The sequence below is a fragment of the Equus asinus genome, chromosome 12 (genome assembly GCF_041296235.1).
Source record: "Equus asinus isolate D_3611 breed Donkey chromosome 12, EquAss-T2T_v2, whole genome shotgun sequence".
In the NCBI taxonomy this organism is placed as follows: Eukaryota; Metazoa; Chordata; class Mammalia; order Perissodactyla; family Equidae; genus Equus; species Equus asinus.
In genome coordinates, this window is record NC_091801.1 from 26,581,492 (window position 1) to 26,725,670 (window position 144,179).

Sequence of the window (144,179 nt, forward strand, 5' to 3'; positions counted from 1 at the left end):
AACTTCCGTGACTCCAAACAGAACAGGGCAAACACTCAACCAGGTGAAGGTGTTGAATTGTTTCTGTCCTTGTCTTATCTAGATTCTTTACATCTTTCCTATGAATTTCTCCACTGTCCTTGAACTAGTATTTTCCAAATGCCAGGCTGTAGACCAGCACTGATCTGTGATGTTTTCACTGATCTGTAGTCAAATAAAAAAATAGAAAAATTAAGATTACTGCAGTAAGGTTTTCATAAAACCAAATTTATTCAATTTAAATGGCTCTCTTTTATTCTAAAATTATAGCATTTTTGCACATTATGATGCTTAAAACATCCTTTCTTTTATGAAATAATGGTGAAAATGCATTTTATGAAAAATGTAGTTTTTAAAAATATCTTTACTTGGCACCTTAAATGCTGGCAACTCTATATTGGGTAGGTTCCCTCTTTTCCTATTTTCTTTCCCTATTTTTTAATAATGTTGGTCTGTGAAACACAAAATCTGACAAGTATGGTTCTAAATGCTTCTAGTTCTCTCACCATTCACCTCCCACGTGCTTCTGCATGGGGAAAGGCTGCTTTCTACAGTACTCATCAGCCGTGAGGAGCATGGGCAAACCGAAGTTCAAATCCTGCTTTGCCATTTCACTAGTCCTCTCGCCTGGGGCAAGCAGTTCAGTTTTACCTGTAAAATAGCAATAATTTTATGTGCTTCATAATGTTTTTTGTGGAGTGCTCAGTAAATGTTAGTTCTAACCATAATCTATTTCTGTTACTAATTTCAAGAAAATTTTTTGGCTCTCAATTTATAATTAAACTTCAGATTTTGGGTCTTTTCAACCAAATTTCTCTATCTCAAAATACTGTCCACATTATGAACGGCTAGAATTTCAATGGCTGTGCTCCCTCAGTATAATATGAAATATACTAGCCAGCTGTTCCTCAAGAAGGGTGTCTCTGTATTTGACAAGGGTCTGGCTTTCCTTATGCTGTTCTGGGTCATACCCTTGCCTGGTCTTTGCCAGGAGCTATCTATTAGCAGGGAGTGTGACGTGAACGAAGTTCCCCTCCTCACAGGACATCAGTTAAAGTTCTTTAATTTTTTTGGTGTGTCGGATCAAATATCCTCCATGGTTATAGTAGCTCTCTCTGGTCAGGAGTCAGCTAATAGGGCATTACTATTTAACCATTATGTGCCCCATGGCTCAAGAACAGCCTGTTGGAAGAAGTCAAGCAGGATTTGAAAATAGGATGTAAGGCTGATGGGGCGTTTAGTTGTTTGACACAAGGCTCCTCCTTTAAGTGCTTCCAGCATGCCTGGGGGTGTGGCAGGAAGAATCTATCATCAATTTGGAGTTAATTTTGCATAATATATGAAGTTTAGATTGAGGTTAATGTTTTTTTTTAGCCTATGGATATACAATTTCTCCCACACCATTTGTTTAAAAGACTAATCTTCCTCCATTGAATTGTCTTTGTACCTTTGTAAAAAGTCCGTTGACTACATTTGTGTGAGGCTATTTCTGGGTTCTCTATCCTGTTTCCCGGATGTGCGTGTGTCTTCCTCTTCCAGTACCACATAGTTCTGAGTACTGTAAATCTTGAAACCAGATAGAATGATTCCTCTCACTTTCTTCTTTTTTTAAAGTTCTTTCAGCGATTCTAGCTCCTTTGTCTTTCTGTATATATTTTGGAATAATCTCATCTATATCAACCAAAAGAGAGGACTTTACCCCCCACAGAAAAATTCCCTTGGTGATATTTTTATGGAAATTGCAATAAACCTGTATACCAGTTTGGAGAGAATTGATATCTTTGCTATGTTGAGCCTTCTAATCCATGAACATGGAATATCTTTCCATTTATTTAGATCTTTGATTTCTTTCATCAGCATTTTGTAGCTTTTAGCATACAAGTCTTGTACAGATTTTTTTAGATTTACACCCAAGCTTTTCTTTCTTTGACTAATTATAAATGGTATGGTATTTTTAATTTCAATTCCACTTGTTTATTGCTAGTATTTAAAAGTACAGTGAATTTTTGTATGTTGACCTTATATCCTGTGGCCTTGCTGAATTCACTTATTAGTTGTAGGAGTTTTTTGTAGATTCCTTGAGATTTTCTACATAGACCATCATTTCATCTGCAAATAAGTACAGTTTTATTTCTTCCTTTCTGATCTATATGCCTTCAATTATTTTTTCTTGTCTTATGACACTTGCTCAAACTTCCATTACTATGAGGACTAGCAGTAGTGAGAGCAGACATCCTTTTCTTGTTTCCTGTCTTTGGGGGAAAGTATTCAGTCTTGCACCAATAAGTATAATGTTAGCTGTAATTTTTTTGCAAATGTTCTTTATCAAGTTGAGAAAGTTCCCCTTTATTCCTATTTTTCTGAGAGTTTTAATCAATAATTGGTGTTGAATTTTGTCAAATGCTTTTTCTGCCTCAATTGATGTGGTCATATGATTTTTCTTCTTTAGCCTGATAATAGGTGAGTGATATTGATTGATTTTCAACTAGTGAACCAGTCTTGCATCTGTATAATAAACTCCTCTTGGTCATGGTGTATGATTCCTTTTATACAGTGCTGAATTCTGTTTGCTAATAATTTAAGAATTTTTGCATCTACATTCATGAAGATACAGATTTGTAGTTTATTTTTTTCTTGTCTCATACTGTTTCTGTCTGGTTTTGGTATCAGAGAATGAGGGGAAGTGTTTCCTCCTCTTCTGTTTTCTGAAAGAGATTATGTAAGATTGGTGTTAGTTGTTTAAACATTTGGAAGAATTCTCCAGTAAAACCATTTGGGCCTGGAGAATTTTTTTTTGGAAGGTTTTTAATTACCAATTCAATTTCCTTAATAATTATAGTGATAATCAAATAATGTTTCATATTGGGTGAGTTGCAGATGGTACTTTTTGAGGAATTAGTCTATTTCATCAAGGGTGTCAAATTTATTGGTGAAGAGTTGCTTGTACTTTTATTTCCTTATATACCTTCATTTCTGTGGAGTCTACAGTAATGCCTCCTGTTCCATTCATAATCCCTCTGAAAGTAGTGATATGTTTCTCTCTTTTTTGGTTAGTTTTTTTTAGAAGTTTGTCGATTTTATTAATCTTTTCATAGAACCAACTTTTGCTTCATTGTTCTTCTGTTTTCAATTTCATTGATTTTTTGCTCTTATATTTATTATTTCCTTCCTTCAGCTTTGGATATGTTTCACTCCTCTTTTTCTAGTTTCTTGAGTTGGGAGCTTAGATTATCAACAGAAGACTTTTCCTCTTTTCCAGTGTAAGAATTTAGCAGTATAAATTTCCCTTAGTAATGCCTTAGCTGCATCCCACAAATTTTGATGTGTTCTATTTTTGTTTTATTCAGATCAATGTGTTTATTTTATTTTATTGAGACATTCTCTTTGTTCTTGTTTCATACTGTTTCTGTCTGGTTTTGGTATCAGGGAATGAGGGAAATTGTTTCCTCCTCTTCTGTTTCCTGGAAGAGATTATGTAAAATTGGTGTATTATTACACCAATTATGTAAGATTATGCAAGATTCTTGATACATTCTCTTTGACTCATGGATTATTTAGAAGCATGCTTTTTTGGTTTCCAAGTGTTTGGAGATTTTCCTGTTATATTGCTTTATTGATCTCTAGTTTGATTTCATTGTTGACAGAGAATGCACTTTGTATGACTTCAGTGCTTTCAAATTTGTTGAGGTTTGTTTTATGGTCCAGGATATGGTCTATTTTGGTATATGGTCCCTGGACTCTTGAAAAGAATGTGTGTTCTGTTGATGTTAGGTGGAGTGTTGTGTAAATGTTGATTAGATCCCGTTGGTTGATAGTATTGTTGTGTTCTTCCACATCCTTAATGATTTTCTGCCAGTTGTTCTATCAATTGTGGAGAGAGGGATATTGAGATCTCCAACTATAATTGTGGATTGTCTATTTTTCCTTTCAGTTCTATGAGTTTTTGCTTCACATATTTTACAGCTCTGTTTTTGGTATGTACAAATTATGATCACTATATCCTACTGGAAGATTGATTCCTTTACCTGCCATGTCCTTCTCTGTCCCTGGTATTGCTCGGAAGTCTATTTTATCTGATATTAATATGGCCACTCTTGCTTCTTTTTGATTAATTTTGCATGGTATATCTTTTTTCCATCCATTTAATTCCAACATACCTATATCATTTTATTTGAAGTGAATTGTGGCTTTTTTTTTTCTCCTCTGCCGATCTCTTTTTTTTTTAATTGGTGCATTCAGATCATTTACTGTTATTAACTCTTGTTATGTTAAAGTTTAAGTCTGCCATGTTTTTTTGTTTTGTTTTGCTTGTTCTTTCTGACTTTTATTTATTTCCTTTGTCCTACTTCCTAAGGGTTATTGAAAACTTTTTAGAATTCCATTTTGATTCATGTATAGAGTTTTTGAGTGTATCTCTTTGTATAGCTATTTTAGGGGTTACCCTAGGTATTAAATTAAATACACGTAACTTATTAAAGTCTATTGGTGTAGGCATTTTATGAGTTTAAGAGCCCTGTCCCATTCAGTTTAAGATCATCCTGATTCTTGGATAATAAGTGACTGTTGACTGGAACCTGATTATTTTGGATATTATAAGACTCTGTATCTTATTTGGATTTTGTATTTGGAAGTGCAGAAAACTTACCTCCTTTCATGTCTCTTTACCCTCTCCCATTTTAATTGTCTTAAATATTTCTTCTACACATTGAGAACCATAGTAGACAGTGTTGTAATTTTTGCTTAAACTGTCAAACATAATCAAGAAAACTCAAGAGTAGAAAAGTCTATTTGTATTTACTCATATTTTGTTTTTTTTTTATGTTTTCTCTTCCTTCCTAATATTCCCAGATTCCTTCTTTTAGCATTTCTGTTTAGAGAACTTTCTTTAGCCATCTTTCTTTCTGCATCATCTCTGTGTTGGCATTTATTGATTGTCTTGTCGCATTCAGTTTAAAATCATCCTGGTTCTTGGATAATAAGTGACTTTTGACTGGAACTTGATTATTTTGGATATTATAAGACTCTGTATCTTATTTGGATTTTTTATTTTAGCAGCTCTCCTCTGACACCACTCCACCTCATTAATGCCAGACACAGGTGGAAGTCAAGGTTCCCCACTGAGCCTCCATTGATGGTGTGATGGTGGGTGTCTCTGTTAACGCTGATGGGCTTGGAGGGAGTTCAGTCTCCCCACCTAGGCATTCACTGATGCCTCCTTGATGAAGAGAGGAGGGGCAGCTCCATTGACACTGTGTGTGGAAGTGCACAGGTGGAGGGTGGTCCTGTTGGCCTTGTTACTGTCCAGGGGGTGGGGATCACAGTGGGAGGGCTCCTTCTCTCACATCACACTGATGGAGGAGGGGGCTGTGTGCCCTAAAACAGCCAGGGTGGAGGTTTACACTCCACACCCAATCTTTGCTGGCAGTGTGGGGAGGGGGCCACAGGTTTTGTATGTGTGTGTTTGGCTTGAGCAGTTCTGTTATTTTCTAAAAGTTTTCTGTCTGTCTAGGCTGCTCCTTTCCTCCTTCTTTGGCTGGAGAAAGCAGGTTTCTTGGGGGTTTTTGTCTGCCTGTTGGCGTTACCAGGTTCCATCTTCTCCTATTCTCAGTCAGGGATAATTGAGGCACAAAGAAGATGCAGGGACTTGCCTGCGTGTAGTCTCTCAGTCTTGCGGTCCCCTGCTGATCAGCTGCTCTCTACCCTTCAGAGTCTTCTCGTGTTTGTTTTATATATAATGACTGGGGGTTTTAGTTGTATTAGAGAGAGAATAGGGAAAAATACATCTATTCCATTTTCATGAAAGTGGAAGTTGGACTGCTTTTTTTCTTCTTCACATTTCGTTCCTTTGGCCATTCAACATTACCTAATAAAAACTTGTATTTTGTTTTACCTGTTATGCCTAATCAACACCTAATCTACGACATATAGACTTCTGCTTCTTATTGCTTTCATGTACTCATTTCTCTGTATTCACTGAAAAGATTAAGGTAATCATTTAAATACATTCTGTCCACAAAAAATAATAAGTATTGAATCATGAGATGAAAATCATCTTTAAAAATATAAATTACAAAGTGAATGGTGATTTTCCAGGATTTTTCCATTTCATACCAGAAGGAGTCAGAATGCCAGATAGAATCCTTTGGTGGAAAGGTAGAAAAATAGCAAAAAATGGCTGGGCTCTTTTCCTCACTTTTTTTAAGTAGATACTTATTTGCCAAGATACCATAAATCTAATCCTGTCTGAATATAAAAATAAGAACTTAAGACTCAGTGACTTCTCAGAATTCTCCTTGTCACAGCAATTTTATGATTTAAGGTTCATAAGCACATAACTCTGTACAACTTTTAATTACCTAATTATAAAGTATATTAAACTATTACCACTTTAGATTTTAAAAGCCCAGCTCTATCAAACAAGCTGAAATCCATGGCACTTCATAAACTGCTTCTTTTACAATAATTCCACACCGTCATTTGTTATGTTCCTTGTTTCGTTGTAACAGCTTCTACTTTTATACTCTCAAGGCAGACCACTAGCAGAATGTTTCTACAATAAGAATAACTACATTGAGGTTTTCCCTTGTTATCACTAGATCTGAACTGTTTCATCAAACACAAGTCAGTCATGAGGCCTGGCAAGTCCTGGAAGGAGCTGTGAAGAGGTGTAGAAAATACATATCTGGCACATTTCCTATACTTTCTTTCTTGTGTAATGAGAAAGAGGGTAGCCCTTATTGTTACCATTATTTTATTTTTATAATTTTATTTATATTTCCTATCATGATAATTCTCTAAGGTTGTCTGAAGTATATAGATAATACCATAATTGCCCAACCCATCATAGTTCTTAATATTCACAGGTGCACCCTGAGAGGGAAGCCTCAGGTTTCTGCAAGCTTCCCACAGAAAATTCCATGTAAGAAACCTGGCCTTGGAAAACTCAAGATTCTTGATTTCAAGGCAATGACCCTAGAAGTCTGGTAAGCACAGTAGCTTGAAGGGTGGGGCTGGTATTCAGATCTGGATATTGCCATCTAAATATCCTTTAGGTAGTTTTAACAATAAAATTTGACAACCTATGTAGGCTAAGTCTTTCTATAGGCCTAGAGCAACAAGTTCACTTTCGAACAGTACGAGGAAATTTGATAGAATATAAGTGATAAAGTCATTTTCATGTGCAGTATTTCTACTGCTCTGATGTTAGGTTTTCTGTCTTAGGGCCCAAATTAAATTTCAATGAAGACTCTCGCAGACTTTTCTAGTGGGAGAGGACTATGTCAAGATGGGAAAGATGGGCACTTGGAGGGAGAAGCTGGACTGAATACTTGAATGAAAGCTAAGGACTCAGGATGACTAATAACCATGAGCACGTGGACAAGGACAAGGCCATACCAGAATGTCACTAGGTATGTAAAGTGGGGCCTCTTCTGGTTCTAAAGGTGACTACTAGCCAGGGGTCCAGAGACCAGTCATGAGCCAGGCCTTTAAGGATGAGAATTAGCAGCAAGGGGCCTATAACCTAGAGAAACAGAACAGGCAGCAAGGACCAGAATGACACAAGAGGCCAACAATCCAGACAGATTGCTCAGAAAACATCTCCAGGCACCAAGAAGAGGGAGACCTTGATAACAAATCATCTCTAGCTCAGAAGTCTGCACACGCTTCTTATAACGACAATAACCAAATCCAAACACAAGGAGCCTGAGGCTGGCAGGTAGAGATAGTGTTAACACTTGGTTGGGATGAAAAAGCAAGTTATGGTGGGCACAGCACTTATTCATTCGTTTTTTCATTCAACAGGTAAAATGTAGAGCTTATTATGTTCTAGAAGATATTCTAGGTGCCTAGGGCACAGCAGTGAACAAAACGGCTGTTCCCCTGCCCATGAGGAACTTATATTTTATTGAGAGAGACAGATAATAAGCCATGACCAATGATGCAGAGTCTAATTTCAAATAGTGATAAGTACTAAAAAGAAAACAATGGAATAAGAACCCAGGGGTGGAGATTATAGAAAGGAAGCTACTTTAAATATACTTATCATATTTGAGGACAGCCTTTCTGGGAAGAAGAAACTTGAGGAATGGCCTGATTAAAGGCAGGGAAGTTGCTATGTGAAGGTCCCAAGGAAGACTGTTCCCAGGAGATCAGAAAGGACAAAGGTCCACGGGAGAACTGAGTTTGGCATGCTCCGGAAATTGTAAGAAAGTCAGTGTGCCAGAAACAGATCGAGCAAGGGAAGCCTGGCAGGCAATGAGTTGGGAGTGAGAAGAAGCTGGCAGATTTTGTAGGGCCTTACAGGCCCTAGTTAAGAATTTGGATTTTATTGTTGAGTTGTTTTCCTCATCCACTCTCCCTTAAAACTGAAGCCCACCATTTCTTGGTTCCCACAGATTTCCACTTCAGCCCTATAACTTTTCATTGTTGTCATAGACAGTATAGCTGCACCATGCAAATGATCAAAATTGGCCTCACTCACCCTGTGAAGGTCTCAGCCACAGGTCCCTCTAGCTCTCTCCATGGCCCACAGGGGTCTGCAAATGGCAGTGCTGGAGCCCAGAGTGAAGTGGCTAATGCTATGTTCAGGGTGTGATTACCAAGCCCCAATCCAGTCTAGATAATCGAGTGGGCCAGAGGGGAACATTCCTCAGATGTCCACAAGCACACAATTCTCATAGCCCATTTTGTACTCCCAAGTGCATTCCTCTGAATTTAAAAAGGAAAAAAAAAGTGAAACTGTTTGGAAGTCCCAGAATCTTTCTGTTTAAATTTATGGAAAAAAAATTGATTTATATGCTCTCCTGGATATAAAACATAAACAGAAAAGTAAAGCCAAAGCAAATTATTTTCATGCCAGCATAGGAAATTCAGAATTTACACATCAGATGCGGAAAGTCGAGCCATAGTTAATTAACAAACATTGCTGGATATGAGTAAGCAATTGTGTTTTGGTTTCATTTGAGGATGTTTAGCTGTGGAGATGTTCTGGATCTGACAATCAAAGCAAGGAACATTTACCAAGTGATATTAAAGTGACGGCATTGTTCTTAAGAAAATAAAGTGTACATATGTACATAGGTGTGAAGAACAGGATTTGTGGATACAGATAAACTAATGTGAATCTGAGTTTCCTCACTTTCTGGTTGTGTGGTCTTCATTCAGTTATTTCACCTTTCAAATCCTTAGTTTCCTCATCTGTAAAATAAGGATTAAAATACTCACCTCATAATGTTATTTCGAGGACTAAGTGAGATAATACAGAAAAAAGATGTGGAGCCTAACATAGAGTAAGGACTTCATCAATGGTAGCTGCTTTGTAATACTTGCAGATTCACAGGAAGTTGCAAAAAGAGCATGGCGAGGTCCTTGTGCCCTTCACCCAGTTTCTCTCGATGGCTTCATCTTGCATAGTTTGATAGGGAATTGACATTGTTACAATACATGTATATAGTTCTGTGTGATTTTATCACGTGCAGATTCATCTAATCACCACCACAATCAAGATACAGAACTACCCCCCCATCACTCCAAAAGTCCTCTTCCTGCCACCTAGGAAGTCACTCCCTGCCCCCGACCTGCTCCCACCATCTCTAACCCATGACAACCACTACTAATCTGTTTTCTGTGTCTGTAATTCTGTTGTTATAGGAATGTTTTATATAAATGGAATAATGCACTATGGGACCTTCTGAGATTGCTTTTTCCCCCCAGCATAATGCCCTTGAGATCTATCCAAGTTGTTGCATGCATCAGTAGTTAGTTTCTTTTTATTCCTGAGCAGCATTCTATGGCTTGGATGTAACAGTTTGTTTAGCTATTTATCTATTGAGGAACATTTTGGTTCTTTCTAGTTTTTGGCTATTACCAATAAAGCTACTTACGAACAGTCCTATACAGGTTTTTGTCTGGATATAAATTTTCATTTTTATGAGATGAATGCCCAGAAGTGTGATTGCTGGGTTTTGTGAAGTTCTATAACAATTTCCTCTTATTGTTATAATTCTGAGCCACAAATTTGCAATTGTTGTAATGCGAGAAATTGTCAATAAACTCCATCAAAGACAAGGAGAGGAAGTTGAATAAAATCCTTGAGTAAGACTGAAAAATTATATTAGTCAAGATAATTAATACTAACTGCTCTAACAACACCACAATCTCAGCAGCTCAAAACATTAACAGCTTGTTTCTTGCTCAATCAATACCCAGTGTGGGTCAGGCAGCTCTTCTGGGTGGCTCTCTCTCTGTTCTGTGACACCTGCTATTGTAAAGCTCAGCATCTCTGCCATCTTTGCTTTTAGTTGGGTGGATGGGAGAGGGAAGAAAAGGATATGAAAGGTAACTCTGGATGTTTTAGGAGTCAGCCCTGCACATGGCATACATTTCTTTTGTCTACATTCCATTGACCAAAACCAGTTCCATAGTCCCTACCTAAGTGCAAAGGAGGTTAGGAAATGCGGTCTTCCAAGAAGATGTAATGTAGCATCTGTCTGGCCGGGATTTGTATCAATAATGAGCAGCATCTGTGAACAGATGGAAAGGTAGAACATTTTGTTTTTGCTATCAAAGCATTGCAAGTGGAACCAAGTGTGGCTTGAGGAAAACTCAGTAGTAATCCCTGAATCACTTCCTATGAAGACGATTGACAAAGGTAAAGAAAAGGTAAATACACTTGGAGCAGCACATCTCATTTGCTGCTTATAATCATTAAAGCAGTTGATGCATGCTGCATGTATCAAACTCTCCCGGTTGGAAGCAAGTACTCTGTGGGAAATACAGGGGTGGGAAGGGGATGCAGAAAGAAGAGGGGGAAACGTGCCAAGACCAGTCTCACCAACCCCACCTGCTGGCTCACAGGGCCATGCTCCTTCTATATGCTACAGCCAGGGCAAAGTCAGGTAAAACCAGGATCAGCAAACTGTGGCCCGCGGGTCACACCCAACTCTTTGCCTGTTTTTGTATGGCCCATGAGCTAAGGATGAGTTTCATAAGTTTAAATTGTTGAAAAAAATCAAAGGAAAAAATAACATTTTATGACACTGGAAATATGGGAAATTCAATTTTATCGTCCACAAATAAAGTTTTGCCAGAACACAACCACACTCATTTGTTTATGTACTGTCTACGGCTGCTTTCATACTACAGTGACAGAGCTAAGGAAGACAATTATGTGGTCTAAAAAGCCTAAAATATTTACTCTCTGGCCCCGGTTTACCAACCCAAGTATAAACCATCTGGGCCTAATAGTTTTTCAATGGTTTTGAAATATTATTGAGTTCATGGAAGGCTGTGCCCCTTTTAAAGCCAACTTTACTTAATGACTTTTTCACATTGGAAAAGCAGCATTGTTATTTTTTAAAACTTCACTTTTAACAGATCTTCATCATCTGCTTGCACAAAAGCGATCATCCAAGAATCCGCAATTCTATTGCTAAGCCTGAGAGGATAATGGTATTATCCCTGAAATCCATCAGTGTCTTCAGTCCAGACCCTCGAGTCTTCAGTCCAGAGAAAACACTGCAACACAGCCAGCTTTGAAGAGTTCTAAAATACTACAGAACTGTAGCATAGTTATATAATATGAGTGAACACTTACCATGAAAAAGATTTTCCCCAGGCAGAAAGTGTACAATTTTTTAACTGTATTTAGAAATCTTCAGCTTTTTAAATTTGCTTGTTCCCCTTTGAGCAGCCAAATTCGAAAGAGAGTGTCAGCAAAAAACAAAGCTTCCTTTAAAAAAAAAGTGTTACCACACTGTCCGTGTTGTGAAATACTTCATCTTTTAAAATAACCTGCAAAGATTCAGCATTAACATCACAATATACAGAAATGGACGAATAGCACTTGAGTTATTTTGCTATCCAAGGAAAAGCACGTGAATCTTTTCCTCTGATGCCTTAGGCAGATTACCACATTTCATGCCTTCTTAACAACTTATTCCACATCTGAGTCTGCTTTTTAAATGTGTCGTTGATAAGAGTCCTGGCTTAGAAGTCAGACTGCCCAGGATCCAAATTCCTGTCTGGTTCTTAAGCTGTGAGACTTTGAGTGAACTACATGGTGCTCTGTCTGTTTCCATACCTGTAAAGTGGGGTCATATGGTACCAACTTCACAGGATTATTGTAAGAATTAAATGAGGCACAACATAGAAAGTGCTTAGCATGGTGCCCGGCATGCAGAGAATGGTTAAGAATATCATCTATGATTAAGGATTGTTATTGTCTCACTGGAGAATGGATGGACCAATGAGATTCTTTTGTTTCAATGCTGTAGCAAACACCAAGCCTGCATGGTTATAAAACGTAGATATAGTGTCAGAGACAAACAGTCATTGTCAACAAAACCATCTGTCAGTGGATTAAGCAAATCCAAACATAAGAGCCTTTTCTGTTTTCAAGGCACCAGGTAACGTACATTAATTATGTGGACAGAAACATCACAGGTACTAAGTCAACATAAATCATCATTTTGCATTAAGCTCTCTTAAACTCCTAGGAAATCTTAGAATTTATCCAGTTCAACCACCTGTCGGATTAAGTCATTCTGCCCCTATTTAAACCCTTCCCATGGTGAGGAAAACACCGTCTCTTGAGGCAACCTGTTTTAACTTAACACAGTCTTTCTTAGAATGAGCTGAAAGTGATTTCTTTATTGCTTCTACCCTTTGGACCAAGTTCTATGCTTTGGACCCTTGACAGGTCTTAGAATATTTGATGAGAATGTTTACACTTCTCCTGTGTTAACTTCTCCAGTTCCTTTAACAATTCACCACACTACAGGATTTGTGGGGCCTTCACATCCTGGCACATATGCCTTTGTGCTTTAAGTACAATACAGCTTCTTTCTTTTTAAAACAACTTGCCTTCCCTGGACTCTGCCCTCTGGCAAATGTACAAACACATAAATTCACCAAGATATGTGCCTAGATAAAAGGCCCACTCCTTATGTTTAAGAGCAAAATCTCCTCACTGGGTTCTGATCTGCAGGTCAGAATCACATAACAATAATATTGAAAGGCAGCGTGAAAAACTAGAACTCTAGGATGCAGTGTCTAGAATTTAAAATTGGATATCTTGTTTATTTAGTTCTATATACCTCTAAATGGAGTTGGAACAATATAGAACTGAACAATTAAATGAGCAATTAAATGAACGTGCTTTTCTTTCCAACATTATGTCAAGAATGATGAAGGATAGAAGGTTTTACTCTATTTGCAAGCAAACAAGTAAGCCTGCCACTGTATCATGGATGCTGCCAGAAGACATGAGACTCCTGGCTCAGAGACAAGGGAGCTTATTACCCAGGCATAGCAAGTAGCCGGAGCTTCACGTTCCTGTTGTTTTCACTTGCCCCTCATGTCCCACCAGGGCAAGGTAGAATGGCACATGTGGATGCTAAAAAATCAGCATTACAGTTGAGAAACTCTGAGCTTGAAAATCCTTCCATCTTTTATAATGGGCCTCAAGCAAGCTTAGCCAACTTTTACCCTGGAGGGAGAAATTATCTTTATTATACTGGACAGCAAGCAAATCTGCCCTCTGTTCCAGTAGGGTCACTATTTCTGTTTTCCAAGGCTGTTGACTATACAAACATTCTTGAAAAGGAAATCTAGAAAAAGAGCTATCAGCATCTCTGCTTGTAAGACATTCCAAGCATAAGAGAGACCCAGCGAGAATTATCTCCCAGTATACCTTAGGATTTTATTAGGGGGAATACTTAATGTCTCTAGAACATTAAACCAATCAATAAGTGTTTATTGAATGAACACTCTGTGCTCAGCACTTCTCTAGGTACTGTGGAGGATGAAAAGTCCATAGTCTCTAGGTTTAAGGAACTTAGAATTTATTAGGCACTGCTTGACCCAAAACAATAGGGAATAATACAAGAGAAGAAGCTGAGAGGAGAGAGAGATTAGTGTGGGATTTGAAGAGTTTGCTCCATTATATATATCATTAATCTCCCTCATGTATCACCCATATAAAATATACATTTGTCTCTAATGTTGAGGTCTTTCAAGGTACGATAGGGTGAGAACTGTGGTAGATGGGAGAGCCAACGTCTGGTCATGCTATGAGGATCTCACCTGGGGGCTTTAGATTACATCCTAGTTGTGACATCATCCTGGTCACGAGCCAGGCATCCTCATGATGTCAACGTGTTGGACAGCACTACAGGGAAGTGGACTTACACTGGAGGAGCTGTGATCCTCCTTACACTGTCAGCTCAAAGGCAGAGGGAGGCTGCAATAACAGAGAGCCCCTGTCCAGTTTGGGAAGAGTGCACAGTGCAGGAGCAGACATTTCAGACGGGGTCAGCTGTGGTCAGCCTCACCGGAGCTTCTAAAATTCATATATCTAAGAAACTCCGTTGGGTAATGGTAGGCTCAAGATTATTGTTTAATCAAACCTCAAGAGATGTTGAATCTCTTAAAGGTTGAGAGTCTTTTTCTGGTGTGGGGGAGGGGTGGTGGTGAGTGCAGCAGATCCTGGCAGGCATGCTTGAGCTTCAACCTTGGAAGTCTTGGAAATGGTCTGCTATCAGCAAGCACTTGGGAGTCCTCGTCAAGGCAACATCATGGTCCAGAAACTAGAGACAGAGTCAGGGAGTCAGTGCTGCATACTAGTAAGGGAGAACTTCAAATAAGTTTGAATAACATGACACTAAAATATAATATTATATTATATTACATATTTTATATATATTATATTTTATTATTAATAACAAAATAAAATAAAATAAACTATATAATATATAAAGTTAAAGAAAATATCAGCCTCTTGAGAGGCAATAGAAATTGACAGAAAATTTTAGGGTCTGATGTGAACTGGCACATGTCCTGGAGCCGTCCACCCCTGTCTTCAGCAGAAGGCCGAGAGGGGTCCAGTGAACAGTTAACCATGAAGAAGTCACAGTTATCCAGGCGATGTCCAAGATCCATCGGTTTTTTTCACATGCTGCACTTTCTGTCGTGAAGACCCTCCCCAGCCCCCTGCTTCTTCCTTTTACTCTTCCTGAAAAACACCTACCTATGTTTCCATGTTCTACTCAGGAATCCCCTCACCACACCCCTTTCCTCGGGGAAAACTGAGCATTCTCTCCTTTGTTTGCCCAAGGACCCCCTAGAGGTGTCTCTCATTGAGACTGGTGCACTTTACAGCACACTTTTTATTTATAAGTTATATTGCTTCTAGTAAATTCCAACCCTAAAAAGAGAAGGACCTACTTTGCTGTCTGATTCCTCGGCCCCTGACTCCATGCTTGGTGTAAAATCGGTACTTGAGAAATGTTGGGCGGCTGACCTGCTGTTTAAGAGATTCGCATTGATCCCTGTTTCCATCCCCATTCCAGAAGAACAAAGTACAAGGTAAGCACGTGGACTGGGGCTGTAAGAACTGTGATCTAGGAGCATTTCCGAATATCCATTTGGGAGAAGAAAAGTGAAGGAGGAAATGAAAATTCCATGTCTGTAACCAGAGGAGGCGGGGAGCCACTCCCACGCAGCCAGCCCCCAAGTCACTGAAGAAAGGACCCCTCAGAGCGAGAGCAGCTTGAAGAAGAAACTGTTTTAGAGTCTTAAGGAAAATGAGTGAAAAGAAGGAGGTGGAACCAAGCCTATAACCTCCTTGGTGGAAAAGCGTGCTAAGGGCATCTATTTCTTCTTTTCCTCTTCCCATCACAGATAAGCCCTTGAGGTCCAAAAGGTGAGTGACACATCACAAGCACCTCCCTTACCCGCCTGAAATCCCACCAATCAGAAAGTTGGGAGAATCTAAAACTTGTAAAATGCAAATACCTTGGCATTCTCAGATGAATGCAATGGACACACAGGTTCTTCTTAAGAAGTGGCTAAGAACTCTGCCTGAGGCAGGGCTGAGAGAACAGGTGATGGGAGAGCAAGAGGCCAGCATTTGCAAGGGAAGTAGGGTGTGGGGGAGGGTTTATATTCAGGCAGTTTTGCTGTCCAAGGACACCACCAGGAGATGGAGCACCTGGCTGTGCCAGCCCCAGTTTGCACCCCTCCCTGGATTCCCTCAGACCCAGTTTTCTGCTCCGTGTTGGAGATGCCCCTCCAAATGCTAGAAAGATGGTCTGGTGCCAACCCCATCCCCAGAGTCACTCTTGTAAGCTCCAGAAGTAACTTCTAGATTATCACAGTGGTCGCTGAACCCCATCATGAGCAGACCATTGTACCCCACTCCTGCCAGCCTACTGTGGCTGAGGTCTCCATCCCTCCTGGGGCTGGTAGGCACATGGCACCAGCGCCTTTCCTGCACGTCCTTACCTCTTACTCTGCCATTCTCCCATTTTTGCTCAGGCCCTCACTCAGGGTTGCTGTTGGTGCAGGGTGTGCCCCTGGCCTGCCCCTGCTATGGCTGCAGCCTTGGGTATCACTGCTTCTGCATTAGGATCCAGCTTTCCTGGTGAGTTCCAGGGATCAGACGGAGGCAAATGTGGCCAGTAGCAGATGGAAGCCTCTAGATGAACTCTTCCTTTTTCCATTCCCCATCCCCCAGTGTGGACTGTTTAAAAATGCAGCAGTCTCAGCCTCCTGGAAGAGAGCCTGTGAGACCTGGTCACCAGCTGAGGAGCACACTAGCTTGGCATTGCACTCCCTTATATTTGCTCTCTCCCCTCTGGGCCTCGCCCTGTATTTGCCCTCACCCCAACTTCCCCGAGATTTCACTCCCAGGGAAGTGTTAGCTACCAGCTTGCACCTCACATCTCTTTCTACGGCCTGCAGTCTCAGCTGCCGGGAGCCCAGGGGAGGAGGAGGGTTTGGTACCCCCAGAAAGCATAATGGAAGGGGTGGAAGGACAGATTCTAATGCTGCAAAAATATAACGGCTTGGGCTTACCTGCATGCTTATCATTCTCCAGGAGCCAGATGAGACAAGTCACCTGCCTTCAGGAAATCTCAGAGATCTCTGAGCACAGGCCCCTGGATGCAGGAACAGGGATCGCCCCTCCCACTTGCTCCATAAGCCTGTGCTGGAGAGGCCCAGGGGTGAATGGGAGAGGGACCTGAGTCCTCTACTCCAGGGGCATGTGGACGTGGGGAGCATGGCTCCTTATAAGGTGAGCACAGCACTCGGCCCCTCTGCCAAGAGTCTCCTGGAGAATCCCTTCTTTTTCTTTGTCCATGCCCCCTACCAGAGCTGGATAATGAAGCCAACATGGAGAATGAAGCAGGCTTCATGTGGCCCAGGGACAGAGAGCCACCACTGGCCGACCTGGAGTTTCATCCAGCCCCGCTACGTAAAGACCTTGGGCACATTAGTTCACATTTTAATCTTCAGTTTACTTGTCTATCAAATGGGAATGATGATGCTCAGGGAAATTGTGAAAGCCTTTGAAATGGGCCTAAGAGGTTCCTGGGTGTCTTTTCAATGGAACGCTGGGCGTTGTCCCAGGGACCCTCTGGGGTTATCAGATTCCATAGACGTGGATGCCTTTGATCGTCTCTGCTGAGGCTGTTTTACAATTCGGTGGAGAGAGAAGCTAATTTATAGAAAACTGATAAGGTGTCCATAGGCACGTGGACTATTCTTGTTTAGGGCAATACAAATCAGTTCTGTCTGGTTGAGAATGTGAATCTCTATAAGTTAAATCTGAATTTGAACTAGTTTTACATTTTAGCGGTTCCATTCTTAATTAATGATTTACAGAAAATCTTTGAGGCATATTTATTTTATGAGAGTCATGATTTTACCTTTTTGAAAATCATCCTTCACAGTTATACCAAATGGCAAGAGATTTGGGCAGGATTAAATGAGACTGTGCATATGAAGTGTCTGACGCTGAGGATGTAGAATACAAGACAGGTAAAGTTTAATCTAGAGGAAAAAATAACGGCAGGGGAAAAAGGAAAGGAGTGAATTACAACTGAGTTGTGTCAGAGGTTTAACTGCATAATCTCATCTAATATTGCCAACAATCCCATGGTAGTTGGTAGTCATTGTTAACCCTATGTTATAGATGGGAACCCCAGCTTCTGGGCACTTGGGAAATTGACCCAAGCCAAGATGGTAGGAAGTAATGCTAAGACGAGACCCAGGTCTGTCTGACTCCAAAAGTCCGTGTTTTCCCCATCAAACCATCTGGCATAGGCCAGAAATCAGGGCCACAGTGTGGTGGGAGGGCGTGTCTGTAAATCACAGAGGGTGCCTGCAAGTGGAGAAGGAGAAGGAGAAGGCAGTTCAGAGCCCTGGGCACCAAGCAGGGGCACCAGGAGGAAGAAAAGGGAGAAGGAAGGTGGCAAGCTGGCAATACTGCAAACTCTAGCCTTGGGCTGACACAGGCTCTGTCCCTCCAGCCTCCGGAAGGGCTCTTCTGCCCTCTGGAGAACGGAGTTAAAGGACACTCAGGCTCATATTAACTTTCTACCTTTATCAAGCAGGGACATTGACATTTTCAAAGACCTAAAAATGACTCTTCCAGGTCATGGGCAATGTCAGTGACAAGATAGAACTGAGGACCCCTACCTCCCAGGATCCTACACCTACCCCCAACCATATTTCTTCTGAAGATTCTAAAGGGTCATCATTCATCAGAACGGTGAACTCACTGAGAATCATTTCTAGTATCATTCATCAAACCAGTGACCAACTGTGGTAATAACTTTTTAAAGGCTGAATAAATCCTTGTTTCCTTTTCAAAGCAAAGATAAGAGTGCAAAGCTGGTAGTTAGGGAAAAAATAAGACTGAGGCAATATTAATAAATGTTAATTGCTTTGCTATTTATATTGACAAAGCAAGTGAGGGCCATTAAAAAGAAAAATCACCATCCTTCAGAGCACTGGTGTGCTGTTGTGAGCCAATCTGCTTGAAAATACTTGCTGTGGGCTTTCTGATTGCTTTCAATGTCAGCTCCACACTTCTGTGATGCCTCAACAAAGCCCATGGCGGCCTCAGACTCAGTGGGCCTTTTAGGTGCTTTTTCAGGTTATTCCAAGGTGTCTTTCAATGAGAGTGTGTGGTTCCTAATTTGGGGTGCTCGTTCCATTTACCATTGCAATATTTTAAATTACTATTCCTCTCTCCCTGTCACTCCCACCCCACACACCTGATCAGATTTAGAAATATATAGGATTTTCCCTGGGGGAGAAACGATGTTCTTACTAAGTAAATGAGAACTAAATATCAAGCTTTAAAGATGAAACCAAGGCTTCTAAAATTGTAAAACAAGGGACATTTCCAATAGACCATTTTTCTTCTCCTGACCTTTAGTTCCGTGACCTACTGGAAGTCCTTTCATTTAAAGCCTTCTGAGAAAAAAGTGGCTACATTTTTACCCAATTGCATGCCCAGGAGCTAGGGAGAGGAATAGGCAACTAATCTAATCTCTTTACCAAAAACTGCTCCAAATGGCTTTTGAATGATTGTGAAGACAATTTAACAGTAGATTATGCTTCCGTGAGATAAAGTACTATAATAATTGCTTAGCTTCTTAGAATTCCAGCCCTCATATTTTTCCTGAATTCAGAGACTGATTATAGCTAGGAAGAAAATAAACCTCAGAATAAGGGACTAGAGAATGCGGGAGCTGGGTGGAGGGGGGGCAGTTGAGGTCAGGGAAGGCCTCTGTGACAAGGTGATGTCAGAGCAGAGGTCTAGGTGACATGAAGGAAAGAAACAGGCTAAGGTCAGCAGGAATAGCATTCCAGGGGAGGGAACAGCACGAACAGATAAAGGCCTTGCAGCATGCTTGAGCTTCGCATGAAAATTAATTTTCTGTCTGAATTTTCTCAAGGCCCTTGTGCCAGCTGTGTTCACACTGCCTCAGTCTCCCTTTTCTGTCTCTCTCACTGCCTCCTCTTGCTAATTTCCTACATTGCTATCATGGAGCATGAGCATAAGGAGAGAGGATCAGGGAAAGGAAATGAAGGGAAAGCAGAGAAGATGTGGGAGGAAGCCTTAGGATATGACATGCTACTGTGGATGCTGCCCACTGTCATATAACAGGTTTGAGTTTGTGAAGCTAGAATTCATCAGGAACTCCATACTCATCCCCTCCCTTCCTCTTTTGGCTAATGAAAAGCTCAAAGACAAGTTCTGGGCTCAGTTGTGATAGCTTCCAGTCCCACAGCTTCGTTACTGGAGTCTTACACTGGATCTGTACTTTTGTTACATGTTACAAGTCAGTGTTTTGGGGTGTAGATGTAAATAGCAAATACATTTAAAAGAATGGACAAGGGCACTGTTGTTATTGTTTACAAAGAGGCCACCATGATTTCCATGTGTGGACAAGTCCATGAACAAGGTCTCCCACACTGATTCTAGGGGGCTTTCCATTTCCTTTAAGTCTGGGAAAGCTTCTACCCCATGTGAACAAGCATGAGCTACCCTCCTGGTGGAGGATGAGGTTTCAACTTTTCCCACCATCCCAGGTGAGGTCCCATGTCCATAGGTAAGGCCATCCTAGACTTTCCAGCTGCAGCTGGGCTGGACAAGACCAAAAGCACTGTCCAGTCAGGATATAGAACATTGTGAAATACTAAATGTTTCTTTTATACCACTAAGTTTTGGCTTGGTTTATTATGCAGCAAAAGCTAATTGATGAAAGCAATAGCGTTTTCTCTAAGTAAAATGCTTGAAAGTAAATATACTGCCATATTCTAAGTTATATTCTTAATCAACTGGCTAACTTTTCACCAGTGTAGCTGGTTCACAATTTTTAGTAATGAATTTCCTGAGAATATAAAAGGGATGCTTATTAAATACGAAGAGGGCAGGAAATTAGAAATAATATAATTAAAGTAAGATAAAGTTTGAAAAGCCAATATGATAAGATACATCCAAGTTGAAATTTATTAGTATAAAATAGAGAGTCGTATATCTCGGTCTATAATATCTACAGCATGTATATACAGCATAGCTTTCTGTGTCTTGACTGAAGCACTTGAGGATAAATAGTTAAGGCAAATTCTCTCCCATGGTGCAGAGGAGATGAGAAAAAAACACAAGGAAATATCAAGGTCACCTGGAGGACATCATTGGATATTATATTAGTTGAAGTTGGATAGCTGTTCTAATGAATAGATCCCAAATCATGTAATTGCTGACACACAAGAAGAGACTGTGTATTGCTAAGGTAACAATGCTGGGAAGGTGAGCAGATTTGACAGAGTGGCCGTCCTCCATACAGTCCTTCAGGAATCCAGGCTGACAGAGCTCTGCCATCTTCTGCATGTGGCTTCCAATATCCTTTGCCTCCAGTAGCCAATTCAATCCAGTATCCCTCTCTATTTCAGCTGGCCAGAGAGGGAAGGAGCATGAAGGATCCTGTATGGGAGACATTCGTGTAGCTTTGAAATAGCAAGCAACATGCCCTCTTTCATTCCATGGGCTGACTCAGTTCCATGACTGTCCAACTTTAAGGGAGGCTGGGAACTCTAGTCTAGCTATGCGTTAGGAAGAAGAAAACGAGGACTTTGGTGAGCAGTCAGCCTGTTCCACCCTAGCATCTCATAAGTACGCACACCTGCCCACCATTCCTTCTCATCCTAATCTTCTGATGGACCCACCCCTTTCCCTGCACCAACCCCTCTCCTTGAGTGAGCCACTGCCACTGCCGTTAATGTGCATGAGGTTACATTACTCAGGTGAGTTGCAGAGGAAAAGAACTGTTGAGATCCATTAACTTAGAGAGATTTATTGAGTACAAATCAATACTAGATACAACTGCAAACAAGCAAAAATGTTCACTTATATCGATATAGTGTCCAGAATGAGAGATGCAAGACTTGCTCTTCTCTGATTATCTCAAACACGAAGTATTTCATGAGGTTGTTTGTATCACGCTTGTAAAGGGATACGTTGGACCCCAAAACCAAGCCAGTAGAGGAGGAGCTAAAAGAACTGGAGTTACTCAGATAGCAGAGCAAAGAAGGATCAATGGAGAGGCTATAACTGTCTTTAAATTCATATTTTAAAAAAAATAAGCTTTTTCTGTCTACAAAATTTCAAGAGAAAAACAAACGTCATCTATATCCCCACTACCCAAAGACAAGCACTGTTAACATAACTTTTTACATAGTTCTTTCCAGACTATTTTCCACGCATAATCTTCTGATATTCCTGCATTTTATCTATTTTTCTAAATTTTGCGTGCTTTTGTCAGTATTTATATGAGCATAAGCATTTGATCGTTTTTAAAAAGTCTTTGTAAACACCATTTCCTAGGAACACATACTGTTTTGTTTTGTTTTTGAGGAAGATTAGCCCTGAGCTAACATCCTCTGCCAATCCTCTTTTTTTTTTTTTTTGGCTGAGGAAGATTGGCCCTGAGCTAACATCTGTGCCCATCATCCTCTATTTACATGTGGGACTCCTGCCACAGCATGGCTTGATAAGCTGTATGTAGGTCCGCACCTGGGATCCGAACCAGAGAACCCTGGGCCACTGAAGTGGAGAGCACGAACTTAACTGCTATGCCAACAGTCCAGCTCTGAACACATACTGTTGTGAAGATGTGTCAGAGCCATTCACCTACTGCTGAAGATTTAGGTTGCTTCCAAGTTTTCACTATTATAAATATCATTGGGATGCATAGTTGTGTACAGAAGTGTTTTCCCAATTCATTTAATCAAAATACTGCCTACCTGCATAAAGATTCTTCATACGAATGCTAAATTGTTTTTCAATATTTTTCTCCCATTGGTAAATGGTTAAGAATCCATGTTTTAGCTCTCAAACCTTCTCTAGCATTTGGTATTACTTAAAAAATGTTTTCTAATAAAGAGAGAAAATTCATATCTTGTTTTGTTTAATCTCCACTTCTTTGATCATTAGTGAGATTGAACAGTTTCCCAAGTTGATTAACCACTTTTATTTCCACATTTGTGAATTCTTTTTCTCATGTAATTTGACCAATTAGTTAGTGTTTTCCTTATTGTCTTGTATGATATAATTATGACAATCTTTTAGCATATCTGTCAAGTTTATTTTTTTCAGTTTCTTTGACTCCGCTATTATTCATCATTTTTTCTATAGAAGTCTTAAATTTTAATGCATTCAAAGTTTTTAAACTGTTCTATTTTTCTCCAATGTGCTTTAATCTAAGAAAGTTCTTTCCAATTTAGAGGGTAAATAAATATACATTGATATTCCCTCTATCTTTTTAGTATTAGTTTTTGGGTTTTTTACATTTAATCATTTAATGAAACTATAACAGTATTTTGGAAGTCCTAGGTTGTCTAAAGCCTTATTTCAAGGGTTAAATTGATTTCCTCAAATAGCCATCTTCAAATATTTGAATGGATGCTATATGTTCAGAATGTGCGGTGGGGGGCGGGGGGTGGTGGTGGCCAGCCCCATGTCCAAGTGGTTAAGTTCAAGTGCTCTGCTTCAGCAGTCCAGGGTTACGCCAGTTTGAATCCTGGGCGCGACATGGCACTGCTCATCAGGCCATGCTGAGGCGGCATCCCACATGCCACAACTAGAAGGACCCACGACTAAAAATACACAACTATGTACCCAGGGCTTTGGAGAAAAAGGAAAAATAAAATCTTTAAAAAAAAAAAAAGAGCGTGTGTTGGACAATTAAATTGGGTTTGCGTGGCTCAAAGAGAGAAAATTAGAACTGATGAGTTAATTTATAGATTTTGGTTTTACAAAAGAATGAACATTCCAAATGGTGATGATATTTAAAATATTTAACAACTGATATGGCATATTCTCCAAACATCCAGCCAGCTGTAAAGAACTGCTAGGCCCTTTAGGTGTGACAAGATGAACGTCATCTCTGGTTAAAACCACCTGAGTATAAAATGGACCACCTGAAATGGGGTTAAAGGTACAATGACCATATGACTCAGCCTAGAACAGTCTTGATTTATACGTATAGTCCAGGTACGATTCTTTTTTGGTAAGGAAGATTGGCCCTGAGCTAACATCTGTTGCCAATCTCTTCCTCTTTTTGCTTGAGGAAGATTGTCACTGAGCTAACATCTGTGCCAATCTGCCTCTATTTTGCACATGGGACACCGCCACAGCATGGCTTGATGACTGGTGTGTAGGTCTGCACCGGGGATCCAAGCTTGAGAATCCCAGGCCACCAAAGCAGAGCACGTGAACTTGACCAGCATGCCACCAGGTCGGCCCCTGGGCATGATTATTTTTAATCCTTTTTTGTTTTCATTTTTAACACTCTCCCATTTTAGATGGTGTTGGTTAAATAGTATTCCCTCAATGGAGATATTCAACTAAAGGGTTGTGAGCAACCTGGTGGGTGCGGAATAAGGAATTTTAGATTTTTATTATGAGACTGCACTAGTGGTTTCCCAGGTCCTGTTGCCGGGTTCTTGTAGCCCATGGTGCATCCAGCTGTGCCTAAGTCCCTGTATCCTCTCCAGAGTTTGATGAGCACTAGTGGGACTGCACATATGCTTATAAATTTCTCCAATAGAGCTCCTTTGCAATGTAACATTGTGGTGTTTTCTTTCACTAATACTCCCTAACTGGAGCCAAACATGAGACAAACACAACTTGTCATGGTTGTGGATGGCCCCAACATGGAAGAAATGGGAGACAGCCCCAATGAGGATGGTGGAAAGTCATCTGGATGGGGTTGGATTGTCTACGACCAGGAGATTTACAAGGCTTATGCCCATAGACCATGGAAGCTCTGGTAAGAGATACAGTTCCTTGTAATCCTCTCCCTTGACTCCATTTCAGAGTCTGTAAATCCTTTTGAGCCCTAAAGACAAAAAAAGAAAATAAAAAAGAATTCCTATGTCATCCCCAGGCAACCTTTGGAGTGGCTGGAGCAGTCTAACCACTTAGACCTGAAGGATTTCACTATGCAGCATGACACCCAAGGAGGTTTTAGGGGAAAACAAGTATGGGTAAAACTGTGAAAATATATAGAAGGAGAATAACTCTCCTCTGAGCATATTATATCCAATGACTGGAGGAATTAAAGGTAGTTCATTTTAATGATGAAGTGTTTATATCAATACAGTTGACTGAGACCCCATATTAGGCAATTGGAGATGGTTAATGCAGGACCCTCAATTGCAAAAAGAATTTTCTAAACTGATCAATAAAATACACCCAACTCATGTTTTAGTTAGGGGCTTTGGGGAATCAGGTGCACATTCTCAATCAGAGAAGACTTCTCCAAAATCTATAACAAACTTACAGAAATCTCAAGGGTTTACATATAAAGTTTTAGTCATTCAGAGTCCATTGGGAGTCCAGTAGCTCTTTAGGGCAGCTGCTTTTCAAGCAGTGACACAGGAATCCAGGCTGATTTTACCCAAGTCTGTATCTTCTCAATGGTGGCCAACCCAATTAACATGGAAGGGAAAGTGGAAACTGGAGGTTGCAAAGGGGCTTTATGGCGCTTTTATGGCCAGGATGTGACATAGCTCACTTCCTTCCATATGCCATTGGAAGGAACCAGTTGCATGGCACCAACTCAACTGCAGAGGAGATTAGGAAATGGAGAGCCACTCCTAGGTATGTGATAAGCATTAAATGTCTCTGCTGTAACACTTTTATAGGTTAAGGCAAGCTAGAAGACTCTCCTATAAGAGAGTCCAATTTAGTAATGTTGCATTCGGGTACATAATACCCACTTTCTGTGCAATACCAGATTAATCAGGGATACAGAAGAAAAGATGAAGCTTTTTACATATCGATAGCAAGAATTACGGCCTTTTGACACCTGCTTTCTAAACTCAATTACATATTTATATCTCTTATTCTAAATGATACATTTTATTGGTTTTTCTAATCTCCTTTATTCTGTGTAGACAGATTTAACAGTCATCAAACTTGATTATAAGTGTACTTGTTAATGTTTTCAATCCAATTTAAGCATGAAGTGGGGCTTATGATGTTTCTACAACAAATCTCATTATTAATTGATTGTTTCTTCCATCCAACATCCTTGTTTTCCCTGTTAGGCTTAATTAAAAATCCATTTGAACCACAACCATAGCCTTATTAATAAAATATTTCAAAAGCATTGTGCTACATGAGAAATTCATGAATCATCTCTCTATATTGCATCATTCTTCCATCATAACACTATGCGTTTTATTATTTAGTACTTAAGAATTCAGGGAGAAGATTCATGGAGATCTTTAATCAATTCATATTTAATCATTTAACCATATCTTTATAATTTTAGAAGGGTATATGTGTATGACGAGCTTTCAGTAAAAATTATTTGGGTTGCTTTCAGGTCAAATTGTGAATATATGGCAATCACCCTAAACAACACCAACTGACATGGTAATAAATTAATACTATGTCAGGTAAATGATAAAATTAACTATTACTTGCCTTCATTTCTTAGAGAAACTTTTCTCATCTGTACATGAAGAGCTTTTAGATCACTCAAATTTAAGACAAAGAATTTAAACTCTTTGAGAATGAAAGCATTTGTAACTACTCATCTGGGGATAGTTGTGAAATACTCCATTATTGTTCAAAAACTTATATAATTCCACTTGAATTAGAAAGTCATATTTTGGTGTCTATGAGAAAAGTAATAGACAATATATTTATTCTAGATACAAATTACAGGGTCATTAAAGGTCATTTAGTTGACTCTCACACTCACTGTGTAATTTCATCTATGCAATTACCTCCAAGTAACCATCTGACTTCTGCTGGAATGCTTTTAATGAACAGAGGTCCACAACGTCTCCAAGCTATAGCACTGTTAAAGTTAATTGTTGGACAGAAGCTCACCTTCTTTTGAACAAAAAGTTATCTTTATACAATTTCTTTCTAATTGATCTTAATTGTACTATAACATACTTAATAGTAATATTATATATCTTATATATAATATTCCATAGTAATATAATTTCTGTCTCCTCTGGCAACTATGATGTCTGCCTTTAATCTTCATCTAGTCTGAAGCCTAAATATAATTAAATACCCCAACTATTAATGGTGAGATGGTCTGGAGACTCCCTGCTAAACTGATCGTCCTCTGAATCAGGGCTTCTCAGCTGAAGATGGGGATACACACTGCTCAGCGATGCACTGGGTTTGACTGAGTGAAGAGTAGGATTTTTCCCCACATGATCCCTTCACTCCAAGATTCTAAGATGCTCCCTAAAAATAAATGCCCTTTCTCCAGTCTGGGAAAGACCACTGAGTGAGTCTCCATAATTGATGGATTTGTGGCAAAAGATTTACTTAAAATGCACACTGAAACTTGTCCATACACTCTTCTAATATGATGTCTAGATTTTAATACAGAACTCCAGATATGGTTGATCATTATGAAATATAATAAAGCTATTATCTTCCATATGATCAAGCTCCTACCTGTAGTAATATAGCTATGACCTGGGTTTTCTCAGGCTTTAAAAACTTATAAATATACATGGTTTCTTATTAATAGTAAAAATACAAATTTTAGTGACTTTTGATCTCTACCTTTTCATTCAGCTACTTAGTGCCTCTCCCATCCCACTCTCAGACACAAGCTGTATATTTCTTGGAGTTTCACACACATAAAAACCTCCAGTCTGGTGGCGGGCTGGCTTTTAAAAATTGTATTTCATTTAATTACCACAAGAACTTTGTTATGTGGGTGGTGTCCTTACTTTACAAAGCGAAAAGTTTGACACAGAGCAGTTAATTTGCTAAGTTTCCATGTCTCTCAAATGGTGTCGTATAATTACTGTATAATTGTGTAAATAATTGCAAGGTTGTGTTGTACTTTAGGATAACAGATGTACTACTATTTAGTACAAGGGTTTTAATCATTCTGTCTCAAATTCCTGGCAACATAGATGACCATTTCGATGATTGTTTTCACTCCTTGTATTTTCACAGAACTGCAGACTCTCCGTGGCTCACTCTGTGCTGTCATCAAGTTCAAGGCTATTGTCAGTGTCCTCACACCCTTTCTCAGAGGAAGGGCACTCATCGGGCAGACTAAAGCTATGAATTCAAGGCTGATAGAGTCCGAAGTGGAAGTGAAAGTCTGTGGATACGGAGATTGCTGGAGTACTCGAGCACCCAAGTTCCTTTGCCTCCCTCATAACTGCCTCAAATGTGTTCTCAAATGACATTACCCACATCTCACGTCAAACTGGGCTCAGTCCCTAACCTGTCAGGTCACCGGTTCCTATACTTTCTACACCAAAGAGGTCACAGCTGCTGCAGGTGGCGTGTGATGGCCACGGACGTTTCATGCCTGAGCTTCCATAAAGCACAAGCAGGTCCAACTAATATTAACGGTAGGGAAAACACTTCAGGGTTTAAATTTGAATATGCCCCTCATGATTACTTTTTTTTTTTTTTGAGGAAGATTAGCTCCGAGCTAACATCTGCTGCCAATCCTCCTGTATTTGCTGAGGAAGCCTGGCCCTGAGCTAACATCGGTGCCCATCTTCCTCCACTTTATATGTGGGATGCCTACCACAACATGGCTTGCCGAGTGGTGCCATGTCCGCACCCAGGGATCCGACCCGGCAACTCCCGGTCCGCCGAAGGGGAACGTGTGCCCTTAACTGCTGCGCCACCCAGCTGGCCCATGATTACTTTTTAAATCTCCCCTGACATCAAAGTAGGTTATGACCCAGGACTCTGAAAAGTCAGAAAAAAAGCCGTAATTTCTGGAATTTAAAGGAATATGAACCAATTTAATGACTTTCCCACAGCTATGAAATCAGGCTTGTCACAAGCCACCCCTGGAACATCCTGAGTCCTTTTCCTTGAGCTTCAGTGGAAAAGTGCCTCTTTGCTGGAAGCTCGTACTTCACGTGAAAAAAAGATTCCTCCAATCTTCTGGACTAATTTCTCTTTTTGGACCATATTTCTGCACATAGATATTACAACATTTCTTTTTTATTTCCAACAAATTGTTTTTATACCATTATTCATGCTTTATTTCATGCAATTGAAAAAGATCTCATCTGGATAAATTTTATAATAGCTCTCACTTGGGATGTACTCTCCTCTCATTAAAAATAATCATACTAATACAATAAATAACAGCAGAACAGAACATCACCACTAAAAGTAACCCAAGTTAGCTCACAGCATACAGCAAATTAAACAAACACAAAGCACACTCTGATAGAAACTGACATAATAGAAAAAGCACTGTGTTAGAAATCAGGTAATCAATGATTGACAGATCTTGCAAGGATCATTTGAAAACTGGCATACAAATGTAAATGCTATTTGAAGTATCCTCATTGAATTTAAGCCCCTTACTTGGAAATAGGCCTAGATATGCACGCATGCATTTAGTCAATCAACAAATATCTGTTGAGCGCCAATCATGCACCACTGAGATAGATGTTAGGTATTTATTCTGACTTAGGTTACTGGAACAGTCTTTCTAATCTAATCTACCTTCTTTCCAAAGTAGAAAATGACTTTCCGCTGCATGATTAAAAACTTTGCAACAAGCTGCAGTAACAAGTCATCTAAAGCATATTTATTTACTTGTAGATTTCATGTTACTAAGGAAACCCAATTATGTGTTACTCATCACCGAAACTCGGCGTTTCTTCACAGTGAGGTATTCATATTCATGGGAAAATGGAGGGAAGAGGCTTATTTTCATTGTTTTAACATGTGTGGGTTCCTGTGACCCCTGATTCCTGGTCAGGTTGAAAGGATACACGCAATGAACTGAGAGAAGAATGTTAAGAATTTAAGACACCAATCCTTTGTTTGACTAGGCGCAACTTAATTAAAGAAAAGTGAAGCAAAGAGCACTAGAGCAGATCAATCTCACATGTTCTTTTGAAAAGTTTGGCTTTTGAAGGGCAGAGAGGGAAGGGTATGGAACAAAGGGACAGTTGAACAGAAATGCCTCTGCTGAAGAATGAGGAGTTGTAAGGCTATTTCTCCTGGGTCGGGGGTGGTGGTTGGGAGCCAGGTTTATAGTTCTCAGCTACAACTCCTGGTAGGGTAGATGGCGAGGTGGGCATGTCTCACCATATCCATCTGCCCAAAGGTTGGAGACTAGCCTCCTTCAGGGCTAAGGTAAGAAAAGGAGGCTTGTTGTTAACAGCTCAAGGTTGGGACGGATGGGTGCTCTTTCAGCCTAGTAAGAATAAAAATAGCTGTGCTTCCCCTTTCTGGAGGGGGACGGCTAAAGAATTTCTCTCTAAAATAAAAAACAAGGAAAGAATTCCCACTATCTCCACTACTTTCTACAATTGTTTTGAAGGTACTTAATGTAATTAGTTAACATGAAGTAGTTGCAGGAATAAGAATTAGAAAGGAAGAGATGTAACTGTCTGTATTTGTTGAAGATATAATATGAAATGTCTGGAAAATCTCAAAGAATTCATGAAAAAAAACTACAAAAATAATAGATCTCAATGACCATAGAGAAATTATTAGTCCTTGTGCATAAACACAATAACTTTCTAACAAAGATAAAATGGAAGGAGAGACACCATTTACAGTAGTAAAAATAATAATAGTAGTAATAATAGAATATCTAGGCATAAGTTAACAGGACATGTCTAAAACCTACATGAGGCAGACTTTAAAACAATCCTGAATGACACAAAAACAATTGAGCAAGTGGAATGATATATACCTTGTTTTGGAGATGAAAGCTCAACATTACAAGTACAGTAGAAGCCCCTCATCCACAGTTTTGCATTCCATGGTTTCAGTTACTCACGATCAATCATGGTCTGAAAGTATTAAATGGAAGATTCCAGAAATAAACAATTCATAAGTTTTAAATTGCATGCTGTTCTGAGTAGTGTGATAAAAGCTCACACCTTCCTGCTCCGTCCCACACCAGAAGTGAAATCATCCCTTTGTCCACCACATCCACGCTGTACATACTGGATGCCATCAGTCTCTTAGTAGCTGTCTTGGTTACCAGATCGACTGCCATGGTATTGCAGTACCTGTATTCAAGTAAACCTTATTTTACTTAATAATGGCTCCAAAGCCAACTTTGTTACTGTTGTTAACCTTTTACTGTGCCTAATTTATAAATTAAACTTTATCATGGGTATGTATGTACAAGAAAAAATATAGTATATACGGGGTTTGCTACTATCCGTGGTTTCAGACAGCCACTAGGGGTCTTGGAAAGTATCCCCCTCAGATAAGGAGGGGCTACTGTGCGTCCTCTTCCTAAGTTAATTTATAAACATAATGTGCTCACTACAAAAATATCCTCGTATTTTCTAAAGCAGGAAAGTTAGTTATAACAAGCAAGAAGAAAAAAATCTTGAAAAGAAGAAAAATGGGAGGGGTCAAGGCAACGTATCTTGAAAATTGCTCCATAGCATTAGGTAAAGATATTACCTAATATTAAAATATATTACATTAAAGCATATTATAAGCTTTATAATTATAGTTCTGTAGTATTAGGAGGTGAATAGATAAACTAATAGTAAATTTAGAAATCGATTCAATGGCATATGGGAATTTAACATATGACAAAGATGGCATCTCAAGTCAATAGACAAAGGATGGACGTTTTAATAAATGTTGTTTGAGTAACTGGATAGTCATATTAAAAAATTAAAATTGGATCCATTGCACTGTATGTCAAAATAAATTAAAATATATCCTGTTAAAAATTTTAAAAACCCATCAAGTACCAAGGAAAAGAGAGTAATTGCTTTATAACTTTCCTACCCATGACACAAAAATCTAAAACAATAAGTGAAAAGATTGATAAATATGACCACATGAAAGTAAAAACTTGTGTATTGCCAAAATCCACCACAAGTAAAGTAAAAAAGACAAATGAAAAACTGGGGGAAAATACTTGCAACTTACATCATAGACAAAGGGTTAATATTCCAAATATATAAAGAACTTCTAAAAGTTGAGCAGAAAATGACCTTATAGAAAAAATAAATGAGCAAAAGATATAAACAGACAATTTATGGAGAAAAAATGCAAACAATTTTAAGCATACAGAAAGCTTTTCAATCTCCCTCTAAAAATAAAAATGAAAATTTTATTGTCAAAATCAAACTTCACTTTGATAACATTTTTCACTTATCAAATTTGACAAAATTCAAAAGTTTGACCACAAAGGCTATTGTCAAGAATACTCTATTGTGGAGAAACAGACTCTCATATACCTTGGTGGTTGAAATGCAAGATGGACCAACCCCAATGGAGAAGAATTTAGCAGTATCTGGCAAAATTATATATGCATTTACCCTTTGACACAATTCCAATTTTAGAAATCTATCTTAAAGATACTTGAATGAAAATATCAAATTAAGGGGCTGGCCCCGTGGCCAAGTGGTTAAATTCACGCACTCCACTTTGGTGGCTCAGGGTTTCGCCACTTCAGATCCTGAGCGCCGACATGGCACCACTCATCAGGTCATGTTGAGGTGGCGTCCCACATAGCACAACCAGAGGCACTCACAACTAGAATATACAACTAGGTACTGGGGAGCTTTGGGGAGAAGAAGAAGGAAGAAAAAAAAAAAGATTTGCAACAGATGTTAGCACAGGTGCCAATCTTTAAAAAAAAATATATGAAATGATACATGGACTGTGCTTTTTTGCTGGAAGTCTATTTGTAAAATATTGGAGACAATTTTAATATTCATCGTCTGGGAACTGAGTGAAGAAATTATGGCATGTCTACCCCATCATGCAGTGGAGTATTCCTCAAAGGATTGAGAAAGACCATGCTATGAAGTAATCTCCAAGACATACCGCTGAGTGAAAAGGCACGATGCACAGCAGTGTGTAGAGTATGCTTCCTTTTATCTAAGAAATTGAATACGCTTTGGCTTATATTTTTAAAAACTAATATAAATTGTTACTTGTTTGTAGGTTGATCGAATCAGAGGTGGGTCTTAGGCTTCTTAACTCTTCCCTGTTTTATATTTTTGACTTTGGAACCGTGCAAACGTAAATAGAAAACTAAATAAAAATGGGGGAAAATCCCTAAAAATTGAAAACAAAAATAAACAAATGACCCTAACTGTATATCAAATTGGTAATTTAATGATACAGGGAAAAAATATGTATGTGACTTTAAAATACAGTAATTAGACCGTGCAGTCCTAGTGGGATATATTCTAAGAACAAAAATAACTGCAAAGGAATCTTAAACGGTGTTCAGCATTCCTATTGTTAGTAGTAATAAGGCACCCAGGCTTTTTCTATCTCTCTTTCCTCCATACTTGAGGTGTTGGCTGTCATCCGCGTGTTTGTGCAGTGGTCTCTTCTTCAGTATCATCAGCTAGAACTGGTTATATGGCCATGCTTTAGCTTTACAGAAGCCTGAGGCAATAGAGAACAGTATTAGCACAATTATTTAGATGAATCATGAACCATCACTTGGGGCTAGACACATCTCCCACAAAAATTGGGGTCTATTACCAAGGAAGAAGGACAGAATGTGCTGGAAAGAGGTAATTTAAAGTGTCAGCCACAGAGAGAAAGGGTGAGGGAAGAGAGTCAGACGAATGCTTTTGAGGGCACTGAGGTGGCTGCCTGGGTGGCCCTGGAGGGAAAAACACACATGTAGACTGTCCATGGGGCAAACTAGAGCTTTTATCTCTAATCTCTACCACTCCTTTCATGAGTAGGATTGCAATCTATCTCTGAAGCATTCTCTGAAGATTCTTTAGAGTCCCTAACTACACAAGAAAGGTTAGGTACCTTGCCTAGGATCACACAGCCAGGGAGTTGTAGAATCTGGATTCCAACCCACCTAGCTGGTAACAGAGCCAAGCTCTTAATTACTCTTCCAGAGATTTGTTTTACTGACTCCAAGATAAGGGCCATAACACCTGGGATCCATTTTGCAACAGCAGCTAACTTCTAACAGGCAGGCACTGTGCTAAGTGCTTTGTACAGATAATCTCTCAATCGTACAGAAAAATCAACAAGAATTACCTTGGGATTCCAGATGAGAACATTGAAGCTCGGACGCACTAAGCAATTTGTCCAGGTTCTCAGCTCTCCTAAATAGCAGAGCTGGAACGTGGAATTCTGCCTGCCCCCAGCATCTCTCCTCTTACCTGCCTTGGGAAACTCTCTCTTCCTGGAAAGAAGTTTTTAAAAAAGGCTTTTACTTCTGAGATACCCTTTTCAGTTCTTAAACTTACAATGTATGTTTTTTGTCTCATTAAGACACTTTTCTTTTTAGATTGCCACCTGAGCTAACATCTGTTGCCAATCTTCTTTTTGTTTTTTCTTCTTCTTCTCCGCAAAGCCTCCCAGTACATAGTTTATATTCTAGTTGTAGGTCCTTCTGGTTGTGCTATGTGGGATGCCGCCTCAGCATGGCTTGATGAGCAGTGCTATGTCTGCACCCAGGATCTCAACCAGCAAAACCCTGGGCTGCCAAAGTGGGGGCTGTGAACTTAATCCCTGGGCCATGGGGCTGGCCCCCGACAAAGAGATTTTAAAAATATTTTAAAATGTAAATTTCCTTCAGTAGATAGTATGCAAATGAGAAGAAACTTTCTTGATGAAGTATTAATAAATATTGAGAGCTAAAAATTCTGAATCTCAGAATTGGTAGTCTAGATCACAATGCACTTAAGCATTAAGAAGTCAATAAGTTGTTTGGGGAGTAAAAAGCTTACTGGTGGGACAAGGGTGAAGCTATACGGTTCCTAGTGCAGGAGCCAAGATGGAGGCATAGGAGTCTGTGGGGTATGTTAGGATCTGAGAGTCCAAAGTGTAATACCACAGAACGTTCCAAGGCCAGCTATTGTAGCAGTAACCAAGAATATCCGCGAGAGTAGCTTTCATCACTGATAACATGAGGGCTTCTGCATAAAGCAGCTCTGTTCTCTTAGACTGATAGTCATCCGCTGTCCAACAATATGTTTTGTTTAAAGCACACTCTCCGGACACCACCTTCCCTTTCTGGATCAGTGACTCTGAAAGATAATTCTTTGGCTTCAGGGCTGATCTCTGGGCTCCTTCTCATTAGAGGCATCCTCTGAGGATTGTCCTTCCCACACAAAGCCTGACAAGTACCAACATTGCTAGAAGCCAATTTACCAGAGCGAATATGGCATCAAGAAAATGTTCCTATATTAAGAATAAATACAGTTTAAAAATAGGTGAAGCCATCTTTAAATTTTAGAAGTTTATTGATGAGAAATGTGTAGTTATCCCCAATAAGTAAAAAGATGATGACAGAGACCTTGAAAGGACCTGTCTTTCAGCCATGAAGAGAACAAAACCGTCCTCCATGTAGGAAGTCTATGTGCTAATTAGGTGTTTTACGTTAGCCATTATCATCCTCTCACCATTGCTTTTGTTTTGTGTGTATCAGTCTTGTGATTAGTAGTGGACCATCCAGAAGAAAAAGGCCCTGAACTTTTTGCATTATTTTAAAAAGTCAAAGTAATTTTACTTTTCCCTCCTGACCTGGACTTGTCATGTTCACTTGGCCTCTTTCTTGCTTTGCCATTTAATCATATTTCTTTTTTTTTGAGAGGGGGATGTGGGGGGGGGGGTAAGGAATATGGGCCCTGAGCTAACATCTGTTGCCAACCCTCTTCTTTTTGCTTGAGAAAGATTGTCACTGAGCCACAGACTGTCATCTGTCCAATCTTCATCTATTTTGTATGTGGGATGCCACCACAGCAAGGCTTGATAAGTGGTGTGTAAGTCCACGCCTGGGATCCAAACCCGTGAACCCTGGGTCCCCAAAGCAGAGTGCACTAACTTAACCACTAAGCCACTGGGCTGGCCTCCAAGAAATCATATTTCTTTCATGGAGTTCTGGTGTTATAAATTAAGACTTAGTGTGCCTCTCAAAATGAGTGCCGTTGAGGAGAATATTTAGATTCACAGAAGCAGTTATTTAAAAATTGCAAAACCCGTTCCACAAAGTAACAACACACTGTGGCAAAGATTCCAGTTAAATCCTGCCCATCTTCACCTACAAGCATCTTAAATCGACCTATTGGAAGTATCACTGCAATAAATAGCAAGGCTCAAGCCATCAGTTGAAGCCTCTACCATAGATGTAACTCTTGCTTTCCTACCCATTTCAGTGTCCCTTTCTTCCTCTTTCTCCCTAAGTTTTGCCTTTCTTTCTTTTCTCCATGTAGTCTATATAAACGTAGATAAAATATAGTGTATATGTAACCATATATTTAAAAATTTAAAATTACGTTTGAAATATATGTCTGCCACATATCTACTGGCATGTGGATGAACTAGAGAATGTATGTCAAAAACACCACTCCTTGCATTTAGCTCAATTTCTCTACTGCCGACTTCTCAGGAAGCCTCATGCCCAGACACCTACAGGGAGAAGGGGGAGGCTCCAGAAAGAAAGCCTGGATTACAAACCTTTGAGAACGAATCATCCCAATAAATAAAACAAATGGCTGTAATTTAAAACAGATTTAGTCAACAGTGGACCTGTGCCAGCTGGCACAGCCTAGTTAGGCTGGTCAGACCAGGCACATGAAAAGAGGGATGGGGGAGCTGCCTCCAAGGCTGGAGCCCCTGGAGGGGAGTGGTGTGAAGTGATGTCATTCCTGGTCACCAAGTATTCCTCAATAACCGCAAGACAGTGCACCAAGGCTGAAGGCAAAAGCCTTGGAAATGGAGAGGGCATAAGGAAGGGAAGCAGAGAGCAGCCTGCCCAGCCCCGCAGGATACGCTGGAGCGAGCAAATTCAGGAAGACTCCCTGTCTCAGCCAGTCCAGGGGCTGATGGGTCACAGCAGCTGGACCCAGAGTTCTTCATCCTCAGGGAAGGGCCTTCCTCAGCCAGAAACAGCCTGGGGAGCCAATGTGTACCAAGTGTCTGAGGAAAGCGGACGGAAGAGAAAAGCGTAGCCTTCACAAGGTATAAGAAATTCAAGTAAAGAGTGAGAATTTGACGGAAATGACCTTTTGGTTGCTGGACTGTGTTTCTTTGATTGCATGAGACTAGATCATGTTGGTGGAGTGTTATGAAATGAATATTATGTATAAATAATTAGGAAGACAGTGCAGAGCTAAACTGAACAGTGAAAGTTAGGAACACAGTGGAAATTCAGAGAACTGACTGATGAAAGGAGGCTGAAATGGGAAGAGGGCCAGCTCCATGGGGCTCAGAGGACTGCTTAGACTTGGCTAGACAAAGAAGGGCAGGAGGGGGCAAAGCAGAGGGAAATAGCTTTGGCAACCAAAAGAAACACCCATTGTTAAAACTCTCATACTGTTATTACAGGAAAACAAAATGCTTCGCTTTTCTTTTACAGCTCTGTTCCCTCTTTAGTCTCAGCCTCAGGAGCCCTTTCCCGTGCATTGCAGCTTTGGCTGAAGTCTGCCCTAAGTGCTCTAGTCAGGAAGCAAGTAGAGCACCTTTCCAAATTCTTTAGTGTGCATTTATCCCCTCCTTCTATTTGGCTCTAGCCTTGCTGTGATTGATGTTGGCACGTGACTTCACTTTTAAATGTTGCCCTAGTTTTCTTATCCAGGTCAATCTTTGAAGGACCTTACATCATAAACTCAGCCAGACTGGAATTTTATTCACTCTCGTGATTTATATTGATTTGCCATGTGTCCCTTTGAAAGGAATATCAGTTCGCCCATCCCCTAGTCATGTGCATTCTAGTTTGACTAGTGGAAGAGTTGTGCTTTCTCTCCTGTTTATTTTGTGCTTATTTCTACCTTCACAAGTCAGTGGGGAGAGTGAGCTTGCAGATTGTGCTAGACAGGAAGAGAAGACATTTCTTCCCTACTTAAAACATGACACCAGGACAATCTTGTTGGGACATGCAGTTATAGAATGAGTGTGGCAGATGTCAGCTCCACCCCTCTACCTCATTTTGTCTCCAAAGAGTGAGATTAATGCTACATGCAGGATCTGTTTCTAGGCTTGGTTTGTTCTTCCTTCTCTCTAAAAAATCAGTTTTTTGAGGTATAACTTATATACAATAAAATTCACCAATTTTAAGTATTTGATTTGCTGAATTTTGACACATGTATAGAGTCAGGGAACCACTCCCACAATCATAATATAGAACACTTCTGTCCCTCCAGATGTTCTTTCAAGGCGTCTTGCAGTCAACTCCCTCCTCCTACCCTGACCCCTGGCACACTTGGTCCCTGTCTTCAATAGGAAGAAGGATGTGAACGGTCTAAAAAGAGCATGGGCTCTTGTAGGGCTTCTTCTTCTTAATCTATAGTAACAGCACTTTGTTGGTCATTTCCTAAGAGGTATCCTGAGGAATCAGAAATTATCAAAATCCATGTACCTTTTGCCCAATTAGGAGTCATCAGCTAGACTTAGCTTTGTTGATTTGCTCCATGTGTATCAAAGATATGTTTGCTCCATGTTTCCAAAGATATGTGACTATAATTGACATCTTTTCGGAGGCTGAAAGAGAGCAGTCTAAGCTTAAAGAGAAAGAAATGCACAATTGAAATTAAATGTAGTAAACTCTACCTTCCACCTCTCTTCCTATTACCTTTTGGCTAGATTTTGATAAGGCTTTGTGTCTGAGGCTTTAGTCTTGAACATGCGTCAACCATAGTGCTGAGTCCTGGGATACCAAACTAGAACAAGCTGTGGGTCTTGCCCACAGGGAGCTCACAGTCCAGTAGGTGAGGCAGCCAGGTAATCAGCCAACGACAATATGATGGGACGTACACTGTTTGCTAGGGGACACACGCAAAGAGCACAAAGAGCATTCTTTGGTCAAGGAAGCCTCCTGGAGATTGATATCTGAGACCAGGCTTGAAAAACATGCAGAATATAAAACTTGAGAATTTGTATCTCAGGTTTGTTCATGGTAATGAGTGATTCATAATGTAGAAATAGGTCAAAAAGTGAGAGAAATTAAAAATGCAATCTGAATCAGATCACATGCAAATCTAAACTGATTGAATTGAATTTGAAAAGAGAGAGAGAGAATGCGCCACATCATGGAGCAGGCACTGAGGCAGAGGCTGAAAACCCAGGTTCTGCGGTTGAGGGGCTAATGCACCGCTGCCTTTCCAAGGAGGGTTATGTTGTCCATATCTGGGCAGTCAATGGAAATCATGTTGAATAGGAAGTAGGAGACCAAGGTTCTTGCCTAGCCTTGGGGGAACTCAGTTTACTCACCTACAAAATTAAGAGATGGAGCTAAATTATCTCTCTAGTGCTTTAACCTCCAGAATTTTTTTATTTGATGTTCATCTGGCAGGTGTTTGTAATTTTGTCGTGAGGTATAAGGATGTTAAGATGCTACTTGAGGGACTATAATAGATGGGCAAGGATAGCTATATCTGCCCTGGCCCTCTGCAAAAGAAAGCAACATCAGGCCATTCATCCTCAAGTAGCTATGGCTTTTGCCATGTGTATGGATGTCAAATGAAAGTAACCCTGCCACTCTGGCTGAAATGACTCAACCAGAGCCAAAGACACCCATGTAGATGTATGCGAAAACTACAGCATGACAAGTAACTTGGTGTGAAACACTGCCAGTAGGAGTGACCCAATCAGAGCTCTTCACACTGGTGTGAACATGATGCATGGAGAGAAAAGTGGGTCACTGGAGCTGCTTTTGTATTCTACATGACTATGAGTCATTCTTGAAGCACTTTATGATCAGCTGAACATTACAGCTTTAGAAGCACTGAGACACAGAATGACTCTAGCTTGCTGAATGTGTTCATGGAGTTCCTCATTGCAGCTGATACTCTCATCACCTTGAACAATCGGGGTGTGTCTCATCTTTTCTAACTATGAAAACCTTAAGGACAGGCAGAAGGCTCTCTCTGAATGAGCCTCCTAGGTGAAGACAGATGAGTAAGAAACTTAGTTCTGCTAAAAGAATAGGTGCTTCTCTAAGATGCCTGTGGCGTAATATGGTATTAGTTGATACTGCAGAAACATATATTTCCTATTTGCTTTGGGATTAAGATGAAGAAATAAATTGGGAAAACTGGCCTTATTGACTTGACGATATGGGAATTGCGACTGTCAAGAGCTGTGAAGGGTCTGAGATTTCACCCCACTTAACAGCTAGCAAGTTAGCCTGCCAGTTTCATGGATGCTGGCAGAAGACATGCGACTTCTGGCTCAGAGGCAAAGCATTTGTGGCCTTCAGACTGTCAGCATTTGCACTTGTTTCTCAAGCGCCAGTTCCCACAAGGTGAAACTAAGAGGGTCAAGACTCCTGGATGCACAGTGGGTTGCATACAGGAGAGGAATTTTGAGCTTAGGGACCCTGAATCTTTTATAACTGGCAGTAAGCCTGCCTGCCATTATCTTTATTATAACGTACAGGAAACAAATTTGTCCTTTTCTTTGGCAGGAGATGCCATCTGTTTCAAGGCCATCTACTGTACAAACATCCTTGAAAAGGGAGTGAGTGCCTCTGCTGGAAAGACAAGGAGAAACACAGAGACTCACAGAGAACTGTCTCCCAACAGTGACACATTAATAGAATTATGAAATCAATTTAGAGAGTTTAAAAACATAAAAGAATATTTCATATAGTAAGGGTAAGCAATGTTTAGTGAAGATGTTTTTTGTTATATTTACATGTAAATTATTGTTTCTTTACCTTTTCTCATTGGCAAAATGTTTGAGACACATTGGCTAAGATATTAAATATATTGAGTTCTTACATTCTAAGTGCCATGACTTGGCTTGGATTATATGTAAATCTCTGCAACAGCAATATGTATTATGTTGGGGTTCTTCTGTACATAAATTATGAACACAATTCCATAGACTATATATTCTAATCATGATTGCTGAACCCATTCAAATGCTATTTTTGGCAGACTAGAAAATTTTAATATGTTGTATTTTTTTTAACTAAATGGAGTTTTTTTTTTTTTTTTTTTAAAGATTTTATTTTTTCCTTTTTCTCCCCAAAGCCCCCCGGTACATAGTTGTATATTCTTCGTTGTGGGTCCTTCTAGTTGTGGCATGTGGGACGCTGCCTCAGCGTGGTTTGATGAGCAGTGCCATGTCCGCGCCCAGGATTCGAACCAACGAAACACTGGCCGCCTGCAGCGGAGCGCGCGAACTTAACCACTCGGCCACGGGGCCAGCCCCTTAACTAAATGGAGTTTTAAGAAGATAATTTTACTTCAGGTTTCAGGTAGATAGTGGGTAAAATATGTAATATGAGTTCAGACCTCTGTAGATGAAAATAATCCATAACCAATCTACAAATGAAAATTTGGGTGAGTTTATTCTGAGCTGAAATCTGAGGACCATGGCCCAGGGCCTTTCTTCTCGAAGGAAGAAAGGGCACCAAAGAAGTGAGGTATACAGAGTGGTTATATACCCCCATACAGGACGTTTCACATATGATTGAAATGTCCCTCCCACAATAGTCACAAGATTGCCCTGTCAGCACAGCACTTGATGGACACAGCAGGTAGTGGGTCTGCTATCTCAGAGGGCGTAGCAGGAGGCAGGTCTATTGTCTCCAGCTGGGCGGTCACAGGTGGGTGCAGCAATCAGTTCCCAGCCTAAGGAAAGATGCTTAATCCTTAAAGAAATGCCAAGTTGGGAGGAAGAGGGAAGTTGCACCTTTATCTCAAGGGCCTTTGTTCTTGCCATAGGGAATATCTAAAGCAGACATACAATGCTTGCTCAACGGCCATGTTCAGGCCCTTTTGGAAAGACAAGGTCAGGCCGAATTAGGTTTATACCAAATGGCTTCATATTCTCCAATATATGCTATTGCTTGCCATTTTTATTTGTCACCTCTTAGAGAATAAATTATAATGTGGGAAAATTTACATTACTAACTGAATTGATGCTTTGCCAAGCATTAGATTCAATAAAGAACACACATAAAAATTAACAAATATTTGACATCTTAACAGCTCCAAAGCAAATATTTATTTCAGCTGACGTGTGTGCTTGTGAAACAAATGTGTTGAACAGATAAAATGAATACTGGGTCCTTAATGTATTTGTTAAATTCAATATTTTGAAAAATCCTTTACATGATAGACAAAATTTCAGTAAAACTAGTTTTTAAAAGTCCAGTTTCATAAATATTTCCTGAGTTCATATCTGCAGAGGATCTGAGGTCAGAGGATATAAAGATATGGAAAATATCTACCTGACTTCATGTTGTCTACATGGATTAGAGTGATTATAATTTAAGAGGACAGCAATTATATCCAGTTTTCTACTGTATATACATACAACATCACCTCTATTTAATAAGTCTTCACTATTATTGTTGCTACCAGGGCCACAGTAGAAAGTGATAATGCCAACACAATTATTTTACATTAATTGAAAAACTTACCCATTTAATTGAGTATTTTTATATCTTGGGGAAAAACAATCTTAAGTGTGGATATAGATTATGTATTAGACATAGGCAGTCCACAATCTTAACATGCAAAACCCATTGTGCCAAGAATTGGATGATCTGTCAAGGAGAGAACTTTAATGGCAGAACCAAATACCATATCACTGGATCTATTGAAAAACAGAATTATTGTTTCTATAGGATTGAATCATTCAAGGGAAGAATATACAAGTAATACTCCATTTGGAGGTTTAATATTTTAAACATAAAGAAATGCCATCAGTTCACTGCTTTGTTTTGCTTTCACAGAAAGATAGTAAAAACACTTATACCTAGGGTCCAACTAGCCTGAAACTTTAACTAATTTGTTGTGTCCCTAAAGTGCACTTTTTTTTTAAAGATTGGCACCTAACATCTGTTGCCAATCTTGTTTGTGTTTGTTTTTTTTTTTCTTCGTCTCCCGGAAGCCCCCCAATACATAGTTGTATATTCTAGCTGTAGGTCTCTCTGGTTGTGCTATGTGGGACGCCGCCTCAGCATGGCCTGATGAACAGTGCCATGCCTGCACCCAGGATCTGAACAAGCGAAACCGTGGGCCGCTGAAGTGGAGTGCACAAACTTAACCACTCAGCCACAGGGCCGGCCCCCTAAAGTGCACTTTTTTTTTTTAAAGATTTTATTTTTTCCTTTTTCTCCCCAAAGCCCCCTGGTACATAGTTGTATATTCTTAGCTGTGGGTCCTCCTAGTTGTGACATGCGGGAGGCTGCCCCAGAATGGATCGATGAGTGGTGCCATGTCCGCGCCCAGGATTTGAAGCAGCAAAACCCTGGGCCGCTACAGCAGAGCGTGCAAACTCAACCACTGGGCCACCGGGCCAGTCCCGTAAAGTGTACTTTTAAAAAAGAAAAATACAAGGAAACTAACTCGTAGAGATGTGTCACACACACATACACTCAAAAAGTTTCTCCAACATAAATTTGGGGTCAGGAGTCATTCAGGGAAACGACAATATCCTCATCATTTAAGACGTTACTAATGCTTCATAAACGGGTGTTATTTATTTCATACTTAATGGAGAACCTAAGGAAAAGTGGTCCTTGTGGGAAGGCAGCAACATGCTGCCATTGGGGAGAGGGCCTTTGCCTGATGTAATCAGGACTGGAATGGGTGTTTATAGAGAAAACTCAAAGTGGGGAATTACAGAAAAACTAGACATTTTAAATACTTAAAAGATGTAACTATACATTCGTCTATCTTTTAATATAAGGCAAGGACTTTTCTTGTACTATATTCACCAGTCGCAGTTTCAACCATATGAGTAATATCATCTAGGATGACCAACTTGGTTTCTTTAAAAGTCAAGCAAATCTGATTTCAGCATCTCTTTGAACTTTTATAATTCTTTTTCTCTACAATCAGCTACAGTTTTTGTTCTAGTACTTAATTTGATGGCAAGTTTTGTTTTTAGTGACTCACCTTTATCAAGTCATCCAAAGCTTTCAGTTTTATATTCATACTCATATTTGATTGTTTTACATAATATTTAATTTATAAGCATTTATAATAATAACCACAATGATAAAATGGGGTTGAAATAAACAAAACTAACTCCTAAGGAGTATATAAATTCTACTAGTGGGAGGGAAAGGGGGCAGATGCCCCAAAAGTACTTCACCTTACAAGGTGTAAGCATAAAGATACTGGGGAGCGGGGTCTGACAAGCCGGTTGAGTGGAAGGTGGTTTAAAGAATGTTCTACTGTATGTCAATTCTTGTTCCTATCAGTATTTATACAGAAGAGATAATAGGCAGTCCTCATCTTCTTCAACAGCTAGATAAAAGGCTATTTTTGAAGACCATTTTCACAAATCTATTTTACATTTACTTTCATTTAATTTTCATTATGCATGTTTTGAAGCTTCTAACATCTTGTTACTGAAAAAGCAAGTTTCTTTTAATCAAATCCCTAGGACGGTTCTAAGACAACATCACTGTCTCATATATAATTAATTAAACTTCTTCTTCTTGTCACAAAGTTTCTCTTAATGATTAAATGTTAGCTTTTATCAGTATCTACTATCTATTGTCAATTGGCACCTTTATAGTACTATAGTACCAGAGCACCCCTTGGAACTCTGATCTTTAAACTCACTCTCATTCTTCTCACAGGGGTTTGCATCTTTTCCCTCAATTCTTAAACCCCTTTCCTGTGGTATAAACGCTCTGGAGCTTTCAGTGTCTCTCTCTGTGTCTCACTGATGCTTTGCACAGTGCCACAGTGAACGTAGCCCAATAGCCCTTTCCAATATCCTTGGAAAGGATTATTCAGTTTATTTTACAAACCTCAGCCAGACTTTCCAATGATGCTTTTAATATTTTCATAACTACTACCCAACTCATATCTTTTGTGGATCTCATAGTGCAGTTTGAAGTGGTTCTGTTGAGCCTAAGCCTTTAGATTTCAACTCTGATCTTTATATTTATCCCTGGGTTTGGTAACCATAATTCCTCTATGACCTTCACTTTCAAATTTCTTTTGAAAGGAGACTTGCTAATTTCAAAGTTTCTCCCAAAAGCTGACAAGGACAAAGCCAGTTCTTTAAAATCTAGTGCTGTTAACACTCCAGGGACTGTTCCCTTATTGATTTGCATTTGAACTTGATTTTGTGATGTAATTATTCATTTTTTGTGTCCATTTTATTGTAATTCTTATTTATTGGAATGTGATTATTTTTAAACTAGTTACAGATTGCTGACAGGGAAACCAAGCAATGAACAGTCTTTGTTTATTGTATGTGTATAAGCCTAGGCAACTTCTACGGATGCCCTCAACACTAAGGAAGTGGGTATGGTCAGGCTGCCTCTAATGACTTCCTCATGAATGGCTGTTCACAATCCATTCTGTATGCCCGCAGTTTTAAGTCGTTAATATTAAAGCCCATTTAAAACCAATGACTTTTGGCTGTGAACAGTAAAATAGGCTGTATTTTCAGTTGATTTTATACAAATATTCCAACATTTAAGAATGATACTGCACTCAATATTCACTTTTAAGAGGGAAGGCAAACATTAATACTTATAATACTAAAATTAGTAAGCATTCTCTGCTATTGCTAAGGTCAGTGGCATAGTAGAAGGCAGTTATTTTTGCTAATGCTTCTATAAGGACATTTGGAGGGCTAATATTGACTCAATGATTACATATCCTAGATTGACTGACCATCCTGGGACAACCTTTCTATCAAGTGGACTTTCTCAGGCAACTCCTCTCCCAGCTCGACCTCTGGGAGGAAGGTACGGGTAAACTATCCTTGGAAGTGAGGGAAGCTTGGAGTGTTTTTTCATCATGAAAGCCTAGGATCAAGGCATGGTTTTCAGTTGTATAGAGGATGGTTTATTCCAGCAGGTAAAGGTAACGGGAAAAATCTATAATTACATACAGATATAAATGTATACGCATTTAGATCACGACAGGAGATGCAAACAGAATAAAGACCCAAGCAAAATTCCTCCCGTCACAGCCCACCTCCCGTCCGCTTGGAAGAGCGCGGAGAAGCGATTTAAAGCTACAGGATCCGTTTACAGAAGCGCGGGCGAAAAAAGCATACGGATCTCAGTTAAAATGGCTTGTACTGTCCTCCATTCCTCAATAATCTGCGAGGGATGGGAAGTCTAGACTATCACTACGGCTTTACTTCATCCATATATTATCGTTCAAAGGGAGATTTAATTTAAATTTTTCGCAATCAGCATCTTTCTCTGCGTAGAAAGCAGCTCCGCCACATCCAGGAGTGATCTCAGAACCCGAATACCGCCGGAACCCAACCAAACGACGGGGCGCGGTCCAGCACTGCCAGGTGCACGAAGCCGACCGCTCTGCCCCCAAAGTCGCCCCGCCCCGAGGGAGGAGCCTTACCCGCCCCGCCCCCTCGCCCCGCCCCCTTGCGTAACCCGGATACACACCGACGCTCCCCTTTCACCTCACGGCCGTTGGCCAACGTGGAAGTGAGCCCCGCCGGCCGGCTGAGCTGGGACCGCGCGGCCCGGGGGAGTTGGACGAACGGGACGGCGACGGTGGGCTTGGCGGCGCGGCTCGGCCTCTCCCGGGAAAGAACGATGGGGCGCGCGGGCGCCGGGGAGCGGGCGCCGGTGTAGGACGCGCGGCGCCTGGCCCGGGAGCGCGCGGCGGCGGGCGCGGGGAGGCCTGTGAGGGCCGCCTCCCCGAGCGCCCGGCCTCCGGCGCCATGGCCCCCATGGGCATCCGCCTGTCCCCGCTGGGGGTGGCCGTGTTCTGCTTGCTGGGGCTCGGCGTGCTCTACCACCTCTACTCGGGCTTCCTGGCCGGCCGCTTCAGTCTCTTCAGCCTGGGCGGCGAGCCGGGCGGCGGCGCGGCGGGGCCCGCGGGCGCGGCGGACGGGGCCACCGTGGACCTGCGCGAGATGCTGGCCGTGTCGGTGTTGGCGGCCGTCCGCGGCGGCGAGGAAGTGAGGCGCGTCCGCGAAAGCAACGTCCTCCACGAGAAGTCCAAGGGGAAGACGCGCGAAGGAGCCGAGGACAAGATGACCAGCGGGGACGTGCTGTCCAACCGCAAGATGTTCTACCTGCTCAAGACCACCTTCCCTACGGTGCAGGTGGGGGCTCGGGCACCGGGCACGGGGGGAGCGGCCGGTGGCAGCGCCCCCTCGGACCTGGGAGCGGGGGAGCCGTGGGAGGCGGCCGAGCGCCTTGACTCCTGCCAGCAGCCCCAGGTTGTGGGGCTCTGGCTCCCGCTTAACAGCCGTGGAGATCGAGACGCGAAGTGTGGGTGCCCAGGGTCATGGAAAGAGTTCGTGGAAGAGCGGGATGAGGTTGCAGGCCGTCTGACTCAGGGCCCTTGCCCTTCTGGCCCCTCCCGGGATGTGCGCGCGCACTTTGTACTTGGGATCGGGAGCTCAGGATCGCCTTTGACATCAAAAGCTTGAGAAAGTTAACTTTCCTCCCTGCCTCGGGGTTTTCTGTGAAATGAAAGAGTTGGTCTAGAACCCTCGAGGTCCCCTCTTTCTTTGATTTAATTACTGGAAGGGTCGTGACTGTAGAATACACGTTTATGGCTGACCTGCCGGGAGCCGACTGAAGGCCAAGGACTGTAGAAGTCTTGCTCGAGGGCTGTAATTATGCAGGGCATTTGTTGGGGGGTAGCTCAAATTACTTTCGCTGTAGTATTATCAGTATGCTCTTAATAGCATGTATTTTGGGGGATCATCAAGGAAGTGTTTGGAAGTATATTTCCCAGCAACTTCATTTCAGCCGTCTATCCCATATTTGCTCCAGAAAATAAGAAGTGGAGAGCTTTTGTCTTTTCTTTGGTTAGGTTTCTGGGGCAGAAATTATTTTCTTAGGGAAATCTAGACATTTTGGATTTGTTATTAATACTTTTTGAATTCATCATTTCAGTGGAGCTGCTGTTGAATGAATAAAGCTTTTAAAATGTATTACAATCCCAGAGGAAGAGCTCAACATAGTGTAACAATACTTTATAAATATATGTCTTAGCTCACCTTGCAGTGTATTTTGGCTACTGGGAAGAAAAATTGTTTCCAGTGGAATTTTATTAATTAGATAAAGCAGTGAAATTTAAAGCCTGGCTTCTTTGGAAGGTATCTGACCTTTTACTGTTGTTCTTGAAGAGTTAGGAGAGTATTGCCATTGTAGAATTTCATATCTTGTGTGACCCTCCCTCCGGTCTATCATATTGTTGGTTTGTTTTCTTTCTTCCTTTCTGTCTTTTTTTCCTTTACTTTTAAAAAATTTTTTTGCAGTGGGAAGGAACATTGGCTTTCATATCATAAACTGCTGGATACCAGATGTAATTGACACAAGAATACTCAAAACACAGGGCATTTCCACTTTTTCTTTTGCCCTCCCCTGCTTTGTCCTCACAAATAGTACTGACCTTGTATTTGCATCTAGATGTAAGATGTGCTTGTAAAATATCTTTCTCTCTTCTCCAAAACACATGTTCTTCCTTAAGAGTTTGTGCAAGAGTTTCATAGATGTTGATGTGTAATAGTTATAACAGTAGTAATAGTAGTCATTTATTGAGTGTATTCTAGGTGTCCAGATACTGGCCACACAGGACTTCATTTGATCCTCACAGCAACTTTAAGAAGTAAATTTTATTTATGCCCACTTTATAGTTGGGAAATCTGAGGCTGATAAGCCTTCACTCTACAGTTTATATCAACTATCTAACTTCATTTTGCTAGATCTTTAGAAGACTGATTAAAACAAAACTTAGAGTGTGATTTCCTGGAGGAAACATAAAACTGTAGAAATTTAAAAGCAATAATAGTAAAATATAGCAAGCAGAGTTGAATTTTTTTAAAAAAAGGTAAAGACAAAAATATTCTTATATTGAAAACATGTATTTATGCGTGCCTGTGTTCACATGCGAACTCCCCCCCACCAAACCTTTTGCCTTGGGTAATTTCCCCAGAATTCTGCATTTGTTGTCTCACTTATTAGCAAACTCTAAGGGAATAGCTGCCAAGAGTAATGAGCTGCATTCTATTAAACACAAAAGCTAAGCTCCAGAATTGCAGATATTGAAGTCTCTGCCTTTATATGAAATAACTTTTTTGATTTCTTGTGACTGTTTGAAAGTTTGTGTGTACGTCTTTAGTGTTCATGTTGGATGGTGATTGGTGGAATAGAAGAGGTTACATTCATTTATACAGTGTCAAAGTAGGATGGTATCATGTTCAGCTATCTCCTTTTGTCACTATGTTGTTGGACTAGAGGCCAAATGTTGTAGCCATCTGAGTAGAGACTCAGCCCTAGATTCTTCCCTTTCTTCCCTTCCCTCCCCCAGTACTCAGAAGTAGAGTCTTAAATGTCTGATTGTTTTTGAAGCCTCACCTGAAATTTTTTGGTAAGGAACTTAAATCAGATCCCACCCAGTTTACTTCCTTATGGAAAATTAGCATCGAGTAGCCGCAGATATGCTTTTCTTTTATCCTGGTGCCTGTGCATATGGAGGGACGTCTCTTTTTTCCCAGGCCTTTCCTCTCCAGAGTCAGAGGCTTGAGCTCTCCTATGTAATGTTCACTGCTCAGTAAAAGGATATACTTCTACTGGTGTCGTTCTAGAGCACTCAGCTGGGGACAGTTTTGTCCCCAAGGGACATTTGGCAATGTCTGGAGATTTTTGGTTGTCACAACTAGGGGTGAAATGCTATTGGCATCAAGTAGGTAGAAATTAAACAACCCACAATGTACAGGACAGTCTCTCATAACAGAGAATTATCTGGCCTAATTTTTCACTTGGGTCCCAGGTTGAGAAACCCCACTCTAGAGAAGTGTAGTGTCCTAAGAAAACTCAAGTTTGGCCTAGGATCCCTGAATTTCCTTTTCTTTTTAGCCTATCTCTTGGGAGAGTCCTCAGGCCAGCCATTCTCCCTAGACACATTGGCAAGGCTTAATTTCATTGTGTGAAAATTAATAGTGACTGCAGCCACTTGTATGACACTCTCATTATATTCTTGTGGATAATGATGAAAATGAAAGCTGAAGATAGTTTTTGGGAGTAGATTTGCGGCCACAGAACAGACAAACTTAGAATTTATAGTTTTGATTTAAAGTACTCACTATTTGAGGGGCTATTGTGCTCAACTTGACTTGTTCAAAGTTTTTGACAGTGATTCATTTGAAGATAAAGTATGCTACTCCAGCTGGTAGGAGCAGCTTGAGTTTGTGCCTTCTTTGACCTCTAGGATGAGAGTTAAACTCTTCTCTCAACAGGAGTACTCTCTGGAAAAGTTTGAGAAGTGCTAATATAGTGCAAAGAATATTTGCCTTGACATCTTGTTCAGTCACCAGCCTAGGTGATCCCAGCCAGTCATTTAACTTCTTTGAGCTACAGTTTCCTCTTCTGTAAAATAGAGATAACTAGTAATTTGATAATTAGTGCAGACGTAAGCATTGCAGACAGAGGAAGAAACAAGTTCAAAGGAGCAGACCCAGTAGAGGTGGTAGTGTAGTAAATTCAAGTAGCCTGATGAGTCTGAATCAGATGCATGTGGGAGAATTACTGTGGAAGCACTTAGGAAGGTAGGCAAGGGCTAGATCATATCCCAAGTTCAAAGAAGTTTGGACGTGATCTTTAGTTTAATCCTAGAGTACTAAAAGAAGGCCAGATTTACTTGACTTTTCTTGAAGCCTGCAATATGCCGTTCTTTGTGTGGGCTTTGGGCAGTTGAAGGTGGGTGAGATCAGTTAGGAGACTGTTAGAATAGGTTGTGAGAGAGATGAGGACCAGAACTCAGGCAATGGGAAAGTTATACTGAGCTTGTTAAACCAGCTAACATTTATTTAGTCCTCAGTAAGTGACAAGCACTGAATTGAGCTTTTTATTGATATTATTAATTTACTCTTGACAAACACATAGGAAGTTAAATACTATTGCCTTCATTTTGCAGATATAGAAATTGAGGCTTAGAAAGGCTACATAATTTGCCAAAGCTTACATAGCTAGAAAATAATCAAACACTCGCAAAGATTCATTTAATGATTTGAGAATCATCTCAAGTCTGTCTAATTCTGTATATAAAGCAATATAGGAGGTATAACTAATGTGTACTCTTAAGTACAGTGTTTTGAATTGGAAGGGCTCAGGATAGATGCTTGGAGAATAGTTTAGAGGGGATAGACAAGTTAGACTTTTTCAAGTGAGAGGTGACACATTCTGAGTTGGGGTTATCTTTGTAGAGAAGATAGATGTGGAAGGGTGTGATAAGATTTCTAGGGATGTTTCAAAAATGACTCCTCTGTTCTGGCTTTCACAGTTGGTCTTTTGCTGATGGTAAAAAGGAGAGTAGAGGATGAGAAGTGTGAGGAGGCAGATTATGAGTGCCATCTTAGACTTGTTAAAGTAGAGGTGCCTTTGAAATGTCCAAAGGGACATGTTGAGGAGGTAGTTGGATATATGGGTCTGCAACTCTGAAGAGAGGTCTGAATTGGAAATACAAATTTGTGAGTCATCAGTGTTGTAATGTTAACTTAAGCCAGTTGTGGATAGGATTGCTTAGGGAGAGAATGTAGTGTGAAAGGGGAAGATCAGGGCCTAAGACCAAGGATAACAAAGACAGAAAATAATAATTTAACAAGAATAATAGCAGCCAACTTGTATTAAGTGCTTACTCTGTGTTGAGCACTGTAGTAAGTTTGTTTGTTTTACCTTTTTCTATTTCATTGATTAATCCATAGAACCGTATAGGGAGATATATTTATCACTTGCTTTTAGCAATTAGGTAACTGCAGCTCAGAAAGATTTAATGACTAGCCTAGGTAAGTCACATACTCAATAAATTGAGGAGCTGGAATTTAACTCAAGCAATCTGATAGTAGAACACATACTCTTAATGATGGTTCTTCTCTACGTAGGTCACTGGCCAACTTTGTGAGAGCTTGCTTGTTGGCTTAAAGGGAAGGGTGCAAAATTAAAAAAGGTGGGAGGTAAGGAAGTGGAGACAGTGAGTAAACAAGTCTTTGAAGAAACTTCTGAAGAACTTGGCTAAGTTGTTATGTGGGACTAAGAGAAGGTTCTATGGATTTTTTCTTTTTGATATATTTGTTTTTAAGATGTGAGACATTAGAGCATCTTTAATTATTTATAGGGATACATTTGAGAGATAGTAGTTGATAGTAAAAGCCTTCTGAAAAGGTAGAAGGAGAATAAGACAGGTAGAGCAATGTTTATCCACTTAGAAAATAGTTACTGAATGCCAACTGTGTAATAGGCACAGTGTAAGGCATTATGTCCCAAAACTTAACTAGGATATAATGATTTATGGAGAAATGCAGTAAGTGGGACCTTCTTAAGGCATTAACCAAAACCCTCTTTAATCTCAAAGCAACTGAACTGTCATATGACTGGCATTACAATCATGTGCCACTTAACAATGAGGATATGTTCTGAGAAATGCGTCATTAGGTGATTTCGTTCTTTGTGTAAACATCGTAGAGTATACTTACACAAACCTAGGTGGTATAGCCTACTACACACCTAGGCTATGTGGTACTAATCTTATGGAATCACCTTCACATATGCAGTTATTCATTGACCGAAATGTCATTATGAGGTGCATGACTATAATTGTGTTTGGGGGTCTTGAATTCTTATTCATTTCCCTGTTAAGGACTAGGACAGGCACTACTGATGAGGGAGGGAGAGTAGATTGAGTGGAAAAGGATTATGGGGAAGAAATGAAATTACATTAACGAAGGATAATATTGTCAATCAAGAAGTAATTTATTTACCACCTACTGTGCCAGGCACTGGTTTAGGCAGTGCAGATGGAGCCACAGTAATGAAGAAAACTGTGTTCTTGAACTTGCAGAACCTAGGTTCTAGTGGGTCAAGATAGATAGTAAACATGTAAACAAGTAAGTTAATTCAGGTAGTAATAAGGGTGCTGAAGAAGAAAAAATAAGATCATGTAGGAAGAGTGACTGGGGGTTCCTGCTTTGGCCATGGTAGTCAGGGAAGGCCACTCTGAGGCACTGTCATTTGAGCAGAGAGCTGAATAAGAAGCAGACCATCATGCAGAGATTTGGGAAGAGTGTGTATGAGCAGAAGAGTACCAGTGCAAAGGCCCTGAGGCCAAGGGACCAGAAGACAAGGACGTCTGGAGTGCAGTGAATAAGGGTGCAGACAGAGAAAGGTTATGAGGGCCCAATCATCGAGCACTTACCTTGTACATAATGGTAAGGAGTCTGTATTTTATCCCGTTATATTGAGAAACTAGGGAAGTTTTAAGCAGGAGTGACATGATCTGATTTAGGAAGATAGCAGGTTACTGGGTTGAGAAAGGAAGCTCCATACAGGCAGTGATTTCGTCTGTTTTGTTCATTATTATATTCTAGTGCCCAAAACAGTTTAGAATATGTAGTCATGAAATAGTTGTTGAATGGATGAATGAATCAGTGAATGCACCATAGGAGGTGAGAGCAATTAAAGACTATTTTAGGAAGCCAAATGAGAGAGAGATGAATGTTTAGCAACTGTTTGTAAGGCCATTTACAGTGGTGGATAATGGATTTATTAAATTGGTAGATGTGTAGCTGCAGGAGCAAGTTACAAATGCGCTTGGGCAAAAGCAGATTATGTTGATTGTGGTGATGTTCTTGTTCTCTTGCTTTATTTGTCTCTCCCTAACCTGACTCTCAGTGAAGATCTTCTCAAATACAGTTCTATAATTTGTTAGCTCACATTCAGTTGAAAGGATATGGAGAAGCTGACTTAAATTGTAAGCAGAAATCTTAATCATAATGTGCAGTAGTTGCCACTTGTAAACTATAGTGATCAAGATCCAGGAACACTTTATATTTTTTGGGAGTCACATTTTTTGTTTCAAGTTTATTCTGTGGTTTTTGCATGGTGTTATTCTTATTTTCATTCATCTGAGGTAGCATAGCATTGTCGTTAAGAATGTGGACTCCAAAGCCAAAATACTTTAGAGTGACATCAGCAAGATGGCAGAATAGGAGTTCTCTACTCTCATTCCTTCACAGAACATCAACTTTGGCAGTCGCCAACAAAAGAGAGTACCTTTGTGGGAGTCTGGGAGTCCAGCAGGGAAGTTCCACCACACCACTGGGGGAAAAAATACAAGAATGGATGCATTGAAGAGAGTAAGAAGAATATGTTCACTTTGCTCGCATTACTCCTCCCTCAAGGTGATACAGCTTGATGCTGGAGGAGAGACCCCTCAGCCTGCGATTTTCCCCACGGGAGCGTATGTGTGAGTGCCTGGCTTCCCCAGCTGTGTAGAACACTGCTCAAGAGGCCCACTTCTTTCTCAGCTCACCTAGATTACTGAGGTGATCTGTAAGGCTGAAGGCTTGGGAGAGGCTGTGGGAGCACAGCAACCAGGACTCAGAGCTCGTCGGAGAGATGCTGCTACCAACCATCTCACAGACTCCATCAGGAAGCCCGCCCAGGAGCTGCTGGGGACTCCTTACCTGCATACCCTCCCCCACCAAATGGCCCATGGGTACCCCCAACACTCCACATTACCTCACTCACACTCATCCCACTGCTCCCGCCTACCTTGGCCTGATTTTGGTGCATGCTCCTGTAGACCATGAGGAGCCTTTACAGATGGCTAGTGAGCAAGTGGAAAGCCAGCAAGACTGCAGGATTGTGAAAATGTTCACATCCTTGAGTAATTCAGGCCACTGCCCTAGAGAAAACAAATGGGAGGCTCTCAGCACATGGCTTGGCTTTGCAGGATTGAGATGAGGCATACAGTTTTAAGAATTACCCTGCAAGAGGGAATAAGAACTGTGGAGAAGGCACATCCATAGAAGAAATCTGAGAAAACTTCAGAATCCCTAGTGGACTTGGTAGTGAAGATGGCTCCCCTCCAAAGCCAGTCAGTAAAGACTGGAGGAGGTGACTGCTTCTTCAAATGTGAAGATGACAGTGCAAGACTTCAAGGAACACAAAAAGTCAAGGAAACACGACACCACCAAAGGAACATGATAGTTTTCCAGTAACCAACCCAAAAGAAGTTGAGATCTACAAATTGCCTGACAAAGAATTCAAAATAAGAGCACACCTCAGAGATATTGCAGGTTTGGTTCTAGTCCACTGCAATAAAGCAAATATTGCAATAAAGCAAGTCATAGTGGATTTTTTGGTTTCCCAGTGTGTATAAAAGTTATGTTTACACTATATTGTAGTCTAAGTGTGCAATAGCATTATGTCTAAAAAAAGATTACATACCTCAATTAAAAAATACGTTATTATTGGGGCCAGCCCCATGGCCTAGTGGTTAAGTTCAGTGTGCTCCACTTTGGCAGCCCAGGTTCAGTTCCTGGGTGCAGATCTACACCACTCTTAAGCAGCCATGTTGTGGCAGCAGCCCGCATACAAAATAGAGGAAGACTGGCACAGATGTTAGCTCAGGGCAAATCTTCCTCAGCTAAAAAAAAATTTCTAAAAATGCTAACCATATTCTGAGCCTTCTGTAAGTGATAAACTTTGCTGGTGGAGGGTCTTTTCTCAGTGTTATTGGCTGCTGACTAATCAGGGTGGTGGGTGCTGAAGATTAGGGTGGCTGTGGCGATTTCTTAAAACAAGACAACAATGACATTCAATGCATCAGTTGATTCTTCCTTTCATGAACAATTTCTTTGTAGCATGCAGTGCTGTTTAATAGCATTTTACTTACAGTGGAGCTTCTTTCAACATTGAAGTCAGTCCTCTCAAACCCTGCCACTGTTTTATCAACTAAGTTTATGTAATATTCTAAATCCTTTGTTGTCATTTCAACAGTCTTTACAGCAAATTCATCAGGAAAGATTCCATTTCAAGAAATCACTTACTTTACTCATTCATAAGAAGCAACTGCTCATTTGTTAGAGTTTTATCATGAGATTGCTGCAATTCAGTCACGTCTTCAGGCTCCACTTCTAATTCTAGTTCTCTTGCTGTTTCTACCACATCTGCAGTTGCTTCCTCCAGTGAAGTCTTGAACCCCCTCAAAGTCATCCATGAGGGTTGGAATCAGCTTTTCCAAACTCCTGTTAATGTTGATATTTTGATTCTTCCCATGAATCATGAAGGTTCTTAGTGGCATCTATAATGGTGAATCCTCTCCAGAAGGTTTTCAATTTACTTTGCCCAGATCCATCAGAGGAATCACTATCTGTGGCAGCTTTAGCCTTATGAAATGTATTTCTTAAATAATAGGACTTGAACATCAAAGTTAGGCTTTGATCCATGGGCTGTGGAATGGATGTTGTCTTAGCAGATGTGGAAACACAAGACTCTCATACATCTCCATCAGAGCTCTCGGGTGACCAGGTGCATTGTCAATGAGCAGTAATATTTTGAAAAGAATCTTTTTTTCTGAGCAGTAGGTCTCAACAGTGGACTTAAATATTAAGTAAACCGTGTTGTAAACAGATCTGTTGTCATCCAGGCTTTGTTTTTCCGTATATAGAGCATAGGCAGAGTAGATTTAGCATAATTCTTAAGGGCTCTAGGATTTTCAGAATAGTGATTGAGCACTGGCTTCACCTTAAAGTCACCAGCTGCATTAGCCCCTAACAAGAGAGTCAGCCTGTCCTTTGACACCTTGAAGTCAGGCATTGACTTCTCCTCTCTAGCAATGAAAGTCCTAGATGGCATCTTCTTCCAAAATAAGGCTGTTGTATCTACGCTGAATATCTGTTTAGTGTAGCCACCTTCATGAGTTATCTTAGCTAGGTCTTCTGGATAACGTGCTGCAACTTTACATCAGCACTTGCTGCTTCACCTTGCACTTTTATGTTATGGAGATGGCTTCTTTCCTTAAACCTCATGAACCAACTTCTGCTACCTTGAGACTTTTTTTCTGTATTCCTCACCTCTCTTAGCCTTCATAGAATTGAAGAGCATTATGGCCTTGCTCTGAATAGGCTTTGGCTTAAGGGAGTGTTGTGGCTGGTTTGATCTTCTGATCAGGCCAATAAAGCTTTCTCCATAACAGTGATAAAGCTGTTTTGCTTTCTTATCATTTGTGTGTTAACTGTAGTAGCACTTTTTTTTTTTAAAGATTTTATTTTTTCCTTTTTCTCCCCAAAGCCCCCAGTACATAGTTGTATATTCTTAGTTGTGGGTCCTTCTAGTTGTGGCATGTGGGACGCCGACTCAGCGTGGCTTGATGAGCAGTACCATGTCCGTGCCCAGGATTCGAACCAACGAAACACTGGGCCGCCTGCAGTGGAGCGCACAGACTTAACCACTCGGCCACGGGGCCGACCCCAACTGTAGGAGCACTTTTAATTTCTTTGAAGAACTTTTCCTTTGCATTCACAACTTGGTTAATTGGTACAAGAGGCCTGGCTTTTTGTTTATCTTGGCTTTTGATATGCCTTTCTCACTAAGTTTAGTCATTTCTAACATTTGATTTAAAGCAAGAGACTTGCAACTCTTCCTTTCACTTGAACACATACAGGACATTGTAGGGTTGTTAATTGGTCTAATTTCAATATTGCTTCTCAGGGAATAGTGAGGCCCGAGGAGAGGGAGAGACACAAGGCAATGGCCTGTTGGTGGAGCAGTCAGAACTCACAAATTTATTGTTTAAATTTGCCGTCTTATCTGCACTCAGTTCATGGCACCTCAAAGCAGTTATAGTGACATCAAAGATCATTGATCGCAGATCCCCATAATAAATATAATCATAATGCAAAAGTTTGAAATACTGTGAGAATTATCAGAACGTGACACAGAGACACGAAATGAGCAAACGCTACTAGAAAAATGGCACTGGTAGACTTACTCAAGGCAGGGTTGCCACAAACCTTCAGTTTGTAAACAGTGCAGTGTCTATGAATCACAATAAAGCACTGTAAAACAAGTTGTGCCTGTAATTGTTTTAAGGAAGCTTAGCAAACTATAAGAGAACACAGATGGACAACCCCAAAATTCAGGAAAACAGTACATGAACAAAATGGGAGGTTCTACAGAGATTAGAAGTCATTAAAATACCAACATAAATTTTATAGCTGAAGAAGACAATGAATAAAATGAAAAATGCAATAGAGAGAATCAGCAAAACACTTAGTCAAGCAAAGAAAATCTGTGGACTTGAAAATAGGTCATTTGAAATTAGTCAGAAGAGAAAAAAAGAATTGAAAAGAGTGAAGAAAGCCTATATGAATTATGGGTCATCGTCAAATGGAACTATTCACATTTTGGGAGTCCTAGAAGGAAGAGAGAGAGAGAGAAAAAGAGAAAGGGGCAGAAAGTTTATTTAAAGGAATAATGGCTGAAAACTTCCCAAATCTGGGGAGAGATATAGACGTCCAGGTACATGAAAGTCCACAAACAGATTCAATTCAAAGAGGCCTTATTGAGACACATTATTATAATATTGTCAAAAGTCAAAGACAGAGTTTTGAAAACAACAAGAGAAAAGAAACTCACCTGATACAAGGGAACCCCCATAAGGCGATCATCAGATATTTGAGCAGAAACCTTGCAGATCAGGAGACAGTGGGGTGATATATTCAAAGTACTGAAAGAAAGAAACTACCAGCTGTGAATTCTTTACCCAGCTATGCTGTCCTTCAGAAGTGAAGTATAGATAAAGACTTTCCCAGACAGACAAAAGCTGAGGGAGTTCATCACCACTAGACCTGCCTTATAAGAAATGTTAAAAAGAGTTCTTCAAACTGAAATGAAAGGTTGCTAATTAGTAATATAACAATATGTGAAAGTAAAACTCATTGGTAAAGGTAGGTATATAGTCAAATTCAGAATATTTTCATAATGTAATGGTGGTGTGTAAATCACTTAACTCTAATATAAAAGTTAAAAGTATTTTTAAAAACTACAGCTAAAAAAATTTAATGCTTACACAATATAAAGAGATGTAAATTGTAACATCAGAAACAAAATGAGGGAGAGTAAAAGAGGGTAGAGTTTTTGTATGCAGTTGAAGCTATCAACTTAAAATGGACTATTATGTTTTATGTAAGTGTCGTGGTAACCACAAAGGAAAAACTTCTAGTAGACACACAAAGGATAAGGAGGAAGGAGTCAAAGCATACCACTATGAAAAATCATCAAATCAAAAAGGGAGACAGCAAGAGAGAAAGAAAGGAACAAAGGAACTGCAAGAAGCCAGAAAACAGTGAACAAGATGGCAATAGTAAGTGCTACCTATTAGTAATTTTTTTTTTAATGTAGAGGCACTAAATTATCCAATCAAAAGATGCAGAGTGGCTCAATGGGTCAAAAAACAAGACCCAACTCTCTGCTGCCTACTGCAGACTTACCTTAGCTTTAAGAACACACATAGGATCAGAATGTAGGGGTGGAAAAAGATCCCATGCAAATGAAAACCTAAAGAGAACAGGGTAGCTGTATTTAGGTGAGACAAAATAGACTTTAAAAAACTGTTACAAGGGACAAAGAAGATCATTATATAATAATAAAAGGATCAATTCATTAAGAGGATATAATTGTAAATACATATGCACCCAACATTAGAACACCTAAATATGTTAAGCAAATATTACAGTTCTGAAGGCAGAAGCAGATAGCAATGCAATAATAGGAGGGACTTCATTACCCACTTTCACTGATGGATTCAGACGGATCATCAATAAGGAAATAATGGACTTGCACTGCACTTTAGCCTGAAGGGACCTGTCAGACATATATGGAATATTTCGTCTGACAGCAGCAGAGTACACATTCTTCTCAATCTCACACATTATAGTCTCCAGGATAGACCATGTGTTAGGCCAGAAAACAAGTCTGAACAAATTGAGGAAGATTGAATTCATATCAAGCATCTTTCCTGACCACAGTGGTGTAAAACTAGAAGTCAGTAGCAAGGAAAGCTGGAAAATTCACAAATATGTGAAAATTAACACACCCACTGAATAACCAATGGGTTAAAGAAGTGATCAAAAGGAAAATGAAAAAAAAATCTTGAAATGAAAATGGAAGCACTACATGCCAAAACTTATGGGATGCAGCAAAATCACTTCTAAGAGGGAAATTTATAGTGATGAATGCCCACATTAAGAAAAAAGAAGGATCTCAAATAAACAACTGAACTTACACCTCAAGGAAGTAGAAAAAGAAGAACAAAGTAAGCCCAAAGTTAGCAGAAGGAAGGAAGGAACAAAGATCAGAGCTGGAATAAATGAAATAGAGGCTAGAAAAGCAATAGAAAATATCGACTGAGATGATTTTTTTGAAAAGATAAATTGACAGACCTTTAGCTAGACTAAGATCAAAAGAAGACTTGAATATATAAATTCAGAAGGGAAAGCAGAGATATCACACCTGATACTGCAAAATGCAAAGGATGATAGGGGACTACTATGAACAATTGTATACCAACAAACTGGGTAACCTAGGAGAAATAAATAAATTCCTAGAAACTTAGAACCTACCAAGACTGAATTATGAAGAAATAGAAATTCATCTGAATAGGCTTGTAACTAGTAAGGAGATTGAATCATCAGTCAAAAATCCCAGGAATAACAAAGAAAATCCCAGGATCAGGTGGTTTCATGGATGAATTCCACGAAACATTCAAAGAAGAATTAATACCAATTCTTATAAGATTCTTCCAAAAACTTGAAGAGGATGGAACACTTCAAAACTCACTTTATGAGGTCAGCATTACCCTGATACCAAAACATGCAAGGACACTACAAGAAAAGAAAATTATAGGCCAATACGTGCAAAACTCTTCAACAGAATACCAGCAAGCTGAATTTAACAGCACAGTGAAAGGGTCATACGCCATGATCAAGTGGGATTTATCTCTGAGATGTGAGGATAGTTTAGTATATGCAAATCAGTCAATGTGATGTACCACATTAACAGAATGAAAGATAAAAATCATATCCTCTCGAGATGCAGAAAATCATTTGACAAAATTCAACATCCTTTCATGATAAAAACCCTCAAAAAATTAGGTATAGAAGGAATATACCTCAACATAATAAAGGCTATATATGACGGCCCCACAGCTAACATACTCAACAGTGAAAACCTAAAAGCTTTTCCTCTAAGATCAGGAACAAGGCAAGGATGCCCACTCGCACCATTTCCATTCCATTCTATTCTTAGCCAGAGCAATCACTTAAGTAAAAGAAAGAAAATGTGTCCACATTGCAAAGGAAGAAGTAAAATTGTCTCTGTTTGTGGATGATATGATCTAACATAGAGAAAATCCTAAAGACTCCACCAAAATACTGTTAGAACTAATAAGTAAATTCAGCAAAGTTGCAGGATACAAAATCAATATAGAAAAATCGGTTACATTTCTATACATTAGCAACAACAATCTGAAAGAGAAATTAAGAAAACAGTTGCATTTACAATAGCATCAAAAACTATAAAATACTTAAGAATAAATTTAACCAAGGAGGTGAAAGACCTCTATACTGAAAACTGAAGAGAAAGATGAAATAAATTGAAGAGGACACAAATAAATGGAAAGATAGAATTTTTCCTTGGATTGGAAGAATTAGTACTGTTAAAATGTCCATAGTCCCCAAGGCAGTCTATAGATTCAGTGCAATCCATATCAAAGAAGATATGTGTGTGTGTGTATGGTATGTTATTCATTAAAAAGAGGGAAATCCTGCCATTTGAGACAACATGGATGAACCTGGAGGCCGTTATGCTAAGTGAAAGAAGCCAGACAGGGAAAGACAAATGCGGCATGGTATCACTTATATGTAGAATCTTAAGAAAAAAAAATTGAACTCATAGAAACAGTAAGTAGAATGGTGCTTGCCAGTGTAGGGAGTGGGGGAAATAGGGAGGGATTGGTCAAAGGGTACAAACTTTCAGATATAACTAAAGTGAATAAGTTTTGAGGATCTAATATACGGCAAGGTGACTGGTTAATAATGCTGTATTGTGTGCTTGAAATTTGATCTCGTGTTCTCACCACAAAAGAAAAAAGTGAATATATGGGGTGATGGATGCATTAATTAACTTAATTATGGTAATCATTTCATGATGTCTACATATATCAAATTATATCAAGTGGTATCACATTGTACACTTTAAATATATACATCTTTGTCAGTTATACCCCAAAGAAGCTGGAGGGAAAAGCCAAAATACATCCCCAATGCCAGTCTTAATTATTCTAACACTAAAATACATCTTGATATCTGGTAAGGAAAGTCATCCCACCATGATATTCTTTTTCTTACTTCTCCCCAAAATGTCTTGGCTCTTCCTGGCTTTTAGCTTTTCCATATAAATGTTTTTAAAATGGCTTGTCCCACTTCCAAGAACGGGCAAAAAAATCCCCTTAGGGATTTTGGTTGGAGTTGCATTAACTCTATAGTTTACTATAGATTTACTAAACTATACTAAGTTTACTATAGATTTAATGGGAGAATTGACATATTTATCATTTTTTTGTCATTAATATTTTTTAATATAGTTTAATTTTCTCAAAGTGTTTTGCACATCTTGAGTACATTTATTTCCAGGTAATTTATTTCTGTTGTTTAAATGGTTTCCTTTTTTTGTGTGAAATATTTTGAATATTTGTTGCTGGTGTATAAAAATGCAGTTGATTAATAATTACTGATCTAGTGACTGCTATATTCTGTTATTCTATAATTTATTCACAAGTTCTTTTGGATTTTCTCAATAATTAGTCATCAGTTGCATATTATGATTTTGCTTTTTTCTAATCCTTGTACCTCCCCACACAACCCCACCCTCCTTTAGCTCTCCGGAGTGGCCAGGACCCTCTACACGTTGTTAATCGAGGTTATGTATGGTGGAGGGAAACTGACTGTGTCATGCCTGGAGGGTCCTTCACCATCTGGCTCCCATTACTTTCAGACCTCAGACCTCATCTCCAGCTCCTTCTTGGCTGGCTGTGCTCTAGCCATGCTTGTCTCCTTACTGTGCTCTGAATACGTGAGGCACACCCCCACCTCAGGGCTTTTACATTTGTTACTCCATGGGCTGGAATATGCTTCCTTTAGATGCCTGGTAGGTTCACTTCGTTTAGATCTTCACTCTAATACCAGCTTTTCAGTGAGGGCTTCCCTAGCTACTTTTTTTTTTTTTAAAAAACCAAACAACTTTATTGCAGCATATTTTACATACCATATAATTTGCCCATTTCAAATGTCCGATTCAGTAATTTTTAGTAGATTTGCCAAGTTGTGCAATCATCAGCATTAATCAGTTTTATAATGTTTTCATCACCCCAATAATATCCCTGTGCCCATTTACTTCTATTCTCTGTTCTACCTCCTGCCCCAGGCAACCACTAATCTGCTGTCTCCACAGATTTGCCTGTTCCAGACATTTCACATAAATGGAATCATCCAGTATGTGGTGTATTGTGTCTTGCTTCTTTCACTCAGCATTATGCTTTTCAGGTTCATCCATGCTTTAGTATGAATCAGTTCATTTCTTTTTATGGCTGAATAATATTCCAGCATATGGATGTACCACATTTTGTTTATTCATTCAACAGCTGATGGACATTTGGTAGTTTCTAGTTTTGGGCGATTATGCATAATCCTATCCACCCTACCTTAAAGAATAACTGGTCTTCTACTCCTACAACACTCTTCCTGTTCTTCCCTGCTGTATTTTCTCTTTCTTACCACTATCCAGCATACATGTTTTACTTATTTATCTTGTTTATTGTTTATCTCTTTCACCAGAATCTAAGCTCCACAAGGACAGAGATTTTTGTCTCGCATTGGTCACCATTGTGCATTATGCCCTGAAACTATGTCTTACATATAGTAAGCAGTCAGTTAACGTTTGCTGAATCAATAAATAAGTGAATGAACAAATTAGATGTTTACTGTACACTGTACTAAAATTATTTTATGATTTAAATGACTTAATGTTTCTGGAATGTTACTATTTTAACCTCTGTGACAATTTGGGATATTTCAGAGTACTTTTCAGAGATTACTGATAGTTGCAAGGTTTTCATCCTATGTGACTTTACTCATGTATTGTCAGTGTTATAATCGCTCTGAGACGGTAGTATGGAGTCTGGGCATGGTGTCATATGCAGTATAAACATGGTGATCTACCCCAGAAACAGAGCTTGTCAGAAAGCACAGTACCCAAAAGCCTGTCCTGCTTAGGTGTTAGTCCCTAATTGAATTCCACATTTTGGGAACATTTTTCTTGTGTGTGTATATTATGGTCTGATAGAGGAAGTCTTCTGATAAAGCAGTATTTGAATAAAGTTGTCAGTTTGTTATTAACCTAATTCTTAAAGTACAGTCAATTCTTAAATTTGCTTCACTGGCGTGTCCTAATTTATAAAAGTAAATACAGTTCTAACACATTACTTTTAAATTGTCTAGTAACTCAGAATGTATTTTAAGTATGCATGAAAAAGTTCACTGTTCAGAGCGGTGGTTCTCTACTCACCCCACACCTTTACATATCTGTATGGTTAGTCAGATTGATTTTATATTTTAATTTTGTTTTCTGGTAAATAAAAAGTAGAAAATTCGACTTTACCTCCTTATCCTGTGACATGTCTTTGGTGTATAATGAAGAGAAGACTGACTTTTTTCTCTCTTTTGTTTACTCACTTCAGCTTTGTTTATATTGTATAAAATCTGGTTTATTATCTGTTTCATCATTTCCAGGTTTCCTTTTTCCAGTTGATCACAGGTATATTTTAGATCACTACTTTTCTAGGACATTACATCTCTTAGCATTTATAGATTCCCTATGTGTAAAGCATATTACTTTTTAAGTCCATTATTTTCTCCTTCTAACTCTTACTAGTTGCTTGTGTTTGAAGATATTGCCAGTCTATTTTTATACTTTAGATCTATTATTTTTCATAAATATCATTAAGTTTTAAACAGCTGTTTCTTTGATGCTTAGTTTCTCTATATTTGGACTCTCTGTTTTACTTAGACAACAAGCTAAACTTGAATATTAGATTGGAAAGTACTCGAAGACAAGATGTCCCTGGGATTTCTTTTGCAATATATTTTAATTTTGCAATGAAATGCCTCAAAATAAACGAAAATATCGATTTACCTACTTTCAATCTGTGTGATTTTGTCTGAAATGTTTTTCTCTTTTGTGTTTTCTCAGGTAGTTATTTTTTCTTTTTAAATTTTTTAACTGTCAGCTATTTTTGGTGCAGATAAATACTGAGGAACATGTGGATGCAACTGATCAGGAGGTTATCTTATGGGATCGTAAGATTCCTGAGGACATCCTGAAGGAAATAGCCGCCCCTAAAGAGGTACCAGCGGAAAGTGTTACTGTGTGGATCGACCCACTTGATGCTACACAGGAATATACAGGTAATTCTAAAATTAAAATTGATCTCTAACTTTAGATTGCCATTATTTATTAGAGAACCAGAACTAGGGCAGGTGGTATATACATGGTGGTAGGCATTTTACCAATCTAAGGCAACTCTTCTAAGTAGATTATAAGACAGAGCTGAATTGATGCAGTGTGGTATGAAACATCTGGACTGGATTGGTTACTATCAACTCCCCTTCCCAACCTCTGCCCAAACCACTCTATGTACTCCTGTGGGTGATAGTGACTCACTGTGCCACTGATTCTTCAGTGAAGGGAGGTTTTTATCAGTCACACCAACAAAATGGTTCCTGTTAGATATCTGTTTATTGAGGTGTTTACTTGTATATTGAGGTGTATATTATTGAGGTCTTTATTTATATAGCCAGAATACAATATTTACCTGTGATAGTGGGAATTTAGGTTTTATTGCATGTACGTCTCTCCTTGGAATTCAAAATAGTAAATCCTAGGTACCCAGAGAGCAAGTAAGTAGCAAATCAGAGAATTACTTCCCCACCTCCTATTTTCATTCTTTTTACCTGGTTCTAGCTCAGGTTTCATTTCTGTGGATCCTCTCGCATGCTTTGTTTCTTACCCAGAATGACCTAATTCCTACTTTTTCTCTGTTCTCTTGGTGTATATGTTAAAGTTGGTTGCTTGTATATTTGTCCACCTTCGAGATGGTAAGTTCTCTGAATGTGGGAGCTTCTGTTTTCTTACCTTTGTATTTTCACGCTTAAGCACTGAGCTTGGCCCATAATAGACACTCAATAGGTAACTATTTGGAGATCAGAGAGAAGGCACTAGCTGTGTGTATCTAGTAGTAACTGAAATTATGAAACAATATTTTACAGGAGTAGATAATAGAAATATGGAATATTGAGGGGTTTGTTGATTTAAAAAGTTTTTTCTAAGCTGAGATTGGCCTGATCATATGGTAGTGATAATATTTAGTGAGTGCATCCCTCATGCAGGGACTATTCTAAGTACTGAACTTGATTTTTAAATTTAATCCTAAAATTAAAAATTAGTTAATTTATACCTAAAATGGGTAGTTAATTAGTGTCTGTATTTCACAGATGAGGAAACTGAATTTAAGTAATTTGCACAGAGACAGGCAGCTGATAAAATGGTGGGTTGGGAAAATAACCCAGATAATCTGCTTACAAAACCAAAACTCAACTACTCCCTTGAAGTGGCTCTCATTGCTAGACTCTCTTTGTCTGAGGGGATTGTTGACCAAGATAAGACATTTTGTATAGATAAATTGTTAGTGAAATAAAATATAACATTGTATCTGGAATTTATATGTTACTTTGACAATTGTGTTTTTGGTTTTCTTTTCTCATAGAGGATCTTCGAAAGTATGTCACTACTATGGTGTGTGTGGCTGTAAATGGTAAACCTGTGCTAGGAGTAATACATAAGCCATTTTCTAAATATACAGGTAAGAAATATGCTAGATCAAGCGTTAATGTTATTAACTCATTTGTCTCTTGTACTTACTGTCCTGTCAGAATCTCAGCTAAGATCAGTATTTATTAAAGTTAATCCCCTACCCTACCTCACCCCTTCACTGGATACAATGAGGATTTTATTGTTGGTACTGATAATACATTACAAAGCAGAGTTTTCTAAACTTTCTTTAAAGGATAGAAACTGTGTCGAATGAAGATGAGAGATTCTTAGCGTTTGGGGAATACAGGTGGGCACAGACTCCCTAGCAGCTGGGCTCCTCTCGGTTTCACACATGCTGTTGCTGGGGAAAAGGTCCAGGGCTCTTATACATTCTGTGTGGATTCCGAAGTCCACCGTGAAGTGTCATTAGCCAAAGCTGTTGTCATATGAGGAAATGAGTTTTATATTGTGGTGGTTAAGGGTATATTGTGCTGGTTAAGGGCAATGCCAACCTTAGCATCAAAAATGGATGATGTTACTGTGAAAGTCTCAATAATTAGGCTAATCTCTCTTTAGCCCTGGATGTCCTTCAGAGTTCCTTCGGACCATTGAGTTCCCACCTTCTTGATGCAGGCATATTTGTTAGCTTCCTCCAGATGGCAGGTCAGATCTATGACAGCCGTGTTGGGAGTGAGAGTATGGAAGGCCATGCCAAAGCTTCCCATTCAGCTCAGGAATGACCTTACCCAAAGCCTTGCCAGTGCTAATGGATGCTGGGTTGACATTTTGGTATCACTGCAACCATAATGCCGTGGTCTACCAGAGAGGCTAGCCATGGTCTCCTGGGTAGGAGTGATGGCATGGACTGTGTCACAAGTCTACAATGACACCATGAGTTCTCATGGTGGAGAAGTTGAGGGAAATAATGGTGTAAGCAATATTGCTGACAGTCTGAAAGGAATAGGCATACTTTGTGGTAACTCCCATGAAAAACACGGGACAGGGATTAAGACCCTTTTGGCTCCACTATTCTTTAAGATGATGTGGTTCTTGATGGTGACAGTATCCACTTTGCCAGTGATGAAAGCAGCCTTAATGACCAGGTGCAGTGGGTTGAATAATGTCATCCTCAAATTCACATCCACCCCTCAATTAGTTTCCTAGTTCTGCCATAAAAAACCCCACAAACCATGTGTCTTTAAACAACAGGTACGTAGTCTTTCACAGTTTTGGAAGCCAGAAGTCCAAAATCAGGGAGTTGGCAGTGCCATGCTCTCTCTGAAACCTGTAGGGGAGAATCCTTCCGTGTTTTTCTCTTAGCTTCTGGTAGTTTGCCAGCAATCCATGGTGTTCCTTGGCTTGTAAACACATCACTCCAATCTCTGCCTCCATCATCTCATGGCATTCTCCTTATGTCGCTGTCACTGTATCTCTTCTCTTTTTATAAAGACACCAGTCATATTGGATTAAGAGTCCACTCTACTCCAGCATGACCTCATCTTAACTAATTACATCTGCAATGACCCTATTTCCAAATAAGGTCACATTCTGAGGTACTGGGGGTTAGGACTTCAACATATCTTTTGAGGGAACACAATTCAACCATAACAACCTGGAACTTTAGAATGTGACCTTATTTGAAAATAAGGTCTTTGCAGATGTAATTAAGGGAAGTATCAAGATGAGATCATCCTGGAGTAGGGTGGGCCTTTAAACCAATGAGAGTCTCCTTAGAAGAAACAGTATATACAGACAGCAAGAGGATAAGACAATGTGAAGGTGGAGGCAGAGGTTGGAGTGTTGCAATATAAGCCAGAGAATATCAAAGATTGCCAGCAGCCACCAGAGGCTAGGAGAGAGACATGGAACGGATTCTCCTTAGAGCTTCCAGAAGGCACAAATCTTGCCAATATCTTGATTTTGGACCTTTGGCTTCCAGGCTATGAGAAAAGAAATTTCTCATGCCACAAATAGAAGGACCCTCAACTAAAATATGCAACTATATACTGGGGGGATTTGGGGAGAAAAAAGCAAAAAAAAAAAGAAAAATTTCTCTTACTGTAAGCCTCTGAGTTTGTGGTAATTTGTTACGGCAGCCCTGGGAAACTGATGCACCTGGCATCCATACAGTTCTATCATTTACTCCAGCCTTCTCCATTGTGTCTCAGTGGTGTGGCTGACAGTGCATTATAGGGCTCTCTGTCAAGTGGAGAGAAATAGACACACGGTTTATGTTTGATTACTCTAAATTCATTTGCTTTGAGAATAACCTTGTATCCCAAATTCTAGCTGCTCTGAGTTAGGCTAAACATGTATTTGAGAGTTGGTTCTACATTTCAAAATCAAATCTGCTTTGTATTGTCTGGGCTTTAATCTCATTTTCATAATTCAGATAGTTTTTAAAGTTGACAATTTGATGAGCTACAAAAGGTTTATGCCATTACTGTGATAATGTGCCTTAATATTAGTTATATAATTGCCTTATGGTTTATGGATTGCTTTCACATATTTAGTTCTTACTGAATTAGTTAGGATACAGGTTAGGCTGCTGTAATATGCACCAAAATACAGGAGGTTGAACAAAAGAGTTTATTTTTCTCTCTTCTGTAGCAGCCTATATGTAAGCAGGCCAGGGTTGCCATGGCAGCTCCCTGGTACCTGGCACAGAGGCCATTCCCTCTGCTACTTTGCTATGCTAAAGTTTGTTACCCTCCTCTGTGTGAGTGATGATGGCTCACTGGTTCATCCACATTCTACCAGTGGAGAGGGTAAAAAGGGAGACATGGAAGATGTTTCCCACTAAAGGTTTGACCCGTAAGTCGCACGCATCACTTCAGCTCACATCCATTGATCAAAACATAGCTAGAACTCAGCCACATGGGAGGCTAAGAAATGTAGTCTTTATTTTCAGTGGCCATCCAAGCTAAAATTCAGGAATTCTGTCACTCAGGGAAAATAGGGAAAGTGGATATTGGAGTATAATCTAGCAGTACTGCTACACTTAGTATAGCTTGTGAGGGAGGGACAAAATTACCATTAATACTCCCTCTTACAGGTGAGAAAGTGAGACTCAGAAATTTGATTCATTCCTCAAGGTCATCCAGCTAAATTAGAGACGGAATCAACCCCAGGAATTTTATGCAAATCAGTTTATCACACCACTTTCATAATAATATATAATGTTTACTTTAGTCTTATCTCATTTGAACCTTTTGATAGATAACTCTGTGTGACAAGGAAAAATGTTGTTACTATCTTTTTGTAGATGAGGAAAGGGGCTTAGCAGCTCTTATAAAAACATACAGTTCACAATGTTACTGCAAGAGCTAATCATTCCTTGCTAGTATCTTGCATTTGTTTAGTGTTTTCATAGTTTCTGAAGTGTATTGACATAAATTCACTCAGCCTCCAAATAACTCTGGAAAGAATATAAAGCAGGAGTTAAAATGACTTTTTTTAATAAAAAAGAGAAAACGGATATATAAAAGTACAGGGCTTAAGTCTTTGAGGCCCCCCCCTTATTCTTTTGGCAATGTCCCTTATTGCCTCTTCCATATCAGTTAGGATTGCATTTAGCTGTATATAAAGTAAAACTGATTACAGTGGTTAAACAAGTAGGGGCTTTATTTTTCTCACCTAATAGGACAGCCAAAAAGTAGGGGTGGTTCAGTCATTTTATGATACTGTTATGGACCTGACTCCTCTCTTTGCTTTTTGTCATAGAAGGTGACTTTTTGTTTGCCTCCTTACAAAATTGGGTGCTTCAAGTTAGCCATGGCTCTGTTCTAGGCAGGAAGAAAGGGGAAAGAAGAAGGACAAGAGATCTATCCCGGATATTCTTTGTATCAAGAAAGAATGACTAGAAGCCCTCTGCTTCATCTCATTGGCCAGATGTTACATGGCACCCTTAGCTGCCAACAGAGCCTGCAACTCTGAAGAGAATTGGAACCATAATAAAGGAAATCCAGAAGAAATTGATACCAGATAGGCAAATAGATTCACATTCTTTGGGCCCTAATTTCCATGTCTGTTCATTTTAGAGGGGGACAGTAGGGATAATAAAATGCCCGTTTTCTAAATTCTTTATTCCACAAGAATATGTATTTCTCCCTCATGAGCTTACCTCCCTGAAAATAAAAAAGCCAAAAGTCTCTAATTTAGGAGCAAGTTATGTTCCACAAATGTCTTTTTAAGTTAGTAATAAAATACCCTGTTCTTATGTGATGCAGCTGACGTGACTGCCCAGATTGTTAGAATACAAGGTGCTTGCTAGTCAGCAAACATTCCAACAGAGTCAATGAGTCCTTAATTAGGCATGGTTTGACCTTCCATTCCTGGGTCAATGGTTTGTTTGCCTTGTGTCCTCTTTTTAGATTGTTATTTTCAGACCCAGACCGTATATTGCTGTTGAAGAGTGCCAACTGTCAAGTTTGTATGTTTACCAGAATTTAGCTATACTTGACTGTCATGGGAGCTAGATATTGTTGTTGGCAGCAGTTAGAGCAAAGCTGCTCAAAATTCTTATCAGACTTAGAATTAATTCACTGAGTTTGAAATTCTAAGAAGCAAGAGATACTTGAATAGTATTTTAAGGAAGTAACGTATAAATGTATGAGGAAGTGTAGTGTATCCACTCAGTGGAAATTTGGAGCTATTAGAAATGTTATAATGTTTGAAGTCTGTGTAGCAAAGTACCAACCACTTTTTATTTCCTGCTGGACTATTTTTGGCATATCTTGCAGACAGGATAAAAACATTCTGTTAACTGCTGTTTTCCCTTATCTCTGTTACCTCCTCCTCCTCATCAATCATTTACATTTATTTAAGCACCTACTGTATTTTTTTAAGGTGCTTGAAATAATTTTGTCCATATAAGTGTCTTGCTGAATGTATTGAGTTTATGTAACATAAAATATTCTATAAAAAATATTAACTTAGTTGTTATCTAAAATTATTCTTGTACTATCTACTGAGATATGCTGTCTTTATTGTCTTATGCAATACTGACCTCTAGAGATAGAGCATTGTAAATTCACTTCTTAGTAAAACCATGGTTTTTGATCATTTCTAAAAAGAATTTGGAGGATTACTTGTGATTTTTCCTTTTTCTCATTACTTTTTTTTACTTATATTATGAATAATTTGAAACAAACATAAAATTATAATGAATATCTATATATTCCTTCATCTAGATTTAACAGTTAACATTTTTATATATTTGCTTCTTTTTTTGCTTATTTACTTTAAAGAAAATTTCGAAGATCATTACATTTTACCCCTATATATTTCAGTATGCATCTCTAAAAAGGACATATTTCTACACAAGAACGGTACTATTAATATAATAATAAAATTAACAATTATTCCCTAATTGATCCATTGTGAATGTAAGTATGTTTCCCCCAGTTGTTCCTAAAGTGGATTTTACAACTAGTTACTTCAAACCAAGATCCAGTCAAGTGGCAAGCATTTCTTTTGGTTGTTGGGTCGCTATGTTAAATTCTCTTAATCTAAAATAATCTCCAGGCTCCTTTTTCCCCATGACATTGACCAGGTCAGTTGTGATAGAATGTCCTGCCTTTTGGATTCTTCTAATATTGCCTCGGGTATTGTTTGATTTGTGTATTTTTACATCTTCTTTTTCTTATAAAGGGTGAATTAGATGTGAAGCCTTGATTGGATTAAGTTAAGCATTTTTGTCAAGAGTACATTGTAGACCTTCTTAATGTACTTGTTACTGCATCATATTACGTGACTTATAGTATCTCATCTCACTATTAATGGTGCTTAAGATGGTTAAGGTGGTCATGACCAGATCTCTGTTACAAAAATTATTTTGATTCTCTTGTTACCAGCAGGTAATCTGGAGAGATATTGTGACACCATTTGAGATTGAGATTCTGTTAAATCTTTTACTTAATAGTTTTAAGATCTATTAAACATGTAAAATGGGATTTTCTAATTCTCTTGTTTTTTTCTATGTATGTTAGTTGGAATTCTGTAGAGAAGTTTCTTCATCAACTGGAGTTAGTTATTTATCCTGAGATGTAGTTCCTACTAGAAAGACAGGAAAATGTTTAGCTCTTCCTTTACCAATTTTCAAGTAAGGCATTAGAGTAAAAACTACCTCCTGTGCGAGTAGCTGTTATTTTTTGGGGGGGGGGGGGGTTGGATAATATTCACCTTTGAATATCCTTATGATCTCATAGATTTTTACATATTCAATGTGATTCAAACTGCAGTTATTATTTTTTAAGTTAAATTTGTTCCTTTTCTTGCTCACTTTTACTAACACCTTTAGTAAGATTCTGTAGATATCATTATATGGTCCTTTTCTTTAAGTATCATCTGTTGGTTCTCTCCTGTGAGTAACAATTAAATTAGCTTATTTTAGCCTCCTTCTTGACCACTGCCCCATTTTAGTGAATCAGGTCTTTTGGATGTTTATCTTTCTACTCTACTGTTCAGCTCTTCAGATTTAAGTGGAATCCTTTGTCATCAATCAACTATGAGATAACATTTATTTACCTTTATTCTTCCACCTTTATTCCTATTTTTGATTTCCTCTTAAATCCACAGTTAAATTTATTCAGTGCTAACCACTGGTGCTTTTGCTGAGATTTCCTCGATCATCCCTTGGTTGGATAAAACTTATCCCCTAATAGATTACTTCAGAAGAGCTTGCTCGTGGATGTGATATTACCTGAGTTCTTACATGTTAAAAGCGTTTTCTATAACCTTGATTCTTGAAAGACCTTGGCTAGTTATAAGATCTTTGGTTCACATTATATTCATTTCCTAGGGCTGCTATGACAAATTACCACAACCTCGGTGGCTTAAACAGCAGAAACTTGTTTTCTGGTAGTTCTAAAGGCCGAAAGTCTGATATCAACATGTCAGCAGTGTTGTGCTCCCTTTGGAGGCTCATTGGAACAATCCTTCCTTGCCTCTTCCAGCTTCTGGTGGCTCCAGGCATTCCTTGCTGTTCTTTGGTTTGTAGACACATCACTGCAATCCATGCCTCTGTCTTCACTCACTTTGTCTGTGTGTTTCTGTGTCTCCTTATAGGGACACCAGTCATTGAATTTAGGGTACAGTCTAATCCAGAATGACCTCAGCTTTAATTACGGCTGCAAAGACCCTATTTCCAAATGGGGTCACATTCTGAAGATTCTGGGTAGACATGAATTTCAGTAAGGGACCATTCAACCCACTATACACCTTTTTTCTTGGTTAACTGGTAAAAACCGTTTAACTGCTGTGATACCTGTGTAGGCACACATTGAATCTTGTTGGCAATAATAATAAGGCTGATAACCTGATTTTCTTTCCTTTGTAAGTGGTTTGGTCTTTTTGCTTGGAGTGCCAAAGAACTTTAAAGTCTAATAGTAGAACTATATCTCAGATTCAGAGTTGGCATTCTGGGCAGATGTCTACATAATATGTCATAGTATATCTCTCAGTGTGGACATTTAGGTCCTCTTTTATTTCAGGGACATTTTCTTGAGTCATAATTTTAAAGATTAGTTGTATTTCATTATTTTGCTTTTCTTTTTCAGAGACTCCTAATATATGTATGTTGACTTTTCTTTCACTGGCTTCTCTATATACTTTCTCTCTGGTCCTTTATCCGTTTACTTATTTCACTTATTTTCTGCTTTTCTCATTGCTTGCTATACTTTTTGGACATACTTTTGTCCTTTGTATATCATGTGATTTAATGCTAAGTCTTCAGTGATTTTTTCCTTTTTTTTTTCAGTTTCTTTCTTGTGTTATGTGAGTTCCCATTTCATATCTTCCTATTGTTTATCCACCTTTTCTGAGTTCTTGGATTTTTGTATTTCATAGTGTTCTTTTCATTTTTTGTTGCTTATATGTTTTTAATCATTTTGGAATGTTGTGTTGTAGTTTTCGTCTGTAGAAATTTTTTAAGTAGCTTGAAATGTTTTAATCTTCATTCCCTGTGTTTTCTTCATGTTTTTCAATGGACATTGCAGTTTTATATTTCTTGTTCATATTTGGGCCAGCTACTGTAGAATTGGTGCGAGGGTGGTGGCAGAAAAGGACTTTGGATGATTCTCAGTTCAGGTGCTTTCTTTTCTGTTAGCATGAGGAAGACATTATCTTTATTATCAGGCATCTTTTTTTGTTTTCACATTTCTTCTTTCTTGTTTGATCCTGTCTTGTTTCAGTAGCACCCATATCTTCAAACCCCTTCTTTCTCTTTGGTTCTGTTTACTGTCTTCCAAATTGTTTCTCTTTTGGAGAGACGTCCTCAAAGATGTCATACATCGTCCATTGTGTTCTCAAGACTACAGTTTTTATTCCATGTATTTTCCGAGCCTCTTCTCACTGCTCTGTTGCCAAGTTTCAGACCTTCTTTCAGTAGTTCTTGTTTTAGATGGAATCTTTTCCTTCTGGGAAGAAATCCTGCCTGATGTTATCTGGCTTCCCCCACCACTGAGAGTCCTCTGACCTCTTGGTACTTCTGTGAAGCTCCTGCTGCCTTCCTCACGTTGGGGTTGGCTGCGGTACTTATTCTGCTGATCTTCGCTATTGACTCCCTTTCCTTCTCATAAATTTGTGTTTATAGCTAGCCTGTGTATCCTACTTATTCATTAGGTATTGATTAAGGATGTTTGTATTTTCTCTCTTTGTTGCTGTGTGTGGTTTTTAGAAATAAGTCTGAAAAGAGTGCAAGAGACTGCCATCATCCTTGAACTCAGAAACTCAGAGTCTGTTAATGTTTTTGATATTTTTCTGCAGCCAGGACTGAGTGGTAATGCAGCAGCTTTCATTGCTAGCCGTGGTGGACTGTATTTTATCCCATAGTGAGTGACTGCCAGAACAACTCATTGGGATAATTATGAGTAAATTTGTTTTCGTGTATGGTTTAGTTGTGAGTAAAGAAAACTTGCAAACCAAGAAAAACATTTCAGGCCATCTCTGGGGTCTTCTCACCTTCTTAAAAATTTTTGTTCTAATTTGAAATCTAGAGCATTTTATACTCTCTGGTAAGCAGGTATATAAACCTAACTCACTCGCCTCTTTAACTGTTTTATGTTTATAAAACTCCTTAGGAGATTGAGCCAATATGCAAATAATTGAAACCAAGAATATATCAGAAGTAGAGGTAGTATAGGAGAAAAATTGATTTTAAAATTTGAATTATCCAGGGTAATTAGTTGTGTTTATGTCATAGGTTGTTGCAGGTTGGGTTCCCCAGGAATTAGACTTTAAGATGGAGATTAGCATGCAGGATGTTTACTAGGGGGTGCTCTTAGGATCACATTTGTGGAAGGGAGGGAAGGAAGTGAAATTACCGTCAAGGAGAAGTTTACTTGCAGTTGGATCCCAGTGAAGATTTAGCCGCCACCGAACAGGGAACCCTGGAACCTGGGAGAGCTTAAGCCAAGTATTTAATAGTCATTTTCTCTGGCTAGGCAGGATTAAATGGCCTTGCTTTGTCTTAATATGTGCCTATTTTAATGTAAAAAAAATATGAACATATTACTCTTGTACTTAGGAAAGAAAGCTTTCTGTTTTAGAAAAAAACGTACAAATAATTCTATGGAAGAGGACATTTTTTCAGTTACTCTTGATATTTTCAGTTCTACTCTTAAGTATGTTATTAATGGATATTATGTTTACTTTTCAGCATGGGCAATGGTAGATGGTGGGTCAAATGTGAAAGCCCGCACTTCCTACAATGAGAAGACCCCAAGGATCGTTGTGTCTCGCTCCCATTCAGGAATGGTCAAACAGGTTGCTCTTCAGACTTTTGGAAACCAGACTACAATTATCCCAGCTGGTGGTGCTGGTATGTTTCTACTCCCCTGTCATGCCTGTGAAGTGTTCCCAGCATGTCAGGGCTTATCTCAGGAGACAGATTTGGTTGTCCCCATGCCTGGGAAGAAAGTGAGAATGGACAGTGTGCTTTTGAGACAGGCATGTCTTCTGCATGCTTATCTCTAGGGTGGGATTTCAGTTGTACATGCCTTGTTAGAAACAATCTCACATAGAAGCAGACGATCTCACAACAGTGATTTCTCTTCCTTAAATACTACCAAGGCATCTGCCTGTCAGGGATGTTATCAATGGTTGTTTTGTCTGTGATCTGATTTTAAAATAATTATCCTATTAGTTTAACTGTGGAACTATCAGAGAGAGAAGAAAAGATCAAGCACATTACAATGCCTTGTATGGTAGAAGGATGCTGGGAGTCACCATAGGTTTTGTTAGAACAGCTCATTGCTGAGCCACTTTTTTTTTTAAGATTTTATTTTTCCTTTTTCTCTCCAAGGCCCCCTGGTACATAGTTGTGTATTTTTAGTTGTGGGTCCTTCTAGTTGTGGCATGTGGGATGCCGCCTCAGCATGGCTTGACGAGCGGTGTCATGTCCATACCCAGGATCCGAACCAGCGAAACCCTGGGCCACTGAAGTGGAGTGCATGAACCCAACCACTCCGCCATGGGGCCAGCCCCACTGAGCCACTTTTAACACACCTAGACTCCTCAACTTGCATGTCTGGGATGAGCCAAACAGTCTGTGCCTACCCATCTTAATGTATATTCTGTACTGTGTATGGTGTTACCAGTGTTATAGATCAGAGGTTGCCGACTTTTTCTGAAAGTCCAGATAGTAAATATCTTAGGCTTTGTGAGCCACATAATGGTCTCTGTTAGATACTCTCTGATTTCTTTTTAACCATCTTTTAAAAATATAGAAAACCATTTATAGCTTGAAGACTGTACAAAAAGAGGCTGTGTCCTGGATTTGGCTCGTGGGCTTTGCCCACCTTTGTTTTGAGTGCTATTTAATATTACAAGTGTTTTATTTCAAATACATAGCAAATTATGGTCAGAGATATTTGTGCTTGAAAAACCCTTTCAGCACCCTAATAAAGGGAAAGGTAATGCTTATTAACTTTTAAGCCTGATAGTTTTAATTTGCTGATTACGTATATTTGTCTTCCTTAATGTGGCTTTATCATTTTCTTATAGGCTCTCTATTAAGTTGGTTAGGAAAGTTAGTATACAGAATACCTAGTAGGAAGGGATAAACCAGATTCTAGACCCAGTTTCTTCTGCATTTATTTTATTTTTTAAAATTATGTCTCATTAACAAAGGACTTAAGATAGTAGTGTTATTTTGTGCTCTCATCTTTCAAATCTGGCCTTCCTAGATAGTCAAGTGAAACCTGTGCAAGTTTAGCTTCAGTATAATATTCCATAGGAAATATGTATACAGAAAGTGTCATTCCACAGAAAACAACCAGAAAGTAGATTTAAATTTAAAAAATTATAGACATGTATTTGGTTATACTTGAGAATAGCTTAATAAGTTACTTTGCAGTATATTTTTTGCTCATTTGGGTTTAATGTCTGTGTTGTTGCTGTCTTTAAATCTTTCTAACAGTGACCAAAGTTCTGTGTTTATGTTTTAGGTTATAAAGTTTTAGCGCTCTTGGATGTGCCTGATAAAAGTCAAGAAAAAGCTGATCTATATATCCATGTGACATACATCAAAAAGTGGGATATATGTGCTGGCAATGCCATCTTAAAAGCCCTTGGGGGGCATATGACTACCCTGAGTGGTGAAGAAATCAGTTATACTGGTTCCGACGGCATTGAAGGAGGTCTGCTCGCTAGCATCAGTATGAACCATCAGGCTCTGGTCAGAAAACTCCCAGATCTCGAGAAAACAGGACATAAATAAGCAAGGCTAATTACAAGTCCCAGCTTTTCCAGAGCTGAGCAGTCAGCCTGAAATGTTGGAGGCTTCAAAGGATCGGTGAAGACTATGCATGGTTAAGGCCATCCCAAACTTTTTAAAGTATTTATGAAGCATCAGAGATTTATTTTCCCTGCGATAGGATGTGAGATCAGGGAAAATGGGTTGCTTCGTGTCTCAAGTATTGTCTTTATTTTTGAGACTATTTTCGTACGGTTGTCATGCACAAGGCGCATATATATATATATATATATTTGTGAATTAAAAACCTGTAGCTTAAGTCTACATCGTTGTGAGTCACCATTTTCACATAACATCATGAATCTTCAATATTTGTTAGTACTTTTCATATAGAAGTGGGCTGAAGAGAAAGGATTGATTTTGTGTAGATGTTTATACTATTCCTTTACAGTTATATCTCATTGAAAATAAAGTAATTGGGGGTTTTTACCCCTAATTAAGATGGAAAGCACAAGAAGCCACATACTCATTAATATGCAACAAATGCTTTAGTTGTCTGTTACTGATTATTTCTTCTAGATTAAAATAGAAAAAACTTAAATTTTTTTCCTTTGAAATTTTAATAACAGGTTCACCAGCTAGTAGAGAATATAGACATGATGGTTGCGTTGTAATTGTAATTTCTGTGTGTGTTTTGTTTTTATAAAGAAAAGTGTTTGTACCCGTGGGTTCAACATTTCTGCCATCTTGTTGATTTTTGTTTGCCCTGTAGACAGTGCATGGTTCCATCCTTTCCCTCTTGACCAACATTTAGTCTTTAAATTGTAAGGTTTGGACTAAGGTTTCAGGGTTAGCACTAGGATTTTGGTGCATTTTCTCATTAGGGACAAAATGTACTGTAAAGCACTGTAAGAATATAATTGATTCTATTATTAATTGAAAGTTATTTGACATTACATGAATTGAACTAGCTTTCGTTATTTTCAAAAGCCTTGTTTTAGTAGTTTTTAAAAAATTTGCCAGGTTTATATGTAGAGATTCTCAGTATCAAGAGTGAGTTATGGCTGCTTTTGCCATGGTTGCTTTTACCATTAATAAAGGGATCTAACCTAACCAAACTCAAGCTAATAACTCTTGAGATACCTTATAGTTGCCCATCAGATTAAAATAATGAAGGTTAAAGTTACTTTCTGATGAGTTTTTTTCTATTCAGAATGCAGAATCTGGTTGGAAGAAAGGTCGTGGCATGTGTCATTGTAAGTAGAACCTTTCTTGATGAACTATCTTTCATTGGGATATCTGATTTCTCTCACTGTGGTATCTGGAAACTTCACGTAAACAATACCATTATTTCATGTGACTTTGATGTCCTTGTATTCCATAATACACTGATAAGGAGAGAGATTTCTCATAATTTCTTTCTTTTAAATTTTTAACCCTAAAATAACTTTCCGTTTATTTTCCTGTCTTGGAGGTAAAATTGACCAAAGAGTGGACATCCTCACCTGGTGGAATGTGCATACAACTTTAGGTTTGCATATTACACTGCACAAAACCCTTTAATTCCTCATGAGGGAATTGAATCTAGTGTGATCCACATAGCCACCTAATCTCTAGCAACCGCTCACAAATCTCATAGGGTAGTGGACCTCAGTAGGTAGGCTTCTGTTCAGTGAAAATTCATTCAAAGTTTTGGTAGTTGGAACACTTGATATTTAAACAGGACTTAGGAATTCTGAACAGCGTATTGGAAACTTCATCTTTTTACTTTGCAATGAGATGAGGAAATGTTTTTTCTCAGGAGAGATGGCAAAGGCATATGCTGTTTCCAGAGTCCTGTGGTATAAGCATTGGTTTTAGTCTCAATGTGTCAAACATAGGGAAATAGGACTGGCATATTAGGAAATAGAATTTAATTGGAGGGTTTTTCCTCAATATGACATGGAAACTTTCTGATTTAATGGAAATGGAACTAGTTCATATTAGCAAGCATGATTGGTTTTATTTTTAATTTCATTAATCTGCATGTAGATAATGACTTGTGAAAGGCTTGTGTTTTATGCAAAAATTAAGACCTTGGCTGACAGTTAAATGCATTATTTTTATAATTTGTTGGGTATACTCTAGTTACTAATGATTTTTAAGTGCTTTTATAGGAAGTTCATTTAAAAAATTGTTTTTGTTTCTAAAAGTCAATATACATTACAGAACTAATATAAGTACAAAGAACAGTATTTATATTTATTTATGTAAGACATTATTGTGTCAGAACATACCAGTAAAACACCTTCATGAGTAAGTGAGGCATGTAATATCTCCCAGAATTACAATGAATAAAATTATTTCTAAAATGTAGCAAAACAGCTAGAGTTTACTTTTAGTGACCCTCACTTCCCCAACTCCTGGTCTTTCGTTTCCCTTTCCTTTGCCCTTATTTACAGCATAATTTGCCCATAAAATTACGTTTTACATGTCACATTTAGTAAAAGCAGTGACATCAGTAACTTCAATATCCATCAACTGTCCCGTCCCTCTGCCCTACTTCCTCTCTACCTTGTTCCCTATCTCCTTAGCCTGTTCATGGGCTCCTTTTATTTCTGCTTCTCTTTCTTAACCAATCTACTCTTCCCCAGCACTTACGCTGATTCTCTCGTAGACCTCTTTCTTTCAGGATTGGTAGAACTGAGACTCTAGGAAAGTTCCCAGTGGGAGAGAGCAATCCTGGCAGAGTCCTCGTTGGCTATTACTTTTTACAGACTCTCCTGAAAAAGTAGAGGAAAGTCACCTTCAAAACCACAAAGCTTTACACTGTCAAGTCTAAGCCAATGCCTCTGTCTTTACATAGCATTTCTTCTGACCCGTCCTTCAAAGAGTGAAAACGCAGAAAATACAAGAGAGTTGGGTATATAAGCCTGCTTGAGAAAACTTGCTTTTTTCTATTAGTTTTCATGCTTGCAACCCTATTTCAGTTGAGGTTATAAGGGCCTATAAGATGGGACATATTTGTCTTTTGTGTTCAATTGTTTCCCCCAATTTTAGTGTTTTTTCCTTGATTTTAACAATATTTAAATGAATTATTTATGGCTGTGTAATGAAGAGTTTTGGTTTATGTGTTTTAAGTAACAATTGTGCAGATTCTTCCTGTTTCCTTTGAACCTTGTGCAAATTGGATCAGATGAAGTAGGGGAAGAGCAGAGGCCAAGAAGAGGGTGGAAAAGAAGAAAGACAGCCCCAGGAAGGATAGCAGAGGGAGAGTACAAAGCCGCATCTGCCGTCACCCCCATAATCAGGAACTCCACCCTTGTCTCAGATGCTTAAGTCAAAAATTGGATTTCCCCTCTGGCTTTGAGGGTGACGACTCTCTAATAGGGCAAGCCTAAGTAGAGAAAGCTGGGGCGCTCCCCCCAGTTCCTGAGAGAAATAGCCAGCTTGCCTCTGCTTGGTAAAACCTGGAAAATGGCCTCATGGAGACAATCTTTTGCAGGTTAAAAACAAATTGTTTGGCTTATCTAGCTGCAACTACTTATCTTGGCTATGTGTTGATTGGTCCTAGATAGAAACAAATGATTTTTCATTTTAGATCTTGGTTGAATTTAAGATGTGTTTAATTATTTTCAGTATATACCTACAAAGAGTCTGTCTTGTAACTGTTGTGTAAAATAGACCTAATCTGTCATTTCATTTTTGTCCTAAAGTTGTGCCTTAACAATAGGGCATTGTATGTTAATAAGGGAAAACAAAATCTTTTTTTAATAGATGGGGAAAATAGGAACTTTTTGCCATTTTAAGATTTAAGTTCTTGTGATGTTTTTAATATTAGAGTTGGGGAAAATTCATTAAAGTTAAATAAAATTGATATAAAATTATTTTTGCATAATCTAGCATTTACAACTAAAATACATTTTTATAAGAACTGGCATCTTGATGTATATAGGTCTGAAGTGATACTTCATCCTTTGGTTTTTAATTTGAATTAATAATATAAGACCAGGATAGATTACATTTTTTAAAAAAGTTTCTTTTTAAATCATTTCAGTGTGCTCTTATATGTTCTCCTAGTCCTCTGAGTCACTTGGGTTTTAGAATCGCTGTTTATTCATGGTACCATATCAACAATTTATTACTGTTAAAAAATACTGTATGTTGTATGACGTAACAAACCAGAGCAGTTCCTAGATGGGGGAGCTTTCTGATTAGCAGTTAATAAGAGGGCAAGAAGCATTGGACTTCGTACTTGAGAAGGAGGTTTCGGTTTATGAGGTGCTGGTTATGTAAGCGGTTTATTTGTATTTCCTCAAAGCCTGGCAGGTGCTTGCTTGCATTCCAGTTCACCATTGGTAAAGGCTCACAGGAAAGCTTTTCCTTTGTTTGAATTATTTTTAAAGTTGGGCAGTGTATTAATTTTGTGGGAAATGAAATTTATAAGTAGTTTTCCTCTGAGATAAAATAACTCAAACTTTAAGAAGCCAAGGATGATGAAAAACATTAAAAATACTTGTTATATATTGTGTTTGTCTGGGGTCCCTAAAGTATTATGATTAAGGTAATTTGTGGAAATTGCAAAAGCAGAAACTGTGATGTTTGATTGGTAGTATGTCCCTTTAAGATTCTTTTTGAGGTGTATGTTATACACAGTAAATTATTCAGGAAAGACTTGCTCATCCTGTATTTTTTTAAACAGGAAATACAGCATGCCAAGCCATCATTAGATCAATTAGCCTGCAAAGACTTCATCTCTCTCCCCAAACTTTCTCTTCTAAGCCATCTTCATCATTTATGTTGAATTAAGGAGGGAACATTTATGGACTTCAGTTTCTGTGTGCCCTTACGTCCACCATTGGCAGTAGCCAAAGCTAGTTTCATAGTCTAACAGGAGAGACCATGTTCTGCCATCAGGAACTGTGATGCTGCCCGTGCGTTTTTTTTCCCCATTTGATGGTGTTACTTAAGCTTCTAAATGTGTATACACTACACAAGGGATTGACTTTACACTAAAACTATGAAATGGTTCCCTGCCTATGTCCCTGCCCGTTGAAACTTTGTTTTTATCATCCTCACTTCCTGTCAATCTCTTTCTTATAATGGGCTAATCATGGAGGGGATTAAAATAAAAATAAATACCTCTGACTATCCCTTCCTCTTTGACACATTTAAAGCTGTAGAGGAGCTAGACCGTTTCCTGTTGCTGAGACACCAGAGTTTTCTTTTCTTGGCGTGCTATACCCTGCCTCACCCACACCACCAAATTTAAGAGTCCCGACTTCTACCCCCTGTGGGAAGTAGTCTCCCCCTGCCATGTCTGTAGAGCAGTTTGTACCCCCCCCCCCCCCATAGCGCTCAGTTTTGTATGTGCTAGTGTAAACTTCTTAGGGACAGGGATCATGTCTTGGTGATTTTTGTGTTTCCACCTCCACCCCAGCAGCTAGCCCAATGTCTTGAACAAATAAGGTGCGTGATGTCTCTTGAACTAAATTGAGTAAAAGGTTACTACTAGCATTAGGATTTCTCATGCCTCAGTTGTGTCAGCTGGTTGTTTGTTTTGTTTCCTCTGCAAATATTTATGATTATCACCTCAAAAACACTAAATTACTTTTAAAAGTTTTGCTTTCTTTACTTCGGATGCTACCCCATAGCCGATTAGCTCTAGAAAAGGTCATTGCCTCCAATTAAATGATTATCCCAAACTCTCTGCCAAACTGAAATTTGAATTTTCTGAATAAATTGGTCATGTCTGAAAGAGATGATGTACTGTGTCTGCTTTTTCGTCCCTTTTTTTTAACTATGGTAAAATATACATAACATAAATTTACCATTTTAACCATTTTTAAGTGTACGTTTCAGTGGTATTAAACACATTCACAATGTTGTGCAGCTGTCTGTCACCACTATCCATTTGAGGAAGCTGCTCATCATCCCCAGCAGAAACTGTACCCATTAAACAGTCACTCCACACTCACCCCTCCCCTCAGCCCCTAGTAACTATCCTGCTTTCTGTCTCTGAAGGCATCTTCTTTTGAATTCTTAATTTTATGGGACGCAAAAGTCATCTGTTTGAGGATAGGTGTACATGACAAACTTGGCTATAACAAAAGTAACTTGAATCCTTAGGTAGATTTTTTTAAAGTAATGAAGATGGAAGATAGAAAAGAGCGAAAGAAGAAAAGAGCAAAATTGTAGCTAGGTAGTTAATAGAAAAAGTGTGATGAGAAAAATATCCAAGGCTTTTGTTTTCCTCAAGGCTTGTAGATAATAAAAAGATGTCATCCAGCCCCTTTAAGATGTTTTAGTTTTTAATTTGGTTTCTTCTGAGGATAAATAAGCTTCAGAAGATCAAGACCGTTCATTCTATCACTGGCAGTCTATTTGTCTCTCTCTACTGATTTAAAATATAAATCAAGATTCTTTCAAATGCTTTTTCTGAAAAGCATGATTTTTCTGAAATTTTGCTTGTGAAGTTTCCTGAGGATTTCTTGAGAAAGAATTTGTCGGGCTTCAGATTAGTGTTTTCTACTTGACAACGACTCTGAGTATAAAAATGGCAGGGTTGGGGAGACGTCTGGGTTTGCCCTCAAAGCTGGCGAGCCGTATCCCGGCTGTGGATTTCTAGGTGGTTGCTGTCCTGGGATACTCTACTGCTCCTTCCGCACCCACGTGGTCTCTCTGGGCTACAGCCACACACAGGAGGCAGAAAATACCTGTTTGAAAACTGAAAGAAGCAGATGACTCCTTGACACTTTTTAGAACAGAGATACGTAGTTTTACATTGAGACCTTTGTAGTATTGGGTTCATGTTAGATAGTCCATAAATGTACCTTGATAATTATATTTTTTAAATGCTTGGCTCAGGAAAGGGCAATGAGTGATGGGGTACTTTGTTTAGCTCTCCCTCTTATTTTTTAACCACTTGTGAGATTGAGGAAATTTAAACCCCTGGCGTCTACTTCAAATCCAAGCCATCTAGTGAAAACATCGGGAGTTTCTCTGGTTGCTGATGAGCTTTCTTCATAGTACATTTTAATTTCATGGGAGTTACAGATAACTCTGTGGCCCTCTTGCTATTTCTGTTGCTATGCCTAGCATATATATCCTAACATGAAAAAAAGACTCTGTTCCTTGAACACCAGCATAAGCTAGCAGCGTCCTTTGCTGTAGGCCTCTTCTACCAAACTAGGAAAGACTCCTTAGAGTCAAGCATCTTGCAGATTTTGCCATGGATTATGTAAAAACAAGTGGTATCTGGAAAAGTCAAGATTGAAACCGGCTCAACACAAGGTTGACGTAAGGGAAGCCATATTGTAGAAAAGAGACCGTGTTGTAACTTTGAATGACCTCTGACTAACCCAGCTGGATTTGCACCCTCCAGGAGATCCACCTGTTCTGTAGATTTTATGACCCCTGCTTGTGCACATACCTCCCAGCTGCGATAAGATGGTACTTCTTTCTTTCAAGTTCCTTAGGAATGTGATGACCCCCAAACTGAGAGTCTATGCTGATAGCCATCATCAATGAAAACAAAGGTCTGGTGTGGCAACTCCCAGTCTGTAACACCAGAGGGTCAACATTCCTAAGCCCTCCCCTTTAACCCACTGGCCTATATAACTGCTTCAAGATTCTGTGGCCCCTTGAGATGGTTCTTTTGGACGTTAGTTGACCATCTTCCCTCTTGCTAGAAAGCTGTAATAAAATGCCCATTCTCTGCCAATATCTTGCCTCTTTTTTTTTTTTAAAGATTTTATTTTTTCCTTTTTTCTCCCCAAAGTCCCCCGGTACATAGTTGCATATTTTTAGTTGTGGCTCCTTCTAGTTGTGGCATGTGGGATGCTGCCTCAGCATGGTTTGATGAGCAGTGCCATGTCCTCGCCCAGGATTCGAACCGACGAAACACTGGGCCACCTGCAGTTGAGTGTGCGAACTTAACCACTCGGCCACGGGGCCAGCCCCCCATCTTGCCTCTTGATGATTGGCTTTTGTCTCATGGTGAGCAGATTGTGCCCTTCGTGTGGTAACAAGATGAAGAAAGGTAAGGTGATAAAAACAGTGGATATTCAGCACTATCTTGGGGAAAGTGTGATGTGTACACTGTAGGGGAAGAAGACATTTCCTCTACCCACTCTGGGTCTTTCTGGCTGGACAACGAATTAAATTCACATGAGACAGAATAACAGGAGAAAATTAAACAAAGTTTTATAACGTGTGCATGGGAGAGGCTCAGGCAAACTGAACAACTCGCCAAAATGGCAGAAGCTCTCACCTTAAATACCACCCTCAGGTAAAGACAAAAGAGGATGTTGGGGTTGGGAGGAGTCAGTTATGGGAGATCACCAAAGAAGCACAATAAACAAGAATAAGATTATTATGCAGATTTAACTCCTTGCCTTCCTCATTGATTGAGTTTCTAGAGATAAGGTCATCCCTCCTTCTTCCTGGTAGAGAGGGAGACACCTTTACAGATGGAGATTTCCTTTACAAATGTAAATGTCTCTTAACAAAGGGTCAGTAAATTCTACTTTTCAGACTTTCTTTCCTGTCTGCAGTTTTTAAAAATAACCAGCCCAAAATAATCCTCATGCCAAAGAGACATATCTTTGGGTGGCCAATTCGAGTCCCCCACAACACATACAAGGATGGAAAATCTGATCATATACATCTGAGGATGGCTAGATAACTTGGTATGGTATTTTTACATTTCTTATTTCAACTTCACTAAAAGCCCACGAAGGAGAAAGCAAATGTTCCCCTTTTAGAGAGAGTCTTCCATAGGTGGCCAGCAGTGACCTCCAGAACTGCCAAGTGCCAATGCCTATCTGGTTTGAATTTTGCTGTGGTTGATTAGCTCTTCCTGGAAACTGTCTTTCCCCTTTTGATTTCCATGACCTCATTTTCTTCTGGTTTTCCTTCTACCTCTTTGACTACTTTTTAGTTTCTTTTCTTGGTCCTCTGCTACTATCCATTCCTAATTTATCCCTAATTAATTTAGCACTAAATTACTTTAAGAGATTTTAAAATTTATTTTAGGGATGGGGCTAAAAGCAGTTTAAAAAAGTTTTTTTTCTTATTTATAAACATGACACATGCTCAAAAAACATGAGTAAAACACATATAAGTGCAAAGTAAAAAGTTAATACCACTTCTAATTCCACCACTCAAAGGTAACCATGATTCACACTTTTGTGTGTGTGTTTTTTCCCTATTGAAATATAGATTATACATGCATAATTTAACAGAAATATACTTACATTTTTTACTCTGCTTTGTCCATTTACCAATATAGTTTTGACATTTTTTATCTTAGTGCTCTTGTACAGTGTTTTAAAAGTTATAATACTCAACTCTACAGACGTACATGATTTACTTATTGTATCCCCGGTTGTATACATATTTTCCACTTTAGTTATTACAGATAACAGAACAGTGATCACCCATGTGATTACTTCCTTAATCTACTTCTATGTGAAATGATACACCTGTTTAAAGGATATAAGCAATGAATGCATTCTTATGAAATCAGCGCTATGTTTGTTGTAGAAAAGTTATGGTTTAGCCAAAACTGTAGAATCCTACACTTAGACTCAGACATAATTAACCTACTGGTTGCACGTTTGGAGGTCCCTGAGACCACTCTCAGTTTCAATAATTCACTAGAAAGGCTCAGAACTCTGTAAAGCTGTTATACTCGTGATTATTATTTATTACAGCGAAAGAATACAGGTTAAGATCAACGATTAGAAAAGGCACCTAGGGCACAGTTGAGAAGGGTTCCAGCTGCAAGCCTCCAGTCATCCTCTTCCAGTGGAGCTGCATAGACAGTAGTTACTTCTCCCATCAATGCATATGTGGCAACATAAATGGAGTATTGCCAACCAGGGAAGCTCACCCAAGCCTTGGTATCCAGGACTTTTATTAGGGATTGGTGATGTGAGGATGACTAGCTACTTCATGCTTGATCTTAGTCTTCAGCCCCTCCAGAGGTCAAGTTGATACCGTGTGGCAAAAAGATCCCACCATAAATCACTTTGTTAACATAGACTATCCAGTATGGTAAACAAAGAAAATATTGTCAGGCAGAACATTCCAAGTCATGGCAATACTTCACTGCATACTGGTGTATGTTCTAACCTAGATCTCTTTGTGTATACATATGTTCCTGTTATATTTATATCTTATTCTATTACTATTATTAGTATCAATAGTATTAATACTAATGTTAATTAGTACCAATATTAATCTATTAGTATTACTCTATTATTACTTAGCCTTTCCCTGTCTATGAATACTCAACTGAAATATTGTTTATAATTGTTGAATAGTATTCTATCATATAAGTGTAGCATTATGTTATTTCTAATTTTTATTTTTGCTATTATGAATAGCAGTACAATGATTATCCTAGTTAAATCTTCATACACATTCATCATTAGGATTCTTAGAAAAATTTCCTAGAAAAGAAATTATTGGGTCAAAGGCCAACCATATTGTTCAACATTTTTGTGTATATATAACCACAGCGTGAAGACTCTAGAAAAATTCTGTTAATTTATGCTTCCACCAGGAGTGAATGAGTATATTCACTTCTACTTACAAATATTAGATATTTTTTAAAGTCAATTTCATAAGTGAAAATGAGTTCAATTTGCATTTTTGTGACTAAAGAAGTTTTACATTTATTATCTGCTATTCATTTATTTGTATTTCATTTGTAAATTATGTGTGTTCTTTATTCACTGTATTACTGTTACGTATACGTTAATGACAAGCCTTTGCCAACTGTGTCACAATTGTATAAGTCGGTTTGTTTTTGTCTTTTTAAAATTTTGCTTCTTTCCATTGGTTTGTGGCTTGTGTTGTTTCTGATGAGAAGTCAGCAGTAATGCGTAGCCTTAATGCTCTCTGTAACACTGTGTCTTTTTTCTCTGACTGCTCTAAGAAATTCTCTTTATCGTGGAATTTCATCAGTTTAATTGTACTGTGCCTTGGTATGGTCTTTCTGTTTATCTTGTTTGGGATTTATTGACATTCTTGGATAGATGGTAAGACACTTTTGAACAAATATGAAACATTTATGCTCATTATTTCTTCAAATAATATTCTGCCCTCCCTTCTCTTCTCTCCACCTGAAATTGCAGTTACTTTTAAGTTAGACTGCTCAGTATTGCCCCAGAGGCCATTGAGGCCTCTTCTTTTCTCTTTGTCCTTCAGCTTGGACAGTCTTTGTTGTCGTGTTTTCCACTTCCCTTCGGGAACCCTTACACTTGTTATTCTTGCAGTCTCTAGTCTATTGTTAAGTCTACCCAGGGAATTTTTTATTCTGAGTGGCTTTTAGCTCTGAAGTTTCCCATTGGTTATTTTTTGTAGTTTCTGCCTCCTCCTTTTATTTACGTTTACTTTAAATCCTTGGACATATTTATAATATCTGTTTTAAACTCTTGTCTGATAATTCCATCAACTCTGTCATTTCTGGGTCTTTTCTATTGGTTAATTTTTTCTTCTATTTATGAGTATCATTTTCCTGATTCTCTGCATGTCTAGAAGATCTGGATTTCTAGAAATAAGCATCTTGAGCAATGACAGATTTTTTTCAAAGAGTTTTAAATTAATGTAAGAAGGTACACATCCTCTGGAAGACATGATATTTACTTTAACTTATTTTTAATTGTCTTGTTGAATATCAGTATTTTATGATTTGGTTGTTAAGAAACATCAGAAAATTATGAGAAAATGAAACACAGTCTATATGTACAGTCGTCTCCTCACTATTATTTTTCCTTTAAGACCACAAATGAGCAGGAGAGTCATAATAAATCAAATCTGATGATCACCATTTTGGGAATTAATATGTATTTTTGAGATTAAATATATGCAATCTAATCAAAATGTCAGGATTACTGTGATGCATATAATTCAAACTATTTAGTCATTGGAATGTAAGAAATTTTATACTCTAGATTCTTTTTTCCTGAAGATAAGCCTTCTCTGTTTTAAAAATTTGCCTGAATTTGAGTAGCATATTGAATTTAAAAGCTATTTATATGGTAATAAGCAGAGTAACAGTTAAGTTAGTGCTTGAGCTCTATCACTTGTGAAGGCAATAAAAAGTGTTTCCAGCCAGAAAAGAATAAATTTAATTTGCCAAGAAAGAATACCATTTTTCATCTTCAGTTCACTCAGAGACAACGTTTAATGACCCTAGCAGTTTATTAAGTATTGAAGTCTTGAAAAAAAGTCTCTGAGTAAGTCAAGAAGGTCTCAGGTCTATTTCTTGGGGAAAAAATCCCTGGATTAAATAGAGAAAGAGCTTAATAAAGACTGGAATGCACTGAACACAATAAAAGATGTTTAGGGCAGCAACTATTAAAGTGAAAATGGACACGAAGAGTAGCACATGTCAACCACTTGCCAAACCAGCCAACTGTGCTATGGCCTTTCCTTTCTGGGAGGGAACCTGCTTCGTGTCCCTACTCTTCTGAGTGCTGGATCTGTTCCCAAATGTTCACATGAGGTGCAACAATAACTAGAAGTGATTCTGTTTGGGGCTTTATGAAAACAGCGACGTCTTTCCAAGGACTACCTCCCTATCCTATGAAACAAGAATTTTACAAGCTTTAGGTAATGTAGGTAAACCAAGTACAACAACCCTGAACGCTATTTGGTGGGATTCGAATTGTAATTTATTATTCCATCTCTCAAAGAACTATTTAGACAACAACAAACCTTTGTGGCAGGTACATCAGCCCAGAGAAATTTTCTTCTTTGGGGAGACAGTGTGGGATAGCGGTGAAACAGGCCTAGGAATCAGATGGGGTGGATTCACATCTAGCTGAGTGACTTTGGACAGATAACTAATTCTATATGTGCCTCAGGTTTCTTATCTGTAAAATGAAGACAAAGATAATATTTCCCCATAGAACTAATCACGAAAAATAAAGTCCTCCACGAAGGTTAGCTGTTATTAATATTTCATTTTCTTAGCTCTGCAGTCTTCTGTTTCTCTTTGGGAGTTCTCTTTCTGACCCTCCACTCTTTAGGATCCATTTTCAGCATTATAGTGTCACAAAAGGGAAGATTTATTTCCCTAATTTGTGGAGAGCAAAAATCCTTTCCCATTGGATGCAAGCTGGCTGCCCACTCGGAAGAGAGATGGATGCTCTTATGCTTTCTGTAGAACGGGATTGTATGCCCTTTCTGCCTACTACAGCTCAGCTCCAGGTTTGTTATTTAATCATTCCGCACACATCATCATAGAAGCCACACCAGTTTGGAAGAAAAGCATTGAGTGATAAATTATTATACAAAATCATAATCTATATGAATAATTGAGTAAAAAAATTAAAGACTATGACAGGAGTTTGTTTATAGGTATAATTACCTATGTCTCAGTTTGCTCAAAACAATCCTTGTTAATGCCTGTTGTCTGGGCATCTCATTCAGTCAAGTATTTGTCCCAGGATTTTATCTTTTATTTTTTAATGGAACAATGTCATAGTTGCATTAAGATAAGCCAGGATGGCTTTGGTAGGCTTCCACCTTGTCTTTCCAGCTTCTGCTTATCTTTTCTGGTAGCATGTGGGAGGAATGTTCAGTGAATAGTATACTCACTCTAATAAGTGGTTAAATCTGATAAGTGATAACCCATCTGTCTTTTCCAGATTCTTTCCAAGCACAACATAATTAATGTCTTCCTTCCAGAAAAGGGCAGCACATAGAGCACGCAATGATAAAACAAAGTGCTTATAGATGGGAGTGGCTGCAGACAGCTCCCTGTCTGATCTTGAACAGTGCTAGAAGTCCCCAGTGCTAGGCCCCCGTCAACCACTTGCTGTGGCCTCTAATTGTGTCATGGCCCTGGATACAAGCTGTTGCATCACGAAGCTGCCAGGTCAGCAGGAAATGTGAGAAACTATAAGTTTTTTATATGTCAAATATTTGTGGGAAATAGAGGCTGAACACTTTTTCATCAAGAGCAGTCTGAATGCTCTTACCACAGCAGTTTTATCACTTATTGTATAGGGAAAATCCACAGCTATTTATTTTACGATTTTTGATTTCTAAATTTTGCAATAAGCCCTTTCAATAGCAATGAGCTCAAAAAGTATGTATTTAATGAAAAATAGAGAACTAAATTTTCATTTCTCAAGAAAGGTGAGGATGAATAGTATTGTCTACAGAAATAACATAAAAACCAGAAGACACAAGTCTGTCAAAGAAACATCATCATCTTCTTCAAAAGTTAGTACTTACTTTAAGAAAACTGAGCCTAAAGATGACAGTTCCACGCATATAGCACAGACTGTATGCTTGTCTTTCAGTCTGAGAAGGCTGACTTCTCATTTAGATCAAATGACTGTTCATCCAAATTAATTTTACTTGGTTTTCATTCCAAAATGTCATTGGCATCACTAATAAGTGGGGTAATACACTTAACACATTGGCCCCATTGACAGAAGGAGAATTTTGCGAACAGTTAAATGAGACCACTTTTACATCAGTGTCATCAGAGATTTAAAATAGGAAATTATTTCCAATAATAATTATTTGCTTTTTCTAAATCCACCCAATCAAAGTAAAGTTCTTGGGAGTTTATTCTGTAAAAGATGAAACATCTAACATTATTGTTAATGAGTCATGGAAGAACTTATTTGTCAACCAAATCTAAATGTCTTCCATTTAGAGCTTTTATGAACAAGTCCTCTAAATTCTGGTTACTTTTAAAACTTTAATCAAAGTAGCCAATAAATGGAGCATCAAAAACTTGAGCTTTTGATGCTTTTAGAAAATTGCAATTATTGAAACAATCATGGAAGGCAAGAAAATATTGACTTTTCTTCCTACAAAATCAGTGGAGAAACTGAACAAATTAAATAATGACAGCACAAACAGTGTATAAAATTTAATTTTGAAATCTACAAATATGCATTGGAGTATCTTGAAGTAAAAAAAGTCTTTTGATGGAGATACTCTTTTTTTTTGATAAAAAACTTTTATTTTCTTTTTTTTTAATTTTTATTTTTTTCGGATGTACATCGTATTTCAAATTCTGGATACATTACATCATGTTCACCACCTGAACACTAATTATAGTGCATCCCCTCACATGTGACCCTAATCACCCCTTTTGCCCTCCCCCTCCCCCCTTCCCCAATGGTAACCACCAGTCCAATCTGGTGGAGATACTCTTTTAAATTAGATGACTTTATGTTTTGTGCTGGAATGGAATGAAACTGAGAACGAACATAATTTTGCAACCTCTAAATTTGGAGAGATATTTAAAAGAATTGTGAATAGTGACAGCTTATTTGATGAGTTTTGTCTCATAAGAATATTTGTTGGAGAAAGGTATTTTAAATGAAGAATAAAACACAGTATCTATGTAGATATTTGGGCCACATTATTTACTCATTTCAATATGAATAAAGTTGGAATTGACAATTTCTTCTATTTACTTGAACTTGTGCTGAGCATACCAGGTATTTCAGTACCTGTATGGAGTGTATTTTCACAATAAAAATATAATTTTATTTAAAAACTGTCAATATTTCTCCATAGAAAAGAATCATTAGCTTATGCTGTGTAACACACTACTCTAAAATATAATGGCTTAAAATAACATTTATTGACTCATGATTCTGTGAGTTGGCCATTTGGGCTGGGGTCAGGTGGGTGGTTCTTCTGCTCGTCTCAGATAGGCTCACTCATGTGATTGCAGTCTTCCAAAAGATGGGCTTCCAATGTCTGGTCTGGGATGGCCTCTATCACATGATGGATGGTTGGTGCTGGCTGTTAGTTGCTGTTGGAAATTTCTGCTGGGATGAAAGGAGTGACTGTACTACACATCTCCAGCAGGCTGTCCTGGGCTCATTGACATGGTGATGGACAACAGGGTTCCAAGAGCAAGAAAAGGACGAGCCCGATGTTCAAGTGTTTTTTGATCCCATGTGTACATCACATTTGCTAATGTCCTATTGGCCAAAACAAGTCGTTTGTGCAAGCCTAGATTCAGAGGGTGACACGATTGCACTACAAAGGGACATGCCAATAAGGATGAGAGCAATGTGTGGTCATTTTTTCAGTCTACCACTGTCTTAGTCTGCTTGGGCTGCTATCATACAATACGACAGACTAGGCAGCTTAAAAACAACAGAAATTGATTTCTTACGGTTCTGGAGCCTGGGAAGTCACATTCTGGTGAGGCCCCTCTTCCTGGTTCATAGCCAACACCTTCTTGCTGTGTCCTCACATTGTGGAAAGGGTGAGGGATCTCTGTGGACTCTCTTTTATAAGAACACTAATCTCATTCATGAAGGCTCCACCCTCACGACCTAAGCACCTCCAGAAGGCCCCACCTCCTAATAATATCATTTTGGGGGTTGGAATTTCAACATAAGAATTTCAGGGGGACACAAACATTCAGACTATAACAGCCACAAAAGTTGTGAATAATTTCTAATAAAACACAGTTTTCAATGTTATGAAAAAGTAAGAATAGTATCATAATGAAGAAAAATACTCTATTCAGAAAAATACAAGTGACGCAATATTAGAAACAGAGATGGCTATGAAACTGATTAAAAAATGTGAAATTATGCCAATAACAATTATGTTATTTTCAACTGTTTTGTTAAAAAACAAAATTCAACAGAGTAAATTTTAAAGATCTTATTGGCCTTGGTCAATGCTTCATGAATTGGGCAGCATCCAATCTAGCAGACAGAAAGGTAGGACAAGGAAGTTATACTAGGCAAAAAAGTGAATTGGTTATTAAAGGTTACTTTCCTTTAGGGTATTCCAGAGGTCTATTGGGCAAACAACCTAATTAATGCTGATCATGTGATTCCTGATTGATTCCTTACACCTGAATGGTGTAAGATTCCATTTCTGAGAGAGATGAAATTGAATTAATTTAAGTCTTGGTTTAATGACTTGGGGCTTAGCATAAGCAACTACATTTTGGGCCTGTTGTCTTATTTTTAACAGTTTACATATTAATATAAAGAAGTTTCTTTCTTGCTTTAATGTGTTCAGGTACGTTACTTTGAGTTTAAAAGATTACTTTTGTAAATAATTTTGAATAGCATTTTTATAAGCATGATAATTATGAAATCAATGTGTTGGTCAATAAATAATTTTAAAATTTATCATTGTAACTATTTTCGCCTCCTTTTTCTCTCTCAAAATTATCCACATTTGGGTGATAAATTATATAGCCACTCCATTAATATGTGTCTGTGAGCTCAGGTGGTCAGCTCAGGGAATTGTGGGAGGCTACTATAGGAATAAATTAGGAAAATCACATAATGGAGTTGGAAGTGAAAATAAGGAGACAAAACTGATCTGGAAGTCTTCTAAACCATGAAAGTTAATTATTCTTCTACCATTCTATTTTTCTAGAAGATTTTAAGACCAACTACAGTCCTGTAACATACTAACAGAAGAAATTTCCTTTCAGTTTGATTTGTTTTAGGATCATAGAGGCCTGAAGTTGAAAGGGACTATAAACTTTATCTAGTCCTGAGTTTGCAAATGTAAATGCTCAGAGGCTAAGGAGATAAATACGTAGCAATACAAATTAGTAGGAATTGCTGGAGACAATGGCATATTGAAGAGCACATGCCTTTCCAAAGGGGCAGCCACTCCTCAACTTCAACTATCTTTTGCAGTGTGGAAATATCAGCCTTGCACTATGAGATCTGAATTTTGAAGAGAAGCTGTGGATATGGAGTGTGAGAGAGAGAGAGAGAGAGAGTGTGTGTGTGTGTGTTTTATTGCATCATTTATTTTTCATTGAGGTAAAACTGGTTAACATTATATAAATTTCAGATGTACATCATCATATTTTGACTTCTGTAGAAGACATTGTGTTTACCACCAAAAGTCTGGTTTCTGTCTGTCAACATACAAATGTTCTTCTTTACCCCTTTCACCCTCCCGTCACCCTCTTCTCTGGTATCCACAAATCTGTTCTCTGTATCAATGTGTCTGTTATTACTATTATGTTTTTATCTTCCACATGTGAATGAAATTATATGGTATTTGTCTTTCTCATCTGATTTATTTTACTTAACATAATACATGTTGTCACAAAGACAAGATTTCATCTTTTTTATGGCTGAGTAGTATTCCATTATGTATATATACCATATCTTCTATAACCATTCATCTGCTGATGGGCACTTAGGTTGTTTCCAAGTCTTGGCTATTATAAACAATGCTGCAATAAATATAGGGGTGGATATAGCTTTTTGAATTAGAGTTTTTGTGATCTTTGATAAATACCCAGAAATGGAATAGCTGGGTCATATGGCAGCCATATTTTTAATTTTTTGAGGAAAATTCATTCTGTTTTCCATAATGACTGTACCAATTTACATTCCCATTGGCAGTGTATGAGGGTTCCCTTTTCTCCACAACCCCTCCAACACTTTTTGTTTCTTGTCTTTTTTAATAATAGCCATCTAGCGGGTGTGAGGTGATAGCTCATTGTATTTTGGCTTGCATTTCCCTGATGATTAGTGATGCTAAACATTTTTTCATGTGCCTATTCGCCATCTGTATATCTTGTTTAGAAAAATGGCTGTCCAGATCCTCTGCCCATTTTTTAATCAGGTTGTTTGGTTTTTTGTTGTTGAGTTGTATGAGCTGTTTATATATTTTAGATATTAACCTATTATCAGATGTATGATTTATAAATATCTTCTCCCAATCTCTTTTCATTTTATTGATGGTTTCCTTTGCTGTGCAAAGGCTTTTTCATTTGATATAGTCCCATTTGTTTATTTTTTCTTTTGTTTCTCTTGCCTGAGGAGACATCCAAAAAGATATTGCTAAGACTGGTGTCAAAGAACATGCTGCCATGGGCTGGCCCCATGGCCGAGTGGTTAAGTTCGCATGCTCCAGTTCAGTGGCCCAGGATTTTGCTGGTTCAAATCCTGGGCATGGACATGGCGCCACTCATCAAGCCATGCTGAGGTAGCATCCCACATGCCACAACTAGAAGGACCCACAACTAAAACTACACAACTATGTACTGGGGGGCTTTGGGAAGAAAAAGGAAAAATAAAATCTGTAAAAAAAAAGAAAAAAAGGAATATACTGCCTATGTTTTCTTCTAGAAGTTTTATGGTTTCAGCTCTTACATTCAAGTCATTAATCCATTTTGAGTTAATTTTTGTCTATGATATTAGATAGTGGTCTACTTTCATTCTTTTGCAGGTGACTGTCCAGTTTTCCCAAGACCATTCATTTAGTTTTTTTTCAATTATTTTATTGAGATCATAATGGTATATAACATTGTATAATTTCAGGTATACATTATTATTTATCACTTTCAGTATAGACTACATCATGCTTATGACCAACAGTCTAATTTTTATCCATCACCATATATATGTGCCTCTTTACCCATTTCGCTCACTCCCCAATCCCCTTCCCCCTCTGGTAACTGCTAATCTGTTCTCTTTATCTATGCCTACACCATTTATTAAAGAGACTCCTTTCTCCATTTTATGTTCTTGGCTCCTTTATAAAAAATTAGCTGTCTATAAATGTGTGGGTTGATTTCTGGGCTCTCAATTCCTTTGACATATTTAATATTACAGGTCTGCTGGTGATGAATTCCTTTACTTTTCATGTGTCTAAAAAGGTCTTTGTTTTACCTTCTGAAAGATATTTTTGCAGGGTATAAAATTCTAGATTAACAGTTTTCCCTTTTAGTAGTTTAAAGATGTTCCTCCATTGTCTTCTCACATGCATTGTTTCTGATGAGAAACCTGTGATCAGCCATATCTTTCTTACTCTGTATGTAAGGTGTATTTTTTCCTTTATCTACTTTTAAGATATTCTCTTTATCAGTGCTTTTGAGCAACATGATTTTGATTTTCCTTGCCATATTTGCTACATATTTATTGTGTTTAGAGTTTATTAAGCTTCTTGGAGCTGTGTCTTGATAGTTTTTATCAATGTTGGAAACATTGTGGCCAATTTTTCTTCAAATGTTTTTCACCTCTTCTCTCCATGAGTAGTCTTATATTAGGCTGCTTGATGCTGTCTCCCAACTCACTGATGTGTTATCCATTTTTTTTCAGTCTTTTTCCTCCTCTCTACATTTCATTTTGGATAGTTTCTATGCCTATATTTTCAAGTTCACTAATTCTTCTTCTCTATGATGTTTAATCTGCCATTAATCTCATCTCCAAAAGTTTTATTTGGTTCTATTTTTGAATCTTCCATGTAAATATACAAAATATAGTTATAATACTGTTTTAATGCCATAATCTGCTACTTCTAACATTTTTCTATGAGTTGGTTTCAATTGATGTTTCTCCTCATTATGGGTGATATTTTTCTGCTTCTTTGCATATCTGTTCGTATTTGATTAGATGCCAGGCATTTGGAGTTTTTCTTTGTTTCATGCTGGACATTTTTGTATTTCTATGAATATTCCTGAGCTTTGTGCTAAGACTTGGTTATAGTACTTGGAAACAGTTTGATTCTTCCAGTTACAAACTTTAAAATTTGCTAGGAGGGACCAGAACAGAATTTATTTTATTGATAGTCATTCCCCTACTACCTTTCTGAGTATTCAGTCCTATGCCCTTTGAATTATGAGTTTTTCCAGTCTGACTGGTGAGAACAGGCACTATTCCCAGATGTTGGTGAGTGCTGGGTACTGTTCCTTCTAATCTTTTCTAACAGTTCTTTTTCTCACATGCATGTGCTGATCATTACTCTACTGAACACTCTAAAGGGTCCCTCTGAACATGTCCGTAGGTCTATATCTGTGAAGCTCTCTCCTCTCTGGTATTCTTTCATGTTAACTCTAGCCACTTTGGTCACCCTAGACACATGCTTATTTCTCCTGAACTCAGTGAGTCTGCTGAGCTCTATCTGAATTTCCCCCCCGTGCTGTCACCTGAAAACTCTCTCAAGGCAGGAAGTTGGAGTAATCATAGCATTAACTTTATTTCTTTCCTAACTCTCAGGAGTCATTGTCCCTCATTACCTGATGCCCAGTGTCTTGAAAACTGTTGTTTTACATATCTTTTTCAGCTTTTGTTTGTTTCAAGTGGGAGCATAAATTCATCCATGTTACTTCATCTTGGCCAGATTTGGAAATCCTTGGTTTACTATTTTGGTAGGTAGACTCAGCTTTATGAGCATAATCGTTTCATGCCAAGGGTCAGGGAATCCTGTCAATTCTGCTAGGTGCTGAATATGTTTACACCAATTATGCATTTCAAAACTGGAAAAATAACCACAGGTTGAATTCAGGAACCCACTGGGCCCACGATGAGATAGAACTCAGCCAAAACTCCATTGATCACCTGACCTCCACAAGTCCCTACTCTCACTGAAGGACCACAGTGATTTGAATTGTTTTTTAATTAAAGTTTTTAAACATTAAAATTAAATTACACCATAATGATTTGACATAAATGCAATGGTGTTTTGAATCACTAGGAATTAGTGTCATTTCAGAGCCAGTGTCTGATAATATCTCCAAAGTCTGATTATTTTCCCTTTTCCAATGCATAGTCATTCTGGTAAATGCCTGCAGATCCCTCTTGGAGAAGGATGGGAAGATTAAGAGTATAAACTTTTGGCAGTGTAGCAAGGTCTTTCCTCAAGGGGACCACATTTCCCCTTCATTCAAAATATTCAGGGTGTGTGAATTGAGTTAAATCTGTTAATTGATTGAGGAGCTATGACTATCAGTTTTAGGGATTCTTGCTAGACTTATGTTTCCTAGACTTGGATCTTTTTTTGCTTATACAGATCAAGAAAGTCTTTAGTAGGTTGTGCATTTATTTCAGTTCTAGAAACCCCATGATCAGTCAGTCCATGCCAATTGTATCAGACTATTCTGATTACTGCTTTGGCTCTGCTGCCCATTCGTGTAATCATGCCTACCCTGTATTTGGTTATTAAATACTACCAGTTAGTCCCTGACTTCCTGGGGTCTTATTATCCCCATTGAAGATAGGGGTTCCATTTCCATGGTAGCACTTTCCACCATAATTCCTGGCTTAAAGAAAAGAGCCAACACAGAGCACTTCAAAGATGCTGGGCCTCTCTCAAAAATTTATTTTCCATAGCCTTGGTGAAGGGAATGTCCTCTGGACCCTCACAGAGTCATAGTGAGGGGGTGGGTGAGCAGGTCTTAAATGCTAAATCTACTTTAAAATTCCAACATTCCTAAGCCTTTGGATAACTTCTTTACAGTAAATAAAGGAAGCTCTGTCTTTTCAACCTCATTTAGTATAGGTCACCTTTTTTTATTGAAGTGTAGTTGACCTACAATATTGTATTCGTTTCAGTTGTACAACATAGTGATTTGATATTTTTACACGTTAAGAAATGATCACCACACTAAGTCTAGTTACCATCTGTCACCATACAATGTTATGACAATATTATTGACTGTATTTCCTATGTTATACATTACATCCTTGTGACATATTTGTTTCATAACTGGAAGTTTTTACCTCTTAATCCCCCTCACATATTTTGTCCAACATTGCCACCCCTCTGGCAACCACAAGTTTGTCATCTATATCTATGAGTCTGTTTCTTTTTTGTTATGTTTGTTCACTTGTTTTGTTTTTACTTATTTATTCATTGACGTATAGTTGACATAAAATATTATATTAGTTTCAAGTGTACAACATAGTGATTCAACATTTTTTTATTTGGTGAGGAAGATTGGCCCTGAGCTAACATCTACTGCCAATCTTCCTCTTTTTTCATTCTCCCCAAAGTCCCCCAGTACATAGTTGTATATGCTAGTTGTAGGTTCTTCTAGTTCTTCTATGTGGGATGCTGCCTCAGCATGGCTTGATGAGTGGTGTTAGGTCCGTGCTCAGTATCCGAACCTGCAAACCTAGGGCCACTGAAGCTGAGCGTGTGAACTTAATCACTCAGCCATGAGGCCAGCCCATCAACATTTATTTACATTACAAAATGATCATTCTCATGGGAATAGTTGCCATCTGTCATCAACAAAATACAATATTGTTGACTATATTCCCTATGCTGTACATTACAACCCCATGTATTTATTTTATTTTATTTATTTATTTTATGATTGGAAGTTTGTACCTCTTATCCTATTCACCTATTTTCCCCTTCCTCACACCCTCCTGCCCTCTGGAAATGACCAATTTGTTCTCTGTATCTATGAATCTGTTTCCGTTTTGGTTTTTTCATTCATTTTCTTTTCTTTTCTTTTTTAGATTCAACATATAGGTAAAATCATATGGTGTTTTCCTGTCTCTGTCTGGATTATTTCACTTTGCATAATACCCTCTAGATCCATCCATGTTGTCCCAAATGGGAGGATTTCATTCTTTTTTATGACTGAGTAATATTCCATTGTGTATATATACCACATTTTCTTTATCCACTTATCTACTGATGGACATTTAGGTTGCTTCCATATCTTGGCTATTGTAAATAATGCTGCAGTGAACATAGAGGTAAATACATCTTTTAAAATTAGCATTTTTGTTTCCTTCAAATAAATACCCAGAAGTGGAATTGCTGGATCATATGGTAGTTCTATTTTTAATTTTTTGAGAAAACATCATACTGTTTTTCATAGTGGTTGTGCTAATTTACATTCCTACCAACAGTGCGTGAGTTTTCCCTTTTCTCCACATCCTTTCCAAGACTTGTTATTTCTTGTCATTTTGATAATAGCCAGTCTAACAAGTATGAGATGATATCTGATTTTGGTTTAGATTTGCATTCTCCTGATGATTAGTGATGTTGAGCAATTTTTCATGTACCTTTTGGCCATCTGTATGTCTTCTTTGGAGAAATGTCTATCCAGGTCCTCTGCCTAGTTTTTAATTGGATTATTTGTGTTTTTCGATATTGAGTTATCTGAGTTCTTTATATATTTTGGATATTAATCCTTTATTGAATACATCATTTGCAAATATCTTCTCCCATTCAGTAGGGGTAAGGTATTTTGTTGATGATTTTCTTTACTGTGCAAAAGCTTTCTAGTTTGGTGTCACCCCATTTGTTTATTTTTTCTTTTGTTTCCCTTGCCTGAAGAGACATATGCTAAAAAATATTTTTCAGACTGGTATCAAAGAGCTGACTGCCTATGTTTTCTTCTAGGAGTTTTATGGCTTCAGGTCTTACATTCACGTCTTTAATCCATGTTGAGTTTATTTTTGTATATGGTGTAAGAAAGTGGTCCAGTTTCATTCTTTCTCATGTAGTTCTCTGGTTTTCCTAACACCACTTGTTGAAGAGACTGTCTTTTCCCCATTGAATATTCTTGCCTCTTTAGTCATAGACTATTTGACCACGTAAGTGTGGGTTTATTTCTGGCATCTTTATTCTGTTCCATTGATTTATGCATCTGTTTATGGGTCAGTACCATGCTGTTTTGATTTCTATAGCTTTGTAGTATAGTTTGGAACCAGGGAGCATGATACCTTCAGCTTTATTCTGCTTTCTCAAGATTGCTTTGGCTATTTGGGATCTTTTGTGGTTCCATACCAATTGTAGGATTGTTTGTTTTAGTTCTCTTAAAATCCCATAGGCATTTTCATAGGGATTGCATTGAATCTTTAAATTCCTTTGGGTAGTATGGACAATTTAACAATATTAATTATTCTAATTCATGGGCGCAATATATTTTTTCATTTGTTTATGTCATCTTTAAAGTTCTTTCATCGATGTCTTGTAGTTTTCAGAGTACAAGTCTTTCACCTCCTTGATTAAATTTACTCCTGGATATTTTATTCTTTTGATGCAATTGTAAATGGGATTGTTCTCAATTTCTCATTCTGATAGGTCATTATTACTGCATAGAAATGCAACAGCTTTCTTTATATTAATTTTGTATCCTATAACCTTACTGAGCCAATTTATTATTTCTAATGGTTTTTTTGGTGACGTCTTTAGTGTCTTCTATATATAGTATCATGCTATTTGCAAATAGTGACAGTTTTACTTCCTCCTTTCCAATTTGAATGCCTTTTCTTTCTTTCTTTCTTTCTTTCTTTCTTTCTTTCTTTCTTTCTTTCTTTCTTTCTTTCTTTCTTTCTTTCTTTCTTTTTTTCTTTTGTTTTGTCTGATTGTTGTAGCTAGGACTTCCAGTACTGTGTTGAATAAAAGTGGTAAGACTGGGCATCCTTGTCTTCTTCTTGATCTCAGAGGAAAAGCTTTCAGCTTTTTGCCATTGAGTATGATATTACGTGTGGGTTTGTCATATATGGTGTTTATTATGTTGAGGTATCTTTCTTATATACTGACTTTGTTGAGAGTTTTTATCATAAATGTATGTTGAATTTTGTCAGTGGCATTTTCTTCATCTGTTGAAATGATCATATAATTTTCACCTTTTGTTTTCTTAACATGGTGTATCATGTTGATTGACTTACAGATATTAAACTGTGCTTGCATCCGTGGAATAAATACTACTTGATCATTATGTATGATCTTTCTAATATATTGTTGAATTTGGTTTGCTAATATTTTGTTGAGGATTTTTTGCATTTATATTAATCTGGAATATTGTCCTGTAATTTTCTTCTTTTGTAGTGTCTTAATCTGGTTTGGTATCCAGGTAATATTGGTCTTGTAGAATGAATTAGGAAGTGTTTCCTCCTATTCAAGTTTTTGGAATATTTTGAAAAGGGTAGATACTAACTCTTCTTTAAGTTTTTGGTAGAATTCACCAGTAAAATTGTCTGGTTCTGGACTTCTCTTTATTGGGAGTTTTTGATTCAATTTCATTACTAGAAATAGGTCTGTTCAGACTTTCTATTTGTTCGTGGTTCAGTCTTGGGAGATTGTATGTTTCTAGGAATTTATCCATTTATTTTAGGTTGTCCCATGTGTTGGCATATATTTGTAAGTAGTAGTCTCATGATTTTTTGTATCTCTGTAGTATTGGTTGTAACTTCTCTCCTTTCATTTATGATTTTATTTACTTGGGCCCTCTTTCTTTTGTCTTTGATGAATCTGGCTAAAGGTTTATTAATTTTGTTTCTCTTTTAAAGAACCAGGTTTTACTGATCTTGTCTATTGTTTTGTTGGTCTCTATTTTGTTTATTTCTGTTCTGATCTTTATTATTTTCTCCCTTCTCCTAACTTTGGGTTTTGTTTGTTCTTCTTTTTCTAGTTTCTTTAGATGTAAAGTTAGATTGTTTATTTGAGATTTTTTTGTTTCTTGAGGTAGGCCTGTATCACTATGAACTTCCCTCTTAGAACTACGTTTGCCGAATCCCATAAATTTTTGAAAGTTGTGTTTTCATTTTCATTTTTCTCAAGGTATTTTTGATTTCCTTCTTAATTTCTCCATTGACCCATTGGTTGTTTAGTAGCATATTGTTTGTCTCTATGTGTTTGTGTTTTTTCCAGTTTTCTTTCTGTAATTGATTTTTAGTTTCATATTGTTGTGGTCAGAAAAGATGCTTGATATTATTTCAATCTTCTTAAATTTATTGAGATTTGTTTTATGGCCTAATATGTGATCTATCGTGGAGGCCTTTTCATGTGCACTTGAAAAGAATGTGTATTCTGCAGTTTGGGGATAGAATGTTCTGTATATATCTATTAAATCCATCTGGTCTAATATGTCATTTAAAGCCAATGTTTCCGTGTTGATTTTCTGTCTAGATGATCCATCCACTGTTGTCAATGGGGTATTAAAGTCTCCTACTATTATTGTATTACTGTCAATTTTTCCCTTTATGCCTGTTAATATTTACTTTATATATTTATGTGCTCCTATGTTGGGTGCATAAATATTTGTGATTGTTGTATCTTCTAGGATTGACCCCTTTCTCTTTATGTAATGTTCTTCTCTGTCATTTGTTACTGCTTTTGTATTAAGATCTATTTTTTTCTGATATGTGTATTGCTACCCTAGTTTTCTTTTCATTACCATTTACATAAAAAAGGTCTTTTTCAATCCCTTCACTTTCAGTATGTGTGTGTCTTTAGATCTGAAGTGAGTCTCTTGTAGGCAAGATATAGATGAATTGTGTTTTTTAATCCAGTCAGCCACCCTATGTCTTTTGATCAGAGCATTTAGTAATTTACATTTAAGATAATTATTGACAAGTATGTACTTACTGCCTTTTTGTTAATTATTTTCTGTTTTTTTTTTTAAGATTTTATTTTTTCCTTTTTCTCCCCAAAGCCCCCCAGTACATAGTTGTGTATTCTTCGTTGTGGGTTCTTCTAGTTGTGGCATGTGGGACGCTGCCTCAGCATGGTCTGATGAGCAGTGCCATGTCCGCGCCCTGGATTCGAACTAACGAAACACTGGGCCGCCTGCAGCGGAGTGTGTGAACTTAACCACTCGGCCACGGGGCCAGCCCCTATTTTCTGGTTGTTTTGTAGTTCTTTTTTCTAGCTTTCTTCTTCTCTTGGCATCTTCCCTTATAGTTTGATAATTTCTTTAGTGTTATGTTTAGGGTTCTTTCTCTTTATTTTTGTGTGTGTATTGTAGGTTTTAGTTTGTGGTTACCATGTAGTTAATATATATCAACCTATATATACGTAGTAGTTTATTTTAAGCTGATATTTGCTTAAGTTCAAATGCATTCTATAAGTGCTACATTTTTATTCTACCCTTCACGCTTTATGTTTTTGACGTCACATTTTACTTCTTTTTATTTTGTGTATTCCTTACTTACTTACTGTAGTTAGAGTTGATTTAACTACTTCCATCTTTTGACTTTCATACTAGCTTTTTAAGTGGCTTATCTACTGCTTTTACTATATATTTGCCTTTACCAGTGAGATTTTTTTCTTTCATATATTTTCTTATTTCTAGTTATGGCCTTTTCTTATCCACTTAGAGCAGACCTTTTAACATTTCTTGTAAGGCTGTTTTATAGGTGATGAACTCCTTTTTTTTTTCTTTTTTTGCTTGTCTGGGTAGTTTTTCATCTCTCCTTCAATTCTGAATAATAACCTTGCTGGGCAGAGTATTCATGGTTGTAATTTTTTCCCTTTCAACACTTTAAATATATCATGCCATGCCTTTCTGACTTGGAAAATTTCTGCTGAAAAATCAGCTGACAGTCTTCTAGAAGTTCCCTTGTATGTGACTAGTTGTTTTTCTCTTGCTACCTATAAGATTTTCTCTTTATCTTTAACTTTTGCCATTTTAATTATAATGTGTCTTAGTGTGGGTCTGCATCTTAGTGTGGATCTCTTTGGGCTCATCCTGTTTGGGACTCTCTGTACTTCCTGAACCTAGATATGTGTTACCTTCTGTGGCTTGGGGAAGTCTTCAGCCATTATTTCTTCAAATAAGTTTTCTGCCCCTTCTCTCTCTCTTCTCCTTCTGGGGCACATATAACGTGAATAGTATGCTTGGTGTGGTGCCAGATGTCTCTTGAACTGTCCTCATTTTTTAAAATTATTTTTTCTTTTTGCCATTCTGATTGGGTCATTTGGATTATTTTGTCTTCCAGATCACTGATCTCTTCCTTTATATTACCTCATCTACTGTTTATTCCCTCTAGTGTATTTTTCATTTCAGCTATTGTATTCTTAAGCTCTGTTTAGTTCTTTCTTATACTTTCAAATTCTTTGTTAAAGTTCTCACTGTGTACATTTGTTCCGCCATTCTTCTCCTGAATTCAGTGAGCATTTTTATGAGTATTTATCTGAATTCTTTCTCTCTCATAGGTCATTTTTCATTCCATATTTCAGGCAACCAATGAAACAAACTGTTAGAGCCATTCCAAGCCCATTGACCTCACACATGGAATCTGGTATCCTTGCTTAATGAGCCTAAATCAATAAACTCAGGTTGATACAACTTTGTATTATCTTCACTCTGATCCCCCATCCTTAAGATCTCTTGCACACATTCCTCAGGTTTCTGTCAATATAAATTGGCAAATCATGCAATTTTTTTGATATGTATTGCATCTCCTTACAAGTCATATTTTGTATCTCACCCTCTGGGGCATTTTGAGACTCAAGTCTGGTTACAGTTCTAGAAGCAAGGAGAAGTGGTGGAAATATACCCATGAGAGGATCCACAGTTCTTTGCAAAACAGGTAATTCAGTGAAGGTCACGGTAGGTTCTTCAGATAAGGGGGACTGAACTCTTTAGGCAGGAGTGGTAGAGGTGCTTCCACTGAGAAAGAAGGCTTGGTGGAATTGAGGAGTACAAGGTCTGAAGCTTCATCAAAATCTGTCCAGATGATCACATTCCAATTTTGAGGATCCCATTCCTTCCCAACAAATGTCCTAACTTTAACAAAAAGTACCATGCAAGGTTGAGTATTTAATTTGACTGTGGTTTAGCCACCTGTAGGATTAGACTTTGGATTGGGTTTTCAGAATTTCAATTCTGTAGTCACAGAGGTAAGAGTTATTTTGTTTGCTTTGGTTTTATTGTTAGTTTCTTTTAAGGAAGTCATAGAAGTTTTTCAGATCTCTTATGTGGCTTTAACCTGGGAATTAAAAGCCCTGAACTCATTATTTTTTTCCCTAAGTCCTTCAGCACATCTAGAAGAAGCCAACCTACTCCATTTTACTCCTTATTTTTACTAAAATGCTTTATAAAAATACTTTATCACCCAGAGACTTCTCTTTTATAGGTACTTGATTATAGGTATATACAGGTGGTAATTTGCATAGCTGTTTTACAACTGCTTTCTATGTTCTACCAGTGGCCACTTACCACTGGAAACAGAAATATTAATGCCTTTAAATCTAATCAAATTGAAAGACCAATTCCATATAGTCCAGAAACAATTCAAAGAACTCATCCTTAAGATTGTATTCTTCTAGAACCATTCTTGATACCAAAATCTGTATCAGTTTGAGTTCCATCAGAAAAGCAGAACCAGTAAGAATGCATATATATATGTATATGTATGCATATGTATAAGTATCTATAAAATGAAGAACTTGTTTTATATACACTTAGAAATAAAATTTTAAAAAATAATAAAAGTGAATAAAATAAGGAATTTATTGGAGAGATTTGATCTTATGTAACTGTGAGAATTGGTTAAATAGTTTCTGTAAAGTTGCTGTCTTTGTGCTGATGCACAGCAGCAAAAACTGAAAATCAACAAGAACACCATTAGCATAAGCCTTTATGAAAAAATGCTGGGGACAAGATGGATCTGAGGGAGCAGTTTAACTGGGGAAGAAAGGTGGAATGTTTTCCAAGGCTACAACAGGAGTTAAGCAGAAGTTTAACTAGTCTGTGGAGTGGTTGGTCAAGAGTGGGTCTATGAGGAGGAAGACATTTTTCTTGTGGATGTGCAGCCATTGTCCCAGCGATTTGCATTTTATCTGGTGAGGCGCAGTTGAAGGAACAAAGACATGCAGGGTCCCCACTGAAAACTCAGTCCTTGTCTCTCTCAGGATGTTTGAAGCCAGTGAGGAGCCCTTCTCTCCTCCCCTGAAAAGACCACCTGCTCACTGAGGGCAAGAAAGTGTCTCGTTCTCCTTTGTATTCCAGTGACCAACAAGGTGCCTGACACAGAAAAAGGGCTTCATAAATTTTTGTTGACTTAAAATAACCTGCAGAGAGAAAAAGACGGTGCTAGATAAAGCAGGAAACCAACTGAAGAGTCAGACCACAAAGAAGTAGAAGAAGTTGTCAGAGCACAGACGAGGAAGGCTTAACTTAAGAAGAGAAAAGAAATCCTTCTTGCCTCTGAGACAAGGCAGGAGAGGAGAATTTGTGTAAAAATAAAAGTATTCAAAATATCAAGAAATCTAAATGGAGATTATTTAACAGCCTTGGCATTTCTATTACTCATGGAAGTGGGAGTAGGATGAAGGATTTTAGGGACAATGATAACAATGTTACTTTAAAAGTTGCTGTGGGGAAACTGTCCTTGGGGAGAGGGTGTCCTTGTAGAAGAGTTAGCACTAGTCACCTGCAGGACATACTGCTCCTTTGATTGGGAAAGACATTCTAAAGGGGATCTTGTCTATGCAGATTCATATCCTGCAAGGAGCTTTTGGGACCTGGAGGAGCAGAATTATGGCTCTCTTCCTAATGTAAAAGGTAGTCTTGACAGAGGGCGGGGAATATCAATAATAAGGACAAGGAGGCCTAGAATTTGCAATCACAAATCAAATGTGCAAAAAAGTACCTTTATTTGTACCTGAGCTCAACTTAAGACATCTTTTTCTGGTTAATGGAGAAAAAAAGTTAAACTTGTGAGAGACTGAATATATAAATGGACAATGGTCAGATTATATTTGAAAATAGAAATTTGACCCACAACCTGCAACAACCTGACCAAGAATCAACCCCTTACCTACAATAAATAGCCCACGGAGGCAGCCTGCTGTAAGTCAGACTTGCAGGAAACCAGATTGCTATCTCTAGTGACAATCCAGGAAGCTAAACAATAACTTCTGTAACAATCAGCCCAAAGTGGCCAAGACTTGATTAATAACTGACAGGTTCCCCCAGCCAATAGCCTCCAATAAGGGCACAGCTGACACTTTCCCTTTTTTCTGCTATAAAGATCTCCCACTCCTTTGAGTCTCTGCCAAAATGCAAGGGATGGCGGCCAGAATAAATAGCCTTTGCTTTGCTTTTTTCATTTGGTCTATCTTCGTTTATTTCCACACTTGCCATCACAAGATAATACTGTCACTTCTGATATAGGACTGGAGCTTGTTTGGGTCTATATGCTGTCATATTTGAGAGTTCTTCCCTTCCCCTTCTGCTTTTGGCTTTCCCTTGGGGTGATCCAAGTTCCTAGAGGCCTCCATTACCATCTTGGCATTGGGGATGGGCAACTGGTCCGAGTACCTTTCTCTGCCATGATCTGGTCTCTACTGAGGCAACTCATACCTATGGTCTTTGGGTGCCGGCCTTTGTTCTAGCTGTGCCTGTGCTGAAGTGTCCTGACACCCCGCTGTGGACTCTGGCTATCCAGTCTGTGCGCTCTACACTCCTCTTGCTCTGGCCAGGCCCTTTGGGTCCATCAGCCCTCTAAGTGCTTCTGTGTCCACTTGACACAGCAGGTGTGTGCGACTCTCCTCGTCTTTCCCACCACCTCACTCATGTTCAAGTGATTATGGAAGGCTGTCTTCAGGCCCATTCACCTATATAGATATTTGTTTTGATTTCTTGTTACCCACACTTTAGATCACATCTCCTCTGTTTATGGCTTCACCTTCACACGGTAGAAGCAGAAACTCTTGTTCCAAGTCTTCTTTGCCACCAGGACACTGATATGTGGCATAGACTCTGAAATCTCACATATAACTCCAACCTGGACAGCAGTGACATGAAGAAAGCAGTATGGTGTAAAATAATTAAATTGAGGGTGACAATGAAATGTTCGGCTTGCAGAGTCAGCCCTGACAAAGCTCTGAAAGGTAGCATCTGGTGGACCATGTGTGCAGTGAGCTAAAGTGCCCGTGCCCAGTGGCAGTGACTCTAGGGTCTTTCTTGAATGGCCCACAGTGTAATTTGGATAGTGTTCCTGGCTGTATAGCCTCCAACTCTGATTCTCTGCCCTTCCTGAGATTCTGGGAGCTCCCTAGTAGAGTTTAATAAACTTCGGTGCAGGCTGAAACTAGCTAAGGTGGGTTCAATTATTTGCAGCTAAGAATCTTATCAAATACTACCTCAGCCATTGCTAATCTGTCATTCAGGGACCCTGGGGTCTCAACAAACAGGCCAGAGCAGGTATTAATTGCTAAAGGTCTCCTTATCTTCAAGGTTACATCTTGAGAAGGAAGACACCTTGGCAAAGCAGTGAAGTGCAAGGAGAAACAGCTATGTGATAGTAAGAGGAGACCGAAGCAGAAGTCTATTCGGCTGGAGCGAGAGATAATGGGACACCCAGACTGATTTGGAGGACATATATGCTTTCCTCAGAGTCTCAGAAATACCCATTGGAAATTTTTCACAGGCACACAGGGTGGCATTGTGATTCCTGCTCCTTCCTTATGCACCATAAATTCCTGAGAAGTTTCAGCACCGAATGTTTGACTCAAATAGTGGGATAAGATTCCCCTAACTCCCCTTTTATGTAGCACGTCAACAAGAGGATTTGAAACTTGTGGAGTAGAGACATAAATATGCCTTCCAGGTGGACAGGGAATTCTGAACTAAGACATACATATTTGAGGGGGATGCAAGATATCAGGGAGAGAATATTCAGAAGGCTTTCATCTTAACAGTGCATGCCCACTATATGAAACCTACATGAGTCCAGTTTAATAGTCTATCTCCACAAGTTGAGATTATCCAAAACAAGAGGCCACAAAAGTATCTCTCCAACTGAAAAAAATATATGCATTTCTAAGCAGAAGATAATAAGGGATGCCTCTAAGAATCTGTTGCTTTTGGAAGTGAAACTCAATGTGGTTCTGCATTTTGGAGCTTTATTATCTTAGAAACCACTGCTGTAGAAGTAGGGATAGTAAATAAGAAAATTCATAATTGCATTTTTAAAAATGCTTTTTATTTGTTCACATAAATAAATAATAGAGAATTCTATTCTATATCCTAACTAAAAAATTAGGATGTAGACCATTATTTTAAAAATTGCTCTATAATTTGAGTATTTTGAAAGCACAGAAATGTTTCTAATGTCTCAGCTCTTTAATAACTTCAAGGACTATTTTCTTCCTCCCATTTCACTCTTTTGGATGGCTCTTATCAGGAATATCATTTCAGTTTCCAAAGCAGTTCAATACAGGCTCAAGTTTTCCTGAAAGAGGGACATCTCTGTCAGTGCCAAGTACCACCTGATAGTTCAGAGATACTATCTAATTTTTTATTTTTTGAAACTTCCAAAAATTTTGATTTATCTTGCTCAAACAGTTTGGAGCTCGGAGCAAATGGAGAAAAAAAACATGATTCACTGTGAATTCACTGATGGCGTCCACCGCCTCACACGGTCTCCATTTACTCTCTAGAACTTTCATTCCTTCCTCCCAGCCAGCGCTGTTTGCCAGCCAATCGTGCTTTGGGGATTAACAAGAGAACATCAGGAGACGCAGGATTCCATCTTGTTGGACAGAGAGCAGAGTGGTTTCTTTCCCAAACAAGATTTCCGATCGTGAAACAAGATTTGCACAGCTCTGGTGGGAGTTCTTCCCAGATATGTGCCGGGTCAGATCTTATTTCACAGTAGGAATGCAAACAGCACATTTGTGAAAGTTTTTCTTACTGTTTTCAGTGAATTTCTTTCTCCAGCTGGATTAAGATCTTTGGTTACGTCAAATCTCCGATTGGCAGAGGACCAGATCCAATTTTTTCAAAGAGAACATTGTCATGGAAAATATTTTTAAAAGTGGATGTAATTTTGCCTAACGCAGCTGTTGGTAGGTAAGCAGTGGGATGGCATGGGGCCGGAGGGAAACGATCTTTCTCAAAAACACTTTTTATTCTCTGGAGACGTGATAAAACATTCTTCAGTGTGTCAAACACTTGTTTTGGACTGCAAGCCAAATATGTCTTGGAAACCTCGGTGGATTAAATATCTCAACAAAAGGAAACATTCAAAATTGTAAGGTCTGTCAGACAACAAAATGATACCGCCATTAACAGTAAGATCTGAATTTCCAGTACGGATAGGTCACCCTCAGCCCTGGACCCTGGAGAGTGACAGGGTGGATCTGCTAAACCAGAGGCCCGTGTGTAAACCAACAGTTCAAGAATAGTCAGTTACTGAGCCGTGTCAGAAACAGGACTCAGGAACCTCCAGAGACAAGAGTATTGAGTATGGACATTCACCACTGGGACTCTTGGTGTAGCCTGCCTATGTTTGAATGTCCCACTGCCTCTTCTTAGCTGCATGGTCTTGGCGAGGTACCCAGCTGTAAAGAGACGTAATTTAGTACCAAGCACAGGGTTGTTGTGAGGATGAAATGAGATAAAATATGGAACAATCTTAGGACAGTCTCACAGCCCTGAAGGATGCACACTCTCCCCTCCAAGCCTTGTTTATTCTTGTCTGATCCAAAGGCCTTTGCCTCATGTTGTATTTATCAGGCAGGACTCTCTTGCTTTCTAGAGACAGAAATTAACTCAAATTAACTTAAGTACAAAATGATTCCTTGGCTCAAGTGCCTGAAGAAGATGAGATTAGGGATGGGAAGATCGACTATTTAAATGATGTGGTCATCTTTCTCCCTCCTTCTCGCTCCCTCCCTTGGCTCTCTCTGTCTGCTTGTGTGTTGCCTTCCTCCTCTCCTTCTGTAGATTGTCTTTCTCCATAAAATGGGGAATATGGCTCTCAGACAGTCCAGATCCACGTTCTTCCAGCGGACTCCACATGCTTGGAAAAGTCTTTCACACGAACTTTACAGAAAAGTAATGGAAAGGACTGTGTTTGGTTTGGTTGGGATATATGCCCTTGCCTGTCCCAAACTCTACTGTCCAAGGGACAAGACAAGGTCTGTAAGAAAAGAAAGAAGATTAGGCAGAGGAAACAGTAGCTATTAAAATCCAATCAACAAAGATTGATCTGGGAGGATGAGGTGAGGACCACACCCCCTCACCCGATCCCCAGTCAGTGCCCGTCTGTCAGGAGGGGCAGCTGAAAACCATTGCCTCTCCAGGTTTCTTACTTGTTCTTTCCTGATTGGAGACCCACATCTCAACAACATCCAAGGTCTGCAGCCACAGGCCATACAGGCCACTTTCTTGGTATCTTTCTCTTCTGTGAGGTATTGGACTGGAGAGGGCAGGAGATCCACAGATTGGCCTGCAGGCTTGTTTTTACACTCAGAACTTCCATCCCTATCAAGTTCCTGATCCTTCTTCTTCTGTAGATTTCCAGGAGTTAAGGCAAAAGCCATTACTGCTCTGTTAGTCTGAGTAGCAGATGGCCGTGCTCCCTCCTGGCATGTTGGGACCTGCGTGGATGTGAGTGGGTGTGGAAGGTTGCAGGTGGGGACAGTGATCACTATAGGTTTGAGTGAGATGAGTGCTGGGTGCCCCGAGGCCTGGGTCTCAGGCTTTCTTCCTTATCACTAATGTTAGCTTGAGTGGTTGGCCTCATCCTGGTGAGAAGAGAATGGGAGGTCCCATGTCCTTTAGTGGGCTGTCCATATGGTAGATGAGACTCTCTGATTAACTATTATGAAAGATTGGGGCTGTAAACAAACAAAATATGCCTGATTTGTCAGATCTAATAATTTGGGCAATTCTTAATCTAATAGACTAAGTGTAAGCACAAAAAGGCCCTGTGACAGTGAGTAACAGATTAGGGTAGAAATGCCCTGGAGGCAACACCAGCTTCCTTTTGGAGGACTTGAGTCCATGGAAAAGCACTGTGGGAACAGTTTTCACTTCTTTTGGTAAAGACGATTAGCCGTGAGCTAACATTTGTTGCCAATTTTCCTCTTTTGCTTGAGGAAGATTGTCCCTGAGCTAACATCTGTGCCAATCTCCTCCATTCTGCATGTGACATGCCGCCACAGCATGGCTTGATGGGTGGTGTCTAGGTCTGTGCCTGGGATCCAAATTCATGAACCCAACTGCCTCACTACCAGGCCACCCTGAGATGATATTTTTGATATCTGCCAACCACAAGAGTTAAAAGGGAAAAACAAAATAGCCCTTGAGGAGTTAAGACAATCAAAAAGTTTCAGTGCTTTCAAAGTGCTTTCAAATCATTTAGAAGTGATTTTTAAAAAAATAACAGTCTAGCAGAAGATCCAAGATGGCGGCGTGACTAGTCTTCTTTGTCTCTCCCGCTTCGAATCTACAACTAACTGGACATTCATCGCTTAACAAAGGATATCCATATAGCATCTCAGGATACCTGAGAGACCCACACTGCTATACATCGGAAGGCAGACGGACTTCCCTCCAGGCGGAGGTGAAGACAGGTGAAAACTCTCCGACCCCAACCAAACAGCCTAATATCTGCAAGCGGCTTTCTTCCAGCGGATGCCCCCAGAACAACGACACACACCTAGGGCAGGAGGGAGTGCACACCAGAGGAGCAAAGGTGGAAACAGGTGACCAGAGCCCTACCTAAGCCCCCCACAATTACACCTAAGCCCAGAGGGAAGCTCCAGAGTTACACACCTGAGTCTGCGGGGAGAGCCTCTGCCCACCATTGGCAGGGAGGCCCCACCTAGCATCCACGGCACCCGGAGGGTCCCAGAGAGAATCCCAGATGGCGTGGCAGCCCACCAGCTGCCGCTGCCGGCCCCACTGACTGCCAGGTGGGGCTTGGGACTACCGGAGATCTCCTGGGAGAGGACTGGGGCTGGGTGGAGCTCCAGCGGCTGGCTCCATGGCCCGGGGGGAAGCTCTGGAGTTCCGCCCGGGCAGCAGACAAAGTCTCTGTCTGCCATTAGTGGAGAGGCTCCACCCAGCATTCACAACACCGGGAAGGTCCGGAGAGAATCCCAAATGGCGGGGCGGCCCCCCAGCTGCTGCCGCCAGCCCCACTGACTGCGGCTATCGCGGCTTGGGGCTCAGGGCTAACAGAGATCTCCTGGGAGAGGACTGGGGCTGGGTGGAACTCCAGCAACTGGCTCTGCGGCCTGGGGGGGATACTCCAGAGTTCCATCCTGGCAGCAGGCAAAGTCTCTACCTGCCATCAGTGGAGAGGCTCCGCCCAGCATCCACAACACCAGGAGGGTCCCGGAGAGGAGAATACCAGGCAGGGCAGCAGCTGGCCAGCTACCACTGAACTCAAGGTCTCCGGCTATACCCCAGACAGGGCAAGGGGCTCCCCAAGATCCTGGGGGAGAGGACTGGGGCTGGGTGGAGTTCCAGCGACCCAGCTCCGTATCCTAGGGGGAAACCCTACAGTCTCACAACAGCCTCAGCGAAAGCCTCTGCACAGCACTAGTAGAGAGCACCCATCCAGCAGCCACAAGGCTGGAAGACCCCGGGACAAAAGTAGCATAGCTAGGTGAGCTAACTGCAGACTGCAGAAAATGCCAATAGCTCTTCTGTGACCCATAGTGGACAAGTGAGATTTTGTGGGTACCGACAGTGACGGAGCTGCAAATATAAGTGATCCTGCCCCTGGCCACTGGAAAAGCCCATAACACCACTGCAGACCCCAAGGAGGGAGCACGTCTAGGTGGTCTGCAACAGTAGGCACCAGCAGCCTGAAGCCCCCCCGTGATGGCCCCCACAGCTGAAGAGGGAACCCACAGGACCACTGTGACTACGAGGAGGGGCCCAGGCCCAGTTAGCAACAGCTGATACAGTTCCTAGTTGGTGCAGAATAAACAGCTGTGCCCCCACCACACCAGTAGAAACAAGTGGAAGGAGTAACTAAACTCTATCTCTATGCGGAGGCACAAATCTACAACATCAAGCAATATGAAAAAATATATTAAATCTCCAGAACAGAAGGAAAATAACAAATACACAGAAAACAATCCCAAAGAAAATGAAATATATAACCTAAATGACGATGACTTCAAAACAGCCATCATTAAAAAACTCAATGAGTTAAAAGAGAATTCAGATAGACAACTCAACGATTTCAGGAGCTATGTCACAAAAGAGTTTGATACTGTAAAGAAGAACCAAACAGAAATACTGGAAATGAAGAACACAATAGAGGAGATTAAGAAAAATCTAGATGCACTGAACAGTAGGGCCGATAATATGGAAGAAAGAATTAGCAATTTGGAAGATAGGAATATAGAAATGCTGCAGGCAGAGGAGGAGAGAGAAGTAAGACTAAAAAGAAATGAAGAAAATCTCCGAGAATTATCAGACACAATTAGGAGATGCAACGTAAGGATTATAGGTACACCAGAGGGAGAAGAGAGGGAGAAGGGGGCAGAAAGCCTATACAAAGAAATAATGGCTGAGAACTTCCCAAACCTGGTAAGAGAGATGGAACTTCATGTGACAGAAGCCAATAGATCTCCAAACTTTATCAATGTAAGAAGACCAACCCCATGGTATATAGTAGTGAAGCTAGCAAAAGTCAATGACAAGGAGAAAATACTAAGGGCAGCCAGGCAGAAGAAATTAACCTACAAAGGAACCCCCATCAGGCTATCAGCAGATTTCTCAGCAGAAACTTTACAGGCTAGAAGAGAGTGGAATGATATATTCAAAAATCTGAAGGACAAAAACCTACAGCCGAGAATTCTCTACCCAGTGAAAATATCCTTCAAATACAATGGAGAAATAAAAACTTTCCCAGATAAACAAAAATTAAGGGAGTTCATTGCCACAAAACCTCCTCTTCAGGAAATGCTCCGGAAAACCCTCATTCCTGAAAAATCAAAAAAAGGAAAGGGGCTACAAAACCAAGAGCAAAGGAGATAAGTAGAAGGACAACAACAGAGAGTAGCAGTTCTCCATAGAACAGATTAAACCATGGGACGAGAAACAAAGGAAATTGAAGAAAACCAGAAAACAAGACATAAAATGGCAGCGGTAGGCCCCCACATTTCAATAATAACTCTAAATGTAAATGGATTGAACTCCCCAGTCAAAAGACACAGAGTGGCAGGATGGATCAAAGAACAAGACCCAACAATATGCTGCCTCCAGGAAACACACCTCAACCCCAAAGACAAACACACACTCAGAGTGAAGGGATGGAGAACAATACTCCAAGCTAATAATGAACAAAAGAAAGCAGGTGTCGCTATGCTAATATCAGACAAAGTAGACTTCAAAGCAAAACAGATAAAGAAAGACAAAGAGAGTCAGTATATAATGATAAAAGGGACTCTCCACCAAGAAGACATAACACTTATAAATATATACCCACCCAACACAGGAGCACCAAAATTTGTAAAGCAACTCTTAACAGAACTAAAAGAAGACATCAACAACAATACAATAATAGTAGGGGACCTCAACACACCATTAACACCAATGGAAAGAACATCCAGACAGAAAATCAACAAGGAAATTATAGAATTAAATGAAAAATTAGACCAGATGAACTTAATAGATATATATAGAACACTTCATCCAAAAACAGCAGGTTACACATTCTTCTCAAGTGCGCATGGAACACTCTCAAGTATAGACCATATTTTGGGAAACAAAGCAAGCATCAATAACTACAAGACAGTTGAAATAATATCAAGCATCTTTTCTGATCATAATGCTATGAAACTAGAAATCAGCTACAAGAATAAAGCAGAGAATGGTGCAAAAATGTGGAGACTAAACAACACGCTTCTGAACAAACAATGGATTATTGAAGAAGTTAAAGAAGAAATCAAATATTATCTGGAGACAAATGAAAATGAGAACATGACATACCAAATCATTTGGGATGCAGCAAAAGCAGTCCTAAGAGGGAAATTCATTGCACACAGGCTCACCTCACTAAACAAGAAAAAGCTCACATAAGCAACCTCAAACGACACCTAACAGAATTAGAAAAAGAAGAACAAACAAAGCCCAGAGTCAGTAGAAGGAGGGAAATAATAAAAATAAGAGCAGAAATAAACTATATTGAAACAAAAAAGACAGTAGAAAGGATCAATGAAACAAAGAGTTGGTTCTTCGAAAAAATTAACAAAATCAACAAACCCTTAGCCAGACTCACCAAGAAAAGAAGAGAGAAATCTCAAATAAATAAAATTAGGAATGAGAGAAGAGAAATCACGACAGATACCAATGAAATACAAGGGATCATAAGAGAATACTATGAAAAACTATATGCCAACAAATTGAACAACCTAGAAGAAATGGAAAAATTCCTAGACTCCTACAACCTCCCTAAACGGAATCAGGAAGAAATGGAGAATCTGAACAGGCCAATCACAAGTAAAGAAATAGAAACAGTAATCAACAACCTCCCCGAAAATAAGAGTCCAGGACCGGATGGCTTCTCTGGAGAATTCTACCAAACATTCAAAGAAGATTTAATACCTAGCCTACTCAAACTATTCCAGAAAATTGAGGAAGATGGAGTACTCCCTAACACATTCTATGAAGCCAACATCACTCTGATCCCCAAACCTGACAAGGACAACACAAAGAAGGAGAACTACAGGCCGATATCACTGATGAACATAGATGCAAAAATCCTTAACACAATTCTGGCAAACCGAATACAGCAATATATCAAAAAGATTATACACCATGATCAAGTGTGATTTATACCAGGGACACAGGGATGGTTCAAAATTCACAAGTCAATCAACGTGATACACTACATTAACAAAGTGAGAAACCAAAACCACATGATCATCTCAATAGATGCAGAGAAAGCATTTGACAACATCCAACATCCATTTATGGTAAAAACCCTCAATAAAATGGGTATAGAAGGAAAGTACCTCAACATAATAAAGGCCATATATGACAAACACACAGCCAACATCATACTCAGTGGACAAAAATTGAAAGCCATCCTTCTGAGGACAGGAAAAAGACAAGGTTGCCCACTTTCACCACTCCTATTCAACATAGTACTGGAGGTGTTGGCCAGAGCAATTCGGCAGGGAAAAGAAATAAAAGGAATCCAAATAGGTAATGAAGAAGTAAAACTCTCGCTGTTTGCAGACGACATGATCTTATATATAGAAAACCCCAAAGAATCCATAGAAAAACTATTAGAAACAATCAACAACTACAGCAAAGTAGCAGGGTATAAAATCAACATACATAAATCAGTAGCATTAATAAACTAACAGAAAAAGAACTCAAGAACTCAATCCCACTCACAATCGCAACGAAAAGAATAAAATACCTTGGGATAAATTTAACTAAGGAAGTGAAGGATTTATACAATGAAAACTACAAGACTTTCTTGAAAGAAATTGACAACGACATAAAGAGATGGAAAGACATTCCATGCATGTGGACTGGAAGAATAAACATAGTTAAAATGTCCATACTACCTAAAGCAATCTACAGAGTCAATGCTATCCCAATCAGAATCCCAAGGACATTCTTTACAGAAATTGAACAAAGAATCCTAAAATTCATATGGGGCAGCAAAAGACTGCGAATTGCTAAAGCAATCCTGAGTAAGAGAAACAAAGCCGGAGGCATCACAATCCCCGATTTCAAAACATACTACAAAGCTACCGTGATCAAAACAGCATGGTAGTGGTACAAAAACAGGTCCACAGATCAATGGAACAGAATTGAAAGCCCAGAGATAAAACCACACATCTATGGACAGCTAATCTTCGACAAAGGAGCGGAGGGCCTACATTGGAGAAAAGAAAGTTTCTTTAGCAAATGGTGCTGGGAAAACTGGACAGCCAAATGCAAAAGATTGAAAATTAACCATTCTTTTTCACCACACACCAAAATAAACTCAAAATGGATCAAAGACCTAAAGATTAGGCCTGAAACAATAAGTCTTCTAGAAGAGAATATAGGCAGTACACTCTTTGACATCAGTTTCAAAAGAATCTTTTCAGACACTATAACTCCTCAGTTGAGGGAAACAATAGAAAGAATAAACAAATGGGACTTCATCAGACTAAAGAGCTTCTTCAAGGCAAGGGAAAACAGGATTGAAACAAAAAAACAGCCCACTAATTGGGAAAAATTATTTACAAGCCATTTATCCGACAAAGGGTTGATCTCCATAATATACAAAGAACTCACACAGCTTAACAACAAAAAAACAAACAACCCGATCAAAAAATGGGCAGAGGACATGAACAGACATTTCTCCAAAGAAGATATAAGTATGGCTAATAGACACATGAAAAGATGTTCATCATCGCTAATCATCAGGGAAATGCAAACCAAAACTACACTAAGATATCACCTTACACCCGTTACATCCAAAACCAAGAGCGACAAATGTTGGAGAGGTTGTGGAGAAAAAGGAACCCTCATACACTGTTGGTGGGAATGCAAACTAGTGCAGCCACTATGGAAAACAGTATGGAGATTTCTCAAAAAGTTAAAAATAGAAATACCTTATGACCCAGCCATCCCACTACTGGGTATCTATCCTAAGAACCTGAAATCAGCAATCCCAAGAGTCCCTTGCACCCCTATGTTCATCGCAGCATTATTTACAATAGCCAAGACGTGGAACCAACCTAAATGCCCAGAAACTGACGACTGGATAAAGAAGATATGGTATATATACACAATGGAATACTATTCAGCCATAATAAAGGGCAAAATTGGTCCGTTCGCAGCAACATGGATGGAACTTGAGGGTATTATGTCAAGCGAAATAAGCCAGACAGAGAAAGACGAACTCTATATGACTCCACTCATAGGTGGAAGTTAACATATAGACAAGGAGAACTGATCGGTGGTTACCAGGGAAAAGGGGGGGGGGTGGGGGGAGGGCACAAAGGGGGAAGTGGTGTACCCACAACATGACTAACAATAATGTACAACTGAAATCTCACAAGGTTGTAATCTATCATAATCTTAATAAAAAAAATTAAAAAAAATAATGGTCTATATCCTAAGAATTCCCTATTATAATGAGCAAATGAAAAGACATTTTTAAAATCTTGGTCATGAATTTGTTTATTTAATAACTTTGACATCTGATCAGCGATTTCTAAGACCATGAAGTTGAGTTTCACATCTACAACCACAAATGCCAGGCAGGCACCCCTTATCCTCCGTTGCTTGGAAATAAATTTCAAATTTTCGTTGCTTTGTTCAGTTCCCTGGACGCAGTCATAGGGTACCAACCCGTACCCACAGCCCTGGGTGGTCTGAGTCTCTGCCCCAACTCCTCCGGTTAACATGAGTAAAACTGTACCTGCATCAGTCTGCTAGGGCTGCCGTAACAAAGTACCACAGACTGAGCGTCTTCAACAACAGCAATGTGCCGTCTCAGTTCCGGAGGCCAGAAGTTCAAATCCAATGTGTCAGCAGGGTTGGTTCCTCCTGAGCGCTGTGAGGGAGAATCTGTTCCACAGCCCTCCCCTAGTTTCTGGTGTTTGCTGGCAATCTTTGGCTTTCCTTGGCTTGTAGAACACCACTCTAATGTCTGCCTTCACCTTCAAACGGTGTTCTCCTTGTGTGTGTACAAATTTCCCCCTTTTATAAGGACACCAGCCATATTGGATTAGGGGTCCATCCTACTCCAGATGACCTCATAACTAATTACATCTGCAAAGACCTTATTTCCAAATAAGGTCACATTCTGAGATACTGGGGTTTAGGATTTCAGTATAGGAAGTTTAGGCAGGAGACCGTGTAACTCATAACAATACACCTGGGAAGAAACAGGATAAGGATAATGATAGAATAGAGATTATGAAGGAGTAATTTTAAATCCACAGTAGTAGCATTTTTAGTGTAACTAAAGAGTTCTTCATTACTGTAATATTTTACGAGTGTTTTGTTTGCTTTCTAAGGAATTAGAAGTATTCAAGAGCATCTGGCATATTTGACTTTTGAAAAGTTTAAATTTTCAATTAGTGTTTAAATGCCTTGAGATACCTAATTTATTAAATTCATATACTTTGGTTTATTTTTTATGTAAGTAGTATGAGCATATTTAGATGCATGTTAATTAATTTAAAACGAGATATTGAATATCAGAAAAATGGTAGTGGGTGTTCTTCTCCATAAAGCAAAGCTGTGTGGATATTAATGAATCTGTTAATGGGAGGCTGCAGCAAAAAACCTGATATGGAGTATCATTAGACCCTCAAGGGCCCCTGCCCATTTCCCCTGTCTCTCAGTAAAGACAAGAGCTGCCCTGTGGAATTCTGAGCATGGCAGGAGGTGGGTTGTGCGGGACTTTGAATGCTAAGCTAAGACCAATTTTTAAAACAACTTTTATCTGCAGAATCTTTTGCGCAAAAAATATCTGACATGCAAACTCATTCTATAAAGCATATTGAAGCCAACATTCCCCACTGTCACTGGGGTAGTGTTTCTTTGAGCGTCATCCTTACACACCTGGCCTCAGCTCACCTGGAGATGATAGTTTCAAGGGCAGATTCGTGGCCTACAGTAGACTCCTTGATTCAGAAGGTTAGCATCGGGGCCCAGGAATCTGCATTTTAACAAACTATAAGGATATTTCATACATACAGTAAAATTTGCGAATTACTTCTCTAGCTTAATATATGTTCTGGCACAAATTTGCCTTAGCCTGCGTTAGCCTAAGAATCTGGGTTCGAATCCTGCTTTCTCCACTTCGTAGCGCGTACTAATCTCGCTATACCCTGGTTTCACTGCCTCAAATGCTGTTGCGAGGGTAGGATGAAACAACGCCCGGAAGGCGCTCAGCACACGGCCCAGCAATGCTGAGTGCTCACCACGTGTTTCTATTAGTACTACCACCGTTTTATTACTACCACTGCTATTCTATGACGACCGCCACCAGGCTGACCCGTCTGGGAGAGCTCAGGGGAATTAATAATCACCACTGAAGCAATGCGCCCCTCTTTGCTCTCCCTGGAGGTTTCCACACTGTCCCTGGGAAACCGACTACAGACTGCCAGCTGCAGTTTGGATGCCTACATCCATCACTGGCTCACATGTTAACTACGGCTGTCTTCTCTGACCACAACGCCTCTCAGTTGCTGGGTCTCAGTCGTTTCAGTTGTTCTAGCCCAGTGGTTCCCAGTCAAGCGCATGTGAATCACCTGGAGATCTAGTTAAAATGCAGACTCTGGGTCTGAAAGGCCTGGGGTGGGGCTGAGATGCTGCATTTCCAAGAAGCTCCCAGGGACCGTGTCCTGCTGGTCCAGGAAGCACACTGAGCGAAGCAAGCCTCACGAAAATGGTGTATCTCTGCGTGGCTCTCCCTGGAGCAGCCACAATAAGCGTTGCCCCTGCCACATGGCCTGTATCTCAGGTTCCATCACCCAGCAGACCCTGCAGCCTGCCCTGTTTCAGGTAGGTAGATGAGTGGTGCTGTCTCTGCTCCCAGGACTTCTAAACTTCAATTTTCTGCATGCCCTATACACCATTTTCTGATGAATAGAAACTTCACTTTATTTGTATGAATACTATTATTTTAATTATTATTGTTATTTTATAAAATAGAAGACCTGGTGGGATATATGAACCTATTGTGGACTTCCCCTTCAGTATTGCATATACTAAAAAGAAACCTTAAATAATGTTCTCTGTTTTTACAGTTACAGAAGCCTACTCGCTGACTTTTTAAATTTAGAAGAAAAATAAAAAGAAAATTTCTCTAAGGATATTATAAAATAGCTATTGGACTTTTTGCTCTAGCCTTTTTATTCAAAAGAGAAAATCATAACATGGGTAATTTAAAATAAATAAGCCTCTTGACAGCATTTACTTCCTCCTTTTGTTTTGCCTGTAAATCTGGCTTCTATAGAGGGAAATACCAAACTCCGCCACACGGGGGAAGCAGAGCATCACTCTTCCTACCCACGACTAGAAAAGCCGCGTTATGTTTTTGGTTGAATTTCAAAACCTGGAAGTTAGAATTAAAAATAACAGCAATGATCTCACCAGTATTAAACCTCTTCTGCTGTTTGAAATTCCACAGGTATAACCTTCCAACTTAAAAGTGCATTGAAGAATCATGTTTTAAGTAAACTCTATTGTTAAGGAAAACATCTCCTCTGTTCCTGTAACTGCGCCTAGCCTCTGAGCCTTGCAGCGGGGCAGTTAAGAGGATGGAGGTGGAGGAACACGAGTGGGGCACTGATTATTTTAATTCCTGTCCAGGATATCATGATGAGCACAGCTTCCAGCAAAATACGGGAAGAGACGGGTGGCGGGGGGAGGTGGGGGGACAGGAAGCTTTTTAGGAAAGAAAACTGATTTAGATTAATGCTGTGCCCAAAGAGTTAAAGCAGAACATAAAAGAATTACTTAAAAAAATTCACCTTGAAGAATTACGTATTTTGGAAACCACATAGATATTATTTGCGCTGATATCTGGAATACCAGCCGTTCTAGAAGGTGATAGGATTTATTTCTATCTTTCGTTTAGTACTGTGGATTACCCTTCGAACGCATGCAGTTTTGAACATGCTTCTATTTCGTCTTGATGTAAACTGACAAAATCTCACGCATCTGTGTTTTGAGGTGGAAAATTAGGCAAAAGAGTGATGATTTGAGATTCCATAAAACGTATTCTGTCATTCAGCTGTAGCCTAATGTCACACAGAAACAGCTAAATTCGGAAGGAAGACTTGCATTCTTGCTGCGTCCCTGTCCTCTCCTTCTCGAAGCTGGAAGGTTGAACACAAAGGAGGGTTTTTAAAGCAGATCCTGGTCTCTGAATCTGTGCTGATGTCCTCTTTTGGTGGGTTTATGCATTAACTCAGGCAAGAATCAGCATGCCGGCGGACCTGGCCTCAGGATGTGGGGCTGGGCAAGGCAATCCTTCAGCCTCAGCCTTGTGATGTGGGTGAAAATGTGGATACAGTTCACAAGAACAATCACAAAGTTCTGAGGTGACGAGGGTGCAGCCAGAGGGTGCTGGAGCATGCGGCTGCCAGCAGTCACGCAGTGAAGTCCTCAGTTCCATTACATTGCCGTTAGTCTAGCCCTGACTTAGCTTCCGAGCTCCAGACCCAGAAATACAACTGCCTACCTGAGAGCTCCACAAAGGGGTTTCTTCCCAGTCAGTGCTGTGGTTTCCTGAGTGCTACCCTCATCAGTGAAAGGCAGCCCGTCATCATCCTGGATTCTTCCCTTTTTTCTCATTATCACCTGTAAGTAAGCAGCAACATCTTTTGTTTCTACTTTGAAAATGTATCTTGAACCCATTCACCTCTCTCCATGCCCATTATCACCACCTAGGTCCAAACAACAATCAATATCACCCGCAGGACTGCAAACCCTCTTGAGACTGTCTTCTCTGGCTGCCCCCTTCCCAATCAATCCTCCCTCCAGACCGTGGAAGACCCTTGGAAATGTAAGTCATATCATATTTTGAAGCTACTTAAAACTCTTTAAGCCCGTTGCTCTTCTAATTCAAATGCCTTCCCATGGCCTCTGGTGACCACGCAAGGGCCATGTCCCAGTTTGCCTGGTTTTGGTACTGGAAGTCCTGTGTCCCAGAAAACTCCTCATCCCCACAAATCAGGACAGCTGCTCACCCAAAGGCCTGATGGATTCATCTCCTACCTGCTTCTCCAAGCGTGTTGCATTTCCCCTTGCTCCGTCCTCGCTCGATGGAGCCCCGCTGACCTCCGTGTTGTCCTGTGAGCAGATGAGCCGTTCTTGCCCTCAGTCTTTTGCCCGTGCTCTTTCCTACATGACGCCTCTTTCCTGACCTTCACAAGCTGGCTACATGATACCCCTCAGGCCACATCTCCATGGTCCTTCTTCATGGAACCCCTGCCCTTGCTCCTACCAAACAAGCTGATCTTATCATCTAGGTAAGTGTTTGATGTGATTTCCCTATTAAAAGGTACTTCTTGAGGTTAAAACCCCTCTGCTTTTTGTTTACCCCTGTGCCTAGAACTGTGCCCAAGACATAATTGTTGATCAGGAAAGATCTTTTAAATGAATTTTACGGACGTAAGCACCTCAGGTACCTTTTTTTTTACTTCTAGTTTAACTTTCTTCTCATTTTTCTCTACATTCTCACTTTCCTCACTTAGTTCAGTGGCTCTAAAACTATAGTGTTTCGGTGTTTGCTGAAGCTTATTAAACAACTCCAATGATGAGCCTCACCCACAGAGATGCTGATCTGTAGATGAGCAGTGAAGCCCAGGGTTCTGCACGTTAGCTGCCATCGCCTCTGCCCCGTGCCACACGCCCACGATGGGGGTGGTCTGCAGTCCACATTTTGAGGCGTGCTGAGTCCCACCTTTTGAAAATCTCCCTTCCGCGCCTGCTATTCCACTCCAGGTTTATTGCCCACTTAATAGCCACCCCCTGCATGCCATCCAGTTCTCCAAATTCTCCTCATTCAACATTTAATTTAACAAACACCTCCTCGTTATTGTGAATACAAGGATGGAAGACATATCCTTTTACCTCAGTTATGTCTAACATTTCCTATTTATTTTCCAGGAACCAGATTCAGTGTCCCAGCTTTATGAAGCCTTCCTTAAGTGCCCTCACAGAATTATTTGATCTGCCAAATCAAATTTGATCTTGATTAATTTTGCTTCCAACAATATATTTTCATATTTTAAAAGAGGAACCATACCTTTCGTCTGATTATAGGTCTGTCTCCTCCAAGAGACTGTTTTCTCCTAAGGATTCTATCTTATCCACTTTTATTGCTCCCAATTTTAGCAAATAGTAAGTGCTCAACAAACGTGTAGAATGGATGAGCAATGCACTCCCTGACAAGCTTAGAGAGAGAAACAGAAGCAAATAGCCACCATCCTATGGAATAAAGGATATATAGAGAAGCAATTAGCTGGGTTGGGTTTGGGCAAGGTTTTGGAAAATTCAAAAAGAGAAGGTAGTAGATTTTGTGGGCTTTGGGGTGAAAGTGTTTGTGAACCAGATGGGGAAAGAAGAATGGGTACAAGGAAGGGGAGCATTAGGAGAAAAAGTTCAGAATAAATGACATGCTTGAGAAGTAGCAAATACATCTGTGTGATGTGAGCAGTGACTGAAGAAGGAAGGCAGGAAGGCTGGTCAGGGAGAGGCAGCTGGGTCCAAAGTAGTTGTAAGTGATGGGGAGGAGATGAAGGACGACAACTTAATTAAATCTGTCTTTCATGGAGATAACTGGTGGCAATGTAGAGGATTAAAGGTAAGTGAGAGGCTCGAGGGAGGGAGGCCAGTGAAAAGGCCTTTGTAGAAGACAGTAAATTAGGGCTCAAGCTAGGGTAGGGACAGTGAGCCTGGAGATGAGCGATGTGGTAGGTAGAATCACGACCCTCAAAGACGTCCATGTCCTAAACCCCAGAACCTGTGAGTGTATTACCTTTCATTAAGGTTGCAGACTGAATGACGTTTGCTAATCAGCTGACTTTGAGATGGGGAGATTATCCTGGATTATCAGAGAAGACCCAATATAATCCCAAGCTTCCTTCAAAATAGAAGAGGGAGGGAGGCAGAAGAGAGAGAACCAGAGAGACGGCAGTGGGAGAAAGACTTGGCCTAACGTCCTTGCTGGCTTTGAAGATGGAGGAAGGGACTATGAGCCTAGGAATGCAGGTGGCCTCTAGTAGCTGGACAAGTCAAGGAAACGGATTCTCTTCTACAGCCTTCAGAAAGGAACACAGCCCCCACGACACCTTTATTTTAGCCCGGGGAGACTTGTTAGATTTCTGAACTATGAAACTGTAGGATAGCAAACATGTCTTGTTTGAGCCATCAAGTTTGTGATAATTTGTTGCAGCAACAATGTACAAATAATACAAGGGGTTTATTTGAGAGACATACAGAAGGTGGAATTGAAAGAAAAATGGTTTAGACATTAATTTCTATTATTCTCTAGCCTTCAGTTGTGTAGGTCGAAGTTAATGAGATCATTTATTAGAGCAGTGGTGAGTGGGAAGAGATGCTGACGACATTTGTAGCTGCTGGGGGAGAGAGAGGCATGTAAGATGACTGGGAAATTCCCAGGTTGGTACAGGTGACTGAAGCAGGGAAGGGAGGAGGAGCAGGTTTGTCGGGGGAGAAAGGGAGTGCAGTTTCTGACACGTTACAGTTGAGACGCCATGGGGCATCCAAGAAGAGCCAGCCCTCCAGTGGCTGATTGCAAACACGGATTACAAGCTCAGAAGAGAAGTCAAGGCTGTAACAACACAACCGAGAGTTACAGGAGGTCCTTGCAACCTTGGGATTAAGTGAGGACCCTCAGGGAAATGCTAAGAGGGGGAAGAGCAGGCTCCAGTCTTTGGGGTGAACCGTATAAGGTGGACAGGAAAACAAACAGACAAACGCAAAAATAAACAAATACAGACAAAATGAGGTCAGAGGGAGGGAAATCTGAAGAGCTTGGTGTCATGGGATCCAAGAAAGGAGGAAAAGACCAATCCTGTGAAACATGGTAGAAAGATCTGGTAGGATGGGGGCCAGGGCACCACTGGGGTAGCTCCTGGAGTTGACCTAGAGCTCCAAGTGGAGAGTAGCCTGGTTTGCAACTCTGCCTCTGCCGTTGGTAGTTGTCTGACTTGAGGCAGCGACCTCCCTGGGTCTTCGTTTCCTCGTCTGTATAATGAGACACTGTATTAGTCCCTTAGGGCTGCTATAACAAACTGCCACAAACTGTGTGGCTTAAAGTGACACAGATTTATTCCCTCACAGTGCGGGAGGCCAGAAGTCCAGAGGGAAGGTGTTGTCAGGGCCACGCGCCCTCTGGACGCTCTGGGGGAGAATCTGTCCTTTGGCTCTCCCAGCTTCTGGTGGCGGCTGGCATTCCTGGGCGTGTGTCTGCATCCCTCCAGTCTCTGCCTTGTAACCGCATTGCCTCCTCCTCTTCTGTCTGTGTAATCTTCCTCCGCCTCCCTCTTTTAAGGACACTTGTCCTTGGATTTAGGGAGCACCCTGATAATCCAGGTTAGACTGCTCTCAAAATCCTTAACTTAATCACATTTTTTAGCCATAAGGTACTATTTACCCTTTTACCATGTTCAGTAAATATCCACAGTTTCTGGGGACTAGGACGTGGCCATATCTCTTGGGGACCACCATTCAACCTACGGACTGACATTTAACGATTCACCAGTAGACTGACAACATGGGAAACTCTATTATTATTTATCACAAGTTCAAAATAATGGACAAAATAACTGAGTATTTATCTTCAACAACAATAACAGCTTATGTCTGGGTTGCACTGATTTTTTAAAGACTGTCATGCGCTTGCCTGTGGTTGGTGTGTCCCTCACCCACACATTCAGAGGGTCCTTTGGTGAACTGTACACTTTTTCCCTAACTCACTTTCCTTGACTTCACTTATCTTTCTATAGCTTATCTGCAAATTCTTTGCAGTGTGAAGTTTGGTGACCATAATGTGATAAGAGAAAAATTTTGATTTTAAATGTTAAGAAATTTTATTTAATTTATTTAAAATACATTAGTACTTTCTGTGAAAATGCTGATGGATAAGAAGGGGAAACCATGTGTAAGTAAATACTTTTAATACATGAATAGTTTATGAGTATATTCAGTGTTCAGGAACAAAATTTACACATAAAGTGGCTTTCTAAATTGCCCTAAAATAGTTTTGAGCTTTAAGCGTTTTCCTTGCTTACAGTTTTAGATTGCTTTGTAAGCTCTTATTTCACAGAAAGTACAGAGGTACACTTTAGCCCTATTAGCCAGAGTTATCTCAAATTCTGATTTAGAGGAGTCTCGCAAATAAATGAGGCTTTCTGCCATTCTTAGGAGAAACCAAGTTGCATTTTCGTTTGGATTTTGTGTCAAAGCAGACAAGATAACTCCTTTCTCACTCTCAGTCACCCCTTCTCTCCTTTGGTGCCTTGAGAAAATTTGTTTTTCTATGTAATCCTCATCTGTTCTAGTCTGCCTTCCCTTCTGCTAAGATTGTATATTTCTCAAGAAAAAGAAATGTGAAGAAAAACTCTAAATATTCTAAAAGTTTCCAAGCACCTTGTAGCACACACACCTCAGTTAATAATAAGTGTTGATGAGATGCGAGAACAGGACAAACTTTCCACTAGCATTTTTGACAATTTCCCAACTGGTCTCTAATTTACAAACTAGACATTTCTATCCACTGTGTTCCCAATATTTGGGATCTCTTCCCTACTGTGTAGGAAATGAGGAAGGCAAAACTTTAGAGTCTCAAAACCCCTCAAAGTCTAAGAATTAGGTTGAAATCTCTTAAAGCTGAACGTTAGAAAAAACAAACAACAACAACAAAAAACAAAATAAAACACAAGAACACAAGCCAGCCCTGATGGCCTAGTGGTTAAAGTTTGGTGCTCACGGCCTTGGCAGCCTGGGTTCACTTTCTGGTCTTGGGACCACACCTCCCGTCTGTCGTCTGTCAGTTGCCATGCTGTGGCGCTGGCTCATGTAGAAGAACTAGAATGACTTCAAACTAGGATATACAATCATGCACTGGGGCTTTGGGGAGAAAAACAAAAAGAGGAAGATTGGCAACAGATGTTAGCTCAGGGCGAATCTTTCCCTGCAAAAACCAAAATAAACAAAATAAGCAAATAACAAAATAAACAACAAATAAATAACAAATAAATAAACAAAAACACATACACAAAAGCCCTGCGTAATTTTTTCAATATAAATTATTATTAACTGAATGTTCCTTAAAAAGGCCATTTTCAGGAAAAAAGCAAAGTCTATGTGCAAAGGACTTATGCCAAAATAAATGATGGGGCAAATGGTGAAAGCACTTTGAGAGTGGCCTATATATTTGTATATATAAAGTGACCCCTTGCCTTTTCTCTCTAATTGGGCAACTGTGGGCTTGCTGGTCTCTCTCTGGCCCTGGTCCCATCTCAGCTTGCATTGTTGCTGATTTTCTAAGGCTCAGCTGTGTCCTCTATCTGGACCGTGGCTAGGACTTCCGACTCTGTAGCTTTGGCTTCAGAACTTTGGCTTGTATGCAAATAGTGTCTTCAGTGAGTTCTCTCGCTGTCAGCTGTCAGCCACCTTCCCCTCTGACTCAGGCTTGCAGGTAGCATTTCGAACATCTCATCCCAAGGGAGGCCGAGGAATTCCGGGGAGATGTAGATGCCTCTCTCAGGCTCTACTTCCTTTCCCCTACTCCCCCTTCGCTTTAGCTCCCTCCAAAAAGACTTCTTCAAAGTCGTTGGAGGCTATGGAAGGTGGGCATGAGAACGACCTGCTATGAGTGGCCCAGAACTTTTGAATCTCTGGCCTTGGGTGAGGGGTGACTCCCCATACCTCAACTTTGAGCCTTCCATGGGGCAGGTTCTTAGGCTCCCTATGTGAGCTCAGCCTACTCTTAGCTTAAATTTCAGGATTTATGCTTCAGGGGTTGGTTTCTCTGCATCACATCCAGTATATCTAGGGTTTGAAGAAAGAGCCTACACTGTTCCCTAGGGGTCTGGAAAAAGGGCATGGTTCCCGGACATAGAGTAGAGTTTCTTTCTGTAGACTATTTCACCTTCTGCTTTAGGTTGAAGCGTTGTCAAGGCCAGAAAGGTGTCCCATTCCTGTCTCCTTCTCCTCTTCCAAGAGCAGGGTTACGTGAGGCTTAGATCCTGAATAATTTAGTGAAGAAATATATGTTGAAAGCATCTGGCACATGGAAGTGCTCAATTATTTTAATTTATTTCTTCATAGTGACAGAAATGGCAGATATCAACAGTTGAGTAGATAAGATTTTTTTTAAAGCTGAAGAGCTGTCCCTAACACCCTGGAAATAAATTATATAGGCTGATGCTATTTTTCTATGTTCTCCGGTTTTTTTTAAAGAGTTTCAAAATTTCATTGGCAGTATGTTTAGATGTGGATGTTACTAAAATAAAAAAGAACCTCCCTAACTCAATTTTTTCTGTTATATGTTCAGGAATTTATGACATTTTAGCTTTCTATTTCTAAACTAATGATTACTTCTTTAAGCCCTTAAAGGTCAGGCCCTGGTAATTTTCATTAAAATATGATTCACATAAAGCAGTGTTCTTAAAAAAATAGATTCAAATCACATTCACTCAGCAATTAGCTTTAGAGCAAAAAGAGAATGTGCAAGTATAATTTGCCACTGATGAATATAAGAATACTTATGGAAGACCAACAGACTTAAATGCTTACTTATTCAATAAGCAAACAGTATAATTGGGAATAGAATGCCAATTGTTCAGAATTGACTAAGAGACCTCAGAATAGGCTGGAGCTACATGGCATTGCTCAGTGGCAATATTGATGGTGCGTGTTTTCTACCAGCATAGACACTGAGTTTAGATTCTCTAATTCCCAAGTTTCTCATGGTAGTAAATTAGCTGCGTAAAGCTAGGTTTAATCCCATGAAAGAACTCAAGATACCCCTTTATGCTTGTGGCTCATTCTTTGAAACAATGAATGAAATTGCCAAGTTATCTCACGTGACAAGAAGACTGCCTGACCCTGATATACCTCCTGAATCATAGATTGCTCTTCTCAGAGAGATAAAAATGTTTCCAGCCTCACAGGACTATTGTTAAGATAAGACGAGATAAGATAAGATAGGATAAGATAAGTGGAACCATTTGAAATGGTACTGAGAACACAGTAGAACTGAATATGGAGCTAAATTTGAACTGAGTGACTGGGAAAGGATGGGAAACCCCCCTAACCAAGGGCCAATCATGCCAGGTGCCCCAAGACTCAGCTGGGTGGGGATCCTTAGCAAAATCACAAAGCCACGTGAAAGTGAAAAAGCTGCCATGGCTGAATTTTGGCAATGTGTGGTAAAAGATCAAGTTCAAGTAATTTAATCAGGCTGGAGAACGTGTCAATAATTATTTGCAATTTGTTTAAAATTTTCCTGAAAGAAAACAAGTACCTGGAACACATATGAAAATGTGTGAAAACAAACAAACAAAAGACACAATTCCATTCTCAAAAGTCAGAAAAATATCAAATCTGTATGAATAAATTTAACAGACAACTTTATGAAAAAAGCAGCGAAACTTGACTAACGAACATAAACGAGAATATTTGAATGAATAGAAAAGACAGATTGCCTTCCTGAATGTGAAAACTTAATGCTATAAAAATGTTACTCTGAATCCTTTTTAGTCAATGTAGTTAATGCAAATTGGATTAAGTTCTAAAACAAAATTTAGTTGGAATATAAAAATGATTTTAAGGTGAGTCTGAAAGAAAAGACCACACAATTTTAAAGAAAGAGGAAAATGGGGCAGGGGATCATTTTCCTCCCATTGAAAAATATATTATAAAATAGAAAATAATAAAGCAGTGGGACAGACCTGTGAATTCAAATAGATATAGAACCAAACATAAATAGAATTTAGGAAATAGTAAACTGGCTTTTCAAATTAGTAGAATAAAAATTCAATAATTCATGTTGGAAAACTGGCAACACATTTGGGAAAAAATTTGGTTGAAAGCACCAATTTCCCAAATAAACTAAAAATCTAAAAATCTCTAGGTATACCAAATATTTAAATCAGAAAATATAAACAAATACTGCTAGAAGATATATAAATATTTTAAAATAAACAAATATAAAGATATAAACTTAAAAATTCTTCTATATGAAAAAGCACCGTAAAGAAAATTGATGCTTGAGTGACAAATTAGAAAAAATATTTGTAACATACAGAACAGATAAAAAGATAATATCCTGACTAAACTGGAAGAAGTTCTAGCGAATATTATCAAAGTAAAGAGAGAAAAAGGATAAATATATAACATTTTGAGTGATGGATGGATATAGCTATAGGTGAAATATGTAAATTTTTCTCAAAACTTCAAATAACAGATAATCCATTTATTAAACACAATGTTTTATAGAGAAAAGGGGAGGAAACACAGCCAACTCAATTATGAGGTTAGTATAAGCTTAATACCAAAACCAGAAAATGAAACCAGTTGATTTGTATAAACCAATTTCATTCACAAATATAGATGCAAAATCTTAAGTTACACACTAATGAGTGAAGTCCATCAGTGATTGTGTGTATTATCAGTCTAACCTTTATAATTTATAAGTATATAAATACCTACAACTATAGTAACAACATCGAAAGTACATGAGATCAAAGGAAGTAATATGACTCCCTTCAGGGGGAAGGTGATTATCTCAGAGTGCAGGTGAGCAAGGTTTGCCCTTTGTGGGGAATGCATTATAGCCTAAAAAATAAAAAAGACTGGAATAAGTATGGCAAATTCTTGAGACTTCATAAAGCCAGATGGTGCATTCAAATGTGTTGTGTATTAGTCTTTATACTTTGATCTATTTTGTAATAAAAAGAATATGAAGGGCTCTTCAAAATCAAAAGGAAAATAAAAACGATTCCAGTTGAAAAATGTTCAAATGATGGACAAGGAAAAAATACAAATCACGAATAAGTATATTAAATAACGCAGTCTTACCTGTAAAATATGTTATTATCTGTTATTTATAAGATTGTGAGAGTGTCGACATACCCAAAGAATGTCAATGTCAGTGTAATTTGAAATAAGAAATCTTATGAAGAGTTTGACCATACTTATTAAAAGACAATATTTTGCATATCTCTGGTCCTGCAATTCCACACATAGCAATTTACCTTAAGCAAATAAAACAAAATAGTGCAGATATAAAATAAAGTATAAGGCTCTTTTCAAACACTATCTATAATAGTAAAAGACTGAAAACATTCTGAGTATGGCCCAATGATGAGATGGATTACTATTCAGCTGTTAAAACGAATGTCATAGAAGAATATTTAACACCATGGGAAGATGTGTGTGGCATATTGTCAAAAATGATAAGGAAGTTAAAATACTATGTACATTGTGGTCCAATTTCTGTTTTACACACGGAAGAATATATGACCTTACACATGCATACACACACAACACACTCCCCCCTCATAATACACACACACACACTCCTCATCACACACACACACACACACAAAGGGCACAACAAAACAATGATGGGAAATTTTTACAACAAAATGTAAGTAGTGATTTTTTCTGGGTAGGGGGATTTTTATTATTCTCATTTTCTTTGCTTCACTTGCTTGTGCTATCTAAAATTTCCACAAAAAGACCTGCTTTTTTAAAAAATAAAATAAGAAAAATTCAAGTTTAGCAAAATGAAAAATATGTCATGCCTTTTATTATAAAGGTCATCTGCAAATCCTTGGATGGTTGGATTATCATTGCACGTAATCTGTGTCTTCTTACACGAAAGCACATCGCTCCTCCTGTACCCCAGCCTTTCCTAGCCTCGTGGTAGAGGGATAATGTAATTAGTTGCTTGTCTCATTAAAGCTGCTTTAGTGATCAAGGCATTTCTTGAGACAAGGCAGATGTTTCTGATTAATTTACTCTAGTTGATTAGATTAAGGCTCTGTAATGGAAAGATTCATCCAGGTTGAAATTAGCTTTGCCTGAGTTTGTCATGCTAAATGGTTGTAAAGCTTAGAATTATACTGTTGTAAGTAGATTTACCCGAATTGACTATTGCTGTTTGGTTATTGCTTTTACTCTTCTTAAAAGGTTAAAATTGTCATCTTTTGGCATAAAATATGATACCATAGTAGACACTCTTATGCTCTTTATGTTTACTTTCCTATTGTTCATTTTAAGTTCAACTGAATAAACATCTACTGTTTTCCTCCATATAAAGCCCTGTGTTAGTACCAGGGAGAGGCATGGAGTTAAGATCTAATTGCTGCCAGCTAGTGTTTTGTTCTCTGGTGGAGCATTCAGATGTACATATATTGGGCGGTGTGTGGGGGAGGGCGGAGGTGGTGTTCTAGGCAGAAAGAGTAGCTTGAAAAAAGAATGCAGAAAATTATAGTATCCGTTTTTAGGAACTGTCAAGTTGAGAGGTGTGGCAGGATGATAGGGTCTGTTTGAATGGTGGAAATAAAGCTGGACATTTAAGTTGGAGCCAAGACATTGAATATCAAATTAAGGGGTTTGAAATTTACTTTTTATGCAATGGGCATCAACCAAATACTTTAAATCAAGGGAATTTTCTAGAAAGAAGTGTGACTACTGAAATAAAGACGGGAAAGATAAGAGACCTAGAGAATAGTTGGGAGGCTAGTGCACTTGTGCTAGCAAGACTTACTGAAGGTCTTGGCAAGAGTAGTGGTGACGCGAAGATGAAGCAGATGTGCCTGAAATGTTAGGGGCAGGATTAGCAAAACTTGGGCACAGATTGAATCTGGTGTAAAGTAAAAGGAGAATCTGAAGATGATTTCTATCTACCAGGCATGAGAAACTTGAAAGATGATAATGGCATTATCATTATGGAGATGCTAATAATAGTAATAACGATGATGATGATAATAATATTAAGGAGACTGAGAGAAGCTGGTGAGTTTGTTTTATATATGTTGAGAAGATGGTACTGTGGAGGGAACCATGTGAAAATATCGAGCAACTGCCAGTGTGAGCCTGGAACTCTGGAGAGAAATCAAGACCAAATTTAAAGGGAAGATGGAAGAAGAGGGGGCGAAGAAAGGAGAGAAAAAGGAATGACTGAAAAAGAGTAGTCACAGAAGCCAAGAAAAGAAACTCAAAAACAGAGAGAAAGCTGTTCATTCATTGATTAATCTGATAAATATTTATTAAGCCTTTATGATACACCATGCATCTTTCTAAGTGCTGGGAATAGAGCAGTGAATAGGGAATGGATTTCCACATGTCATGGGACTGACCACCTAGTGTTTTAATTCATCTTAAAATCAGAAGAAAAACGTAAACTTTTAGGTCAAAGACAATGTTTAATTTGTATTTGTCTTTATGTAGTAGTAGTAAATGTAGCAGTAAAATATAAGTTTTAAGTGCAGGCATGTGGCACATAACGACATTTTGGTCCACAACAGACAGCATATCCTATAGTGGTAGCATAAGGTTATAATGGAGCTGAAAAATTCCTATTGTCTAGTGATGTTGTAGCCATCGTAACATTGTAACCCAATCCATTACTCACGTGTTTGTGGTGACGCCGGAGGAAACAAACCTACTGCGCTGCCAGTCATAGAAAAGCATAGCACATACAATTATGTACAGTACATAGTACTTGATAATAATAATAAACAACCATGTTCCTGGTTTATGTATTTACTGAGGTTTTTTATCATTATTTTATTATTTATTTATTTTGTTTTTTATTGCAGTAACTTTGGCTTATATATAACATTATATAAATTTCAGGTGTACATCATTATATTTCGAATTCTGTATAGATTACATCGTGTTCACCACCCAAAGACTAATTACGATCTATCACCATACACATGTGCCTAATCACCCCTTTTGACTTCCTCCCTCCCGCTGCCCCTCTGGTAACCATCAATCCAATCTCTGTCTCTGTGTGTTTGTTTGCTGTAGTTTTTATCTTCTACTTATGAGTGAGATCATATGGTATTTGACTTTCTCCCTCTGACTTATTTCGCTTAACATAATACTCTCAAGATCCATCCATGTTGTCACAAATGGCCAGATTTCATTATTTCTTATGGCTGAGTAGTATTCCTTTGTGTATAAATAACACATCTTCTTTATCCATTGGTCCCTTGATGGACACCTAGGTTGCTTCTGAGTCTTGGCTACTGTGAATAATGCTGCAATGAACATAGGAGTGTGTGTATCTTCATGGATTGATGTTTTCATGTTCTTTGGTTAAATACACAGCTGTGGAATAGCTGGATCGTATGGCAGTTCTATTCTTAATTTTTTGAGGAATCTCCATACTGTTTTTTGTAGTAGCTGCACCACTTTCCACTCCCACCAGCAGTGTATGAGAATTCCCTTCTCTCCACATCCTCTCCAACACTTGTTATTTCCTGTCTTGTTAATTATAGCCATTCTGATGGGCGTGAGGTGATATCTCACTGTAGTTATGATTTGCATTTCCCTGATAGCTAATGATGTTGAACATCTTTTCATGTGCCTGTTGGCCATCTGTATATTTTCTTTAGAGAAATGTCTGTTCATATCTTTTTCCCATTTTTTTAACTGAGTTGGTTTTTTTGTTGTTGAGATGTATGTATTCTTTGTGTATTTTGGATATTAACCCGTTATCAGATATATTGTTTGCAAATATCTTCTCCCAATTGTCAGGTTGTCTTTTCATTTTGTTGATGGTTTCCTTTGCTGTGCAGAAGCTTTTTAGTTTGATGTAGTCCCATTTGTTTATTCTTTTCTTATGTTTCCCTTGCCCAGATGGACACAATACTTGGAAATATGCTGCTAAGACCGATGTCGAAGAGCGTACTGCCTGTGTTTTCTTCTGGAAGTTTCATGGTTTCAGGTCTTACATTCGAGTCTTTAATCCATTTTGAGTTAATGTTTGTGTATGGTGTAAGATAATGGTCTACTTTCATTCTTTCGTTTGTGACTGTCCAGTTTCCCTAACACCATTTATTGAGGAGACTTTCCTTTCTCCATTGTATGTTCTTGGCTCTCATGTCAAAACTTTAGCTGTCCATATACGTGTGGGTTTATTTCTGGGCTCTCTAGTCTGTTCCATTGATCTCTGTGTCTGTTTTTGTGCCAGTACCATGCTATTTTGATTACTATAGCTTTGTAGTATGTTTTGAAATCAGGGAGTATGCTGCCTTCAGCTTGGTCTTTTTTCTCAGAATTCCTTTAGCTATGCAGGGTCTTTATTGTTCCATACAAATTTTAGGATTCTTTGTTCTATTTCTGTGAAAAACGTTGTTGGAACTTTGATAGGGATTGCATTGGATCTGTAAATTGCTTTAGGAAGTATGGACATTTTAAGCATGTTAATTCTTCCAATCCAAGATCACGAAATATCTTTCCATTTCTTTGTGTCTTCTTCGATTTCTTTCAACAATGTTTTATAGTTTTCAGTGTACAGATCTTTCACCTTAACTTTGGTTTTAGTTTATTCCTAGGTATTTTATTCTTTTTATTACAATTGTAAATTGGATTGTATTCTTAATTTCTCTTTCTGCTACTTCATTGTTAGTGTAAAGAAACATAACTGATTTTTCTATGTTAATTTTGTATACTGAAACTTGGCTGTATTAATTTATTATTTCTAAAAGTCTTTTGGTGTATTCTTTAGGGTTTTCTATATATAAAATCATGTCATCTGCAAATACTGACAGTTTCACTTCTTCCTTTCCAATATGGATCCCTTTTATTTCTTTTTCTTGCCTGATTGCTCTGTCTGGGACTTCCAATACTATGTTAAATAAGAGTGGTGAAAGTGGGCATCCTTCTCTGGTTCCTGTTCTTAGAAGGATAGCTTTCAGTTTTTCTCCATTGAGAATGATATTAGCTGTGGGTTTGTCATATTAATGGCCTTTATTATGTTGAGTTACTTTCTTTATATACCCATTTTATTCAGAGTTTTTATCATAAATGGGTCCCGTATCTTGTCAAATGCTTTCTCTGCATCTATTGAGACGATCATGTGATTTTTGTTCTTCATTTTGTTAACGTGATGTATCACATTGATTAATTTGTGGATGTTGAACCATACTTGCATCCTTCAAATAAATCTTGCTTGATCCTGGTGTATGATCTTTTAAATGTATTGTTGTATTTGATTTGCTAGTATTTTTTTGAGGACTTTTGCATCGATTTTCATCAGTGACATTGGCCTGTTATTTCTATTTTTTGTTGTCCTTGTCTGGTTTTGGGATCAGGGTAATGTAGGCTTCAAAGAATGAGTTAGGAAGCTTCCCCTCCTCTCCAATTTTTTGGAAGAGTTCGAGAAGGGTAACTATTAAGTCTTCTTTGAATGCATGATAGAATTCACCAGTGAAGCCATCTAGACCTGAATTTTATTTTTGGGGAGGGTTTTGATTACCGTTTTGATCTCCTTACAGGTGCCTGGTCTATTCAAATTTGTTATTTCTTCTTGATTCAGTTTTGGGAGGTTGTATGATTCTAAGAATTTATCTATTTCTTCTAGATTATCCAATTTGCTGGCATATAGCTTTTCATGGTATTCTCTTATAATCTTTTGTGTTTCTGAGGTGTCCATTGTAATTTCTCCTTTTTCATTTCTGATTTTATTTATTTGAGCCTGCTCTCTTTTTTCTTGGTTAGTTTAGTTAAAGGTTTGTCAGTTTTGCTTATCTTTTCAAAGAACCAGCTATTGGTTTCATTGATTTTTTCTTTTTTTAATCTCTATTTCATTTATTTATGCCCTGATTTTTATTATTTCCTTCCTTCTACGGATTTTGGGCTTTTTTTGTTCTTTTTCCAGTTCCTTTAGGTACACTGTTAGATTGTTTATTTGAGATTTTCTTGTTTGTTGAAATAGACCTGTACTGCTATAAACTTCTCTCCTAGAATCAATTTTGCTGTATCCCATAAATTTTGACGTCGTATTTTCATTTTCATTTGTCTCCAGATATTTTTTGATTTATTCATTTACCCAGCCATTGTTCAGTAGCGTTTTGCTTAATATCCACATATTTGTGGATTTTCCAATTTTCTTTCCATAGTTGATTTCTAGTTTCACACCACTGTGGTCAGACAAGTTGCTTAGTATCAGTTCAATCTTCTAAAATTTATTGAGACTTGTTTTGTGGCCTAATATGTGATCAATCCTGGAGAATGTTCCATGTGCATTTGAAAAGAATGTGTATTCTGCAGTTTTTGGATGAAATGTTTTGGAATGGAATAGCTACTAAGTCTATCTGGTCTAATGTGTCATTTAAGGCCATTGTTTCCTTATTGATCTTCTGTTGAGATGATCTATCCATTGATGTAAGTAGAGTGTTAAGGTCTCCTACTATTATTATGTTACCATCTATTTCTCCTTTTATGTCTGTTAATAATTGCTTTATAAATTTAGGTGTTCCTATGTTGAGTGCATAGATATTTACAAGTGTTATATCTTCTTGTTGGATTGTTCTCTTTATGATTATGTAGTGCCTTTCTTTGTCTCTTATTACAGTTTTTGTTTTAAAGTCTAGTTTGTCTCACATAAGTATTGCTACCCCAGCTTTCTTTTCATTGCCATTTGCATGGAGTATCTCTTTCCATCCCTTCACTTTCAGTTTGTGAGTGTCTTTAGTTCTGAGTTGTGTCTCTTGTATGCAGCATATAAATGGGTGTTGTTTTTTAATCCAATCAGCTACCCTATGCCTTTTGATTGGAGCATTTAGTCCATTGCCATTTAAAATAGCAATTGATAAGTATGTACTTATTTGAATCTTGTTACTTTTTTTCTGGATGTTTTAGTAGTTCTTCTCTGTTCCTTTCTTCTTCTCTTGCTCTCTTCTCTTGTGGTTTGATGGCTTTCTTTAATATTATGTTCGGGGTCCTTTCTCTTAATTTTTTGCGTATTTATTATAGGTTTCTGGTTTTTGATTACCATGAAGTTCATATACAATAACCTACATATATAGAAATCTGTATTAAATTGATGGCCTCTTTAGTTTGACCTCTTGCTAAAAGCTCTACTCTTTTACTCTCCTCCTCCCACATTTTATGTTTTTGATATCACACCTAAGCTCTTTGTGTGTGTGTGTGTATCCATTAACCTTTTATCACTGAAATAGGTAATTTTAGTACTTTCATCTTTTGACTTTCATATTATCTTCATAGGTGTATCACTATTTTAGCCTGTACTCTTTCTACTTATATAAAAAAAAATTTACAGTAAAACAGAATGCTGTGTTACATTGGCAGCAGCCTCACACATCTTATGTTTACCATGTCTCTTGATTGCGTCATTTTCTCTTGTGCTTGATCTAATCTCATGCTGTTTTCTTCACTATGGCCCCTGAGCATACAAAATCCACTGTTAATGTTGTCAATGAGATGCCATGTTGAGTGATTGACCTGGAAATGAAATTAAAAGTGATTAAGGACTATGAAGGCGGAAAATCAGTGATGGTTATTGCTCACCAGTCAGTCATGTCCTATTCTGCCATTGCTACAATCTTGAAGAACAAGAACAAAGTCATGATAGCTGTTAAAGGGTCTGCATTATTGAAGACAATGAGACCAACAAAAATTTAAGAATGGCCTATGGAGAAATTTCTAATGACCTGGATTGAATACCAGGCACAGAGGCATGTCCCTCTCAGTACCATGATGATCATCACCAAAGCAAAAAGTTTGCCATGTTGAAAGAAAAGACTAGACCTGACTATGTATCGAATTTACTGCTAGCTCCAGGTGATTTAAACAATTCAAGAATTGTTCTTCTTTACTTAGTATGAAAGTGAGCGGTGAATCTGTGAGTGCTGATGTGAGGACAGCTGAAGAATTTTTGGAAACTCTAAATAAGGTAATTGTGGAGGAAAGTTACTTGCCACAGCAAATGTTCAATATGGATAAAACTTCCCTATTCTAGAAACAGATGCCTGAAAGCACTTTCATCCGTAAGAAGGCCAAGTCAATGCCAGGTTTCAAGGTTTTTAAGGAGAGGATAATAGTCTCGCTTGGGGGCAATGTTGCAGGCTACTAAGAGAAACCATTTGTGATCTACCAGTGTGAGAACCTCAGGGCTTCAAGTGTCTCAATAAGTATACCCTGCCAGTGTACTATAGGAGCAGTAAGAAGTCATGGATGACCCAGCTCCTCTTCCAAATGTCCTGAATTGCTGTGCCAGTGAAGTGGAGACCTACCCTTTGGAGAAGAACATACTTTTCAAGATTTTGCTTATTGTTGACAATACTTGTGGATATCCTCCTTTTATTGATGATCTTTATACCAATATCAAAGTGATATTTCTCCCTCCAAACACCACCTTTTTGACTCAACTAATGAAAAAAGGAGTTATAGCAACTTTTAAGGCCCACTACCTGAGGAGGATCTTGCCAAGGCTATTGCTGCAACTGAGGAAGACACTGTTGCAATTCTGGAAGGATTACATCTGTGACTTCATCAAGAACCTTGCTTGGGCGTGGGGTGATGTCATCAAGGAGTGTATGAATGGCATCTGGAAGAAGACAGTCAAGAGGTTCATCCATGCCTTTAAATGACTTGCCAAGGATAGGGAGGCTGCAAAAGTCAACTAGGCTGTGGCTGAGATGGCAAACAACTTTAACCTCAGTGTGGATGAGGGTGACATTGAGGAGCTCCTAGAGGTGGTTCCTGAGGAACTGACTAATGAGGACTTGTTGGAACGGGAACAGGAAAGCATAGCTGAAAAAGAGGCAAGAGAAAAGGAAAAATGCAGAAGAAAAACACCAAGAAAATTCACAGTGAAGGGTTTAGCGGAAGCTTCTCCAGACTTCAACAAGCTCCTTAAAAAGTTTGAAAATATGAACCCCAACACTGAAACGTTTTCACTATTAGGGAGGAATGTTCATGGTGCATTATCTGCTTACAAGCGTATCTATGATGAAATAAAAGAAACAAGTTAAGCAAACTACTGTGGACATATTTCTGAAAATAGTGACACCTCCTCAAGAAGAGCCTCAGGCAAGCCCTTCAGAAGGTATTCCAGAAGAAGGCATCGTTGTCATAGGAGATGACAGCTCCATGCATGTTATTGTTCCCAAAGGCCTTCCAATGGGACAAGATGTAGAGGTGGAAGACAGTGATATTGTCTTCTGACCTGTGTAGACCTAGACTAAGTTGTGTGTGTGTTTGTGTCTTAGTTTTTAACAGAAGAGTTTAAAAAGTAAAAAGTAAAAAATTTTAAAAACAGAATAAAGCTTCTAGAATA

General features: G+C 38.9%; 1 protein-coding gene across 1 annotated transcript; it reads left to right on the forward strand.

The window, feature by feature from the left end:
- Positions 1–46,297: 46,297 nt before the first annotated feature.
- Positions 46,298–83,881, forward strand: BPNT2 (3'(2'), 5'-bisphosphate nucleotidase 2). The gene is made up of 5 exons (XM_014857791.3): positions 46,298–46,834; positions 64,882–65,044; positions 66,403–66,498; positions 76,108–76,269; positions 77,897–83,881. The coding sequence occupies exons 1-5, from the start codon at positions 46,448–46,450 to the stop codon at positions 78,166–78,168; spliced, it is 1,080 nt and encodes a 359-aa protein (XP_014713277.2). The 5' UTR covers positions 46,298–46,447; the 3' UTR covers positions 78,169–83,881.
- Positions 83,882–144,179: the final 60,298 nt, after the last annotated feature.

Excerpts from the sequence above, each read along its gene's own strand:
- BPNT2 (XM_014857791.3), top strand. The coding sequence starts at position 46,448 with ATGGCCCCCATGGGCATCCGCCTGTCCCCGCTGGGGGTGGCCGTGTTC. Across the intron at positions 46,835-64,881 it reads CCACCTTCCCTACGGTGCAG|ATAAATACTGAGGAACATGT; the intron begins GTGGGGGCTCGG and ends TTTTTGGTGCAG. Across the intron at positions 76,270-77,896 it reads TATCCCAGCTGGTGGTGCTG|GTTATAAAGTTTTAGCGCTC; the intron begins GTATGTTTCTAC and ends TTTATGTTTTAG.